Here is a 144,179-nt window from a genome sequence, read left to right on the forward strand (position 1 = left end):
AAGTTTAGATAGAGAACAGTGGAACAGGACTAAGTGGATAACAGTGATAACTGAGGAAATGCATTTTTTCTTTTATGATTTCGTGGTGTTGCATATATCTCATTTCTAAGGTGATTTATCTGAGAAGCAAATCAGTGGCATTAGCTCCTTTATCACCTGTTAACTGGCGCTAGGCATCAAGAGGCCTTGTGACCTAGGAATAATAATGTTTTAATAAAACCATCAACCCTTGCATTTTTACAGAGCTCTAACTATTTACAAAAGTTATCCTCACATGCATAACTCACTGGATTTTTTACCAAAATCCTGCAAGACTGAGATTTTAAATTCCCATTTTGCTGATGAGTAAACTGAGGCTCAAAGACTTATCTGAGGCTATGGAGCTAATAGGAACAGAGTCAGAATTCATACCTTGGTTTCCTAGGATCCTTTCAGGGTTTTTTACTATGTAAATGAATAAAATGATGGTGATGCTAACAGCAGTCAACATTTACTGTATATATATACCAGAACTATAGTGAGTATAGACATGGATTATTATTATATTTTAAAATTAATTAATTTATTAGTTTTGGCTGTGCTAGGTCTTTGCTGGTTTTCCGTGGGCTTTCTCTATTTGCAGCGAGCGGGGACTACTCTCTAGTTGCCTTTCGTGGGCTGCTCACTGTGGAGGCGTCTGTTGTTTTCAAGCACGGGCTCCAGGCACATACATGGGGTCCAGCTGCGGTGGTGCAGGGGCTCAGCAATTGTGGCGCATGAGCTTAGTTGCCTTCTGGCTTGTGGGATCTTCCCGGACCAAGGATGCAACCCATGTCCCTGGCATTGGCAGGTGGATTACTATCCACTGCGCCACAGGGAGGTCCTACACATGGACTATTTTATTTAATTTCTTACACAACTCTGAGGGAGATACTGTGGTTATTTTCCGTTATCCATGAGGAAACAACAACAAAAGCAAACCGAAGCTTATGGAGGTCAGGAACTTGCCTGAAACTCACATTGTCAGTAAGCTGGGACACATTATTCAAATCCAGGAAGCCTACATTCAAAGCCACCGCCCTATCCTATGTTCTTGTTTCCAATTGCAAGGAGTCTTCAGTTGCACTGAGTAGTCACAAGAAATTCTACTTTTTTGGTAATAGAAAAATCCCTCAGACTCTGAGGCAGTGTGTTTTACAAGAATAGATCTTGGTTTGGAAATAGACCTGGGTTTAAATTCCAGCTTTGCCAGTTACCAAATATTTGACCTCCACTACTTTGGTTTGATCCCTGGGTCAGGAAGATCCCCCTGGAGAAGGGAATAGCTACCCACTCCAGTACTCTTGCCTGGAGAATCCCATGGACAGAGGAGCCTGGTGGGCTACAGTCTGTGGGGTCTCAAAGAGTTGGACTTGACTGAGCGACTAACACTTTCACTTGCATTTGACCTTGACTTTCTTCATCTCTGAAATGGGGTTCTTTGGTCAAATGAAACTACGGGCATTGCTTTTGGAGCTTCCTTCCGTCTTGGTCTCTAAAAGGAAAGAAGTGAGGAAGAGAAAAGTGACAGCCGTGCCCGAGGAGGAGGGCTGGGACCAGGAGCATTCGAGGTGCTTTGAGAAGGTGTGACTACTGTCTCTCAGCACTGGGGACCCTCAGCATGGGACAAGGTCTCTATTTCCTTCCTCTCTGCTGCCAGAGGACACTGAATATTTAAGACGAGCATTTTGTTGTTGTTTAGTTGCTCAGCTGTGTCGGACTCTTTTGCAACTCCATGGACTGTAGCCCGTCAGATTCCTCTGTCCTTTGGACTCTTCAGGCAAGAATACTGGAGTGGGTTACCATTTCCTTCTCCAAGGGATCTTCCCCACCCAGGGATCAAACCCACATCTCCTGCACTAGCAGGTGGATTCATTACCATTGTGCCATCTGGGAAGCCCTAAGACAAGGACAGTTCTTTCCAAACCTTAGAATTGAAAACTTACAAGGAGAGCTTTAACTCCCTTATTTGTCAGATGAAAGCAAGAAGAAAAACCTTAGGTTTGGAGAAGCTGCGTGACTTCTGTAAATTCTCTTAGCTGATTGGTGACAGGGTTGAAATTTGACTCCTTTTCTCTTGGTTCCTAAACCAGAAATCTACCCTCCCCCTGTATCTTCCAAACACTATGTTCCTATTCATAAACAAAACAAAGCAAAACCTATTTTCGATGATCTGGTCATGTCCTTATTACAACTATTCTCCGTTCTAGCTATTTTGATATGATAATTTGTGTGGGTTAGTATTGGTTGTAAAATGAAATCTTCCTAGATCTCCCCCACAGTAATTTTCCATAAAATCTCTTTAGCTAACCAGCCAAAGAGTTGAAGCGGCAATGAAGAATCACACAATAATAAAAATATTCTATAATCTCCATTAGGTCACTGTAATATTCCAATCTGTATTTATTACAACCCTCTTCTGATGCTTACATAACCAAAATTGCTAGATTTATATTCTCTAATGGTTCCCCAATGGGAAAAACCTGTGTTTTTTATCTTCCTTTTCCTGTCCCAAATCACCCTTCCACATACATTGGCTTCTTTGGGAAAACCCGTCTGGGTTTAATCAGAAGTTGCAAGACAAAATGTGCATTATTAAGAAATATAAATATTTTCAGAAGCAATCAAAGGGATGAAAGATTGATTCAGCATGTAGATTGGACCTAATTCGAAGCAGCTTTTTTCTAATGAAGGCTACTGGGATACAGAGTCAGGAGTTCTTGTGGCCACCAGTTGGAAACGCCGACCCATTAGAATAATGTCTGGATTTCTCCTGCTAGGCACAGTATGTTGAAATACTTTTTGCAAGGTGTATTCTGTAGTCTCTGGGCTGGGCCACCTTTCTTGCCACCCTTAGGGACTTGGAGTAGTTACCTTTGAGAAATTATGACTAATTCCTTCTCTTTAGAGCTTAGATCAGCAAGTATCTCCCTTTTTACAACTCGGAAGTTGGCTTTGCATTCACTTTCATAAGAACATTTTGGCCCGGAGGCATCTGTATTACAATCTCTTTCTTGGCTTAATAAAAGGTATCACATTATCTACCTGGTCAATCTCTATCGGCTTTCAAAATAGAGACATGGAAAAACCTAATAAGCCTCATTAAGATATCTGCTTTAAAAACAACAGGCCACCTCATTTAGCATGTTGCTTTGAAATGTCCCAGCAGAGCTGGGTGGTCATTGCTTGAATATAGGTATTGCTAATTTGGGAATTTTGTCAGTCTGATAGCTCTGGAAAAAAAGAGTCTAATGCGTAGGTGGAATTTTAATATACAAGGGATCAAACCCTTATTGTTGTATTTTGTTTTTGTTTTCTTTTTTTTTTTGTCTCCTTTAATCCCACTTTTTGTCCACAGGGCGCTATGTGTGAGAGATGGCTCGATTTTCTTGTTATGGTTTACCTATCCACAGATGGATTTCCAAAGAAGACTGAAAATGTCTTTAAAATCAACACAACTCAGGGAGACCGAGTGAACAAGTTTTCCTTTGTTGTAGGGTATAGTATTATTGGCTGTAGGTTTTTTGATATACATTCTGAATTAGGCCTGCAAAGGCATGCTTCATCTTTAATTCATCACTCTCAGCTGAAAGAGATTAGCAATGTCTAGCACGCACCCCTCGTATGGTGCTGACCTCATCAAGTATGGCCTGAAATTAATTAGCCTCATTCATTCCAAATGGAAAAGGATAATGGAGCAGCATTTTAGAGATGACCATCACAAATTGTATGCAGCATATTTAAAAAGGCTCCTATTTTCAATCCATGTAGATTAAAATTCTTTGCAAGGTTTACAATATTGCAGAGTTATCAAGGACCCAGAGCGAAACCCGAGCAGGTTTCGGGTGTATATATTTGAGTGTGCGCGTGCGTGTGCCAGCGTGCGTGCATGCCCAGTTCGTTGTGTGAGTGTTACAGCCTGTGTATAGATGGGTCCGTATTTAGCTGACGTGCTGTCTAGGGTGATACCTGGAATACTTGGGCGACAAAAATCTGATGTTTCATGCTGTTTTAAATGATCCGGTAATAAAATATGTTAAGTGGATTTTTTTTTTTTCTTTTCTTTTCTTCTTGTTACCATAAAGTGGGCATGCCAGCACAAACTTGCTGCTATTTTCCAGTTAGATGCTATTCATCCTCTAATTTAGAAACCAAAAGCCTCTTAAAGAGATGCTCGATGTTTCTATTCGGAGGTATTTTTGAAACTTTCTTTGTCGTTTCCCAGTCTTTACTGTTTGATCATATTTCAAAACACGATTGAGGACTAACTTGGATTACAGATTCACTTAAATTTATCATCTTTCTAAGATTAGCTGATTTTTTTTCCCTTCTGGGGATTGACTAAGGAAGGCTAAATTTTTGAATATCAAAATTGCTTTCTTTTCTAGCCAAAATAATCTTTACTGGGGTTCTTTGGGATTCTCAAAGACGTTGTAAACTTTATTTTTATGACCAGTCATTTGGGGACTGCAGATTAGAGGAAGAAAAAAAACCCATGAGTTTTTGTGTATGTCTTTACAGGGTTTTTGTTTTTTTTTACATAATATAAAATGTGATTAATTTATGAAAAGATATCAGCAGCACTTAGGGGAAATTTTATCTAAAGCACAGTTCTTTAGGGAATTTTTGTTTTTTAATCCCAAAGTGACTTTGTTTAGTTCCATTGAAAAGTAGGTATTCCAAGTAATGCAATTGCAAAGCTTCTACTTAACTATTGGAGTGAAAAGTGCACTTTCAGGCAACCTTTATAGAGCTCATTGATATGTTAGTCTCAATATGTAGGTTATTTAAGGTCATTTTGTCTTAAAACAGAAACAGGAAGCATGTTGCCCATATCTCTGAAAATGTAGGATTTGGAAATTTCTCTAAGCTCAGTCTTGCTTAATCTTCTCATCCCAAGGCCCCTTTATTTAATGGGCATATATCATTTATATGCCTAGGATCATCAATCACAAACTGTGAACCTATCATTTTGACATAAAAGATCTATCCTTAAATCTCCCCAAACATCTAGCATATAATTTGAGGAAATTAGCTAAAGTCTGGGCTTCTGACTTCTTGGGAGAAGATATGTAAAAATGGAGAAAGCTTATATTATACAAATTTGATTTTAAAGTCATGGTTTAGGTAAGCCAGGGATTAAAAACTGATGCAAGTGCAGATCTTTAAATGTTGACAGAAATAGATAATTTTATTAATTATTATCTGGTCAGCTTGGAATTTCATGACTAATGAACACAGTATGAAATAAAGGAGAATATTTGCAAAAATAGCATGACTCATTAAAGCATATATTACCAAAACTATATTTTTCTCACAGTTATTTATTATTGAGACAAGGAAATTCATCTGTTCTAAAATATTGCAATTTGCTTAAATATTGAACAGCATGTCTCAATTTTTATTTTAAAAATGTTTTTTATCAACTGAGGTGAAAATGGCAGGAAAACCATAAATATAAGGATTAAGGCTGCATGAAATTTGAGTTCATTCAAATGACAAACCCAAAGTAAAACTCAGATGAACCTACCAAATTTCATTTGGTATCCACCTGAAACTATAAATCCTCTTTTGGCATTTGAGAGTAGAAAGGACGTTCACCTAAAATTCAAACCAGGTTTTCCTAAAGCTAACCCAGACTCACTCACTTTGGGGTAAACTATAGTTCCATTTTGTGTTCATAATAAAACTTTCATCCCACTTTAGCTAATGATGAATAGATGATGGGCTGGGAAAGAGAACTAGATGTTTTTGGAATTACTGTTTCATCCCATTTTATTTCCTATTTCCTGTAAGGTTCTGAGGTAGGGAAGAACAGTATATGAAGCTCATTTTCAATGGTACATGTGGAGGTATGACCACATATGAGAGACCAGAGGGGGGATCAACAGTTAAATACACATATGATTTTTTTTAAAAAAGGAGACTCTAAATGAAATATCAGTAACTTACATTTCTTGAGTGCTTACTATAACCAGGCACCATTTTAAGTACTTTGCATGTATTAACTCAACTTAGCTGACCATAACAGTGCCATACAAACACTATTATCTCCATTTTGCAGGTAGGAAAGACTAGGCACGGGGAAATTACGTAACTTGCCCAAGGTTACACTGCTCCTGAAAGGGGTTTGAGCCCCAGCACGTTGGGTTCTGGGATCTCTGTACCTAAGCACAGTGCTCTCCTGCCTCCCTAGAGAACTTGTAATTGCAATGTTGTTTGCAAAACAAACTGCTACAATGATACGTAGCAGAAGCGTTTTCCCGTTTTTAACTGCTGAGAATGGTGGTAAATGTAATGGCAGAAACCAAGGTAGAGAAAGCTCATTCTTGTCTAATCTCCTTATCCCAGAAGTAGGAAGGGAGTTGAAGGCTCAAATCTCCCTGAAGTCTTTGCTGAGCTTCTGCTTGGAATGCTACATATGCAGAATACTTTAATGCCACAGAGATGGAGATAAATGGGGTGGAATTCAAAGGAAAGAAAAGATGAAATGACAGGGTGAGAGGATGACTAGGGAGAGAAGTTCAGAAGAACTGAAAAAGGAAAACTTGGAAAAGCAAGAGTTAATGTAGAACTCAGTAGCACTCTAGAGATATTCAGAAGAAAAACCAAGGCCTACAAATGTCACCAGGGAGATTGGAAATAGGTGAAGAGGAAGGTCTGAGAGACAAACAAATTAAGGGAACTCGGTTAGTTAGATTTTGTCATGTTCTTGAAAGACCAGTAATGAAAGCTATATATTTTTTTGGAATACTAAAGCCCAAGCCGGAAATTTCACAGGAAAACAAAAATGTATTCCCTGCCTCGTGTAGGTTGAAGCAGAAAGATGTTGTTGCTGTTTAGTCCCTAAGTTGTGTGCAATTCTTTACAACCCCATGGACTGTAGCCCTCCAGGCTCCTCTGTCCGTGGAATTATCCAGGCAAGAATCCTGGCATGGGTTGCCACTTCCTTCTCCAGGAGATCTTACCAACCCAGGGGTCAAACCCGTGTCTCCTGCTTGGCAGGCAGATTTTTACGCCTGAGCTACTGGGGAAGCCTGAAGCAGAAAGATAGGCTTTATATATATAATATAAATACTGTTATATATTACTATGTGATAGTAATATATATACATACTATTACTATTATATATACTATTATAAAGGATTTTAAAAAACATATACATGGATTTTTAAAAGTACTTGACATCATAATCATATGTAGGGAGTGAAAGTCTCTCAGTTGTGTCTAACTCTTTATGATCCCATGGGCTGTAGCCCACCAGGCTCCTTTGTCCAGGGTATTCTCCAGGTCAGAATGCTGGAGTGGGTAGCCATTCCCATCTCCAGGAGACCTTCCCAACCCAGGGATCGAAACCAAGTCTCCCTCATTTTAGGCAGATTCTTTACCGTCTAAGCCTCCAGGGAAGCCCAGTCATATGTAGCCTGCCCCCATAACCTTTATATTCATTTTCTCATTTAATCCTCATGGTGCGTTTGTCAGATTTACACTATTAGCTCCATTTTGCAGACATGAAAACCGAGGCCCCAGGAGGTTGTGTTACCTGCCCAGGGTCCTGCAGCCTGTGGTTCCCCCCATAGTATCCCAAGCTTCATCTCCTCCCAGAACATCACACACTGTCTTCTCTCACACAACATCCCTAGGACTTCTCCCAGAAGATGATGTCACAGAACAATTGGTTTCAGGCCAAATTCACTGCGGTGCATCACTCCTGGGGCACACGCTGATAAGAACATGCTCTGCCGGAATGGGACATAGCCCGGTTTCTGGCGGGCATCCTCTAAGAGCTGGCCCATCTGCTCAGCTCTTGCAGAAGTTGTGTATGTTAAGTAAATCTTCCGAAGTTGGCTTGGATGGGGGCGCAAACCGTAGATGGACGAACATTCGAACGTGGACTGGAACGCTCCAAGCAGACCCCCAAGCCCCCAAATGAAATCACCTGGCTGTTTATAGGAGTCTTAGTGCTGATGAAAAGACTGAGTTATGCTCCAAACTTTTCCCTGCCAAAGGAGAAAAGTTCCAGGTTCTTTAAAAAGTATGTAAAGCATCTGATCTGAAAAGTGGCAACAACATTTGGGACCAATTACTCAGATTAAGAGGCAACAATGCTCTGTTTACACTTCGTAGCCAAGAGGCGTTTGGCTCTGGCCCACAAGCTGGAGATTGTAAATTATAGAAATTTCAGCCTAACTTTGCCGTCTCTTTTGACCTGTGTGTCTGAGGGTAGAGAGAATCAGCTAGAAAAGCCCTGTTGTTACTTGCCTTGAAATGTCAATGAATGGGAAACTGAATGTTGTCTTCCAGGTAAGACGTTTAACATAGATCCTCTGCGAGGAGAGCATGCATTTTCTCACTCAGGGAAGGGTCTAATTGACTGAGGATGCTGCGTCAGGATGTGGTTTTTCAGTTTGCTACTCCTCAAAAATAAGTTTTGCAAAAGAAGTTGAAACTAAAGGCTGTCTGACATCTTTTGCTTCACTGCCATTGCATTTCACTTTAACACTGTTTTCCAGTATGCTGCGGATTAATCATTAACAAGTGGGAGTTGGTGGCATTATTACCGTGAGAATGCATAGACACAGCTCATGTGGGCAAAAAAGAGGCCTCAGTTGGCCAAAATGTGGAGGCTAAAAGGAGCTGGAATCATTTGGGACTGAGATTTCCTTTTCTCCCTTCACTAAGGAGGCCAGCCCTCACTGCATGCAATCCTGATGATTCCAGAAGTTTGGGAAAAATTCTCATCTTTCTTTTAACGTAATCCTGATGTTAAGGGCTTGACCTTGCCAGGGGGAAAAGGAACCACAGAGGTCAGACAACAAGAAGAAATGAGAGGCATCTATTCCTGAAGCACAGACCTGTGGAAAAGACAAGTTGTTATTTTACCAATAGCTAAAATGCATGTGTGCGGAGGTTTATAATTTAACCACTTTCAATATTGCATTTAGACCATCAAGCTGGACACATCACAGGTAGGGAGTGAGTGGGCTCTCTTTTTGAAGTTCTACAGGTTGGATAGTCATTTAGGTGAAAATGTGATTGGGGTTTTGATTGTGAAGTATTATGAAAATCTTAGCATTGGAAAACTTTTTTGTTTTGGAAAACATTTGTACCCAAGAATCCAGTGTCCACTTCACGGAGGACTCTCTTCTGTGGCAACTCATTTGAGGACATTCCAGTCCCCTTGGATGTCAGCATATATATGTATATATTTTATAAAAACTGATCAACAATCAACTGTATTCATTTTGGATTCTTCTGACCCTGGCTGGTCTATCTCAATAATTTACCATTTTCTGCAGTGTCAGAGCTTCCTGACATCTACAATTAACTCACAAATTAACTTAGAAATGATAGTAAGCGCTCAGCCAAATGATATAGTGGCCACTGGGGACTAGGCCAATTTTCTAGAATAAGGTTAGGACCAAGTTACTCTGTAACAATGCTAAAGTTGGTTGTGTAGGAGTAGTTCTTCAAATGTGAGCAGGAATCTAGGTGTGAGGGGGAGATGTTGTCAGCATCTAATTCTGTTGGTTACTCAGCCCTCTGATATTTCTTCATCTATGAAACAGGGATAACCGGTTTTTACAAGGCCGTGGAAGCCTTAAATGAAGGCTCCATAATGGAATCAAGAAGTCATGGAACGGTTCCCTTGGAAGGAAGCTTGGAGAACACTGGTCCAACTTCCCACTAAAGCCAGACATCTGGAAATGGAAAGATGGGCAGGCAGACATGGATTTTTAGGACTTATAAACTCAAGTCAGGTCTCGTAAATATGTGAAGACCTGGGTGAAGCCTGCCAATTAGTCCTGGCCGACCACCTAGACAGATGGGAGCGGGAGGGGTCCTTTTTCTGAGGCTGCCACTACTGGGGGCTTAAGTTTTGTTCCTTCTATGGGAACCAGAGAGCTTCCCAGTTGGTGCAGTGGAAAGAAATCTGTCTCCCAATGCAGAAGATGCAAGAAATGTGGGTTTGATCCCTGGGTTGGGAAGATCCCCTGGAGCAGGAAATGGCAACCCATTCCAGTATTCTTGCAATGAAAATTCCGCGGACAGAGGAGCCTGGCAGGCTAAAGTGCATGAGGTTACAAAGAGTCCACAGGGTTACAGAGAGTTGGACATGACTGAACATACACAAAAGGGACCAAAAACCGTGTCCCTGGAGTGTCTTTCTACAGAATTGGAGTCTGTCTTCAGAAGCTGTACAGCTGAACCTCATCCCTACACCATATGGCAGCCTTTCAAACCCTTCAAGGTAACTTTCATTCTTCACCCATCCCCTTGGCTAAATTCCCCAGTTTACCATAGGATATGGACTCAGAAGTTTTGTCTTCCTGAGTTGGCCTTAGTTTCTCAGAGTCTCTTAAGACGAATCCAGAAACAAAATATTCAGAAGTCTCGTGTCCAGTGCTGTGTACCATGCATGCCATGTGACTTTAATCAGAACCCTGGTCGGGGAGGAATCCCATACTGTGGAGTCAGATCTCAATCATCAAGCAGCGTGTAAGGAGGGATTTCTTGCATTTGAGAATGTCTCATGTTTATCCCCATTAAATTGCATTTTGTTGTGGCTTTTTGGCGGCTTTTAAAGTCCGTCCCTCTCATCTTTTGTTCCTTTACAAATTGCATTAGCATGTCCCTTACAGTTTGTCCAATCATTGATCTGCAAATTACAGAAGCCAGTGTTTCTGGGGTTTCTAGGTTCTTTGACGTCACTAGTAATTATGTTGAAAATAGTTAGACGTTTATTTCTTCAACTAGCTCATAAGCAGTGGTTAACAGTAGGACCTCTGCAAACTAGATTTGCCAGGATTTAAATCCTGGGTCTGCTGATATACCAGGAGCGTGGCCTCGGGCATGTGGATTTGCCTGTGTCTCAGTTTCCTCATCTGTAAAATGGGGGATAATATATGGCTGCTTTGATGATTACATTAGTTAATATATGTAAAGCATTTAGACTAGTTTCAGGTACATAGCATGCACGGTTTATTATATAACGAAAATAAATCAAGACAAGGTTCCTAAGGGCAGGGACAGTTTCTCATTGATATCGGTATCTCCAAAGACAAGCACTGTGCCTGGAATATACTTAGGGCTAAATAAATTGGGTATATGGACCAGTGAGTTTCCATAATGTTCTGGACACTAGATGCAGACAGATAATATAAGCAATGCTATGGTTTCCAATGATAACAGATTTTCAGTTCCATTCAGCTCAGTCTTGTGCGACTCTTTGCAATCCCATAGACTGCAGCACACCAGGCTTCCCTGTCCATCACCAACTGCCAGAGCTTGCTCAAACTCGTGTCATTGAGTCCGTGATGCCATCCAACCATCTCATGAAACTGTACACCATTCAACCTCAGGCCATCATCGGACTGGTTATTTTCTCCCTAATTTTTCTAGGAACAGTCATCATTGTCACCAGGGTCTTCACTGATACTAATCTGTTATGTCTCAGTTTAGCTCAGAAGACCAGAAAAGTCAGACATTGAAGTTTACTCCCAACTCAGAAAAAGGGCAAGGAAACTCAAAAAACTGTCAAGTTTTGCCTGCACCAATGGGAGAGAGGACACTATTTTTAGCATGCAAAGTCTCTTAACCCAAGACTCCTAGCGTTCCTTACTCAGATCTTTGTGTTTAAACTTTTGTAGATTCCCTAGCCATAGGCAAACTCATTCCAAAAGACATGCTAAACAATTTAAACGTTTGAAAAGGCATCCACATCCACAGCGTGGAAGTTTCCGCATCTGCGTACCTTTCCATTAACACCCACAATAAAGTGCTAACATCAGGGTAGGTCTTGATTTAAGTGCATAGCAACATAATGCCCGCCCCTCCTCCCGCCCTCCTCCCCTCTTCAGTTTCCGGGTGTTAAACCAAGTTCTCCTCGGGTTGCAAATTTAAATCATTCAGAGATACCTTTTACAGGGAGTTCTCTTTGAACTTCTGTCCAGGCTAATTCAAACCCGTTCGGTATTTTCCTCCTTCTCCATTAATACAGTGGAGCTCAAAGAAGAAAATTCACCAGTGTTTTCTCCTTTGTACGTGTTCAATAGGTACCCCTGCAGCAATAACCTGGAGGAGGAGCCGGTCTGCGAGAGCAGGGGCCACCGGTAATCGGATCCGGGGTTGTTGTGCGTGTAAAGTGCTAACACTTTTGACAGCCACCATCCTAAAGGGGTGTAGCAAGTCATTGGGAATTTGTACACAGACTGCCCTATCCATTACGCATCGCCCATATCATACCCATAATCTCCCAAGGCAGAGATGCTATTACACTCAGCGGGCCAAGGGCTGCCCGCGCTTAGATACACACAACTCCCACTGACTCTGTGTGCTACCGACGTACTTCAATGGGACTTGTCAGCGGCATAAATTTAGCTCAGTACAGTCACTGCCGCAGCGGGCGCAGCCAAACAGAGAGACCAGGCTGTGTGTTTAAAAGGCTGAGGAAGAACAAAAAAGCTGCCAGTTTTCATAGGAAATCTTATCCCTAGAGCATGAAGAACTGGAGCCTGACACCCGCCACACCACCCTCATCTCACAGCCTGCCGATTCCAGCCTGGAACTTGGAAGCAGCGGAAACAGAGAGGGCATGAAAAAAAAATATTTTTTAATGTCCTGCTACAGGGCATAAAACTGTGCTTTGCATCCAACCTGATTATGTGAGGGAAAAATTCCCCATAGATGATTCTCGGAACATTTATCAAAATTTCAAGGAACATCTTGGAACAAATGACCCTCTTTAAATAGAGAATATTTAAAACACATATCGCAAGGTCACAAAGATGGCCAGCCCTTGAAAGCCGCCGCTCTATTTTGAGTCACACACAGGTGTCGTGGGCCTTGTGGTATATAGTACAGCATTTCTTTTTGGCCCTTTCATAATGTTTTTGCCATGTTATCTAATGTAATTCTTTGAGAGGTCTGTCTTGGCATTTCAGACAACCCCAAATCCTACCTGGTAAGGTGATGAGTGTCACTGACCACAAGGCCAGCCTACAGTAAACTCCAGGGTTTAATCTGTATTCTGAGCCTTCGCCACTGCAGACAGTGAAGTCTGCTCATAATCACAGAACGTTTGGCGAGCTGGGCCTGAGTGCCAGTCCATGCTTCGCATCGCACTAATTGTGTGTCTTGGACGTATCCCTTAGCATCTCTAAGCCCTGGTTTTCTCACCTGTGCAGAGAGTACCAGAAAAGATATGCGAAACAGCTTGAGATCGCCATCAAATGGGTGGCTCCATGTGTCATACTGTGTGGTATACGGTCATAGTGTATGAGCTTCCCAGGCGGTGCTCGTCATAAGGAACCCGCCTGCCAATGCGGGAGATGTTAAGAGGTGTAGCTTCAGTCCCTGGGCCTGGAAGATCCCCTGGGGGAGGGCATGGCAACCCACTCCAGTATTCTGGCCTGGAGAATCCCCAGGGACAGAGGGGAGCCTGGCAGGTTACAGTCCATGGGGTCACACAGAGTTAGACACGACCAAAACGGCTTAGCACACAGCACACAGGTACTCAAGAAAAGCCTCCTCCTCCTATTTCTTTTTCCTCTCTTCTTCCCCGAGACAGTCTAAGAAGTTACTGCTCATGCAAACCCAGGTCTATTAAGAAAAATACTGCATTTCAAGAAAATAATTATTGCCCCATGAATGATAAATGGTCACATATGTAACAGAGCACATTCAAAGCTATCCTCATCCTTTGATAGTTGTTACAGAACAGATAAGAATAATCTATTCAAAAGGAAAATAAAAAACTAAAGGGTAAGGAAACAAATTAGACATTTACTTAGGTCTGATTAGTGGCTCCTTCTGGTGGTGATTTGAGCTGAGTTTAGGATCCCTGAACTGTTAATGTGCACTGCTGAGAGGTGACCATATTAAGAAGCTGAATGCATAATTCATTCAAAGTTCACACAGATTGTCTTAGTTTGGGAAAGAACAAACTCAGGTGTAGTTCCATTCATGCAGAAAAACTAGTATGTTTCATGATAATAAGTTTAGGTATAGAAAACTCTTTCTCCTGGATAAATTTAGTTTTCTTATCATTGCTTAATTTTTTTTTCTTTTCATTTTTTTCAATATGAGGACCCTAGTTCAGAGTAGAATTAATCATGTTGATCATGTGCTAAAAAATTACATCACTCTAAAAGACTTCCATTCATTCTAAAACAGGTAGTCTTGGTCAGATTTTTATAAGAATGCATTCTTGAATAGGAAGAAGGGCACTAGGTTAAATTCGAAAAGTATGAGTAATTCAGGAAAAAAAATCATACATTTCTTTTTATGTTTTCTGATATAAAAATATTGCTCTACCATTGTTAAGTAACTCCCATTGGCACATTTAACTCTCTGAAGGCTCTGATGGAAGATGCAATATCATGTTTATGAGAAGAAAGTAACAACTGAAGTTTAATAAATTTGGAGCGAGCACATGCAAGTTTGTGTGTGTGTAGAAACTGACGTTTTTCAGTTATCTCTGGTGTGAAGTTTTGCAGTTAGAAATGTTGAAAGTGAAAAGAAAAATTGAATTTGCACCACGTTCAGGGGATCTGAAGAGCCTGTATTTAAAAATTTGGTAGTGGTGGGGAGCATGCAACCTGTTCTATTTGTGTAAGAAAATCAGCAGAAATACAGCAAGCTTTACTCTAAATATGAGCTGAGGTCGTAAATCAGGCTGTAAATGGAAAATAAAATGGATATACACACATCCAAATATACATGATAAATTCTTTAAATTCTCTTTGTCTTATCAAAGAGAATAGAAAAATACTAATAAAATTAAGCTGCCTTCTGCCTTCCTCCTTTCGTGTGGACCTGATTGTAATAGTGGCCTCTTCAATCTGGCTAAACTTTGTGGTTAGTAAATTTTGTTTAACAGAAATTCTTTTTAAAAAACAAGGTCTGTCCCCTGTTCGTGCACACACTTGCCTCCATCTGACTGATCCCTGCCATCCGTCTCAGGCAGGTCAGGTCAGAGCGCCGCATCAGCCTGCGACGAATGGATTTAGGACACGAAGCATTTCCTCAAAGATAAAATTCCCTGTGAAAACTTTGCAGGAGCAACAAATACAACAGAAATGGGATATGGGAAGAGTGCCAGAAGTCAAGCTAAAATGAAGGCCGAATCCTTGAGATCAGAGAGAAGGGGAAAAGGGTCAGAGAGAGAACTGAAAGGAAAAGCAGGGCAGGAGGAGAGAAGGGACCCAAAGTAGAACAAGAGGCGATGCTTATTAATACCCTTGCTGACCCACGGGCCCCTGACACAAAATGCATTAAGTATTGTTGGGACACTCTGCTCCGTCACTTACAGGAGAAGCGTGTGAAATGGTGTTGGAAGCTGCAAACTCTTGAGAAGAGCAAAAAAAGCCAGGGTAAGGTAAGGGCGCGGACTCACGGGGTTGAGAAGTTCCCTTTCTTCTCCTGCAGCATCCTCTCTGGGCAGCCTACCTCACACGTCCACGCTTCCAGCCAGCTAGAATTTAAAATACACACATGAAACTATGTTTTTCTTGAATGCAAAAAATAACACACATCCTGAAATTCCGTGGCAGTCCTGTGGTTAGAACTCTGCGCTTCTACTGCAGGGGCCCTGGGTGGATCCCTGATTGGGCAACTAAGATCCCACAAGCAGAGCAGTGTGGACAGTTAAAAAAATAAGAATAAAATAGATACACGTTCATCGCAGAACATTTGGAAATTATGGAAAAGCAAGAAGAAGTCAATAATACTTCTAGTCCCGCCGCTTGTATATAATCATTGTCAGTACGTGGATACACATTTTCTCATCTTTTTCCTCTACTTTCTTGCATGCATATATTCGAGTGTTGGAAAAGTACAACTGAGGTCCTGGTGTCATCCACTGTTTTGGAATCTGGTTTTCCTATCTGACTAGTCCTAAAAGATCTTCGCAAGGGTTATTAAAACTATTATAAAACACGATTTTTATCTTGGCATCATAATTCCTTATTTGATGGTGAATTCATTTGACCTCTAGATATTCATTGAACGTTGTAAATTTTTGCATTTTAAAATGTTCGTGTGCAACTCTGTTCACTCTGGAAATAACTGTGAGTGAAATTCCTGGGTCAAAACCTTTTGAGGGGGGCTATAATTTGCAGAGATGCCCTCTGAAGTACTTATGCCAGTTTATATTCCCACCTGCCATGAAAGAGAATCCAGAACTCACAAACCATCATTAATTCTTCCCAAACTGAGATAAGAAACTTAGAACCTACTGTGATCCCTATTTCCTTAATTATTTGTGATGCTAACTTCATGTTTATTGGCTGTCTTGTTTTGTGCGCATGTTATTTGCCTGTTATTTTAATTTCTATTTAAAATTGGAAAAGTTGCATTTAATTTTTAATGGTGGTAGATCTTTACATGTTAAGATGTAAAGGTTCTTTGAATAGTGCATTTATTAACCCTTTCACTCTTGCCCATTGCAAACATTTCTCCATTTTGTCACTAGATTTTTTAAACTGTTAATGGATTTTTAATGTATATGTTTATCAATTTAAATATAGAACTATTTTCATTTAGTCTTTCTTCCTCTGCTTTTGTGCTTAGATAAGCCTTGCACATCTCAGGGTTAGAGAAATATTAACCTGTATTTTCTATTAGTATTTTTGTGGCTCTTGTTATTTAAAAAAACAAACAAACAAAAAAAAAACACTTAAATTTCTCATATATTTGGTCTGTGTGATAAGAATCTATTTCCTCACTGATCTAAATGTTGCTATTTATTGGACCTATTTCTGTATTTTAGAATTTAATTCATTATCTTTCTGTCTTTATCACTTCTTTTGCCAAAACTCTCCTTTTTTTAAAAAATCACAATTTAAGGATATGCTTTCATATCTAGTAATGCAAGTTTTTCTCTTCTTCTTTACAATTAGTTTTCTGGGTTATGCCTCCCTATTTGTTATACCATAAGAACTCATCAAGTTCAAAATGTAAGAGAAGACAATTGATAACGTCAGTGTGAGGATCTGAAGCCTCTAATACTGAGTTCTCTCATTTAGGAGTAAAGCATGCCTTCTCATTTATTTTTTTTCATGTGAACTCCTATTAAAGTTGCAGTTTCTTCATGCATTTTTCAGTGTGCATGGTGTCAAATTTATTCACTGCTATTGTGAATACAATTTCTCTGTTAAATCCTATAACTGTTTTCTGAGGAAAATGATTTTCTTATGTATTTTTATTTTGTATTTTCCTACTTTACTGGTTTCTTATTCAAAAGAATTTGCCAATGGATTCTTTTGAGCCATCTAAGTAAATACTTTCATCTGCAGATAATAATTTTGTCCCTTTCCTTCAAATTATTTAATTTCTTCATTTTCCTACTTTTTACAAAAGAGTCAACTTCCACAGTATTTAAATTATTCTTTATTCAGAATGCCGACAATATTTTACTACCATGCATAATGGCCTGAATATAATGTATTTTGGAAGGGCTCTGGCTTTTAGAATGTGTTCAAGGCTTCAAATTTTGATCTCCCTTCCTGAACCTTCTGTCCACTGGTCTCACTGTGTGTCTCCCAGCCCTCTCTGCCCAGGACCGAACAAGTCTTACACAAGTCAATACACAAGTGTTTTGTCTCTATATGGACAGCTTCATCACTTACCTACCTAGTCTAAACACCCACATTTCACTGTGGGAAAGTTCACCTTCAATTCTCAGACCAACACATCTAAACCACTATTGTTTTACTTAGGGCCTCCCATGAAACTGCCAGGCTATTTTCTGCCAACTTAGAAGTTAGAGTCTTGTGTAAGAATTTTTTTTAAGTTTGCATTTTAAGAAAATGCTAAACTATTTTCTCACATAGAAATTATCATTTCATTTGAATTTGCTGACTTTTTGCCAGTGAAAAGTTAAAATAACCTGGATTTTGCATATGCCATGCAAAAAGGCTTGGCTCCCTGGGTTCCACTGGTTAGAACCACGTGTGAAAATAAGAGTGAGGAGAGGAGGAAGAGCGATAGTTTGGGATCTTGCCCGGGGTTACCTATGGGGAGGACGGCGGGTGAGTCCCTGTAAGATGGGAATGGAGCTGGTCTCTGAATCACCTGAGTCTTCATTTCTTCAGCTCTAATTTTGGGCCATCATCTGCCTCGCAAACGTAATTCAGGAATGAGAGAAAACATGTGTAAGGGGTTTTGGAGGACACTTGGCAACTAGTGGGCACTTACTGAGACAAACTGTTGGCTTCTGGCTAGGTTTGAAGGGAAGGATTTGGGTCACATTATAGGTAACAAAATGGAAAGAAGATACCCTTTACTGTAAATTCCTACATAGTTAACCCCAAGTCCACTCAAGGACTTTAGGATTCAGCTAACAGTCGATGCTTCCCAAGGGGTGCCATTCTTAAACAGTGTCTGCCCACCACCACCTCCCAAGGAGACAGACACTGATACTTGTTTCTTCTCTTCTGTCCGGCGTGGTCTTTGCCGTGAATGCCAAATATCACTGGAATCAACCTTTCATCCCACCTTGATGAAGCAGGGGCTCCAAATGTTTAGATTTCCTCATCCACTAAGGGGTACCAGAAGGGCTCCTCGTTTTGATAATACAGTACATAGTCCTTGTGGCCATGTGCCTGGCATTTAAGGACTTCCTTGTCAGCACGCCTTTGCTTTTCCAATTTGTTAGCCTAGAGAACGTGCTTATTAGTATCAAACTTTAGCCTTGCCGAGGCAGAGTGAAAACTTTCTTCTATCTTTTCCAAAGTGAAGCTAGAGATCTGATTTTTTTTTTTTTTTACATGGTGGGAGGTTTCTGTATTATTATTGTTTAAAATCAATTTCCTTTACTCCATATTCTTTTCCTGTTGTTTATTTTATCTGTCCCTCTCTCCCAGAGGAGTAGCATTAAGGCCCCCATTTGGTTTTTATTAGTGTAATCAGTTAATAGCTGTTCTATAATGCTTTACTTATTGTGTTAATTTTCTGTACTTATGTCCAGAGGCAGCTTCCTGGAAGACCACATTTAAAAAAATAGAAGATCTAACTTACTTCTTCTTTAATGGGTCCAGCAGCCATTTATAGTTTCAGCTAAGATTACTGAATACTGTTGATTTACAAGGTCATTGAAAAGATATATAAACCGCAGCCACTATTTTTTTTTTACTAGGAAAAAATTTTATTTTTCAAATACATAATAGATTCTTTCCCCTCAATTATTTCTATAATAATTTTATCTTTTTATTAAGACTAAATACATATAAATATTAATACATTTCATCTTTTCTCAAATTAATGACAATGGTATAACTGTGATTATCTTTTAGCAACCAAAGTCTATTTCCAGAGGTTTGAGTTTGACATGAGAAAAACACTGTATCAATTCCATTGTACCTGATTTGGTGCTGAGGTTGAACTAGTATAATGGTCTGCTGCAGGATCCAGCGGCTATTGTAAGCTTGAAAGCAAAGTGAAACCTTTAGGTTGACCTTGGCTGCTTAAGGATCCTCTGGATGGGGTGAGGGGTGACTGGTTCTATTTTGCACAGGACGGCTCGTCCTCAGGCTAAGCTGGAATCTGTGCGAAAAGTGTGTGTGTGCGTTAGTTGCTCAGTCCTGTCTGACTCTCTGCGATCCCATGGACTCTAGCCCACCAGGCTCCTATGTCCATGGGATTCTCAGGGCAAGAATACTGGAGTGGGTTGCCATTTCCTTCTCCACAGCTACTATTTTAAATCTATCTATAGGAAGTCTTAAAAACCCACTAGTCTGATAAAGGTACAGACACTAACCTCAATATTTCAGTCTCTATTCTTCCACTTCTCTGTGTCGGTGTTGAAAAAGTCAGAGCTATGGGCATATGCTATTCTGCGTACTTGTCAGTTTCCATGTTTTAGCCCAGACCTTGGCGGGACCCAAGAGCCGGGAATGGAGATTCCATTCATCATCTGCTCCTCTTTCCTGAGACTTCCCCAATCTCTGTCCCTTGGGGCCCATGTGTATAGTGTGCCAGTCACTGCATGCTAAACTCTGGGTCCCGGGACTACTGTCTGATTGTTGGGGATTATAATGGAGGGTAACTTACATGAGCTTCAGTACTTGCAGGACTAGTTCTCAAATTAAAACACAAGCTTCAAAGCAGAGCACAGGGACCAGCTAACTTACCTGAAGGATGACAGAGAAGATATGGGTAATCCATGTGACAGGTTGGGCTCCCATGTTAGGTTGCAATCGGAAATTAGGTGGAGGCATGGAAGTGAACACAGCTCAGTGATCAGATCGTGGGTTCAAGATCTGCCTCTGGGGTGAATTAGCTTTTAAGGTTTTCAGGGCCCTCGATTTCCTCCTCTGTAAAACAAAAGTTAGGAAGAAACTTCTAAAGTTCCTCCACTTACAGGCGAGGCAACGTTCAGTCAGTGATCTGTCTGGGCATCATCTCAGGGAGGATGGATTATCAACAGGCGATTGGATCAGGATTAGACTGCTTCCCACTCATTGCTGAGTCTCTGTCTTTGATGAGCAAGTTCTTGGCACAAAATGGAGCCTATCCACGCTTTTATCCTACGTTAGTTTTTATTGTGAGGCCAAAGTAAATTTCTGTTGGAGACGTGGTTCCTACAGTACCATGACTGTGAGTTGCAGAGAGGCAAACACTCTAAGGAAGCCCTAAGTGCTAACCGCGTGACCCGGGGAGTCAGCTCCTCTCTCTCTCTCTTCTTTATCTGTCACATGACGTGTGTGGAGATGAGTCAGCAAAGTAGCTTCAACTAAGAAAGTTAGTTACCTTGTGAGAATTGCCTGCTGTGTTAAACAAGTGCAAAGGGTCAGATGCGCCCCAACATCTGGTACGCACAGCCGGCAGAGCATGCTGCCCATGGTTCACTGCTCCCTGAGAAGCTGTACATGACCTGCTAGGGGACGGGCTGAGAAAGAGAGGATGGAAAGGGGCTCTGTAGGCAAAGGGTTGACTGGGAATTCTAAACAAACAAGGAAATGACACCTCCCGTCGTGGCCTGTTTTTGAGCTGCAGAATGTATCAAATGCTGCATTTAAATCCATGCAGTGCCCAGCTCTTAGCACCATGCCCCACCGGTTTTGTGTTTCTGTATCATGCCAGTGATGGTGATGTTTGAGGACTTTCCTTTCAGGCTGTGCCATCCAAGAGGGCGATGGAAGGCAACCTAGCAAAGTCAAAGCAAATTCAAAAGAAAGAGGGGAAAAGCCATATACATTTCAGTGGAAGTACTTTAAAGCATTTCAAGTAGGAGTCTGAAAAATAATTACAAAGTTTAAAAAGAAGAATCTTAACTTTGATCTGATTTTCTTCTGTAAAGCGATTAAGCACATCATTTTTCAAATGTGAAACTGAAAAAATTCTAGTTCAGTTCAGTTCGGTCGCTCAGTCATGTCCGACTCTTTGCAACCCCATGAATCGCAGCACACCAGGCCTCCCTGTCCATCACCAACTCCTGGAGTTCACTCAGACTCACGTCCATCGAGTCAGTGATGCCATCCAGCCATCTCATCCTCTGTCGTCCCCTTTTCCTCCTGCCCCCAATCCCTCCCAGCATCAGTCTTTTCCAATGAGTCAACTCTTTGCATGAGGTGGTCAAAGTACTGGAGTTTCAGCTTTAGCATCATTCCTTCCAAAGAACACCCAGAACTGATCTCCTTTAGAATGGACTAGTTGGATCTCCTTGCAGTCCAGGGGACTCTCAAGAGGCTTCTCCAACACCACAGTTCAAAAACATCAATACTTTGGTGCTCAGCTTTCTTCACAGTCCAACTCTCGCATCCATACATGACCACAGGAAAAACAATAGCCTTGACTAGACGGACCTTTGTTGGCAAAGTAATGTCTCTGCTTTTCAATATGCTATCTAGGTTGGTCATAACTTTCCTTCCAAGGAGTAAGCATCTTTTAATTTCATGGCTGCAGTCACCATCTGCAGTGATTTTGGAGCCCCCAAAAATAAAGTCTGACACTGTTTCCACTGTTTCCCCATCTATTTCCCATGAAGTGATGGGACCGGATGCCATGATCTTCATTTTCTGAATGTTGAGCTTTAAGCCAACCTTTTCACTCTCCTCTTTCACTTTCATCAAGAGGCTTTTTAGTTCCTCTTCACTTTCTGCCATAAGGGTGCTGTCATCTGCATATCTGAGGTTATTGATATTTTTCCTGGCAATCTTGATTCCAGCTTGTGCTTCTTCCAGCCCAGCATTTCTCATGATGTACTCTGCATATAAGTTAAATAAGCAGGGTGACAATATATAGCCTTGATGTACTCCTTTTCCTATTTGGAACCAGTCTGTTGTTCCATGTCCAGTTCTAATTGTTGCTTCCTGACCAGCATATAGGTTTCTGAAGAGGCAGGTCAGGTGGTCTGGTATTCCCATCTCTTTCAGAATTTCCCACAGTTTATTGTGATCCACACAGTCAAAGGCTTTGGCATAGTCAATAAAGCAGAAATAGATGTGTTTTTTTGGAACTCTCTTGCTTTTTCCATGATCCAGCAGATGTTGGCAATTTGATCTCTGGTTCCTCTGCCTTTTCTAAAACCAGCTTGAACATCTGGAAGTTCACGGTTCACATATTGCTGAAGCCTGGCTTGGAGAATTTTGAGCATTACTTTACTAGCGTGTGAGATGAGTGCAATTGTGCGGTAGTTTGAGCATTCTTTGGCATTGCCTTTCTTTGGGATTGGAATGAAAACTGACCTTTTCCAGTCCTGTGGCCACTGTTGAGTTTTCCCAAATTTGCTGGCATACTGAGTGCAGCACTTTCACAGCATCATCTTTCAGGATTTGAAACAGCTCAACTGGAATTTCATCACATCCACTGGCTTTGTTCGTAGTGATACTTTCTAAGGCCCACTTGACTTCACATTCCAGGATGTCTGGCTCTAGGTGAGTGATCACACCATCGTGATTATCTTGGTCATGAAGATCTTTTTTGTACAGTTCTTCTGTGTATTCTTGCCACCTCTTCTTAATATCTTCTGTTTCTGTCAGGTCCATACTATTTCTGTTCTTTATTGAGCCCATCTTTGCATGAAATGTTCCCTTGGTATCTCTAATTTTCTTGAAGAGATCTCTAGTCTTTCCCATTCTGTTCTTTTCCTCTATTTCTTTGCATTGATCACTGAGGAAGGCTTTCTTATCTCTTCTTGCTATTTGGAACTCTGCATTCAGATGCTTATATCTTTCCTTTTCTTTGCTTTTCACTTCTCTTCTTTTCACAGCTATTTGTAAGGCCTCCCCAGACAGCCATTTTGCTTTTTTGCCTTTCTTTTCCATGGGGATGGTCTTGATCCCTGTCTCCTGTACAATGTCACGAACCTCAGTCCATAGTTCATCAGGTACTCTATCTATCAGATCTAGTCCCTTAAATCTATTTCTCACTTCCACTGTATAATCGTAAGGGATTTGATTTAGGTTGATTATAATCTTTGCAGCCAAAGATGGAGAATCTCTATATGGTCTATACAGTCAGCAAAATTCTAGTGGTTGGACCCAAATGCTTTCGTTTGTGTCTTGGGATTTCTATAATTCCCCCCTCCCCCAACCAAAAGTTAAAAAAGTTATTGAGGTGATGTTCCAGAGGGATTAATACATAAAGCACCTGCTGGTCAGCTCTCATAAAAACTATAGCAGCATAGACTAGCTAGATTCAAATGATGCAAGTGTCCAGTTAACAGCACCAAAGTAAGAAATCTGTAAAGTTGATTTGATGGAAATGAATTGTCCAGGTACAATTGGAATTTGCCCTTCCAGTCATTGTTGGTGTTTTAATGGGAAGACACCCAACATGGACTTTAGAAAACCTGGCAGTAGTCCTCAAATTCAAGGAAAGCTTCAAAGCAGAATGTAGGGACAAACTAACTTAATTAAAATATATCAAGGGAGTTAAATACAAAAAAAGGAATGTGATAGATTGAGCCCCAATGTAGGTTATTTCTTCTCAAAATTTTAAACCCTAAATCCTCCACGAAAAGTGAAAGTGAAAGTCATTCAGTGGTGTCTGACTCTTTGTGGCTGTACAGGCCATGGAATTCTCCAGGCCAGAACACTGGAGTGGGTAGCTATTCCTTTCTCTAGGGGATCTTCCCAACCCAGGGATTGAGCTCAGGTCTCCTGCATTGCAGGCAGATTCTTTACCAGCTGAGCCAGCAGGGAAGCCCAACAATACTGGGGTGGTTAGCCTATCCCTTCTCCAGGGGATCTTCCCGACCCAGGAATCTAACCAGGGTCTCCTGTATTGCAGGTGGATTTTTTACCAGCTGAGCCACCAGGGAAGCCCTTCATAGTTCCTGGATATAAATGCTAGACTGTCAGTTCCTTGATGACAGATAAAAGGTACTGTTCTCTTTTTGCTTCTTAGTACCCAGGCTTCCCTGGTGGCTCAGCTGGTAAAGAATCCTCTTGCAATGCAGGAGACCTGGGTTTGATCCCTGGGTTGGGAAGATCCCCTGGAGAGGGGATAGGCTACCCACTCCAGTATTCTGGCATGGGGAATATATAGTCCATGGGGTGGCAAAGAGTTAGACATGACTGAGTGACTTTCACTTTCACCCAGCATGTAGTTTCGCACATAATATATTTCTGTTAACTGTTTGTGAAATAGTGGAATGAAAACACTGTGTTAACTTTTAAAAGGTATGGCATATTTCCCCCCTAGTAACTAGATGGATTCACCACTTGGGCACCCACTAGGAATCCGAGCAGAGTTGGCCTCTGGGCTCAGTTTGGCCAGTGCTTGTCTAACCTTCAGAAAGGGAGAAACTTCAGCTTCACATAGCAGTGAGGATTTCTGGATTCTTTTGACACCTGAGATGCGGCAGGCTTTGGGTCACAGCTGCACGTGGTGACACTTAGCTGAGGCGTAGGAGCAGCTGCCCCCATTACTCAGGGTTCCTTCCAAGTTGCCACCATTCCCTAGCATATGACTCCAGGCCAATTTCACTTTTTAATTTACCAGCCCGATCCACGGGACAGGCTTTCAGATCAGGAGGGAATCTTTGGTCTGCTTTGCATCACTGCTAGTTTCAATTGGAGTTAAAGATCTGACTGTGGGCTTAACTGTTTTCTCCAGGTTCATGAAAAGAGAAGGCGTGCTTCTAGGTACTAGGCTTGGAGGGTTGGTCTTTACTACGTTCATTGCTGACGTCTCTGTGCTCCAGGGGCATGAGAGTGGTCTTGGAGTTCTGGATACTCCTCATGGTATCGGATAGGAGCCCACTGGGGCTCTAGTTTGTCAAAGTATAGTAAAACGCAACACCCTCACATCATCAAAAAGGGTACAGCAATCCATCTATCTATACCTTTCTTTCTGATATTATGTTTGTGCGGGAACTTTTCAAAATTACATCTATTCTCTTACAGTGAATCAAAATGGGGAAAGAATGGAGAGTAAGTCAGAATAATGCCCATTGGTGAAAGTCCAATAATTGAAATCATTATTGCTTAAGATACCATTGCTTTAATCAGCCTTATCATAAATCAATGCTTTTCACAAATGAAGGTTTAAAGTAAAGTGCTATTAAATCAGGACTCTTAAAAGGCATGATGCAATCGGGAAGCTCCAGAAAATGGCTAAAAAAGTGGTTTCTGAATGGATCCACTGGTTCAAGCATTTTATCTTCCACTTAATTAAAAAAAATATCACCTGTTCCTTTCTTAGAAATTACATATCGGAGGTCTGTAATGGCCAAGCCTTTAACCCATCAAAAAAATTTACTCCCAGGAACAGTTCATATTTGACATTTAATTGATTTTTCTTGGAGAGGAAAATATGTTTCTCTCCTTCCTTTCTTGATTGACTTTTCAAAACTCACCTTATGAGCTGTAAAGAGGGAGAGGAGTAATCGATTTTCAAAAACTCAAATGCACGTACACATGTACTCACATACGTATGTTGGACACCTGTGTGGACATAAAGTGAAGTCGCTCAGTCATGTGTGACTCTTTGTGTTCCCACGGACTGTAGCCTACCAGGCTCCACTGTCTGTGGAATTTTCCAGGCAAGAGTCCTGGAGTGGGTTGCCATTTCCTTCTCCAGAGGATCTTCCCGACCCGTGGATCAAACACAGGCCTCCGGCATTGCAGGCAGACGCTTTACCCTCTGAGCCACCAGAGAAGCCCGTGGACATAAAGATCTCCCCTATACTGGGAGCTGGCACTTTCCTGATATAACTCTGAGAGGCAGGCGTTGCTATCTCCATTTAACAGAGTAGAAACAAAGGCCCAGAGAGGTTCATTGCTTGTGGAGGGTCATGCAGGTAGTATTGATGTGAGGTTGAGTCTTTATCCCTTCTACCATGTTGCTTGCTTTTGGGTGCATTTCATACCCAGGTGTGCAGGCATCCATACCAATGATCCCCACCTTTGGAGTCACTAATCCTTTTAGCCTGTTTACCCGACACCAGGTTCTGGAATTTAACAAATAACGCTGCGCCATCTATAAATGTCAAAAGAGCCCAACTCTGATTTGTACTTTTTCTGTGAATATTGCATTGTGAGTGAGCCAGGAGAAGCTGCTGAACTAGCCTCCTAGTGATAGCATCTTAAAAGAGATTTCTTGTTGAAGAGTTTGGTGTGGATGAGCAGGGAGGTCAGATGTTTTCTTGTTAGAACAATGCCCACACAGATTTCAAATGAAACTTGGGGCTCCTCAAAATTTGTTTAAAGAGAAAGAGGGAGTCAGCAGGACACTGATGTGGAAAGGGAAGAAAAAGCCTCTATTTGGTCACCTTGAGTAAGAAAATTTCCATTTCGATGTTGTCAGTCCCTCAGCTCTAACATGCAGTAACTCATCACCAAAGGCCAGAGTATTCTCTTTCTTTTCTTTCCTCTCTTTCCACGAACCCAGCTATTATTTAGTCTCTAGCAAAGCTGCACAAACCAACTGTTCCTCCTCAGATTATCCCTTTCAAGGCTCAGGTGATATGCCTCCTTGGGTTACACCTTCCAGGTTTTGTGGTCAGATGGGGCTGTGTCAGTCTCCAGTATTCCACCTTGCAAGAAAATATTTATATGAGTCTCACCAGGTCCCATTTCCTCTGGGAATGGTCCTGCGTGCTGTGCCTTCATGCTAGTGGTGACAGTTGAATCGCTGGTTTTCATGGGACCACTGGACAGCTGGCAGGGAAACCAGGAACCTGCGCCTTCCCCTCTGTGACTTCACTCAGCCTGAAAACTACAAGGTGTGTGACTGTGGGCTGAAAAGTTTCTGAGAGGTTACATGCAACACTTTGAGAAAACACTTGGAAGGAAACTCGCTGCTGCTGAAGCAATGGAAATTTGTACCATTCACAGAATATTTATTTTCCTAGATCTGGAAACACCAGAGCTTGCTTGTACAGAGTCTTTTCATTATTGTTATTATTTTCATTTTGTTACTGGTAAATAGTAATTCCCGTTATTCACCAAAGGGTCGTGAAACTGACACGTCTATATGGCTGAGAGGGGGGTACATTTGCAAAACCCTTTTGGAAACTCAATTGATCACATGTGTCAAGAGCCACTGGCTTTTTTTTAACAACGTTTGACTAAATAATTTTACTTCTAGGAGTCTGTTCTCAGAACCAAAAAGATAGTGCTTGAAGATGTTCATCAAACTATTGCTTACAATAGTTAGAACCTAATATAAACCTACCAATATGGGAAATGGAAGTATAGAATATTTTCTTTATATTTACTGTTATGCAGCTGATATAATAACATTGAAATAGGATATGCATTCTTAATGATTACAAGTATGTAGGCAAAATATCCACAGTTATAAAGTAGATGAAATTTACTGTCTGCTTAATACATGATAGGCAAGGTGGCAAATGCTTTATAGCCGTGTCTCCTTTAATCTGTTCATCAGGTTAAGCCAAATTTATCATAGCTCCAATTTACAGATGAGGAAAGAGAGTCATATGAATTGGTTTATCTAAAGTAGTACTTCTAGGGTGAAATTTGAACCCCATCCTAGTTGACAACAGACCTTCTACAACATACAATTCCTTGTGCTATGTGATGAATTTCAAGTAAAAAACAAACATCAACCACCAAAAATAGAGAAAAAAACACCCCAAATCAAAAACAACCCAACACCAATAAACAAAAATCTGACAAGCCCTAATCTTAATGGTAATCACATGAAAAGGTGAGTAGGAAAACTTAAACCAAGAGAAAACATTCAAACTTGAAAAGATTGATCCTACACTAAATAAAATGACAGATAGCTGTCTAAAACAACCCTCATATGTTTAAGGTGTTTCCTGTGGATGGGAATTAGATCCCGTGTATCTGATCTTCTACTAAGAGAATCTAAGTATTAATGATCAAATGTAAGGAAGCAAATCTTATGAGAGCAACTTTTGTACACAGGTGGAAAAGATCATGTCCAAAATGACCTGTTAGGACCTAGGACTTCCCTGGTGGCTCAGACGGTAAAGCATCTGTCTACAATGCGGGAGACCTGGGTTCAATCCCTGGGTTGGGAAGATCGCCTGGAGAAAGAAATGGCAATCCACTCCAGTATTATTGCCTGGAAAATCCCATGGACAGAGGAGCCTGGCAGGCTACAGTCCATGGGGTTGCAAAGAGTCGGACACGACTGAGCCACTTCACTTCTCTTCAAAATGATTGGAGAATTTTTTTGTAGGGTGGGTCCTAGACCAGTGATTCTTAACATACCTAGTGTGAGAACATATTTGAAAATACTAATGATAACTATGGTCCATCTCTGATTCTCTCTCTCCAGAAAAAAACCCACTAATATAGTTGTTTCTCCGTCTCCTTCTGGGATAGTTTCCTGGATTTCTGAGGACACCAAAAACTGCAGATGCTCAAACCCTTTATATAAGATGATGTAGTACAATTAGCCTTCAATAGCAGTGGATACCAAATCCACAGATTCATCTAATTGTGGATCAAATTTTGATTGAGTGAACACACAGATGAGGAATCCGTAACAAGATCCCATCGTATTACCATAGGTACATTTGATTGTATATCTATCTACTCTTATTTAGAGATCTTTGAAAACTTTTGGGTTCATTTCTGGTTTGAGGATTTAAATTAAAATTACCCTTTATGTTTTGGCTTGCAGAATGTTCTTTGTCCCACAATATGGGAGGTATTTTTTTCTTAAATCATTCAAACACTGATACCATTTCTTTGGAGTCTTGTCCACACCTGCATAGCTAAGATTTGTAAAGTAAGTTAGTATAATGAATAATTTAGTTTTGATGTTTTCTTTAATGTGATCACATGTTATTAAGGAGACTTGTATTCCAATGCATGGCTGACAGCTGCCTTTTTGCTTTTCCACGCTAGGATGAAGAAAAAATGGAGAATATGCATTTTAAGGGGCTTCCCAAATAGCACTAGTGGTAAAGAACCCGCCTGCCATTGCAGGACATGTCAGAGACGCAAGTTTGATCCCTGGGCTGGGAAGATCCTGGAGGAGGTCATGGCAACCCACTCCAAGGTTCTTGCCTGGAGAAACCCATGGCAGGCAACAGTCTGTAGGGCCAAGAGTTGGACACTATTGAAGCGACTTAGAGCACTCACATGCATGCATTATAAGAATTAAAGGAAGTGCCTGGCAGTGTAACTGATTCTCTAACAAAGAGAAAAGCTTCACAATGTGAGTGGACTGCATTATGAACAGCTTTCCTCCCACATCTGCAAAAATGCACTTTCATTAAACACATATGTGTTAAGTGCACACGCAGAAGGTGTAGTGTTAGATGGCTGTGAAAGATGGATGGATGATGCCTTTATACACGATTTTCCCAGGCCTCCTGCTGAGGTTTGGAATTGCACAGGTAGCCTCCTAGAGCTATTGGCTATGCCACTAATAAGATTACAGCTAGAGTATGATTTCATTTTCTGAGATAGTTTCATCATCAAAAAGAAGAAAGTTATTTTTACCTTTTCTGTTTTCTGAAGTTGAAAAATCTTCGAGTAAAAGTCCCCTCCAAATTTATGTGTTTTCTCTACTTTCTATTCAGGACTGTATAACAGCAAGACAGAAATAACCATGGTAAGAGGTCATTGGTCTGACTTCTGCAGAAACTTCCCCTGGGCAGTGGTCTCTACCTCTGTTACAGAAGACTGCAAAAATACCAGCCATTGTGCATCTGGCCAATTATGCAATGCTCTATCACAAGGGGAAATTCCTTCCTCACCCCAGCTGGTGAGCAGTTATGCCCTGGAGCCCAGGACGGACATGCCTTGTAACTTTTTAACCTAGTTAGTGTAACTGCCAATATTATTCCTATTCATATAAATGTCTAATCCTTTCTTGAATCTTGCTAGACTATTTGCCTCAATAATATCCTGCGGCAGTGAATTCCACAGGTAGATTATATGCTGTTTTAAAAAAGTGTTTCCTTTTATTCATTTTAAATTTGTTACCTTTTAATATCACAAGATGGCTCTTGTTCCTGCATTAAGTGGTATAGTGTACAGGCATTTCAAATTGAGCTTTAATTCTTCCAGGTCCTTTCTCTGCCATTATTAAAATCCCATCTTCTTCATGTGCTGTCTATTTAGACACGTGTAATCTTGATTAAATTTTAAGCCCCCCTGGACCATCTCATACTGCTTTGGACACATAGTAGGCACTGGAAAAAGTGCTCTGTGATTTTCAGTGTCGTTTATTGCACAGATATTTTTAAGCACCTATTCTGGGCAGGAATTGTTTTAAGTGTTGGAGAGACAGGTTTGAATAAGAGAAGGTCCTTGTTCTGAATGACCTCACTTTCTAGAGAGACAGAGGACAAGTAGTAAAACAGTGGACAAGGACAGGATCTACATCGTTTCAGATGTCTTACATATTCTGGGGAAATTAGACAATTGTCACTAGGAAAGGATGCCAGGGGCCACTTGAGGTCACCTGGCCAAATATCCACCTGTAAAGGGGACATTTGAAATTGACCCTCATGGAGTCATCTGTGTGAAATCCCCACGTAGGTGCATTTCAACTCCTAGATCAAGGCCTGGCTCCGGTCGAGATTCAGTTGTGGCTGAGTGAAAAAATGGATCAAGGCTAAGAAGGGAAATCTTAGTTACAGAAATCATCAGTGTATTACCAACAGACCCAGGAGGAACATTTCTTGAATCCCTGGGTTCAGTAACTCCAAAGACTATTAGAGTGGAAGGAACAGGGGATTTAATCAGTTAGACTCAGCTTTCGAGACCTACCCATGTCCCTAAATACCTAACTGTATGACTTTGGCCAAGTCGCTGAATTTCTCTCATTCACCGTGTTCTCAATTTATACAAAGAGGACTAAAACTTCCTTTCTTCACCAAGTTGGGAGGACGGGAGGTCAGGTTAAATGATAGCACTTCATAAATGGCCAAATGGTGTGGACATGTTTCTCATTCTTTCAGGAGCCCATCCTTCGCTGCACTCTGCTCTCTGTCCTTGTCTTTCGTTCTTACCCTTCTGCTGGTCCCTGTTTGGAGTCTTGCCTCTGCCTAACGTTCATCCATGGCATCCTTGTACTTGGCTTTCTGCCCCAGGAGTAGCTTAAGAAAGGAGGGGGGAGGGTTACCTTTCTGACATTCTTGTCTATATTTTAAGGACTTTAAAGATAGAAGAGGATGGAGCTGGTTGTTGTTGGGACAGTAGACTGGAGGTCTATAACAAATAATCAATAGTGATTATTTGTTTTTATTTTGTTTATAGCTTAATCTTCTAGGGTCAGGTTAATCAAACTTTTGTGTGTAAAGACAAAGGCCTTGCCTGAATGTCTGAGGACATCTCACCCCAGAAATGGTGACTTCGATTGTAGCTTCCTTTTATGTGCCAGTCTGACATTTTCTCTGTTTCTTCTTGTTATACTTTCTAATTGCCCCTTCATTTGCTCCCCCTCCCTCCGCCTGCCACTCCCCACCCCTCATCCCACCACCCTTTGAGCAATTTGAAGTAGAGGCGTGCCCAGCTCTGCATAAAGATATATTATAAAGGCATTTCAAGGAATGAATGATTTGAATTGTTTACATGCATGGTTCAGATTTACTGGCAAATCGCTCAGGCCTCGGTTTTATGATGTAGCTGCCAGCTAGCTTCCTCCTGGGTAAAACTCTGAAATAGGAGAAGTTTCCTTTTGGTATTCCTCACCAACACTTCCTTTGCCTTGTTGCACTCCTTTCAACACCTCCCTTCCTTTCCCGCCCCCACATAACTCCAGGAGCTGCCAGGCCTTTTACACCTTCATGTGAAGACATATGGGTGCCTGGGTCCCTGCCCCCACCCAGACTGGCCCCCAGGGAAAGTGAGGTGTGCAAAGGAATAAATCTTCGATGGTATAATTTTAGACCCAGCGGCAACTGGGGAGGGTGTCTATTTTGGGCTGTGGGTTTTCTCCTTGACCTGAGATGATATTACTTTGCCTGCTGCTGGTGTGCTGCGCCAAGCCTGCACGTGGTCCTTTTAGCAGCGTGTTTGCCATTCCTGGGGGTGGCTTTTTCCTTTCTCTGCTGGGCAGCTCCGTGCGCCTCTGGAATCCCCGTGCGTTCCTGCGGCCGCATGGCTCCGTCAGTGTGCGCCCACGTGGGATTATCGCAGGTGATGTTTCCAGGTCCCGGCGCGGGCTGCTCCTTGCGGGGCAGCGCAGATGGACCGCACATCCTTGCGCACAAGGGGCGGGGGAATCTTCTGGTCTGGCTTTTGCCTGTCTCTCAGCTTCCATTCTTTTTCAGCTGTTTGGTGACCTTCAGGTGACACACTCAGTGCCTCTCCAGGCCAGGTGAGTCATCTCCAGATTACAACGGAGATGTAATGCTTCTTTGGAAGCGGCACTCAGCATCCTCATCACAGCGGTTCTGACCACCCTGCTTGCTGTCTTTCCCTTCAGGCTCCTGATGTGGCTGCTGCCTGCGGACCCCCTGTACTGCCTGGGGAAGCGAGCTGGGACTTCTGCAGCTGACAGGTGCGACAGCCACAGGACGATCCCAAGGTGGCAAAACAGCCGTGCTTTCCAGGTGTGGGTAAGGTTATGACTAAGAGCATCACAGGTAGAGTAGCTTGCTCCTAATCTTTACAACCTGAAAAGTACACCCAAGACTCCAAGATCATCGGGGAAGGAGGACTAAAGTCAGCAAAGAACAGGAAAAGGCGAACAAATTTTTTTTTTTTTAATGAAGAATTTGGGCTCTTTTACTCCAAAAGAGGACTTCCCTTGTGGCTCAGACGGTAAAGAATCTGCCTGCAATGCAGGAGCTGCTGCTGCTGCTAAGTCGCTTCAGTCGTGTCCGACTCTGTGCGACCCCATGGGCGGCAGCCCACCAGGCTCCCCTGTTCCTGGGATTCTCCAGGCAAGAACACTGGAGTGGGTTGCCATTTCCTTCTGCAATGCAGGAGACCTGGCTTCAATCCCTGGGTCAGAAGATCCCCTGGGGAAGGGAATGGCAACCCACTCCAGTATGCTTGCCTGGAGAATTCCATGGACAGGGGAGACTGGCGGGTAACAGTTCGTGAAGCTGCAAAGAGTTGAATATGACTGAACAAGTAACACACACACACACATGTGCACATATACACACACATGCACATACACTCTAAAAGACAGGGGGAGAAGCTTCATAGGTATGAAGAGAAGCCTGGCTTTCTGGATGGAGCTCTTTTCCACAGGGACAATTGTGGATTTGGAGAGAGAGAAAGAAAGAGAGAGAGACTGAGGATATAAGGAGAGTCTGACTATAGAGCAGAAAATAACGGAGAGTAAGACAAAAAGGGAGAAAAAGATCAAAAGACAACGTTGCCATCCCTTATCTGCTGTTGAATGAAATGTAACACGTATTTGTTGAGAACCAACAGTGCCTGCTCCAGTTATCTCTTTCTGCATGACAGATTCACCCTGACATATACACACATAAAACCACAAGACATTTTATATTATCTGTCATGGTTCTGAGCGTTTGCAGGGTTCAGCTGGGTGGATCTCAAAGAGCCTTCCAGAAGGAAGAGATGGCAGAGACTGCAGTGACCGCTGAGACCGCCTCGCTCACGGGTGTGATGGTTGATGCCGGCCCTTCTCCGCTGCATCGTCCACTGGGACTATCAGCTGGAGTGATTGCTCGTTCCCTGTGACCTGAGCTTCCTGACAGCCTTGCTCTTATGCTCTTTTCCTGGACACTCAAGGTTCTAAACACAGCATCCCAAGAGAACAAGGCAAAGGGTGGAACGTCCTTTTCTGTCCTAGCCCAGGCACATCTATCGCTGGTCCACCAGTCACTCAGGTCAGCTCAGATTCAAGGCGAGAGCACATAGTCCCCTTCTCTGGATTTGAAGAGTGTTAGAAAGCTTGTGGACACCTCTTAAAATGGCTGATCTCTCATCATAGCATTCCAGTCTCCAGGAGCTTCCTGTCTAGTTGGAGTTATAAAAAATTCAATGAAGTAATTAGTGAAAAGGAATGAACTATCTATTCTCTAGGTGAGCAAGGTGATAGGGAAACAAGTACCAAGTGATAGACAAGATGAACACTTGCCTACAGAAAGGCCACCAGCAGAGTGTGATTAGGGAGGCCCGTGGCAACGTACGATTTGGGGAGAATTGAAAGATAAATCAGACAGCAGCGGGTGACATTCCCTAACTCTGAACTGGGTGTGCGTGCCAGCTTTATTTCAGCCCAAATGTTTGCCCTCGGTATTTCATTCTCCGGTTGCTTTTCTTTTCTTCTGCTCCACCGTGATTCCACTACTGTCCTTTCTCTCCACGACTTCACACTTCTGTGTTCTGTACCTTCTGTGGGCCTAACAATCTTTCCATCCCTTCATCTCCCCCGGCAGCACTTCAGCTTTCCTTTCTGTGCGTGGAAAAGACTTGCTTCTTGTTCTGCTTCCTCGCTACCTGCAACCGCACCGCCATTTTTTCAGACCAAAGCAACGAACCTGCTTTTCCTTGTCCATTCTCCACCTGACTGTTTGAAATATGTGTTTTCATTTTGGTTTCCTCTTTGACGGGCTCTTGCCTTCTGCAGTGATGTCTTACATTCCATGTCGCTCACGCCTTTCTTCTCCGCTCTGCCTTGTCTATCCTTGGAGCCATTAGCACAGCACGTAGTTATGGGGCAATGGCCTGAGTGCAGTAAGTGTTAAGCATTTCCATCAATGCGAGTGTTTTTGTTTTTTTTTAGAGATTTTTTTTTTGGACCATTTTTAAAAGTCTTTTTAAAATTGAATTTGTTACAATATTGCTTGTTTCATGGTTTTTTGTTTTTTTTTTTTTTTTGCTGCAAGGCACATGGAATCTTAGCTCCCCAGCCATGATGGAACCTGTTTCCCATGCATTGGAAGACACAGACTTAATCACTGGACCCCCAGGGAAGTCCCAGCAATACAGCTTTGACATCCTCAAGGTGAGGTCTTGCTCTACATGCAGCGACTTTCCGGTGGGGTCTGCTGTTCAACTAGAATTTATATCTGCTGTAGAAAACTTAGAATGCATAGAGAAGCACACATAAGCAGAAAAATGTGTATTTAAACACTGTTAATACCTTGATGTGGGTCTTTCCCATCTTTTTGCCACATATTTTTGGTTTTTAGTTACAAAAAATAGAATTATTTCTTAGATGGACAGTGCTTTCCTCCAGGCCATTTACTGTTTTGTAGATCAGTTGTTAGAGAACTCTAGCCCTAGCTAAGTGGACAAGGGGGAGTTTCAGGCCCCGGCTGGGTTACACTGAGGTGGGATTACAGAAGAAGGTGGTTTGCAAGAGACAAATAAACGAGACACAGGGTGAGAAGCAGAGGAACAAATGGAAAGATGCTAGAGGTGCTCCTTGTAGCTGACACTGATATGCAGGGATTTTTGTGAGACAGTCTTTCTTCTCACTTCAAATCCTTCTTCAGTGAGGGAGCAGTGTCTGCTAGACTGTGATATTTTCCTAGAGGCCAGAGCAAGATGAACTTTTTTGGTAACCTGCTTTTTCTACCTTATAGCAGTCTTGTATATATCATCCTATATTCTCCTAGATTATAATTTTGGTGACTTCACAGTGACCACAATGGATGTCAGTTATTTATAGGAGAAGGGGAAGACCTGCTTAAGCTCTGGTATTAGATAAGTACTGAGTTCAAATGCCTGTGTTGTGTGATTTGGACCAATTATTTAAACACTCTTGTGTCTCAGAGTCCTCATCTGTAAGATGGATAGAACATTATGGTTAAGTGATAAAAGGAACCCAACATTCCAAGTACATAGCAATAATAGTCATTCATACAATTATTATTAATAATAGTTTATTCATTAATAAATACTAATAATAGTAAATCCTCTATTACTGCTCATGTAACAATTCCTATATTTTTTCAACATTGTAAACAAAGCTGCAATGAATATACTTAAAGCCAAGCATTTATGCATGATTATTCCCTAAGTGGCTCAGACGGTAAATGAATCTACCTGCATTGCAAGTGACCTGGGTTCAATCCTAGGTTGGGAAGATGCCCTGAAGAAGGGAATACCCACTCAGTATTCTCGCCTGGAGAATCCCTTGGACAGAGGAGCCTGGCAGGCTACAGTCCATGGGGTCACAAAGAGTTGGGTGTAATGAAATGATTAACACTTTCACTTTTCATCCCTTGAAGTAAGGGCCTCATCAGATCAAAGACTGTGGGCATTCAAAAAGGTGAAAAAGTATACTATCATCGCTTTTGCTGCATCTTCTAAGTTTTCCACATTTCAGTCGTCACCGTTTCTTTTTCTTGCCCACAGTTTCAGAGACAGCATGTCTCTGATCCAGCATTTGCCTCTGGCCACCTTCCACCAAAGTGAAGACAGTGGCATGTCTGACGCTTGAGCTGGGGTTCTGGCAAGAAGATTCAGCTCATTCATTGAGTTATTCACTTGCATGCCAGGTACAGACTAAGTGTGTATGTAGGCTGCATAGACTAGGTTTGTATTTTCAGGGCTGATTCCAGTGTTGCTAATCATGGAGTAGACTTCGAAACTTTGTAGGAAGAGTCCCAGACAGTTCTAAGGAAGTCAGATACTGACCAAGGCTTCAGTTCAGTTCAGTTCAGTCGCTCAGTCGTGTCCAACTCTGCGATCCCATGAATCGCAGCGCACCAGGCCTCCCTGTCCATCACCATCTCCCGGAGTCCACTCAGACGCACGTCCATCGAGTCAGTGATGCCATCCAGCCATCTCATGCCTGTCGTCCCCTTCTCCTCCTGCCTCCAATCCCTCCCAGCATCAAAGTCTTTTCGAATGAGTCAACTCTTTGCATGAGGTGGCCAAAGTACTGGAGTTTCAGCTTCAGCATCATTCCTTCCAAAGAAATCCCAGGGCTGATCTCCTTCAGAATGGACTGGTTGGATCTCCTTGCAGTCCAAGGGACTCTCAAGAGTCTTCTCCAACACCACAGTTCAGAAACATCAATTCTTCAGCACTCAGCCTTCTTCACAGTCCAACTCTCACATCCATACATGACCACAGGAAAAACCATAGCCTTGGCTAGACGGACTTTAGTCGGCAAAGTGATGTCTCTGCTTTTGAATACGCTATCTAGGTTGGTCATAACTTTTCTTCCAAGGAGTAAGTGTCTTTTAATTTCATGGTTACAATCACCATCTGCAGTGATTTTGGAGCCTCCCAAAATAAAGTCTGACACTGTTTTCCCATCTATTTCCCATGAAGTGAAGGGACCAAGGCTTATGATATCTATAACATCTTTTCTCTTTAGGAAGAGGGACATTTGGAATGGGAACTCCTTGATTCTTTGACCTCCCTGGAATGACCTCCCACCTGCAGACCCTACCCTGTCTTTCAGACTCAGGAAACATCAATGTAAACTTCTCTGAGATGCTTTTTTGAGCCACTCGCTGCAGGCATTGGAAAGACAAAGCACTCCCAACATACTCCTTGTCCTTCTTGGAGAAGTAGGTGTGCTAACAATTACAGGCAAAGAATGGAGGGGTGCACCTGTAAGGAAATCCCTAAGTCTGGTGACTCAAGAGCCAAGGTCTGCATACAGTTAGCCATTTGGTCCCCAGAGGGTTTTGTCTGGCCCAAAGTTATAGCATTAATAAACTTTTGGCATGTGTGCTAAGTTGTTTCAATCCTGTCTGACTCTTTGTGACCCTATGGCCTGTAGCCCTCCAGGCTCTTCTGCTCATGGGATTCTCCAGGCAGAATACTGGAATGGGTTGCCGTTTCCTCCTCCAGGAGATCTTCCTGACCCAGGGATTAAACTGTCATCTCTTCTGTCTCCTGCATTGGCAGGTGGGTTCTTTACCACTAGTGCCACCTGGGAAGCAAAAATCCTTTTAGGTGTCAACAATTAATGACTGGAGATTTCAGGTGAGAATGTAGATTTCTTTCTTCCTTTGAAGCAATGGAAGTTTTGGCAATACCGAATGCCCATTTTCTCATGGCAACAGTGGGGAGTGGCTGACCCTTTAGCCAGAGCAGGGGTTCTCCTTTTCACCGCAGTCCCCACCACTCCCTACTGCATCACCTTGTCCTGCTTCACTTAGCTACGCTATCTGTGTGCACCCTGAGTTTGCAAACATTGGCCTCATAAAGGGAACACTTTTTTTTTTTTTTTCATAGCATGTCAGGGAAGACAGAGAGATCTGCTAGAGAGCAGACCAGCAGGGTCAGCAAGCATTGCCTGTGTAGTAGGTGGAAGGTGAGCCATCCATGTCAGGCAGGGTGACCTGTGCAAAGGTGTAGGGGCTGGAGCCCAAAGGCCTCTTTGGATGATGATAAGCAGACAAGGATGGGAGGAGAGTCATGTATTTGAGGGAGGGGATTGAGAGAAAGAATTAGAGAAGCAGGCAAACATCAGCTCCTGAGCAGCCTGGCGCGCCAAAATAAGCACATTAGATTTTGTCTTTTAAAAACCTGGACGTGATGATTGATAGTAGAAGAGCTGAAAGAGTTTCTACCAATAGAGTCCTGACTTTCAAGCACATTCTGTGCAGACTTCATCAATTCCTGACACCAAACCTCTGAGATCTGCACTTTGGTTATCCTCATCCTATAGATGAAAAAATACAGGTTTGAAGGAAGTTGGATAAGTGAATTCCTCAAGGTCACAACCAGTAAATGACAAGGCAAGATGTGGACTCAGGCCTAACTAGAGAGCTTGCAACTTAACCAGCTTCCTTTATAAAACTAAGGCTTCAGAACCCCTACCCCAGCAGGAAGACTGATGCTGAAGCTGAAGCTCCAAGACTTTGGCCACCTGATGCGAAGAGTCCATTCATTGGAAAAGACCTTGATGCTGGGAAAGGATTGATGGCAGAAGGAGAAGGGGGTGACAGAGGATGAGCATCATCGATTCAATGGACATGAGTTTGAGCAAGCTCCGGGAGATTGTGAAGGACAGGGAAGCCTGGCGTGCTGCAGTCCATGGGGTCTCAAAGAGTCAGACATGACTGAGCAACTGAATACCAACAACTCCAGCAGCAAAATGAGGGTTATATTGGGAGTGGGTGGGGGGAGGCTGAGGGCTGAACTGCTGGGAGACCAGCGCAGTGGCAAGCCAGAGAGCTGGAGGCCTTCATCAGGGCGACACTGGTGCATGCCGAGGAGGCGATGGGAGGCCTAGAGCAGGGCGGGTCAGAGGGCTCCTCCTTCATGGGACCTGCCAGCCAGAGGAGTTTTCTCAGCCTCCCCTAAGTCCTCAGAGTACTGTGTGTCCCTTTCCCAGGGCCTGCTTTGGCCATGTCCCCATAACAGCTGTGTGCATCTTATCACATCTTGTATATTTTAAGTTCTTAAAGGGCAGGAGGAATTATGCCTTATTAGCCTTAGTAATTTTTTTTTGCATTGTGGGGCATAGGGCTTTCATAAATTCCAAAATTATCTCTTTCAGATCATTTCTCCTTACGTATGCAGTTTAGAAGTTTATGGCGAGTTAAACACGTTTTCTTTAAAAATGTGAAAATTGTTTCTTTCCACGATCTGCTTTAAAATGCACGAGGAAAAGGAAAGATTGGGAAGTTGTTTAAAAGCAGCAAACCCTTTAAGAGTCAATGTCACATTTATTGCTATAAAATATTTTTCTCTCTCTGTTAGACATCTGGTTCCCATTATATACAGTATTGGGTACTTGAGTTCACCAGCCATTTTGCATACCAAACAGCGTGTCTGCGAAATCCCAACTGACATCCGCCAGTACGTATGTGCAGCGTGCACTCTTGCTTTCCATTTACAGACAACCCTTCTATCACCAACCTCATTCTTACCTATATGCTTTTCAGGTTATTTCATTCATGCTTAACTCAAGGACCAAACTGCCTATGTGTGAGAAGTGAAGAACTTCAAAACCATGGAATCTTTGCTTTCTATTAATAATATCATATGGTCCAACTATCTCTAATCTAGCTCTAAAGTCAATGAAACAACTAAATCTTAAGTCTATATTTCCTAATAACATTGACCCAGAAATGAGAAACAATATGGAATGTTTGCTAATGAGTCATGAATTTCATGATAATTGCTTCCACATTCAGGAGAGCTCCCTTAAACCATCTAATCTTGACATATCCTGCAACAATCCCATGTGTTGTAAATGATTTTGTTTTATTTCTAAGGTTACTGTTAAGGGCTTATTTTATGGTTCATTTCATTTTCTTAAAGAAAACCACACACATGTACGTACACACACACACACACACACACACACACACACCCCATAGGGGACTTTGTCTCAATCTGTACTTTTTGAAATAAAATAATTACAAAACCAAAAGGAGCCCTTGTCATTTGGTTTGGAAATAAAAATAAATACAGTTAGGAAGAAAGTGGAAATATGGTCAATTTTAGAGTTCCAATTCAGATCTCAGAATGAAAGCCAGGGTAGAGCAATGCCCTAGGAAGTGGCCTCCTGTCTTCTCTGGACTTGAGAATCTCTAACCGATTGTATGGATACAACTAGCATTCAGTCCAGTGATAATGGAGAATTAAATACGACTTTTAAAAACTGCTCACATTATAAAGTGATCTATTAGCATTATATGACTTCAGCACTTAAAGTGACTGATTCTAATTGCACAATTTGGCCCATGGCAAGCATTAAAGAGCTGTAGGATCTTGCGGGTATTTTATCTCTTTGGGGATATTTTAAAGTGAATTTTCTTTGGAATAAAGCTTTGTTCCTGCCACACAAAAGATTGTGTGGAAGAAATCTCTCAGTTCTGATAGAACCAGAGATAATTATAGTTTCTTCTTTGATTTGTGAATCAGTATGCCAAATATTAAAAACATTCTTGCACTTTTTCCTCCCTTTCTTTTATTAAGTGAAATTCTGTCTCTACAGTGTGTGGCTGTTACCCTGAAGAAGAAAAGATGGATGCCCTTGTCTAATGAGCTTTTCCAGCCATCAGAGAGGCATTCTCCTTCTGCACCTGGTTATCATACATGGTCCTTCCACCTCTTTTCCGGGCAAGCTTGTGGGTTGCTAAGATGATGTCCCAGTTCCATCCCTGGAGCTGAACTTGATTTAAACAGGTTATCACAAAACCACAGGGACTTCTGAGCAGGTACTCTTCTTAGATGTACCTATTCACAGGTTTTCAGTTTTCAGAAAAAAAAAAAAGGATGACTATATGGAGGAATGTCATTTATCTTTGAATTTGACTTTATGGTATCTACAGGGTTTTTTTCATAATTTTCATCATATGGATTTCTAGGAAGCTTATTAATTGAATGGTATTGGAAATTACAGATTTTTATGCTGGGGAAGTTCTTGTTGACCTTCCATGTTTAAGCAGTTTAAGATAAACTGCAATTTCACCTTAATCTGTGTACACAGGGATTTCTTATTGGTGGTTTTCAGATCTTCCAGTAGGAGAAAAATTGCCTACCATGCTTCGGATTTTTGAAGTCATGACCCATATTGTTATCCACGTAACTGACAGTGGACTCTTGAAAATGTAATTTAAAAACTCCAGGAACACCATGAGAGTGTACACACTAAACATATTTGTTTAAAACGTCTTTTTCTAACATTGACATTTTTTTCAAAGAACGGTGCTCTGCAGAAGGAAGTTTAAAGGCACTCTGGCTTCCTGTGAGTTTTCCACTAATAGTTCCCTGTAGTGTGTAATTGCTCTCTATCTTCCAAACCCGGGGCTCTGCATAAGACAGACTTATTGACCTGACTTAGGATAAAAGGAGAAGAGGAGAGAAGATCATAGCCGTCGGCACTTTGTTTATGAAACTACAATTTCGAGGATATGCTTGAATCAGGCAAAAGTAATGCCTCTTGTTCCTCTCCCAGCATATTTTAAATGCCAACCTGTCAGGACCAAAAGAACAGTGCCCAGAATTAGGGCATTATCTTTCCTGTTCGCTGGTGTAGTGTCTGACAGCATCATTTAAATCATTATGTTTTTCTCAGCTATGGTCAAAATAGATATGCAAATTAAAAGTAAAAAATATAAAAATATATAAAGAGGTAAAGAGCAAACAATTTAAAATTTGTTTTTGAGTCATTATAATCTATTTTAAAACTGTTTTAAACTCACAGGAAGTTGTGAAAAGAATTCAGAGATATCCCCTGTTCCCTTCATTCAGCTTTCCCAAATATAACATCTTGTGTAACCATCATACCTTGTCAATGCTGGGAAATTGATTCACTACTATTAACCCAGTTATAGACCTTATTTGGAGTTCAGCAGTTTTTACATGCATTCTCTTTTTGATTGTGTATTAAAATGTAGAAATGCATTAGCCATCAGTGTTAAGCGAGCATCTTTCATCAATGAATACTGATGGCGTGTAGGATTCTAGAGAGAAGGCATTCGTGAAGTACCTTCATATTAATTACTTTACCCATGCATTACTTAACGTCAATCCTATACCAAGTGCCAACTGGAGATGCAAACATGGTGACATTGCTCTCAAAGAACTCACAGAGGGAGATTGAAAAAAAAATCCACAATGACAATGCAGTGCTGTAGAACGTAAGACACGTGAACAAACCAATGTTACGAGGCACCGACGAGTGTCCCGCACAGTACCAGGCCTTAGTGAGTAAGTGGTGACCTGAGATCCCTGCTTCTCCTGCTCTGTGGATCTTCCTGCTGTGTGGAGGAAACAGGCCATAAGAAGTCCTGCCAGCAGGGTGCTCTAACAGGGGGATTCAGAATGGGTAGGTCCTGACCAGTCAGAGGGTGCAGGACAGGGGGACGGGGGACGTCATTTAGCCCAGGCAGCATTCTGAAACTGACTGCTGATGGATCTTGGGAGCTGTTCTCACTCCATTACATTCAGAGCCTATGCATCATCTTCCAGGTTTGCTGCAGCGTTTGAGCAGCTGTCTTGCTCTCCTGAGAACAGTCACTGTTTCTTAGAACTGACTCAAAAGTCAGTCTTTGGTGTCATACCTGCTGAGACAGAGCTCCTCCGTCAGCACTGGGGACCCTGCTGCTGGGTTCACACACCAGGTAGGTTGGAGAGGGCTCTGTTTTTCAGCAGTAAAGGGGCATTGGTTCCCTAGAAGAGCTCAGTTGGTACCAGGGCTAGAGAAACAAAACCACTGTGTGTTTCTTTCTTAACAAATGGAGGTGCCTTGCTCAAACTGTGACAACATCGTCACCAAAAAGCCCACTACAAATATGGGCAGGGGCCCCTCCTGCTTAGAGACCCTCAGTTGCTTTGCACTAGGTTGAAGGTAGCCTCCAGAATGCTTTCTGGGGTCTACAAGCCACTACACGGACTACCTACCTATGTCCTCAGCGTCGACACATTATCGTTTACTTCCAGTCCAGCCTTTGCTCATACTGCTTCTAGAAATGTGTCCATCCCTCCCCTCATTCTCTAAACATTCATCTATCACCTCATTCTCCAGGCTTCTGTGTAAGACTTCCTATATGGAAGCACTTTTCTGTATATTAAGATCCCACTGTGAGTCCCCATTTTGTCCCCATTTCATACTTTTCCGTGTGTATTATAGAGTATGCAGTCTTGCCTTCCGGAGTGATTATGTATGTGTCTCTCTCATTAAACTGTGAATTCCATGAAGGCAGGGATGACATCCGTTTTTGCCATTGTCTCCTGAGGACTCAGTATGTATTTGTTAGATGAATCACTGAATGGAGGGATCAATGACTAAACGAAATAATGACACATCCCCTCATTTCTCCTACAAGGTTACGTAACGTCACATTTGGGATTTGGACATCATACTTACACATTGTTTGGGGATCGTTTGTTTTAGGCCCATTTCTGGTGTCTTCTCTTTCTCCCAATTCAGGCAGGAATAGTTTTTTTTCATAGGAAATTATGGCTGGTGTGATTTTATCTTTGGCTTTTGCCTACTCCTGTAGGCTTCTGCTTAAGTAGTTTTATTTGATAGAATTGTCATCTCAAGGCCACTTCTACAAGTGGCAAGCCATTGGTCAGGTGCCTGTCTCTTAACAAACTGGTGGCCATTTCTCTCAAAGAACTGCCCAGAACTGCCTTGCTAATCTCAAGGCTCTGAGTCATGAGCATGGCATGTTAGTGGGGTAGGAAACTTCAACAGATGGGTGCAGCACAGCCTTGAAAGAATTTGTATTTTCTGGATTCTGGATGTAAATTCCATCTTCACTGGCTTCACAGTGGAGGAGCCCTTTACTGGGATGGATGAGGCTTGCTTGCTGAGATCAAATCAAGGAGGTATTTGGAACAAGGGTAGGGATAGAAGTCAGCCACTGTTTCTGAAGAGAAGTGATCTTTGAGCTGATTCTGGAATGATGGTCAGGGTTGAGTTAGTTCTATGGAAACGTGTAGCAAGGGATAAGGGTGGGGCAGAGGGTGTGTTCAAAGGCCATGGAGAGATGTTTGGTGAAAAGACTCGACCAAGACTCCGGAAAATTTGGATGTAAACCAATAGCTCTTAAAAACAGTGGTCTTTGCTCTCCTCAAGTTTGAATTATCTAGATAACTGCTTCAGTTTTGTGGCTGACATCTCTTCAGCCTCAGCATATGCTTATAATGAAATATAGATTATTTATCTTAAATTTAGGTAGGGAAGTAACCAGGCAGTGTGAATTCTACTCTTTTCTTCATTGGTGTTTCTCAAGGGGTGTGTGTGTGTGTGTGTGTTTACACTCATTTTTCAGTCTTGCCCAAGTATAAATAAAGACCGAAAGGTTTGTTTATGGTAAGAGCTATGAGATTCTGAAGAGCTGCTGCTAACGGCGACTTCTCAGCCAGAAAAGAAACAGTGTGGCCTGCCAGAAGGTGCTCAGATTTTTGGTGTTCAAGGCATGGGGACAAGGACCAGCTTTGCCTTTACGGACTGGTAACTTTTAGGCAGATGACTTAACCTTGCTGAATGTCACTTATCCCCCCTGTAACTTTGGGGTATTAATGAAATGATTGCCTCATTTATCTCAAAGTGTTATTTATATGGTATAATTTATATGAAAGAACTGCAAAAACTATGAAGCAAGGTAAATATGTCATTATTTTTATAGAATAAATGTACTCTTAAAAAATTGTGACAAGTTTCAGCAAGGAAGTGCTATGGAGGAAACTTTCCTAGACTTAATGCCACTTGAAAGTTTCAGTTCAGTTCAGTCGCTCAGTCGTGTCCGACTCTGTGACCCCATGAATTGCAGCACGCCAGGCTATCGAGTCGGTGATGCCATCCAGCCATCTCATCCTCTGTCGTCCCCTTCTCCTCCTGACCCCAATCCCTCCCAGCATCAGGGTTTTTTCTAATGGGTCAGCTCTTCGCATGAGGTGGCCAAAGTACTGGAGTTTCAGCTTTAGCATCAGTCCTTCCAATGAACACCCAGAACTGATCTCCTTTAGAATGGACTGGTTGGATCTCCTTGCAGTCCAAGGGACTCTCAAGAGTCTTCTCCAATACCACAGTTCAAAAGCATCAATTCTTCGGCGCTCAGCTTTCTTTACAGTCCAACTCTCACATCCATACATGATCACTGGAAAAACCATAGCCTTGACTAGATGTACCTTTGTTGGCAAAGTAATGTCTCTGCTTTTTAATATGCTGTCTAGGTTGGAAGTTTACAATAGTATATTTCCAACACAGCAGTGATGTGGCAGCTATACAGTCAAACATTTCAAGGAGCAATGAAAATACGCATTTATTATATTTCAGGTCTATATTTTACGCAGAGTTCAATACTGTAAAAATTAAGGAGAAAACCCTCAAATAAGGACTGATATGAACTTTAGATTTTAGCAAGAAGGGTATCAAGTAAATTTTTCTGAAATATTTCTGAGTAGCTCATTTTGTGGAACTATTCAAAATTATGTAACATTAGTATCACTTTGCAGGATATAGTAATAAACTTTCCCAAAAGGTTTTATTTAACCAGGAACTAGGAAGAAATGCAAACACATTTTATATGTAACAAAAGACTATCGCAAACATGAATTTTAAAATATAACAAATCTAAACATGCATGTCCACTTCAGCATTAAGAAGTCAGTGAGATCCTTTTGCTATAAAAGTGATTTTTTTTTGAGAAAAGCAAATAAGATTCACATTAAAGAGGGGAGGGTTGGATTGACCCAGACTACACAAGCCCAGGAAGTGTTTGGTGGGTTATACAAACTGGGTTATTGATGAGTGGCAGGAGGTTGGAATATGGAATTGAAACAGAAATCAACCTCTTGGTAAGTAACCCACCATAAACTATTTTGAAGCAAGATAGATTTTTGTCTTGTTCTGTTTTTCCTTCTTTTCTCCTTCTATCTTGACAGTTGGGACACTTGTTTCTTCCTTTACTCCTGAGAGTCTCATGAATGAAATAAAAGAGATATTAAGATATTGGATCTGGAGAGCACAAACAGCTTTGGAAATACACCAGCTGCATTCATTGGCTTGCTGGTCAAAACCTTTGTCAGCCGGCCTATGTAGGAAGCTGAAGAATGTTTTCTTGACAACTTATGACAGCTTAGCAACTTGAAACGACAAGACTTTTTGTTGAGGGGGGGCTGGAATTCACTTAAAGATGGTTGTATAATGAAATGCATGGTGTAGGGCTAGCTTTAACGCTAGCTTTAACTCCTCTAACCCAGGAGTATAGACTGAGCTGGTGTTCCAAAACCAAGCACGGGAGATGAAACACACATTTTGGCCACCTGGATGCTCACTGGACACAAAGTCACCACTGGACACTTTGTCAGACTGTCCCGGGGTCTTCATTGACTCTGAGTACTTCCAATGTGTTACCACCTCATCCGCCTCAGAGCCGGCAGGCAGTTAGATAGCTCTTGGCTATCAGAGTCCTGCTCTCTCTCACCACTACCTGGGAATTTCCTCTTGAGTAGAGCGATTTCCGTGGAGGGTAACCCAAAGTCAGGGGGTTGCTTACCTCAAGCCTCAGAATGCACACACTGCATCTTTAAGAAATAGTTCACTTGTGAATCAGTAAAAACCAGACAAAGCAGCCATTACTTATGCATTCCTGCATACCCGAGAAGGTGAAAATAATAGAATAAACATCATATACTTCATTATGATATCGGTTTACACTTCCAGGGTACACAAAAAGAGGCCATTTCATCAAGCTAATTGCCTGAAAGTAAAAGAGAGAGAACTTTAGCTATTAGTCTATTATGGGGCTTTTTTCTTAATCACAAATAGGGGCCGTGTGTCCCTGGGGGGATGTGTATTCTAATTTACAATTGAACTACAGATCAGAGCAATCAATCTTGGGCAGCACTTTTACACTGTAATTGCTGCAACATAACAAATAAAAAAAAAAGAAAGAAGAAGAAGAAGAAGGCCTGAGCTGCAGTTTGAGGTGGAGATATTTCCAGGCACTAGTTCGGGGTGGGAGGGAGAGAAGAAACGCCACGGACATGAATATGCAATGAGGGCTCATTAGCCGCCGAGTGTTGCCATGACGAATGGCATTATCCCCGGCCTGGTGCTGCCTAAACATGAATTTTATAACGACCCATTTATCATGACTTGTCATGGGCTTCAGTACTGTACTTTCTTCCAGCTCACACACCTTTCCTGGTTCTGATGGTGGAAAGCGTCCCTTTTATTATTATTGTTTCCTTTTGCATCGATTTCTGGTTCTTTACAGCAAGTGTTCATCACACAGAGCCACATGCTGATGAGAGGTCTGTGACTTCAGAAAGTTGAGGAGCTAAAACCCGATTCCTCATTCCGTCTCCTCTATGGTCACATATTGAGAAAAAAAAGTTGGACTCAACTTTGAAAGAAATTTCTTAAGGTGGGAGCTTTTTTGTAGTGTGGTGTTCTGACACTGCGGATTTTTTTTTTTTAATTAAAATTAACCAGGTTTGTCTTCCTTGCATTTATTTTCTTCCCTTTCTTGTACTTCAAGAACCCTTCCATATCTTAAAAGTAGAACTCAAACGTTTTGAGTTTTTTTTTTTTTTTCCCGAAATCTTGGAGTCATGACAAAAAAGTCTAAGATTAGAATGCTTGAAAGGTTTTTAGTGTTTAGGGCTTTACAAATGCATGAGCTGATTTCTCACTTAGAAACCCTCTTATATTGTAGCAGGAAGGTTGGCCTATTCTTTGATGACAATTTTTTAGGATGCACGTTTTGCTAATAACACAAAATCGTAAAAGCCATCTCCCTTGATAGAAACCATGAGGTCTGTTTGAATATTTAGGAGCCCACAAAATTACTATATGCAGATGTTTAAGTCTTTGCATTAGCCAGGAGGGTCGGTGAGTCCATCAAAGTTAAGTGCAACAGAGGTTCTAGATCGGCAGGAGTGCCCTATTGTAGTAGAGACCAAATCAATGGGATCTAGGATTAGTCTATTTAGTTACCTGAGAGAATATCCCTACAATTATCTCTCTATTTACCTAGATGAAGCGCAGTAAGGGCATAGACGCACGGAGGAGTTGCAGGGAGGATGCCAATTCTGACTCCACGTTGGAAACTGTTTCTTTGACTTGCTTTTATTATTATCATCATACTCATGGCTTGCCTGGAGGACCCTGCCCCTCTGCTTGACTAAAAACTAAAGTGCCTTTGTTCAGCTCAAGGAGAGATAGTTTGTCCCTGCCCTGTGAATACAAGAGATTAACACGCCCCTCCTGAGGGCTGGACATTCCCTTGGCGATGTTTCACAGGACTGGAGACCCTTTTACTATACTTCCCCACTGCGTCTCCCTCTCGGTTCTGCCTGTTGACTTTGGTTCCTCATTGCTTCTTTCTCTCTGATTGATAAAAGAACCTGGCATCCAGACCCCAATACGATGGCGATTGTGAGGCACTAGCCTGCCGTCTTCTGGGTCTGCTGGCTCCCCATTAAAATCTCTTCCTGGCCTCGACACCTCATCTCTTGGATTCATTGGCCTGTTGTGCGTCAAGCAGAGACTTGGTAACATAATCTGATGTTTTGTACACCCAAGAATTACAATCATTTCTGTATACAATTTGGAAACCGTAAATAGTTAATCAGATCTTTTTGAGTGGGTTATCTCTACTGTTCCCCTGGATTCCATTTTAACAGTGACAGTCATTTTCCCTATTAATACTTAAACATTGCATGCCAAGTTGTTTCAGTCCTGTCCGACTCTTTGCAAACCTATGGACTTAGCATGCCAGGCTCCTCTGTCCATGGGATTCTCCAAGCAAGAATACTGGAGTGGGTTGCTATGCCCTTCTTTAGAGGATCTTCCCAGTCCAGGGATTGAAGCCACACCTCTTACATCGCCTGCTTTGGTGAGTTCTTTACCAGTAGCACCGCCTGGGAAGCCTCACTTAAAGATTAATAATACATTAAAATAATTATAAAATATTTTATAACTAATGATAATTTGTACCTGCGAAACATTTTGTGGTTCCAGATTTCTTTCATTAGATCCTCAGGTTAACTGAGGGAAGGGCTATTATTCCCATTTTAAAGAAGAGAAAACTGCGGCTCAGAGCTTAAATGATGAGGTCAGGGTCACCCAGTCAGAAAATGGAAGAGTTGAAGCTCAGTGGCAAGTCTTTCAAGTCCTAGGTCAGAGCTTCTACATTCCCAAAGTCACCAGAGCAGAAATTGTTCCTGAAATGTCTCTTCTGGGATTTAGGAAGTTGGGAAAGGAACCCATTGAAAAGATGGCCATCATTTACACTTGAGAGCCTGGGGTTCTCCCATATACTTACTAGAATTGAAATTAGCATGTACCTTGTCAATTAAAATTAAGTTGCCATTCCAACCATTTAAGCTGAATTGTCTTTCCTTATTTAAAAATGCACATGGAAAGTGTTTTGCAACAAAAAGACTTGGGCATCATTTTGGCTGGTGGTCTTGTGTTATGAGTCTTCTGGCTGTTAAATTTTTTACTTATTTGTGTTTTCCTCCATGAATGAATTAAACAAAAATTTTAGAAATAATATGGTGAAGAGAGGATCCAAATATTGGCAAATGATATTAAAGAACACTGTGATTACGACTAAACAGATTAAAAGTGTGTCTATATGACACGAAACATCTGGATGGAAATGGGGAAAAAAAATAGTAAAAAACCTTGATGTTTTGTTTACTTGACACCTTACATCTGGATGCTTAAAAACATCTGGGCTTTTAACTCATTTTCTCCCAGGTTTTATCTGGGTATTTGACATCATATACAGAAAACTGAACAATTAAAAAATAATAATAATGGTTAAAAATTAGTAATGGTTATTACTGAATCAGAGAAAATTATTGTATTTAATTTATCTGCAGATATTAACTAATTATTCTGTTTAGCATAACACTTAATGAGTAAAATTCTCCACCAGGCAAATAAATACAGAAAGATATAATTAGGTGATTTAAGAATAAAACTTGGCTTCAGGCACATTGAAATCTTGGTCATAGTTTACTGACAGCAGTTTCCTTAGGTAAAAATCTTTTTAGGTCCTCAGACAACAATTGTCTCTTCTGGTGAGTAGTTTCCATGTGTTGTGAGAATCTGTTAATTTACAATGTGTTTTGACAATAGTAAAATTTCATAAACACTTAATAACATGAGATACATCGAGTAATAGACGTTTGCTTTGCCAAGTGAATTACCCAGCCTGATAAAATCTGTGTAAACCCACTCTCTAAGCAGCCTTCTGACATGCCCGAGGCTGAACCCCGAAGAGGAATCCACTGAACCGAACTTCAAAGACTTCATTGCAGGGAAAAGTACCTTATGTGACTGACATTTTTTTGTGATCTCATCTAAAAAAAGTTATCATAATTATTGAACATTTCCTCTGTAGCTTATTCTCAATCCAATCAGTTATAATGAAAATAGTCTGCTTGCTTTTCAGATTCTCAAGTTTTCGAAATGATTAGTGCTTCCTTGAGATATCCCATTAATTGGACACACAACCCAGATGAAAAGCCTGAAACCCAAGAGTATATAAAAAAACATAAGGTTGTTGCAATTTAAGGGCCTTCAAAAGATCTAATTTGATTTTTAAAAGCAATTCTGCAGATGTGAAAATTAAAGGCAGGCAGAAACAAGATATGGTTTAATGAATGTGTAGGTTAAGAAACATTTAGAGATTTCAGTAGCCTTCCTCTGAATTTTTGTTTTTTTTTTTAATTTAGCTGTTAGGTTGGAAAGATTGGTCCCACCACACAATAGAAATTGCTAAATTTTACCAGTTGCTATTTCCTTACCAATTGCTCCATTTTTTTCTTACCCAGTGTATTTCTGAAGCAACTGGGTGTTTCTGGGTACAGAAGTTCAGCCCTCGTACCTGTCAATCAGATTTCAAGTTCTAATAAAGTTAAAGGGTCTCTTCGCCGGGCTTGCCTTGCCCCCTCTCACCAGGAGCAAATTGTGCACTTATTCTCAATAAAAGAAGGAAAGAATGAAAGAAAAAAAAATTAAAAACCCTTCTACTGGTTCTAATGACATCTTCAGTCATTAATGAGTTAATAAAAATCTCAAAGTCATCTGGGGCTAGATAAGAGGAAGAAAGGAAAGTATTGTGCTATAATGACAGGCTCCCCGACTGCCCTCTGAGATGTCATGAGTCAGTCATGTTAAGAATGTGTGCATCCAATCATCTGGTGATTTTTATCAGCAAGCCCTCCAGCGGGAACTGACAAGGGCCAGTTTGGGAGTCACGATGAATAAACAATGACTTTGGGGATTGTTGGGGGCTGTGGAATAGAGTGAGGGGTTTATGTATACTAAAACATGATGACATTAGCAATCAATATACCAATTACCAGACAAGTTATTGGTCGAGGCATTCACGGGTCCTGGGCCTCCGTGCACTTTGAAGATGCCCCGGGCACCGAGGCGGCTTCCTCCGGGCAGACAGGCGGGGCGCCCAAGGCCCGGGGCCCTGATCTCAAAGGCAAGCCCTGCTTCTCTGGCTGAGGTAGTCCAGGCCTGGATGTTTCGAATGGCTTTGCAGCGTTTATTATTATACAAATACAGACTCCCACGTTTCCTTCCTAGAGATGCCATCTCTGGAGTCTGGGGTAGGGCTGCTTGCTGTTTGGTGTTTGCAATAACACCCCCAGGTAACTGATCAGGCAAGTTGGGGAGCTGTCGTACAGCTGGGACTCCCTCAGTGCGCTCCCAGACCAGCCACACCAGCATCGCCAGGACGCTCCTTAGCCACGCAAATCCTCAGGCCTGTGCTCAGACCCGCTGACGCATTTCTGGAGCAATGTGGTATTTCTGTGTACAGACATTCAATCAATCAGACTCTGAAGGTGTGGCCCCAGACCTGTTTTTTTAAACACAGCTTCCAGGTGGTTTTGATGCTTCCTCACAGTTTGTGAGCCAAGGCTGTCGAGCAAAGATCCTTGCCAGGGGTTTGTCACCCAGCACTATCAACCATCTCCTCTCAGGCGCCTCACAGGTAATTTTCTACCCATACAACGTAAGGGGTTGAAGTGTGCAAATGGTTTACTTAAAAAAAAATTAAATGAGGGCAGATCCAACTTCTCTCCGCAATCACTGTCACTCTCATTCACTCCCACACTCCACTAGGTTTTCTTGAATGATCTTGATGTCTGAGTGACTTTGATTTCAGAAAGGAAAGGAGAAACACTGGCTTGTGGCTTACATCTAAAATAGAACAGGGAAGTGGGTTTATAAGTAATCTTAGAAAGAAAAATCAAGGTATGTGAAGAATTTATTTACTAATAAATACAACTAATATTCACCTAGATATAGTATCACTTTGATGACAAAGGTCTGTCTAGTCAAAGCAGTGGGTTTTCCAGTAGTCATGTATGAATGTGAGAGTTGGACCTTAAAGAAGGCTGAGCGCCAAAGAATTGATGCTTTTGAATTGTGGTGCTGGAGGAGTCCCTTGGACAGCACAGAGATCAAACCAGTCAATCCTAAAGGAAGTCAACCCTGAATATTCCTTGGAAGGACTGATGCTGAAGCTGAAGTTCCAATACTTTGGCCAGCTGACTCATTAGAAAAGACCCTGATGCTGGGAAAGATTGAGGGCAGGAAGAAAAGGGGGCATGACAGAGGATGAGATGGTTGGATGGCATCACTGACTCAATGGACATGAGTTTGAGCAAACTCCAGGAGATGGTGATGGACAGGGAAGCCTGGTGTGCTGCAGTCCATGGGGTTGCAAAGAGTTGGACATGACTGAGTGACTGAGAGCAATATTCATCTGGGCCTTCAGTGCCCACAGGCGCTTGTGTAGATTAGTCAGATCTAAAAAAACAAATATAAGGACTTCCTTTAGTCCAGTGGTTAAGAATCCGGTTTCCAATGCAGGGAATTCAGGTTCAATCCCTGCTTTGGAAAGTAAGGTCCCACATGCCTCGGGGCAACTAAGCCTGGGTGCTGTAACTTACTGAACCTGCAGGCTCTGGAATCTGTGAGCCACAACTAGAGAAGGAAAAGAAAGACTGATCTCAAGGAGAGATCCTGTATGCTGCAACTAAGACTCAGCGTAGCCAAAATTTGATATATGTATATAGCCATGCCAATTAGGAGAGAAACATGTGCATGATTCAAGGGTGGTATATGGCACGGAGGAGGCCTTCTTGCAGTGAGGTTGGAGATTTCTCTTATTTTGCTGGAGAGTCTTACTGAAGGGACATTCCAGAACTTGTTAACCTTTCAAATGAGGTGGCCCAGTCTGCTAGATATGCAGTAGGTTTAAATTAGTGTTTCCCACTAATTTAAGAGCAATTCCTAGGTTCTAAGCTTAATACAAAAAAAAAAGAGTCTCAGGTCAAGTGAGAAGCTGTAGGTACACTGAACAGGTAGGACTGTTTGCAACAGCGGTCCTAACACTTTCCCATGTGTTACGATTTGCTTCCCTGGTGGCTCAGTTGGTAAAGAATCTGCCGGCAACGCAGGAGACCTGGGTTCTATCCCTTCGTTGGGAAGATCCCCTGGAGAAGGGAAAGGCTCCCCACTCCAGTATTCTGGCCTGGAGAATTCCAGGGACTTGTATAGAGTCAGACGTGACTGAGCGACTTTCACTTCAATGTATTTGATCAGCAAAACCCTTTTATAAAGGATGGGTCCATGCATGCTTGCTAAGTCACTTTAGTCACACTCAGCTCTTTGCGATGCTATGGACTGTAGCCTGCTAAGCTCCTCTGTCCATGGGATTCTCCAGGCAAGAATACTGGAGAGGGTTACCATGCTGTCCTAAAGGTTTATGAAGGATAACCTTGTAGAATCAGTGTTCCAGGGAGTAACCTTTAGGAAGCATGCATTCACATTTTCTAAGACGGCTCACATCTGTGGGGAGAAGCTAGTTATTCTCTGTGTTGTATAGTAAGGAGTCTCTTTGTTATAATTTATTAAACCCTGTATGTCTGGCATCAACATTAATTATGTGGTGGCTTGAAGCCAACAAGAAGGTTCATGTAGCCATCACCAAAGAGTTAAGTAAGTTGTCCAGCTGTTGGTGGTCTGGTCAAATCATCTCTGAGTTGTTGGCATATCTCCCAGAACAGGTACTCATTAAAAAAAAGAACAAACTGGATTTTACTACTGAGATTACACTGTGTTTTCACAAGTGAGGGACAGTTCCATCATAACTCCTTGCATGTACCCAGAAATGTCACACAAGAGCAGATGTGTACCTAAGCTGGTGCTGGAAAGTCCTGTCCTCCGCCCCTCGCCCCACTCCCCACTGAGGTGCGTGTTTGCTCAGTTGTGCCCGACTCGGCAACCCCATGGACTGTAGCCCACCAGGCTCTTCTGTCCATGAGACTTTCCAGGCAACAGTACTGGAGTGGGTTGCTATTCACTCCTCTGGGGGATCTTCCTGATGCAGGGATCAAACCTGAGTCTTCTGTACTGGCAGGCTGATTCTTTGCCACTGGGCCCCCTGGGAAGCCCACCCCATTGACAGCATGGCCCCACCTGTTTCCCACCACACTGAGGTCCAGATGGTGGTGGCTGTGGCCGATCTTGGCTCCTCCTCTGGCTGTTCATGAAGGTGACCGGAGGTTGGGGGTGTGAACCACAAAGGTCAGCCCAGCAGGGATCTTAAACACACCCTCGCTCATAAATGTCTCCTCTTGAAGCTCTTGCCAGCACTGTGCATTAATGCCAAATGCTAATTCTTGCTGGGGACGTGATGTCTTATAAATGTTATGAAAGAATATCATCTTTCTTGTAGAAGTGAAGGTACTTTTAAGGCCACGTTAGGCAAAGGATTAGTGTCCCAAGTCACATCTATAGGTCATGTGGTTGCCTGCCAGTGGCTTCTTTGCTAATAACCCCACCCTGTCCCCCCACCCCCACCCCGGTGACACAAGAGTTGGAAGAAACTCTCAAATGGAAGAAAGAAGAGAACTGACATTTGAAAGATGGGGAGAGATGAGAAATACACAAACAAGAAGTCTAAACATAAAACAACCCCACCACCCATGCTAACACTTGTCATCTTTTCTCCATAGTCCTGCAAGTCTGGCCAAAACACGGGACTTATTGGGTTGTGTCTCTGAACTAAAAATAATAGAGCGGATTCAACTTTGGGAGGTCTCAAAGCCTTTTTTTTCTCATCTCCTTTGTAAACATATTGTTGACACCATATGTGTTTCTCAGCTTTGCAACCACAAGGCATTTAGCCGGAGGGAAGGGCTTCACTCTCCGCCCTTGGAGGAAAGAACAGAAGTTCAGCAGAGTTAACCGAGGTCTACCCACCGCTTGTCTGGTTTGTTATGGAGTTGAATATTTCTCCCCTCTCTATTCTTTGAAATGTTTTGAATTAAAATAGCTTACTCAAGGTCACTGAAGGCATATGGTCCTGCTCAAAACTTTAAACAAAACATTAGTTTTTACAACCTTTTGTAATTTGGTATTGTATACAACATGGTTATATGCAGAGTTTCTGTAATCTTTTCAGTGGGTGACAGAAATATGAGAAGCAAATTTATAAGCCATTTAGTGAAGCATTTAATCAATTTCATGCATAGGAAATAACTCCGATGGCTTTGCTTTATCAATCTTTCTCTCCAGGAGAACTCCAGTCCACATGATCTCCAAACGCCGGCTGGGGTGGAGGTGGGGGCGCGGGGGTGGCAGGGAGCAGGGTCAGGGCTGAGGAGGGGTGGGAGTGTTCGCACACCTTGTGTTGCACTTCAAATGTCAGGGATGTCTGAAGTCTGCCTCACAGTGTTGCCAGCATCTCAGCTTTCTGGAGGCTGTTAATGTATTTCCAAAAGTAAGCACAGGTCTAATGTTTAGAGGAAGTTTTCAAGGCCTTTTACTGCAAAGTTATTCATTAAACACCCTTTTCCCAGAGTGACCCTCATGTGCTCAGCATGGCAGACTGTTCAACTTTTCAGCTCAAAGTAGTATTCAGTGGCGATTACTTTCAAACACATGAAAAATAAAACAACTTATGTGAAAACTTACTTCTGAGACTTGAATGAGTCAAAGCAAGGTGACCAAAACAACTGAAAACCCACTAAAGTGGACTGTTGCAGTGGAGATAGTCAAGCAATTTTCAGAATACTTGAGCTGTCTTTCAGGGTTCATGTTCTGATGCTCTTCTGAATGCTTAAAAGATTAATCCAGCTCTTGGCTGCATAGTGGGTTAATATTTTCTTTTCCGTTATGTGCTAGAAGCCCTCTTATAGCACTTTACCATAAACACCATCAAGTTTTTAAGTGAAAAAGTCCTAAGAGATCAAAAGAAGATCTTGTGATAATCACTATCTGCTAAACTATATTGAAATTGCATCAGCTCTGCCTTGTCCTCAAAAATTAGAACTGATTGAAAGGTACTGCAGACATAGTTTCTAATTTGGAAAATGATTTGCTTCCACTTATTTCTAACCCCCCCCCCCAAAATAGTTGAGTGAATAAATTCCAGTCTAGATTATTTGGAGCTGATTTCAAATCAGCTCAATTGCTGGATTTCATCTCAGGAAGAAATAATATTTCACATTCCCTTTTAAATAGGAGATAAATGGGGATGTTCCTGCATCGGCAATTTAGTGGCATGTCCTTGGATATATATTTTGCCAAATTATTTAAGCCATGGCAGCTGTACCGTTATTTTGAGAGCTGCTTTGGTAATCCTACATACATTTGGTAGCTCTAACAGAGTTTGCCAATGAGGGTTTGTCTGTCTGTCTACCATCTGTTGCGATACAACCATGAACTCCTGGATTGTACCTCACTTGACTTTTTTTTTTAAATGAACTATTTTAGAGGAAAAGATGTTTTTGGTATAAAACGTGTCATATTGTAACTATCATTATGCTCTTGATTTTTTCACTCGTCAGTGTCTTGGAGAGATTACCTTGTTAGTGGGCAGATACAGATCATACTTTCTGTTTCTAGATCCACATGTTATGACTAGTAAAATAGCCATATTACTCCCATATATTAGAGGTAGATTCCTTTTGATATTATAAACAGCCCTGCAGTGAACATACCTGTACACACTTCCGTATGTGTCCAAGTATTTCTCATGTACTCCTAAGCATATTACTCATTTGCTATGAGTATTTTTCTAGCATGGCTACTTAGAGTGAAGTTGCTGGATCTGCGTGTTTTATATTTTAAGTTACTGGCAAATTACTTAGCAATTATAATTTTCAGTGAAAGTCCTACCAGAATCTCTGATACAATTTTTCTCAACTCTTATTTAAACTCACATGTACTCAGCCGCTCTAATTTTTTCTTTGCCTTTGCTTCTCCAAGAAGATGGAGACTCTCCACAGTACCTTTCACTGAGTTTTCTGTCTGCCAGGGCAGGAGGGGCCAGGCAGCTTAATCACTGTTGCCAGATGTTTAGAAATAGGGCTGTTCATGTCCGCCGAGGTGGTGAGCCATTCAGAGACTGGGCAACATCAGTCAAAAAGCCAAACCGAATCACACCTGTTGGTCCTTTCCAAATACGGTCACAAAGACAACGACACATTTCCATTTCAAACACGACTTTGGTGCCCAGGTTCAAATGATTGTTTCAGCCAGGTTGATACCTGAGTCTTACAGACTTTTGCTATTTTAAAAGATGGCTTTGTAAAATCTGGTGTTTTCTTAGGACATAGGGCCTAGGAGGAGATTGTCCAGATAACCACTTTCTAAGAATAACTCTCCATGCCGCCTTCACAAATTTCTGTTCCTCTTACACCCATGTCCTTTCCATTCTTGCTGCTGCCTCTTTGTCCAGACCCTTCTCACCAGCTCTTAACCATTTGTAGCTCCGTATTTACTTAGCCTGGAGAAGGCGATGGCACCCCACTCCAGTACTCTTGCCTGGAAAATCCCATGGGCGGAGGAGCCTGGTAGGCTGCAGTCCATGGGGTCGTGAAGAGTCGGACACGACTGAGCGACTTCACTTTCACTTTTCACTTTCATGCATTGGAGAAGGAAATGGCAACCCACTCCAGTGTTCTTGCCTGGAGAATCCCAGGGATGGGGAGCCTGGTGGGCTGCTGTCTATGGGGTTGCACAGAGTTGGACACGACTGAAGCGACTCAGCAGCAGATTTACTTAGCCTTGGCAGGCCCTTCTCTCTTCCATCCACTTCACTGAGCTAAATCTTTACAGAGCACAAATCTGGATCTGATTTACTCCTGCTTAAAATAATTTCTTATTATTCAGACTCTTTGTCCTGTCTTTCAAAGTCCTCTGTGACAAGGGCTCCTCTGGCTTTTTTTTTTTTTTTTTTGCTTGTTTTGCTAAGTAGAAGATCTAGGCAGGAGAAGGAGAAAATAAAATTTAAAAGGTTGCTTGTCCCCAACCCCAAGTTGGGCTATTCCATGTGGCTTCTACTGTCTTCCTCATGTTCTACCAAAACCAATGTCACCATCACTGGCGACGGGGCAGGGGGTGGGGGGAGACAAGGACCAGTAACAGAACAGAAAAGGGAACACAGAAGTCAGATGTTGGGCCAGCTCACAGTAACATGGCTGGATTGAGTGTAGTCAAATAAAGGTTAAACAGATTTTAATGTGTCTGCAATTCTACAGTCTAAAACAGTGAGAATGCAATCAAATTACAGCTGTATTACAATGTTAGGCTACAGCAAATCTCTAGCTGGCTCTACCCAAGTGAAGGCATCTAATCAGGAAGTGGCCGACTATCTAACCCGTGAATTGTTTGTAACTCAGAACCTTTCAGTGCAATGAAGCCAACCCCATATATATTAATAACATACTTCATCTTTATTATTTAGAGTAAATTGTACATGAAAAATAATACTTCTGGGTCTCTTAGTAGAACATGTACATTCAGCTGATTTTTAAGATAAAAAGGATCAATCTTATATAGTTTTCTTTATCCTTTTCTGCCTGGTCCCCACTGTGACTAATGATATGCACTTATGAGTAGACTAATGGAAGTCAGCAAAGTAATCCTGGCCTTGGGCCAGCTTCTTCTTTTCTTTAAGGATAATTGTTCAATATTGGGATTGGATCTCTAAAAATCTCTAAAATTAGCTTTTAGAATATATTTCTCAAAATGAAAAATTGGCAGCCAACTGGATGTCCAAGAGAAGTAGCTTGATTCCATATACATAGCATATCAAGATTGCAATACAAGGCTACGAAATCTGTAGCCATATTCAAAAATGCAACATACTTTTGAAGAAAGTTAGAAAGCAGAAGCAAGTCCATATGTAAACTTAGTTCTCCATGTGTATGGACCATGAACTTGTCAGGGTGGTGGACTTGAGAGCAATTTTATTTATTTAAAATTTCTCTTAATGTTACAATAATGAGCTACACTAGCTGTGGTGCTCTTAGTTGAGTGGTGAGAATTGGACCGGAGGAGGATAATTCCTTCTTCCCTTATTCCAGGTTGGAGGCTGGAGGGGTTTCCCCAAGCAATTGCAAGCAAGGAGACACTTCCCCAGGTGCCCTCATGGATCCTGGTTTAAATGAACATTTGTATGAGAAACCTGAAGCTTCAGCCTAGGGTAGAATTCATCATGGCTTCCTCAGATACTGTAAACACACCCGGCTCTCTGAATCCGATGGATTGATTGTCATATAAGTGGGCAAAAAAGCCAGCAGATGGGATTGCCCAAGGGCTTTACTTGTCAAGGAACTGTGGGAAATGGGAGGGTTACTGGGAGTTTAGAGATGTGTGTACATGCATGCTGTTGCTTCAGTTGTGTCTGACTCTTTGAGACCCTATGGATTTTAACCCACCAGGCTCCTCTGTCTGTGGGATTCTCTGGGCAAGAATACGGGGTGGGTTGCCATGCCCTCCTCCAGGGGATCTTCCTGAACCAGAATCGAACTTGCGTCTCCTGCGACTTCTGCGTTGCAGGTGGATTCTTTACCGCAGAGCTGCCAGGGAAGTCTTTAGAGATGTGCAAATGATGATATACTTTTCAGATATTTCAGAGGTGTATTCGGGAAATGCTTGAAACTCTCGATAGTCCATGAATTAGATATTGAATTTCAACCAAAGTTGCAAGAATATTTGGGTTGGTATTTTATCACCCTTGACCAGAGGGTGATGGACATGGAGAACATTGGACTGGGAAGGAAGCTGGAGATAGAAGTTGGGCCGGCTTGGAGTCCTTATGGGTTCACTAAGAACACAGTGTCCTGTTGCCTGGTTTTCTCTGATAAGGTGAAGGTTTAACAGGAGAGGGATATTGTAGGCCTGCGCTCTTTAGACTTGAAGTGTGGAGAGAACTAACTTGGAGAATCTCCAAAGTTTCTGAATCATTAAGCATAAGGCTATTTTTTGCCCAAGATTCCTCGTTAAATTTCTTACGCAGTCTCATCAAAACAAAACAAAACAGCAGCTTTAGACCTTGCATCACTAGTCACAAGATTCTTAGAGTTTTGCTTACAACCCAGATATATTTGCAATTAGCCGGATCTAGATGAAGTTAATTACGTCCACCCCTGTATGACAGAATCAGACATGACTGAGAGACTGAACTGAACCGGACAAGCTCCATACCTTGTACGGACTTCTGTTGTTGCATTTCTCAGTTTCTATCCTTGTGTGCCTTAGCTTCTCATACCCATGTCCTCCTCACCCACACACCCACACACCCACACTGGACTTTGTATGCCCAATTTCTCCTTAATTAAACACTGATTTGTCCTGTGTTTCTGAGCTTCAGCTCTCATTCGTCCATGGACATGGTATTACCTTCTCCATCTCCTTTGGTGAGGATGAAATAAGAAGCCCGGAGGAATGTCCAGAGTCTGATGTGAACTGGCACGCTTAGTTTCTGGGCTGTTTTCTGTTAAACCTGATGTGACTTCGCATCAGTCATCTGAGGTCTCTGACTCTCTGTCTCTTTCACTGATAGCAAAAAGGTTTTTAAAAATTATGAAATGCAGGGGATAGCATGGAGGGGATAAATTAAGAATTTGGAGTTATCAAATATACATTCAGTTCAGTTCAGTTGCTCAGTCGTGTCTGACTCTTTGTGACCCCATGAATGGCAGCACGCTAGGCCTCCCTGTCCATCACCATCTCCCAGAGTTCACTCAGACTCACGTCCATCGAGTCCGTGATGCCATCCAGCCATCTCATCCTCGGTCGTCCCCTTCTCCTCCTGCCCCCAGTCCCTCCCAGCATCAGAGTCTTTTCCAATGAGTCAACTCTTCACATGAGGTGGCCAAAGTACTGGATCTTCAGCTTTAGCATCATTCCCTCCAAAGAAATCCCAGGGCTGATCTCCTTCAGAATGGACTGGTTGGATCTCCTTGTAGTCCAAGCGGCTCTCAAGAGTCTTCTCCAACACCACAGTTCAAAAGCATCAATTCTTCGGCACTCAGCCTTCTTCACAGTCCAACTCTCACATCCATACATGACCACAGGAAAAACAATAGCCTTGACTAGACGGACCTTAGTCGGCAAAGTAATGTCTCTGCTTTTGAATATACTATCTGGGTTGGTCATAACTTTTCTTCTAAGCAGTAAGTGTCTTTTAATTTCATGGCTGCAGTCACCATCTGCAATGATTTTGGAGCCCAAAAAAACAAAGTCTGACACTGTTTCTACTGTTTCTCCATCTATTTCCCATGAAGTGATGGGACTGAATGCCATGATCTTAGTTTTCTGAATGTTGAGCTTTAAGCCAACTTTTTCGCTATCCTCTTTCACTTTCATCAAGAGGCTTTTTAGCTCCTCTTCACTTTCTGCCATAAGGGTGGTGTCATCTGCATATCTGAGGTTCTTGATATTTCTCCCACCAGTCTTGATTCCAGCTTGTGTTTCTTCCAGTCCAGCGTTTCTCATGATGTACTCTGCATAGAAGTTAAATAAACAGGGTGACAATATACAGCCTTGACGTACTCCTTTTCCTATTTGGAACCAGTCTGTTGTTCCATGTCCAGTTCTAACTGTTGCTTCCTGACCTGCATACAGATTTCTCAAGAGGCAGGTCAGGTGGTCTGGTATTCCCATCTCTTTGAGAATTTTCCACAGTTTATTGTGATCCATACAGTCAAAGGCTTTGGCATAGTCAATAAAGCAGAAATAGATGTTTTTCTGGAACTCTTGCTTTTTCCATGATCCAGCGGATGTTGGCAATTTGATCTCTGGTTCCTCTGCCTTTTCTAAAACCAGCTTGAACATCAGGGAGTTCGCGATTCGTGTATTGCTGAAGCCTGGCTTGGAGAATTTTGAGCATTACTTTACTAGCGTGTGAGATGAGTACAATTGTGTGGTAGTTTGAGCATTCTTTGGCATTGCCTTTCTTTGGGATTGGAATGAACACTGACCTTTTCCAGTCCTGTGGCCATTGCTGAGTTTTCCAAATGTGCTGGCATATTGAGTGCAGCACTTTCATGGCATCATCTTTCAGGATTTGAAACAGCTCAACTGGAATTCCATCACCTCCACTACATTACTATACATAAAATAGGCAAACAACAAGGACCTGCTGTATAGCACAGGGAACTCTATTTAATCTCTTGTAACCTGTAAGGGAAAAGAATCTGAATATATTGAACCAGTGTCTCCCACATTGCAGGCAGGTTCGTTACTGTCTGAGCCACCAGGAAAGCCCTATATATATTTATATGTATTTATATATGTATATATATATATAAGTGGAACAATTTGCTGTATGCTTAGAACTAGTACAACCTTGTAAGTTAACTATACTTCCATAAAAACAAAACCAAAAATATGTTCCCAGGTGACACAGTCATAAAGAATCCACCTGCCAAAGCAGCAGATGCAGGAGACCTGAGTTTTATTCCTGGGTTTGATCCTGAGAAGATCCCCTGGAGGAGAGTATGGCAACCCACTCCAGTATTCTTGCCTGGAGAATTCCATGGACAGAGGAGCCTGGATAGAGTTGGCCATTACTTAAAACACATGCACACAGCAGCACACAAACTTGAGAGTTTCATTATTAGTGATAAGAAAATATGTTACTGTTTAGTTTTGCAAAATTAACACCCCTAATTAATTCAACAGCACTTACTGCCATGCCAGTAATTTTTACATCAATTCTCCCCACTGGTCATGTTTCTTATGAATATCGGTGAGAGTGGTCCAATACACAAGCATTGCTCACTGGTAGATGATTTGCACCTGACACATATGCTAAATTTCCATGCTGTGCATAATTCTAGCTGGGGACCACATTTTTCCAGTCTTAGTTACTGCTGAAGTATGTGGGAATTGATTTTTTCCATGTTGTGCAAACCTGTTGTGAAAGCCCAGTGCCGTCAGCACTGTCTGTTTGTCTCTCTGGAGAATTATAGTTTTTAACCCTCTTTGGCTTTAGCCAGAGAAAGAAGCCAATGAAAGAAGTATGCTGAATTTGCTTGCTGCCTCTGGAGCTGTCTTATCCCACTGGGATGTGGAATCAGTCTCTGCAACGACCATCTCTTTTTACCATTCTTTTCATAAACATTCTTTCCTAAAGTGAATTTCAGAGAGAAGAGATACAGACAGCTTCTTTTTTTTTTTAGGGTTAATCTGCCTAACTGAAGACTTTTACTGAAAAAAGTTGAGCTAACAACATAGAAGTATTCATGTCTCAAAGATCTAGAGAAAGATGAGTTGGAAATAGTAAGCATATTAGTGAGCTGGTGGGTTCCGAATATCGATTGACTATGTGGGTTATTATTCTGACTTTACTGCCTTTTTGCTGAATGACCTTAGGTAAGTGATCTCACCTGTGTGAGGATTAAAGGAGGCAGTCAGTTCAGAATCGATGCTGGTTGTTGTTGTTCAGTTGTTCAGTCATGTCCAGCTCTTAGTGACCCAATGGACTAAAGCAAGCCAGGCTACCCTGTCCTTTACCAGCTCCTGCAGTTTGCTCAAACTCATGTCCTTTGAGTCAGTGATGCCATCCAACCATTTTATCTTCTGTCTCCCCCTTCTCCTCCCGCCCTCAATCTTTCCCAGCATCAGGATCTTTTCCAATAAGTCAGCTCTTTGCATCAGGTGCCCAAAATATTGGAGTTTTAGCTTCAGCATCAGTCCTTCCAATGACTATTCAGGGTTGATTTCCTTTAGGATGGACTGGTTGGATCTCCTTGCTGGTAGGAGCTGAGATCTTTGCTTTATACTCCAATGCCTAAGAAGTTCCCTGCACATAGTAGGTGCTCAGTTTATGTTTCTTGAATGAATAGCTTCCTCCCAGAGTGACAGGAAATACCTAGGCTTTTCTTTAAGTTCCTTCAAAATATTTCTCCACATTTTCTGAAGGCTGCTTCATTGGAATGTTCTTACTGTTCTCCAGCAGTTAACTAACCCCAGCATTTTGTTTACTAAGCCAGACAAAAGGCAGTTAAGAGTCTAAACTCTCAAAGGACTTTCCCATCATCTGAAGTGTTTATTACTTGAACTAAAGTGGATGCACAATTTGAAGCTTCAACCAAGTTTAGTCTTTTTTTTTTTAAATTTTTATCGTTTTCAAAACAAGGTATTTTATCGATATAGCTTATACATCAAATACAAGAATGCTATTCCCAATATTATCTTTATTTTCTAGACATAAATAACAAACAACTCCAGTAATCAAATTTACTACAATTATAATAGATTTTGACAGAGTTTATGTATTGTGTACAATGCTACCATAATGCTGACTTCCAAGGATAGAGGCCAGAATTTCTAGTTTGGCTATGTTAAATGAAAAAAAAAAAAAATCCACTACTGAATGTAGTTTTACTACATTCGAGATGAATTTTTATAAATAAAATTGTTTATAGCAGTTTCTAATCAGAAAATTGAAATTATCTGTGGCAATGTAACCACTAACAGCGTGTATACTATGAAAATATTTCAATAATTAATGCATGCTCCATCTAGAGTAATTGACAGGGGGTCATAAATGTAATGGGCCATCTGTGTTTGATTTGTACATGAGAATGCTTAAAGGGATAGGCAGGTAGTTCAAGATTCCCTGGCAAAAAGATTTGTTTCAATTCCTCCAAATAGCAGAGCCATTTACCATGGTTTTTTTTCTCTTTTTCTCTCCTTCAAGTCTTTTCCAGATTTCTACTTCAGCCCCGCATTTCTCACTACTTCTCATTCCGATTCAAGTCTCTTTCCAAGTTTTGATGTGTATGTGAATCAACAGCAATCTTCAACAATCAGACTCAGCTCTCTGAACCATTTCAGTAGCAACTTAAAAGTCACACACGTGATGAAAAAAATATAAGAGGCTCACTCCAATGCTGTGATTATCATTCATTCTGCTCAGTCCGATCACTTCAAAAATTATTTTGCAAATTTTTCTCTGTCAGTAAGCAAACAACCTTGCTTATGTCTGTTAACAATAGGACCGCTAGGAATCGTAGTAAGATTTTTGTAATTCTTTCCTTTTTGAGTGGACCATAATTGTCCTATTTCTGGAAGTGAAGTGGTCTTGGTGGACATTAGAAGAGGCTCTAGAATTTTCTGTGCAGGGAAACCAAAGAGCATTGAATCATTGCCTGGAACACTGTGCTGTGATTCAGACCCAATTCATCCAAAAACACGTATTCAACTGGAATTTACTAACTATTTACCTTCTTCTGCTAGATAATGTGCTAAACAGTGATCATGTTGAAAGCCATGTGCCTGGTTGGTTGAACTAAAGCAACAAGATCTCTGCCCCCAGGAATCTCACATTCTAGTAAATGCAACTTCATCCTTTGATATCTCATAGGCACCATAAGCTCTATGCCTAGAAGACAAAATATGCCATCTCTCCTGATCACCTTACCCCTTTCCTTCTGTGTTGCCTATTTTGGAAAAATATGCAACCATCTACCAAATTGCCCAAGTACGATTCTCCTAGATTCTTCTCTTCCTTTTTCCCCTTCACAAAAGCAATTCACCATTTCTGTCAATGCCAGCTCCTGACCACTGCATGACTCTGCTTCCATATTCAAAAGAATATGGAATTTTGTCTGTAATATTGCAACAGATTTCAATATTATTTTCCAGCCTAGTCTTCATACTATGTATCACCAGAAGGATATTTTGAACATTAAGATGCTAATACCATGATGTCATTTCCCTGTAAAAACATCCTTGTAATAATAACTCTACAACTGCCTTAAAGACAAAACCCAAACTTAACACGGTGGAAAGAAAGACTTTCGCTAATGTGCACTGGACCTGACTCTATAGGACCACCTCTTGCCACCCATCCTGCTCTCGAGTTACACAGAAGTGTATTCTCTGAGCACAACCGGATACCTCAGTGCCTTTGAACATGCAATTTCCTCTGCCTGGAATGCTTGGAATTTTTTCTTCTATTCCCTTGGGCAACCTCTCTCCACCTATCAAACTCATCTCAGACAGATGATGCCTTTTGTTGACAGCTTCTCTTCCTTGATGTTTGCCTGGGTTATCAGTGGCCTTTCTGGGGGAATATTCCAGGTCTCCTCAATGGCAGTATGGCTCAGATCTGTGTCCTTGCTTCAGGTGGCCACCAGTGCCTTATGTGGGAGATGTGTTGAGGAGGAAGTGTTGAGGGACATTCACAGCGTGTCCAGCACAAGCCAAGTTTGGTCCAAGACAGGACAGAGTTTAAAGGCAGGTCTCACATATCATCATCTTTTTAAAATCAGGTTGGCAGGAGAGAAGTTACTCTTTTTTTTTTTTCCTCCCATGCTGTTGTTTATTCAGAATGTATTCTTTTTTGGACATGATTTCTTTCTCCTGGACATGAGTCAGTATTTCAGAAAGTAGACCCTAGTCCTCTCTTTTTCCAGGCTAATTTTTCTTAAATGTTTTTTGGTTTTAAATATTTCTTAATATTCAGTTACATCATATATTAACAAATATATTTTAATTGCCTTCACCTGGGCCTTTCATGGTTTCCAAAAGCCTCTAAGATGTAAGAAACTATTTAAATTACTTTTATCTTAATTATTGTTTTCTTTTGTTTTCCATTCATAGTTTTAGTTTTTATAAGTTTGCACTATGTGATATGAAAAAGTACCCAAATAGCTCAATGCTGTCTAATTAAAAACCTATGCTTTCTCCATGTCTAGTATAAACCACTTTTATGTGTGGTTAATTCTTATCATTATGTTTTGAAAAAATTAAAAAATAAGACATAGTCTAAGAATATTTATTGGTATTACATTGGATTCACAGATTACTATAGAATAATTTTTTAGCATTTAGATGTGAGGATTCTTTTTAAATGTCTGGGTTTTGTTTTTGTTTAATTATGTCCATTTTTTTAATTGGTTTTTATTGAGTATCTTAATCTTTGAAAAAAAGTTAATCAGTTCCATTGTGGCATTTTGCATAGTGGTAACTGACCATACTAAGAAAAAAATACAGGACAACTATCCAATTATTCATGTATTTGACATCGTAAAGGTAATATCTGAATTTTTAGGATATATTTTTATTTTTTTCAGATACATTTTTGTTTTTGAACAGGCACAGCCCCTGTCTTTCTGTCCTATGGAAATGAAGGAAACACCAGCTACCCTTCTGATTTTAATCAGAAAATATAAATATAAAATATGAATTCAATAAATATCTAAGCTTGGCTTTTACTATTTCCAGAACATGTGTTCACTATCTTTTACTAAATAAAGCATACTTGGAGTGATAAGAAAAAAAGAGAACTTTAAAAATTGTTAATGAACATGGTTAACATTTGTATTGAAGTAAAAGCATAGTTTAAGATAAAACGCAGTTACCCCAGGAAGAAAATGCGGTCCATGGTCAAGGAACCTGCGTCTGTGGTTGTTTGAAATGTTGCTGAGTGTGACCTGCTCTGTAGATGTGGCTGGAAGGAGACAGAGGATGGTGACACGGGTCATCCTTTGTTTCTCTTTATGCTCCAGGCTTAGGAGGTTGATATTTGCCTTCAACATATTGAACTAGTGGTTCTTGATTCATCCTAATGATCTGAAGAATTTTAATGTATTTTTCTGTATATCTAAACACTAAAAAAACAATATTAGCTAGAGTCCCTGCCACCCAGATGTTCAGAGTTCAAAGCAAACAACAGCATGACAGGCCAGAGGCAGCTGAGCCATCTATCAGACACATGCGTGGCCTGATGAGACAGCAGATTAAAAGGCTTAGCTGAGGGCAGTTTCCGCTGGTGGAGATGAGTGTCCAACTGTGTTTTCCACCAAAATGTAGTTTCTTCTACTGTTCTTCGATACTATAGAGCAATGTATACTCATTACAGAGAAAAATTAGAATATGCAAAGTAAAACTAAGACACCCTCAAAATGAATTTTCCCCTTCACCACAAATCAGCTATTGTGATTACACTACTACATATTCTTGTAAATTAATAAAATTGCATCTTATACTACATACGCTTTGTAATCAGCCTTTTCCATTTCATAGATCATCAGATATATCCTCATTACTAGACTGACTGACTCAGTCTCATTTTTAAGACCTCAAGTTATTCCATTTCTGGATTTACTGATGTGTATTTCAACGATTCACATTTACGATAGGTTCTGGTTGTTTCTAACTTCTTTATCTGAAGACGTTGCTTTAAAATATGTAGAGTAAGATGTCCTGATTGGTACAATCATCTCAAATGTTCGTGTGCTAGGACAAGAAACTGTTATTTATTAAGAAAGCATGTGGCAACCTGCGTGGGAGGGGAGTTTGAGGGAGAATGGATCCATGTACATGTTTGGCTGAGTCCTTTTGCTGTTCAGCTGAAACTATCACAACGTTGTTAATCAGCTATACCCAGATACAAAATGAAAAGTTAAAAAAAAAAGCATATTACATGCTGCAAATCAGTTCATTTATCACCTTTAAAAATTGAAACATACAGAAAACTGAGTATAAGATATAACTACTTCAAGTTGACATGATTCTTTATTGAGAAAATTGGAATGCTATATTTTAAAAACAAACCAGTCCAACATTTGAGAGTGATGGTAAAAAAGCTTGGAAGGCGAGGTGGATGTTTCAAGGATATTAGCTCAAGAGTAGACTTTAGAGGGCTTCCCTGGTGGCTCAGCAGTAAAGAATCTGCCTGCAATGCAAGAGAATGTGTTCAATCCCTGGGTCAGGAAGCTTCCCTGAAGAAAGATCGGCAACCCACTCCAGTATTCTTGCCTGGGAAAATCCACGGACAGAGGAGCCTGGTGGGTTACAGTCCATGGGGTCGAAAGAGTCAGACATGGCTGAGCAACTAAGCAACAACAACAAGACAAGACTTTGGAGGCAAATAGACAGCTGAAAAGTGAAAGTGAAAGTCGCTCAGTCGTGTCTGACTCTTGGCGGCCCCATGGACTATACAGTCCATGGAAATCTCCAGTCCAGAATACTGGAGTGGGTAGCTGTTTCCTTCTCCAGGGGATCTTCCCAACTCAGGGATTGAACCCAGGTCTCCTGCATTGCAGGTGGATTCTTTACCAGCTGAGCCACAAGGGAAGCCTAATAGACAGCTGATTGAATCTTAGCTTTCCAACTGGGTCTGGTCATGATCACAGGGGCCCCAGACTACCTGTAGGGAGAATACCTAGCATCATACTTGGCACCCTGTAGGGCTAGGAGAGTTGGGACCCATGTAAATGAGATGGAAGAACTAGGGTCACAGAACGTGAGGAAGGGGGATGTAAATATGGAGGGGGAGATGGCAAGAATGTGAAGGAAATGCTCAAATGACTCTTTGTGCCTGAGAAATGGGGCAAGAACTTGGTGATGGAATGAGGAGAGAGAAAATGCCACCAAGTGCCGTATTGCAACAGAGCAATGGTTAGGTGGTGAGGGGGGCAGCAGCTAAAACATGGCATTCATGGTGATAATTACAGCAGCTTATACTTACACAGCACTCAGTAGGTGCCAGACAACAAGACCTGTAAGACTAAGTATTTATACTCTAAGTATATTCACCTTTTAATTCTCACCATCCCCTGTCTGACCCACCTCCTACACCTGCTGTAAGGATTAATTAGGTTAATATTTGCAAAGCACTTAAAATAGTGTTCCATAAATGTTTCTAAGTAAAGTCCTCCTTTTACTGAGGCACAGAGACGTCAAGACTCTTGCCTGAGGCCACACGGTTAGCCAACGGCAGGACTGGGGCCGGGATCTGGCCATCTGCACCAGAGCCCATTCTTCCTTGGAGACATCCCTGGGCACACAGGACAGCGATGGGGAACAGCTGCCTCTGGCCTGACTTTATTTCACCCAGAAGAGAATGGCCAAAGCTTGCTTCCTTTCTCCACATGAATGGTCCTTAAAGCTCAAGCTTTCCGGACACTCACTGGACAGCTGGTGGCTACATTACGGCTGCCTATCTTGCCTACTTCCATCCACTCCATCCTCTTTGGGGTGAACTTGGTGGGGAGGGCACTCTCTTGAGAAGTTTGGCGTAATATTATTTAGCAAACTGGAAATGAAATAGAGAACCAGCTTGTCAAAATGTCACCATTACAAGGAAAGGATTTAAAATTTCTCTTACATCCTCGATGTTTTCAAGACCATTGAATTAAGACTGGGCTCCCTGCTTCCCTTTCTTGTCCTTTTCCCAGCTCTACTTTCCCTTGGGGGGCTTCCACCTCTCAGTTAGTTCCCACCCCATCACCCTGGGCCTACTATAACTATAGGGATAATAACAGTAATGCTGCGAGCTCATGGTTGTGGAGTTCTTATTACATGTCAGGTGCACTCATGCATTATCTCATTTAATCCTCATAGCGGCTTTGTGAGGGAAGAACTTTTTTTTCACCTGCTTTATATATGAAGCAACTGAAGTTTGGGAAAAGATAAATCACTTAACTGCTAAGTGGAAAAGGTGGCATTGGAGCCCAGCTCTATCTTGCCCAGATCTGATGTCGCACCCTCTCCTCTAACAGAATCCCCTTTCATTTAGTTCAATCACTCAGTCCCCATGGACTGCAGTATGCCAGGCCTCCCTGTCCATCACCAATTCCCAGAGCCTACTCAAAGTCATGCCCATTGAGTCAATGATGCCATCCAACCGTCTCATCCTCTGTCGTCTCCTTTTCCTCTGGCCTTCAATCTCTCCCAGCATCAGGGTCTTTTCCAGTGAGTCAGTTCTTTGCATCAGGTGGCCAAAGTATTGGAGCTTCAACTTCAGTATCAGTCCTTCCAATGAGTATTCAGACTGATTTCCTTTAGGATGGACTGCTTGGATCTCCTTGCAGTACAAGGGACTCTCAAGAGTCTTCTCCAGCACCACAGTTTGAAAGCATCAGTTCTTCTGACTCAGCTTTCTTTATGGTCCAACTCTCATATCCATACATGGTTACTGGAAAAACTATAACTTTGACTAAATGGACCTTTGTCAGCAAAGTAATGTCTCTGCTTTTTAATACGCTGTCTAGGTTGGTCATAGCTTTTCTTCCAAGGAGTAAGCATCTTTTTGATTTCATGGCTGCAGTCACCATCTGCAGTGATTTTGGAGCCCAAAAAGATTAAGTCTATCACTGTTTCCATTGTTTCCCCATCCATTTGCCATGAAGTGATGGGACCAAATGCCATCATCTTCGCTTTTTGAATACTGAGTTTTAAGCCAATTTTTTCACTCTCCTCTTTGACCTTCATCAAGAGGGTTTTCATTTCCTCTTCACTTTCTGCCATAAGACTGGCATCATCTGCATATCTAGGGTTATTGATATTTGTTTCATATCTGGTTCTTTCTCCTGGCAATCTTGATTCCAGCTTGTGCTGTATCCAGCCTGGCATTTTGCATGATGTACTCTGCATAGAAGTTAAATAAGCAGGGTGACAATATACAGCCTTGATGTACTCCTTTCCCAATTTGGTAGCAGTCTGAACTGTTGCTTCTTAACTTGCATACAAATTTCTTAGGAGGCAGGTAAGGTGGTCTGGTATTCCCGTCTCTTGAAGAATTTCCCACAGTTTGTTGTGATCCACACAGTCAAAGTCTTTGGCATAGTAAATAAGTCAGAATTTTCTGGAATTCTCTTGTTTTTTCTATGATCCAGCGGATGTTGGCAATTTGTTCTCTGGTTCCTCTGCCTTTTCTAAATCCAGCTTGAATGTGGTTCACATACTGTAGAAGCCTGGCTTGGAGAATTTTTATCATTACTTTACTGACATGTAAGATGAATGCAATTGTGCAGTAGTTTGAAAAATCTTTGGTATTGCCTTACTTTTGGATTAGAATGAAAACTGAGCTTTTCCAATCCCGTGGCCACTACTGGGTTTTCCAAATTTGCTGATATATTGAGTGCAGCACTTTCACAGCATCATCTTTTACGATTTGAAGTAGCTCAACTGGAATTCCATCACCTCCCCTAGCTTTGTTCATAGTGAAGCTTCTTAAGGCCCACTTGACTTTGCATTCCAGGATGTCTGGCTCTAAGGTGAGTGATCACACCGTCATGGTTATCAGGGTCATGAAAATCTTTTTTATATAGCTCTTCCATGCATTCTTGCCACCTCTTCTTAATATCTTCTGCTTCTGTTAGGTCCATAGCATTTCTGTCCTTTACTGTGCCCATCTTTGCATGAAATGTTCCCTTGTGATCTTAATTTTCTTGAAGAGATTTCTAGTCTTTCCCATTCTATTATTTTCCTCTATTTCTTTGCACTGATCACTGAGGAACGCTTTCTTATCTCTCCTTGCTATTCTTTGGAACTCTGCATTCAAATGGGTATATTTTCCTTTTCTCCTTTGCCTTTAGTTCTCTTCTTTTCTCAGCTATTTGTAAGGACTCCTCAGACAACCATTTTGCCTTTTTGCATTTCTTTTTCTTGGAGACGGTCTTGATCACTGCTTCCTGTTCAATGTCACTAACCTCTGTCCATAATTCTTCAGACCCTGTGTCTATCAGATCTAATCCCTTGAATCTATTTGTCACTGCCACAGTATAATCATAAGGGATATGATTTTGGTCATACCTGAATGGTCTAGTGGTTTTCCCTACTTTCTTCAATTTAAGTCTGAATTTTGCAATAAGGAGTTCATGATTTGAGCCAGTCAGCTCCTGGTCTTGTTTTTGCTGACAGTATAGAGCTTCTCCATCTTTGGCTGCAGAGAATATAATCAATCTGATTTCAATACTGACCATTTGGTGTTGTTCATGGGTAGAGTCGTCTCTTGTGTTATTGGAAGAGGGTGTTTGTTATGACCAGTGCGTTCTCTTGGCCACACTCTTAGGCTTTGCCCTGCTTCATTTGGTACTCCAAGGCCAAACTTGCCTGCTTCTCCAGGTATCTCTTGGCTTCCTGCTTTTGGATTCCAGTCCCCTGTGATGTAAAGGACTTCTTTTTTGGGTGTTAGTTCTAGAAGGTCTTGTAGTTCTTCATAGAACCGTTCAACTTCAGCCTCTTCGGTGTTAGTGGTTGCCGCATAGACTTGGATTACTGTGGTATTGAATGGTTTGCTTGGAATCCCCCTTAGCATTCAGTTTTCCACCATCACCTAAGTTTTGAAGATTCGTGGGTTGATGTGCATAGGTTTCCCAGAGTTAGATACTCTGGCAAATTTTATACCTTCTATATTAAAAAAAAAATCCTACGCATATTTAAAGAAGTTCTATCAATGGGCAAAAAGCTGTGCTCTGTACTTTGGGAATAGAAACAATCAAGAGGAAGAGATTCTAATTTTGTGAGATAATGTATACAGAAATGATCATAAAACAAATATGGCAACTCTGTAGCTGTGACATTTATCCAGCTACAAGAATAGCAGCTGACTCGCCACAACTATAAAATGTAGTAGCTGAACAGTAAAATATATGCTATGTGAGACAGTCAAGCAAACTTTGTACTCAGACAAAAAACTATATCCTGAGATTGTCTTTATTGTTTAAAAAATAAAAATTGAAAGTAAATTTAAAATACTTGAACTAAAAAGTAACAAAACTAAAGAAGGAGGTAGTTAGTAAAGATAAAAAACTAAAATTTATGGAGTCAAAACAAACATAAAAATAGGTAGGTAAAATCAAAATTAGGTGCTTTGAAAGATTAATGAACTAAATATATCCTGGGAAAGCCTGGTTAGAGAGAAAGTTATATAAATACAGCATGGTAAAGGAGACATAATCATAGATATGGAGAAGAGAAAACTCTCTGGTGGGTATTATGTGCAGATCTATAGAAATAAATATGGAAAACTGAAGGCAATGGATAATTTCCTAGTAAAAATACCAAAAGTGATCATTTAAAGAACCATGAATAGATGGTTCAATTGATCTATTGAATAAATAGATCAATTATTATTGACACTGGAGAGTAAAAGATCTATTATTTAAAAAGGCACCAGACCTAAATGTTTTATAGATGAATTCCTTATTAAAAATCAGTTTCAATGTGATAGAAAAATCTATTCAACCATAAAAAGGAAAGGTAGTAAAATTATTTTGTGAAGATTGCTTCTAAAGACAGCACAGAATTTGAAGACCAATTTCTACCAAGAATTATAAGCAAAATGTTAGCCAATCAAATCTATCAGTGTATCAGAAGTGTATGACACGATTACTAGAGTCTATTACCAGAATGCAAGAATGAATGTTGAGTTTTATGTAAATTGCGGGAAGGCTCCAATCATTTACAATGGATGCAATGGTGGCCAATGAAGTCTTACTGTGCAACTCTTAAACTCTAGTTCTTGAACAGTTTGGAAATTGTAGGAGTGAGGTTAGGATACAAGGTGGACATGGGGGAAAAAAGGAAGAGGTCATTTAGCTTTAAGCAATTGCACTAGTTGTTTGTGCTTATTTAATTTGGAGGATGTGCAAATTGAAGAGAGGTGTGATACATAAGGAAAGAACCTGTAAAGAATATCAACCATGTTCTAAGCACTTGCTAGGTGCTCTGCATAAAATGTCATTAGTGGTTTAATCAGGTCTGTGTTAACATGCAGGATATACCTGTGCACAGTAAGGAACTTCTCAGAGAACAAAGTTTACTTATTTTATATCTAACTTATTATACATGTAATATCATGCATACATACAAGTGAAGTGAAGTGAAAGTCACTCAATCGTGTCTGACTCTTTGTGACCTCATGAACTATACAGTTCTTGGAATTCTTTAGGCCAGAATACTGAGTGGGTAACCTTTCCCTTCTCCAGGGGATCTTCCAAACCCAGGGATTGAATCCAGGTCTCCTGCATTGCAGGTGGATTTTTTACCACTGAGTCTCAAGGGAAGCCAGTATGAATATAAATATATATATTATATTTTATATGTAACTTATTTTATATATAGCTTATATTATAAAAATAAGCTTATTAAGGAACAAAATCCAACATATTGTTTTAAAAATGTTGGTTAGGAGAGGGGCTTTTACATATACCATTATTATGGAAACTGACTACAAATAAGCACTTCAAATACTTTATATATAATATATATTAAGTATAATTACATATAAATATATAATATATATAATATTTGAAATGTTTATATAATATATAATATTTTATGTATTATGTATATATATACATATATAAATATATTTTATATATAATATATATTATGGAAATTGACTACAAATAAACACATCAAATACTTCATTGACAGATGTCATTCATGAGACAAGAGAGACAGTAATTTTAGCTGACACATGAGTTCATAGACCCTGACATTCCTTTACAGGCCCATTAGGATGGTTTTGCTGGTTGCAGCCACAGAGAACTAATACTTACCCTGTAAAGACATCCCTGCTCACTGTGACCTTCTCAAGCAATCTTGATTGGGTAAGTGCCTCCTGGTTGTAGCATCTCTGAAAGAGGACCTTCTAAGCTCACAATCCCTGGGCAGAAGTTTCTTTGCTCTCCAGCACAGCTCTGTCTGGAGACCCTTGGGGTCCTGGGGGAGGAGAGTGGGTCTCAAGCGGAAGGAGGAGATCTCTGGACATAGTTTTGCCAGGAAGCGGTCTCCCATTATGGCCCCTTGAGGATGCTTTCTCCTTTATGTGTCTCTGGCATAGCCTGGGAGCTGCTTTGCAGGTTTCTGTTTTCTGTTTATCTTCAGATAGGGGATTCTGTGCTACAGTTATCCTCCCTTGCAGACCTGGTGCCTTCCTATGGGGAGGGGAGAACTCTTTTCTCTAAAGAGCAACAGAGCAGAGCTCTGGTCCAAAGATATTGCTAAGAGAATTTAAACAAAGTAAACTGCGGACACCTCAGATGCTAGAATTGGTAACTTAACAAGGTGGAGTAACAACTATTAGGTCAGCGACTGTAAGCCTATCCTATAAACAATGATTATAAGATTTAAACAGGGCTTTGCCTCCCAACAACTATGTCAGCAGCCAGTGGGTGATAGCTACGGAGCTACCCTGTCTTTCTGCTTCATCACTTAAAGTGACAGTATCCAGCCTCCCACTCGGCATCTATCATAAAGACACATTGATTTCCTTTCTGGAGAAACACATATTTCTTTTCTCCTGCTAAAAAGATAAATCTGACAGATTTTAATCAAATGTAGTTGTTCACAACTGCAGAAATGTGTCCGTCCAGTGCACATATGAAAACAAAAATATACCAGCAGCTAAAGAAAGAGTTTGGTGGCCGGGTTTGTTTGTAGAAAATACTTGTATTAACACACACGCACGTGCACACACACATGCATTCTCTCTCTCTCACAAGGCAGTAAAGCCTGAGAGTTGATGATCATAAGATTCTTCAAGATAGTGTTTTGTTTGTAGTGACATCAGTAAATGTCGACCTCAGTTTAAATTTTCACTAAAAATGTGTTCTTCAGATTCTCTGTTTAACCCTAAGATTCTAGAATACTGGGCTTTGGTCTTTAAAATGAGGTCATTCCCAAGTTGAAACTTGGCTTTCAGAGGAAACATCATTTGAGATGTGATATGTGATATTTGAGATCTGATAGGTTTATGTGGTATATAGTCCATCCTAAAGGAAATCAACCTTGGATATTCATTGGAAGGACTGATGCTGAAGCTAAAGCTCCAATACATTGGCCACCTGATATGAAGAGCTGACTCATTGGAAAAGTCCCTGATGCTGGGAAAGATTGAAGGCAAAAGGAAAAGAGGGCAACAGAGGATGAGATAGTTGGATGGCATCACTGAATCAATGGACATGAGTTTGACCAAACTCCAAGGGACAGTGAAGGACAGGAAAGCCTGACATGCTGCAGTCCATGGGGGTCACAAAGAGTTGAACAACAATAACAGCAACAAATGGAAGGATGAAGCATCTTCACGTCCTTATCCAATAGGTTCTCATAATGTTATTTTTGTTCCTGACTTGGCTAAGATTCAGCTAAATGCACTGTGAAGCATTTGCATTATTTCATAAATTTATATATTGATTTGGAGTAGCTCAAATTTTTCTTTTCAATGTATCTAAGGGAGCCAAGATGTTTTATACATATATATATATTTCTGAATTAAAACATTTAACCTTATTTTTTTTTAATTCTTGGATATGAATAATTCTGTGACAGAGAGACTTAAAGTCTACAGGGCTTGATGCTGTTTTACATCTTACTCATTGATTAGGTCATGTCCTCTCATGGGTTGCACAGAGCTGGATTTTCCATGGCATTTTTATAAATTTTTGAGCCTTTAGTATGGTTTTCTTCTTCTCAATATAGATATGATTGATCACATTTTCATTAGAATGGAGAGATTGGATGCCTCTTGCCCACACCTAGTGGCAATTTCCTGCCCAGATATCTTGGCATAATATATCTTATTTCAGCTACTTTACAGAGGTTAAAAAAAAATAATCCACATCCTGAATTAAAGTGTGGAGATACAGTTTTTGTTTTTTTAACTTTTTATTTTGCATTGGTATAGGTGGTTAACACTGTTGTAATAGTTTCAGGTGAGCAGCAAAGGGTCTCAGCCTTGCATATATATGTATACATTCTCCCCCAAACTCCCCTCCCATCCAGGCTGCCACACAGTCCTGAGCATGTACTATATAGTAGGTCCTTGTTCGTTATCCATCTGAAATGTTCAGTGTGTACGTGTCCATCCCAGACTCCCTAGTTATCCCATCCGCCCATCCTTCCCCACCCTCAGCAACTATCTTCTAAGTCTCTGAGTCTCTTTCTGTTTTATAAGTAATTTCAGTTGCATCATTATTTTTAGATTACCGATATAAATGATGTCATATGATACGTCACCTTCCCTGTCTGTTTTACTTCACTCCATGTGACAATCTTTAGGCACATCCATGTTTCTGCAATGGCATTATTTCCTTCTTTTTAATGGTTGAGTAATATTCCATTGTATATATGTATCACATCTTCCTGGTCCATTCCTCTGTTGATGGACATTTAGGTGGCTTCCATGCCTTGGCAATTGTAAACAATCCTGCAATGAATATTAGGGTATATGTGTCTTTTTAGATCATGTTTTTCTCTGGATATATGCCCAGGAGTGGGATTACAGGGTAATATGGTAGCTCTGTTTTCAGTTCTTAAAGGAACCTCCTACTATTCTCCATAGTGGCTATACCAATTTGCATTCCGACCAGCAGTGTAGGAAGGCTTCCTTCTCTAGAGTGTGGAGACACAGTTTTAATTGACCATTAGTCCAGTTCTGTCTTAAATAGACCATTTTTTCAGTTAACTTTTTTCACTCTGTTCTCATTATTTTGAATATTAAATTAAGATATATGATTCAAGAATTGTATTTGGAAAGAAAATCATTGAAAGGAAAGTTATTTTAATGATCCTATATAGTGATTTGTAGTGTATATACATATATAATTTCACTGCATTTCAATGGGCAAAAATAGAAAACTATTTCTCTTTTAAATGTGAGCTTTAAAATTTCCTTTGAGTGTGCTCTCACTGTCATTTCTAAGTTTGCAAGAAATTTAAAACATTATTATTTATATGATAATTTATCTTATAAGTGAATTGAGCTGCATTGCATTATTGGACTAATTTTGACAACCACTTTTGTTTAAAAATGATCTTCAACTGTGATATTTATTCTAGTGCGATTTAAAGATTTTTTTTTTTTCTGAAAAGCATAAGGTAATATGGGAAAGAAAAAAGATGAAGACTGGCCAAATTCAGTTACCTTGCAAGAATAATATTAGAAGAACTTAGCATTTAAATTGTAAGAGGAATAAATTAACTTCTTAAAGTAGAAAGTATGAAAAGGAAGCCAATAAAAATGGGTAAACTCATTCACTTGAAAATCATGGTGTCTTTATTAAGTGTCAGCCAAGAAACTGGTGGCTAAAGATGTGTCCCAGTTTCTATCGAGTACTAGTGTCATTGAAAAGTGACCAAATTGAAATGCCGTCATGACCCAGGAAATATGTGGCTTTTTCCTGAAAGGATATTTGTGATGTTCCAAACTATAGCCACTAGTAGATATGAAGGCAAGCACAAAATATTACCTGGATCATGATTTATACATGATGAACAGAAAATAAACTCACTGCCTTTCTTTGCCCCCATAGAAAGTGCTACCAGCTAGCTGTAACTCTAGCACAGTATTTCAAAGCACTATTTCCCAAAGTTTTTCTTATTTACAAAAGAAGCAATTCATTTTGTAGGACATTCCAAACTGGCAAATGGCCAACAACAATTTTGACCAAAGCGAGTGCAAAAGGTATTGCAAAACTGAAAGCGAAAGAATATTTTGGAAATATGGAAACAAAAAGGAAGATTATTCATCCTTCCATATGGGTTTTTAAGGCCATTTACAATTATGTATCGTTTATGGTAGTTTCTATAAAAACTTTTCCATTGAGCAGGCAGAAGACTGAATAAGTTTGTGAATGCATCACACAAAAAAGAAGATATTCAGAACAATGGAATTTAGCTAATTGTTTGAGGATGTGCATGTGATAATGACGCTGTTAACCAGGAGAATGCAGAGTGCGATTGCATTTGTTTTTCCAGAAAGGGATCTCAAGAATTTAACGAAAAATTACGGTTGCTAACGACTGTGTGAAACCTAAGCAATAACAGTGCTACTACAATTAAGCATCTGATTGAAAAGGTACAGTTTATCAGAAGTCTTAGAGCAGTGATTTTTAAGCTATCTGCTCTGCATGGAAACACACTTTGAGAGAAAAGACATAGTGTTGGGTTTTCTTAAGATGTATTTAGATAACTTTATGCAACACACAATTTATACCATGTGCCGTGCCACCAATTCATGTCCTTGACCTCTTCTGGAAACTGTAAGGAAATTTATCGACATCTGTGGCTGGACGGGATTCTTGAAGGTGTTATAGACTATTTCATGGCTGCCAAGTAAAGACTTTGTTACAAAACTCCAGCTAAATTGAAAGACTTTCGTCAAATTATTTGCAGATCGTCACAAACAACCCTACTTCCCCAACACACCACCACTTGACAAGACCCAATTTTCTCTTAAAGATGGAATGTTCAAAGCCTCTCTACTGGGATTGGCTTTCCATTTGTTTTGGAAATAATTCTTGGAACCCTCTCAAAATTCTCTATAGCTCCCTAGAATTGGGATGTATAGCTATGACATTTCTTTAATAGGATACTCACTTTGGACATGGTAAGACCTAGTTTCAGTCTCAACTTGGCCAAATACTTGATGCTTGACCTCAGACAAATTATTTAACATTTTCTTAGGCCTTAGCGTTCTCATAGGGAAAAAAGGAATAACAGTGCCTACCTCGTAGAAATGTTATGAGCTAATGTAGCTCATGTATCAAAAAACTCTAGCATAGAAGAACTTACTAGATAATACTGAGCTAAAGATGGAAGTCAAAAGATCCTCTGTTCTGCATGAAGGCTTGAATTTCACGCAATAATTTCACCAATAATCTCTTCATTGTGCAAAAAGTATTTGTTGAGTACCTACTAGGTATATTGTGCTATGTGTTACAGATGCAGGAAGCAAAGTAGAATACCTAATCTCAAGAAGAACACGGTCTAGTCGAAGAATGATGGAAACAGGTTATGATGGAGATGCGGAGAACAGGAACCCAAGCCAGACTACTGAGCATTTTAACTGCGACAAGTCCTTATTAGGGCCTCCCTGGTGGCTCAGTGGTAAAGCATCTGCCTGTCAATGCAGGAGGCTCTGGTTTGATCCCTGGGTTGGGAAGATCTCCTGGAGGAGGAAATGGCAACCTCCTCCAGTATTCTTGTCTTGAAGGCCCCATGAACAGAGGAGTCAGGTGGGCTACAGTCCATGGGGTTGCAAAAGAGCTGGATGCAACTCAGCAACTACAAAACAACAACAAAGTCCTTATTAAGATGTACTGAAACTGTGAAATGTACATCAAATCTCAGAAATTTAATCCTGGAAAAGGATGCACAATATCTCTATAATTATTATATTGAATCCATGTTAAAATGATATTTTTTTAAATATATTGAGTTAAATAAAGCTACTATTAAAATTTAAAAAAAAAAGAAGTAGGAGAGACTTGTGGCTTTTATTTTCCTATCTTTCCTACCTTGTCATTTCTGCTTTTTATCAACAATACTGTGGACACGAACATTTGCTAGATTCTTGCGTTTGTTCCCTGTTTCTTCCTGATGCACTTCTGCTCATCTTGTTACGGACCACTCTAAATTTGGAACCTCAGAACTTCAAGAAATTGAATCTTCTCTGTAAAAAAAGGGACTTCTCCAGAGGAAGCCCCCCTCAGGTGTTCCATTTAGTAAAGTACTATCAATACTTTGATGCAATAAAGAACACCCTGGAGACAGGAAGTGGTGTCTCCTGCATCCAAAGTTCCCAGCCTTCCCTGGGATTAGTCACTTGGCTGTCTCTCTCAGCACTAGTAATTCAGAGATAATCATGTTACCAAGATGCCATTTAATCTGTATTTGGCATATCTCAAGTTTTCATCTTCATTAATAGAGCCATCAAAGTTTCATTGGGCCTGACTGATGTTGGACACACTAGTGATTCGCCCACAGGAGGGGTTTGCAGTTTGCACGCAGAGCCTCTGCTTGCCAGATGGCAGCTGTTAATCTGCTTGCATCACGGGTGGGGTGGGGGGCTAAGCTTGTCTGGCCCCTGGCCAGTGGGGCTCTTCTGCACCTCTGATTACACAACACTGTAGGCCAGGCTAGGGAACACAGACCCTTGGGTCAGGGTTAGCTTTCCCTGCAGATCTGAAGACCCCTGGGGGCATGGATGCCTGGTGAGAGGAAGGAATCCTTTTCTGGCCTGTTTCCTGCTGCCTCAAGCATCGAATCAAAAAATCCATGTGGAAGGCAGGGTGGTGCAGTGGAAGGGAGTCACAGAAACTTGGCTTTGAATCCAGACTCTCCACCACTGAACCAGCTCTGTGGAGGTAGGCATAACTCTCATGAGTTAACCTCTTTGAGCCTCAGATGGCTCCCATTTCTGTGATGTGAACCTGGTGATATGACGGGGCCACATAGGTGCTCCTTAGAGTAATCAGGACGGGACAGCCGGACAGAAACCATCTTTCAGCCCCACGCCCGGATGTAGAACCCAGAGAAGCTGTCATGCAGGTCCCTGAGCGGGCTGGCCTGGGATGTTCATCACAGTGTTCTCTATCGTGGTGAGGATGGTGGTGACCTTGGGGTTCATCCCGGGAGGGACAGATAATGAGGCTTACCACAAAATACCATGCAAAACAGATAGAAGTATCCAGATAAATTTTACAAACTGGGCTGGGTGGATGAAAAAGAAACAGAAAAAAGTCTGTGGATATCACATGTAAAAGTTAAAAACATACACGTAGCAGAAGGACATATCACGTGTTTAATGAGGATTCCTAAAAATTCGAGGAGATCTTGAAATCTAGTAGTGCTGTGGGTATTGGGCTGGGGAGGAAAGTGGGGAAGGGAAACAGGATAAAAGGCAGTAAACAATGAGAGAAGGACCTGGTGCAAGCTTATAGTGATAGTGTGTTATCAGCAGAGAGTATGATTCACCCAGTGTTCTGCCTCTGGATCAAAAAGAAAAAGGAAAGATCAAGAAAAATGTCAACGTGTTCCTGACCAGGGTTCTTGGGCTCCTTGTTGTTCAGTTGCTAACTTGTGTCAGACTCTTTGCAACCCCATGGAACGCAGCATGCCAGGCTTCTCTGTCCTTCATTATCTCCCAGAGGTGGCTTAAACTCATATCCATCGAATCAGTAATGCCATCCAACCACCTCTGTCAACAGAGACATCCATTGTCCTCTCTTCTCTCCTGCCCTCAATCTTTCCCAGTATCAGAGACTGTTCTTTGCAGCAGGTGGCCAAAATTTTGGAGCTTCAACATCAATCCTTCCAGTGAATTTTCAGGGTTGATTTTCTTTAGGATTGACTGGTTTGATCTCCTTGCTGTCCATGGGACTCTCAAGAGTCTTCTCCGGCACCACAATTCAAAAGCATCATTTGGGCTCCTTAATCAATAGAAATTGATCAGAGAGGCCAGACAAGAAATTCAGGCAAGGCTTTATCTGGGTTCCCGCTCTAACAGGAGGGAGCAAGGACAAGTAGCAGGTGTCTTTGTTCACTTGCTTCCTGGGAGGGTCAGGCCAGCTGGTTCCATACATGGGGTGAGGAGGGGGTGTGTCCAAGGGTTGGGCTGGTGGGATGGCTTGGGTGGCGTGCCCACCCTTTTGGTGGTGGTGTGTGCAGGGGGCATGCATGATACCCTGCTTTTGTTCCTTGACTTTTCGAAGCAACATTTGGGCTTTTTTTTTTTTTTTTTTTTTTTAATCTCAGTATCAGGTCATCCAGAATTTGCCCCAACCAACACAAACACAGAGTTATTTTTAGTCCCTTATAATTTTTTTGTCGTTCGAGGAGACTTAGTCCAGGTCCTGCAGCAAAGGGTCCCAGGTCCCAGAGGGTTTCAAAGGGAAGGGAGAGGGTTCCAGAAAACTAGTGCTGTGGGGGCTTCAGGATCCAGGCATGAGGATGGGCACCTCCGAGGCTGTGGAATGGCTCTCCATTTCTCTCTCTCCACCTCTCCCCTTCCCTTGAATGAGAAGAAGTCTTAAGAAAATGTGAGACTGGAATGAAGCAGAGCAGTCTGAGATGCTCATTTTCCCTTATCTGAACTCGCAATCTCTGCAGACTCCAGTTGCCGGAAGGCACTCCTAGGGTTTTTCCTGTTCTCATGGTGGACCCAGTTTTTGTGACTTGCTCCCTGAAGAGCTTCAGGAAGGTATGGTGCCCATTCTTGTTGAACCAGTTGGTAATTTCCTGGATCTGCAACCCTTTGGGCCTGCACATCAATATCACTACCCTGCCAGTCAATGAGACCTTTGTGTGCAACAGGGCAGAAGGCTACATCTGTGTGAGAAAGGACCGCAGGGGACGTCTCGTCATGTTCCTAGAGTCTGAGAAAAAAAGTTACAAACGTGTAACAGGGCACGCTCCGTGGTGTCCTTTTGTTAGTTTATGAGTTGGAAGACGAATATGGGTTTATTGGAACGGCATAATGAAGCATCACTGGCAGGTGGATCATATTATCACCACGTATAAGGAAGCAGGGAAAGAAACAGCTTCCCTGCTGAAAGGCATCATCCATATAAGCCTCAGCCTCATCAAAGCTCTGTGTCCATTTCCTGTAAGTACGAGAAATAAGGCAGCACAAATGCAGGAGGTGATCTAACAAGGAGGATGGAATGACTGATCACTCACTTCCTTTCTTGGACACTAAATTAAAAACATAATAATTGATTGATTATTTTTTGGCTGCTCTAAGTCTTCATTGCTGTGAGAGGGCTTTCTCTAGCTGCAGGGAGCGGGGGCTACTGTTGGTGGTGGTGCAGGGGCTTCTCACTGCCATGGCTTCCCCTGCCGTGTGGAGGGCAGGCTCTGGGCACCCGGTCAGCAGTAGCTGCAGCACGTAGGCTCAGCGGTTGTGGCATGCAGGCATAGTTGCTCCACGGTGTGTCGAATCTTCCCTTTGTTTGAACCAGGAAACAAATCCATGTTCCCTGCACTAGCAGGTGGATTCCTATCTACTGCATCATGAGGAAGTCCTTGGAAGCTAAATTTTTGAGATAACAATGAAACTAAAAATCAGCAAGACATTTCCAGAGTAAGAAAGGTTACTCTGGTGTCACTCTTCAGTTTATCACCAGCTTCTTCTCATATTCTTTCTCCTCCCTTCCTTTGAATCTCTTCCTCCTTCTTGGTTGGCAAATCAGACAACTTATCTCTCTGAAGGCAGGGACTAGCTCCAGGATGTGTGATCAGGCCATTCCAACTCCAGGCTTTCTTAGGACTTTTGTTGGTGATGTAAAGAAAGCAGTGCTATCAGAACAAATAATTTCACAATTTGTATGGAAATACAAAAAACCTCGAATAGCCAAAGCAATCTTGAGAAAGAAGAATCGAACTGGAGGAATCAACCTGCCTGACTTCAGACTATACTACAAAGTTACAGTCATCAAGACAGTATGGTACTGGCACAGAGACAGAAATATAGATCAATCAGAGATAAATCCATACACCTATGGACCCCTTATTTTTGACAAAGGAGGCAAGAATATACAATGGAGAAAAGACAATCTCTTTAACAAGTGGTGATGGGAAAACTGGTCAACCACTTATAAAAGAATGAAACTAGAACACTTTCTAACACCACACACAAAAATAAACTCAAAATGGGTTAAAGATCTAAATGTAAGACCAGAAACTATAAAACTAGAGGAAAACATAGGCAAAACACCTTCTGACATAAATCACAGCAGTGTCCTCTATGACCCACCTCCCAGAGTAATGGAAATAAAAGCAAAAATAAACAAATGGGACTGAATTAAACTTAAAAACTTTTGCACAATGAAGGAAACTATAAGCAAGGTGAAAAGACAACCTTCAGAATGGGAGAAAATAAAAGCAAATGAAGCAACTGACAAAGAATTAATCTAAAAAATATACAAGCAGCTCATGCAGCTCAACTCCAGAAAAATAAACGACCCAATCAAAAAATGGGCCAAAGAACTAAACAGACATGTCTCCAAAGAAGACATACAGATGGCTAACAAACACATGAGAAGATGCTCAACATCACTCACTATTAGAGAAATGCAGATCAAAACCAGAATGATGTACCATCTCACACCAGTTAGAATGGCTGCTATCCAAAAGTTACAAGCAATAAATGCTGGAGAGGGTGTGGAGAAAAGGGAACCCTCTTACACTGTTGGTGGGAAGGCAAACTAGTACAGCCACCATGGAGAACAGTGTGGAGAGTCCTTAAAAAACTGCAAATATGATCCAGCAATCCCACTGCTGGGCATACACACCGAGGAAACCAGAATTGAAAGAGACACATGTACCCCAATGTTCATCGCAGCTCTGTTCACAATAGCTAGGACATGGAAGCAACCTAGATGCCCATCAGCAGACGAATGGATAAGAAAGCTGTAGTACATGTATACAACGGAATATTACTCAGCTATTAAAAAGGATGCATTTGAATCAGTTCTAATGAGGTGGATGAAACTGGAGCCTATTATACAGAGTGAAGTAAGTCAGAGAGAAAAACACCAGTACAGTGTATTAATGCATATATATGAAATTTAGAAAGATGGTAACAATGACTCTATTTGCAAGACAGCAAAAGAGACACAGATGTAAAGATCAGACTTTTGGACTCTGTGGGAGAAGGTGAGGGTGGGATGATTTGAGAGAATAGCATTGAAGCATGTATATTATCATATGTGAAACAGATTGCCTGTCCAGGTTCGATGCATGAGACAGGGTGCTCAGGGCTGGTGCACTGGGATGACCCTGAGGGATGGGATGGGGAGGGAGGTGGGAGGAGGGCTCAGGATGGGGAACACATGTACACCCATGGCTGATTCATGTCAATGTATGGCAAAAACCACTACAATATTGTAAAGTAATTAGCCTCCAATTAAAATAAATGAATTAATTAAAAAAAGAAAGCAGTGTTATCATTTCTAGAATAATGATATATAATTTAATAACTGCTGGTAAAGAAAGCCTGACTGAGAAGGAAACCAAGGAAGAGGAAGGCAGAGCAGAGCAGGTGTGGTTGTGAGATGGACAGGGTGTGCCTGAGTGCCAGCACCAGGACCTCTAGACTCTTTACTTACATTGTTCAAACGTAACAATTCCTCTTTTGCTTTTAACTGGTTGAGCTGACTTTTTGTCGTTTGTAAACCAAAGATTTCTGAATAACAGGCTAGGTAAGTAAGGCAAAATCAGTCATACTGCGGAATACCTGCTTATGTATCAAACATTTAGTATATGTTTACTTTATGCCAGAAAGAGCCTTCGCAGAGAAAAATCTTATGACTTATTTGAATCATTGTCTAATCAAGAGAACGCACCTATGTGTTAGTTCAAGGATACTTGACATATCTCTGGTTATCTGAATAAGTTCGCATGTGTGTGTACATGTGTGTGTCATTTATCTTCAATAACTACTAGTCATGTATGGATGTGAGAGTTGGACCATAACAAAAGCTGAGCCCCAAAGAATTGATACTGTTGAACTGTGGTGTTGGAGAAGATTCCTGAGTCCCTTGGACTGCAAGGAGATCCAACCAGTCCATCCTAAAGGAAATCAGGCCTGAATATTCATTGGAAGGACTGATGCTGAAGCTGAAACTCCAATACTTTGGCCACTTGATGCGAAGAACTGACTCATTGGAAAAGACCCTGATCCTGGGAAAGATTGAAGATGGGAGGCAAAGGGGACGACAGAGGATGAGATGGTTGAATGGCATCACTGACTCAATGGACACGAGTTTGGTAAACTCCAGGAGCTGGTGATGGATGGGGTAGCCCAGTGTGCTACAGTCCATGGGGTCACAAAGAGTCGGACATGACTGAGCAACTGAACTGAATTAGCCATAAGCAGGGTTACCTGGATTAGATAACATAACAGACTTAATTCATAAAATTTTGCCCATACTTTTATTTGCATGAGGGTGTGAAGGACTACTTTGATGGTCACAGGCTGATGAGCTGTGTGACCTTAGGCAATTTACTTAACTTTTCTGAGCTTTTAGTGTTCTTCTGTAAAATGGAGATAATGGTAGTCTGATATTAACCAAGTGTCACGAGTAATAAAGAAGCAAATACATGGAAAGTGCTTAGCATAGTTGCTGTCATATAATAAAATCACTCAACTGATGAAGAGATTTAATTGATCAGTCATGTCTGACTCTTTGCAACCCCATGGACTGTAGCCTGTCAGGATCCCCTGTCCATGGGATTCTCTAGGCAAGATTCCTGGAATGGATTGCCATTCCTTTCTCCAGAGAATCTTCTTGACTCAGGGATTGAACCCAGGTCTTCTGCATTGCAGGCAGATTCTTTACCATTTGAGCTACAGGGATGTCCTCAGCCGATGATAGCTATTATTATTATTGCTACCATCACCATCATCATCATGAAGGAAGGGCCACAGGTAGTCTGAATAGTTTGCATGCTTGTAGTGCTTTATTTGGACTTCCCTGGTGATTCAGAGGTAAAGAATCTGCCTGTCAGTGCAGGAGACTCTGGTTCAATCCCTGGGTTGGGAAGATCCCCTGGAGAAGGAAATGGCAATCCGCTCCAGTATTCTTGCTGGGAGAATTGCATGGACAGAGGCGCCTGGTGGGCTGTAGTCCATGGGGTCTCAGAAACGTTGAACATGATTTAGTGACTGAACAACAACAACAACGTTTTATTTATCATTTACAAAGTACTTTCACATGCATCATCCACTGTGACACCATGAGTCTACAGGGCCTCACAATATCCATTTCACATCTTGGCTTCTTGCAAGTTGATAAGAGCAGTTTTTAAACAAGGTTTTCATACTTGACAAGATCTACTGTATATAGTATCACATATAGTGAATGAGAAATGCATTTGTTTTGGCAGCAGAATTTTAAAAGACAGGAAAATATATTTTAGCACAAATGTGTTGTTGTTCAGTTGCTATGTCCAACTCTTTGTGATGCCATGGACTGCAGCACACCAGGCTCCTCTGTCCTCCACTATCTCCTGGAATTTGCTCAAATTCATGTCCATTGAGTCGGTGATGCTATCTAACCATCTCATTCTCTCCTGTTCCCTTCTCTTGCCTTCAATCTTTCCCAAAATCAAGGTCTTTTCCAATGAGTCAGCTCTTCGCATCAGGTAGCCAAAGTACTGGAGCTTCAGCTTCAGCATCAGTCTTTCCAATGAACATTGAGGGTTGGTTTCCTTTAGGATTAACTGGTTTGAAGTGTCTTCTTCAGCACCACAATTTGAAAGCATCAATTCTTTGGTGCTCAGCCTTCTTTATGGTTCAACTCTTTCATCCATACATGTCCACTGGAAAAAAGCATAGCTTTGGCTCTATGGACCTTTGTCAGCAAAGTGATGTCTCTGCTTTTTACTATACTGTCTAGGTTTGTTATAGCTTTCCTAGCAAGGAGCAAGTGGGTGCAGTCACCATCTGCAGTGATTTCGGAGTCCAAGAAAATAAAATCTGTCACTGCTTATACTTCTCCCCTTCTAATTGCCATGAAGTGATGGCACTGGATGTCATGATCTTAGTTTTTTGAATGTTGAGTTTCAAGCCAGCTTTTTCACTTGCCTTTTTCACTGTCATCAAGAAGCTCTAATTCCTCTTCACTTTCTGCCATTAGGGTCCGTATATTTGAGGTTGTTGATATTTCTTTCAGCAATTTTGATTCCAGCTTGTGATTCATCCAGTCTGGTGTTTCACATGATGTACTCTGCATGTAAGTTAAGTAAGCAGGGTGACAATATACAGCCTTGTCATATTCCTTTCCCAATTTTGAACCAGTCAGTTATTCCATGTCCAGTTTCAACTGTTGCTTCTTCACCTGCATACAATTTTCTCAGGAAACAAGTAAAGTAGTCTGGTCTTCCCATCTCTTTAAGAATTTTCCACAGTTTGTTGTGATCCACACAGTCAAAGGCTTATTGCTGGTGGATTCTTTACCAACTGAACTATCAGGGAAGCGCTTAGCATAGTCAACGAAGCAGAAATAGATGTTTTCCTGGAATTCCCTCGCTTTTTCTATGATCCAATGGATGTTTGCAATTTGATCTCTGGTTTCTCTGGCTTTTCTAAACCCAGTCTGTACATCTGAAAGTTCTTGGTTCACACACTGTTGAAGCCTAGCTTGAAGGATTTTGAGTGTTACCTTGTTAGCATGTGAAATGAGAGCAATTGTAAGGTAGTTTGAATGTTCTTTGACACCTCTTTGACCAGAGTGTCTTTCTTTCTCTTTTCCTTACTATGTCATTGTTACCATAAAGAAAAGTCTGAAGCAAATTCATTTTTTATGTCATTGGTCACTTAGAATATTCTCAAAGTTGGAGCTCTTGGAAGACTTGTATTTCATGTTACCAACATAAGCAGATTGTTGAATTTGACACAGTTAAATATTTTCTTTGTTGAACATACTTCTGAATTAACTGGGTAAAAACCCTCAGTTGTATTGTTTAAGGGAATGTTATATTTTTGATCTTATACAAAAAGTTCTAGAATAAGAAAAGGCATTGATTTACTAACATAGCAATGTTTGTTAGATTTTTCATCTTTTTGAATCTGGATATTACTTCATCTAATTCAGGGAAAACATGGCTTCCTTATTAACTACTAAGGTGACAATAGTGATGTGAAAAGGAAGATTTATACAATTTTGAAAGTATAAATTTTATCAATCTCTTGCATAAAAACCCAAAAACAAACCAACAAGCTTATAAAACAGGGCTTTCTTATGTACTTAGATTATTTCCTCTTTATCAGAGCTTCCACAAGAATTCGGCAGAATTATTGAGTTCTGGATTTTTCTCCTTTGTTTAGGTTGCTCATATAGTTCTGTTTCTAAGTGACTTCTAATGTCACAACACTAAAAAAAATCAAGAAACATTCTTTGCTTTGTATCCTTAATTTATTGATCTATTCTATATTCTATTCTATATTTAAATATATCTGTTCTATATTTCTTAGAGTAACTTATCAAGAGTACTTAGTTCTGTATTATTTATTGTATATCACAATGTGAATGCCAAATTCTAGTCTTAGTTATTGACACATAATTATGACTGCCAGTCATTATAAGTAGATGAACCATGGCATTTAGGTTTTATGAAAACTGAATATATTTTAAAAGACAGGAATTTTGATTCTCCTAATTCTTAAGCAATTGCTTACTAACAAATCAGACAGTTTTCAAAGCTGTATTAATTTAAATGTCCGTTGACAAATGAGTGGATAAGGACAATGTGGTATATTTATATAATGGAGTGTTACTCAGCTAGAAAAAAGAATGAAATAAGGCCAATTTTAGTGACATGGATGGGTCTGGAGATGATCATACTTTGTGAAAAGCAGAGAAAGAAAACTATTATATGATGTCACTTGTGTATGGAATCTAAAAAAATGTTACAAATGAACTTATATACAAAACAGAAATAGACACATAGACATAGAAAACAAACTTACAGTTATCAAAGGAGTGCAGGTGGCATAAATTAGGATTTGGGGATTAACATATACATACTACTACTGTGTATAAAAGAGATAACCAACTGGGGTAGACTGTAAAACGCAGGGCACTATGGGCTTCCCAGGTAGCACTAATGGAAAAGAATTCTCCTGAGATGCAGCTTCTATCCCTGGGTTAGGCAGATCCTCTGGAGAAGAGCATGGCAACCCACTCCAGTATTCTTGCCTGGAGAATCCCATGGACAGAGGAGCCTGGTGGACGACAGTCCATAGGGTTGCACAGAGTCGGACACGACTGGGCGGCTTAGCATGCACGCATACACAGGGAGCTATATTCAATATTTTGTAAAGAAGTAAGAAGAATCTGAATATATACACATGAAGTGATGTGAAGTAGCTCAGTCGTGTCTGACTCTTTGCGACCCCACGGACTGTAGCCTACCAGCCTCCTCTGTCCATGGGATTTTCCAGGCAATAGTCCTGGAGTGAATTGCCGTTTCCCTCTCCAGGGGATCTTCCCAACCCAGGGATCGAACCCAGGTCTCCCGCATTGTAGACAGACGTTTTACTGTCTGAGCCACCAGGGAAGTCTATATATATGTGTATATACACATATATATAAAACTGAATCACTTACTACTACTAGTACTACTACTACTAAGTCACTTCAGTCGTGTCTGACTCTGTGCGACCCCATAGACAGCAGCCCACCAGGCTCCCCTGTCCCTGGGATTCTCCAGGCAAGAACACTGGAGTGGGTTGCCATTTCCTTTTCCAATGCATGAAAGCGAAAAGTGAAAGTGAAGTCGCTCAGTCTCGTCCGACCCCCCGTTACCCCATGGACTGCAGCCCACCAGGCTCCTCCGTCCATGGGATTTTCCAGGCAAGAGTACTTACTGTACACCTGAAATATTACACAATATTTTAAATCAACTACACTTCAACAAAATAAATATAAAAAATATGCAGCAGAATTAATTGGTAATACATACAAAAGTCCACCCTAATGGAAATCAGTCCTGAATATTCATTGGAAGGACTGATGTTGAAGCTGAAGAGCTTTGGCCACCTGATGTGAAGAGCCAACTCATTTGAAGAGCCCCTGATGCTGGGAAAGACTGAAGGCAGCAGAAGAAGGGGATGACAGAGGATGGGATGGTTGGATGGCATCACTGACTCAATGGACATGGGTTTGGGTAAACTCCGGGAGTCGGTGATGGACAGGGAGGCCTGACATGCCTCTTTGCGTCCATCGAGTCACAAAGAGTTGGACAGGACTGAGCAACTGAATTGAACTGAACAAGAGGTGTGTTAGTGTTGGTGGTGTAGGGTCTGTATTAGGGAAAGAAGCACAGGGACAGGCTTCATATTATCAGTGAGCATTTTAGGTAACTGCTAAGTATTTCAGACTTAACAAATAATTGCTTATAGGTTTCAGGTGGGTGATGCACTCAACTCAATGTTCCCTATGTGAAGGGAGACTGGTTGTTCCTAGGTCTCAGTTAGCTGGCTCAGAGGAGGTCAGATTAACCTTAGTAGCTCTTGAGAACCTCCCCTGGACACCACCAGGCCCTCCTGTGAATGCCCGGCCCTTTGCATCACTCCGTCTGGGCTCTGCTGGGCTCTGCGTTTCTCTGCCGCGAGTCAGAGCTGCTGTGAGGTCTGCGGAAGGCTGTGCGCGGGAGGGCCCCTGGTCTGTGTGCCGCTCCTCAGCACTCTAGGCTAGAGATAGCACAGCTTCGACCCGAATCTCACAATTTTGCTTTTCATCAAAACAGCCCCTTTAGCCTCATCCTGCAGTATCTTCGTAGACGGTATGATTGAGTTTCTGGCACTGCCTGGGAAATACACAGCATCTTGTTCCATCGATGTGGCCTCCCGGGTCGTTACTGATGCTTGCCCGCTAAAGTTCTTCTCTTTCAGTTCAGACTTCCAACCAGAACTGAACATGAATTCATGCAAACAAAGGGTTCAAATAAATGGGGTAGCAAGAATGGGAATTTCTGGTCCCATGAGTTTCAATATTTATCAATATTCTGCCTCTATTATTTGCATATTTCATTTTAAAAATTAAAATGATTTGATTTAAACTAAAAAAAAAAAAATCACTGATTTCTTTAACCCATGCCCCCTGCCTCTGGCAACCACTAATCTGTTCTCTGTGTCTATGAGCTTGTTGCTGTTTACATTTCACATATAGGAGAGATCTATATGTATTTGTCTTTCTCTGTCTGACTTATTTCACTTAGCATAATATGCTCAAGGTTTATACGTGTTATTTCAAATGGCAAGATTTCATTATTTTTTATAGCTGAATAATATTTCATTATATATTTTATATATATGTATATTCACCTCAACTTCTTTATGCAATGAGTATTTAGGTTTTTTCCTTTTCTTGGCTATTGTAAATAATGCTTCAATGAATGGTGGTGCATCTGTCCTTTTGAGTTCATGTTTTCATTTTCTTTGGAGAAATTCCCAGAAGTGGGGTTGATGGATCACAGGGTAGTTATGTTTGTAATTTCTTGAGGAGCCTCCATACTGTCTTCCATAGTAGCTGCATCAATTTACATTCCCATCAACAGTACCTCAGGATCCCCTTTTCTTCACATCCTTGCTCACACTTTTTATTTCTTGTGTTTGTTGATAACTTTTCTAACAGGTGTGAGGTGATATGTCATTGTGGTTTTGATTTCCGTTTCTCTGACGATTAATGATGTTGAGCATCTTTTCATGTGCCTTTCGGCCATCTGTGTGTCTTCTTGGAAAACTGTCTCTCCAGAGTTTTTGCCCATTTTTAAATCAAATTGTTGGTTTTTTTCCTATTGAATTGTATTTGTTCTTTATATATTTGAATGTATATTTCATTTTAATAGATTAGAAGATGACTTGAAGTTAGTATAGTCTCAAAAGATAAATAGACTCAGAACTTTATAAAAAAGCTTCTTTTGTGATTTTGTGGTTATGACTATACTGGCCTCTTAAGAAACATATTATTAATAGGTGATGGTTGTAGGTACACAGACCATCATAGAAAGTGAGCAAGAATTTAAAGAAATCTGTGAAAGATCAAAATACCAAACTTGCCATGATGATTTTTTGGGGTGGTTCAAATATTGAAGAGATGTCAGTTTTCAGTAGTCAGTGACTTCTGCGTGACATTTGCATAGGAAGAACTTTAAAAAGGTTACATTTCTTTTCTACTTTCATATTTACTTTGTGTTAAGGTTATAGGATCTTGTTGGCAACGTTGCTGATGCTATTTCGGTAAACTCCAACTCTGTTCAAATGTAGTGGGATGGAGAATTTGAGCTGCAGGAACAATAAATATATTTTATGTCCTTGTAACATTCAAGCTGTAATATGTTTGAGATGCAGTGAAAGTTGCCTTTTTTTTTTTCAACCTCACACTCTTGAAGGAAGAGAGAAACTTTTGTTTATACGTTTTAAAGAGTTTTGTCTTTGCAGTTAACACAAAGTCAAATGTAGATATAATCCACTTTAAGCATTTCTGGCAAAATACCAAGTACACCTGTGTTTTGATAAGGGACGAAAATAAACTTTTCATCAATACAAATCCTCTGCTCTGTGTATGACTTCTGTCAGTCAAGCTGTGATCTTGTGGACTTATGGAATACTGATGCTTTACAGGAAGTAAGAGGCAGATGTGTAATCTGAGACATCTCCCTATTCTTATTAGTTTTGACTGATTCTGAGTTGACTTATACAGAATTTCACGTAAAGGACCCTGTTTATATAGTCTTTATTCCTCTCTTCTAAATGTGTAAAATGTTATGTGCTTATTTGAGTGAAATGGTCTGAGGGTATTCAAAATCAATCAGACAAAGATTATTTAATTTGTGCTTCGCTGTGTTCTATAATGGATTTCTTTACAAAGATATTTGATACCATAAGAACTGTCTGTGTGTGTATAAATTCTTTTAACTAACCATGCTTGCATGTGTATACTAGACTGTAAGTGCCTTGAAGAGCGAGACTATGTGGTTTTGTTCATTTTGTTAACTTTATAACACCTAGTGGATGGCTTTTGAGAAATACACGCCAGATTAAAATTGTACAGACTTTACCCTCCTGAAGATGTCTATCTAGGGTGCTTAGCCACGAAAGGTGCCTTACCACAAAAGGTGGTGGGAAAAGGGTTGCTGACAAGTTTTATGTTTGCGTTCATGGGCCAGGTTGTTGACACCTGATAGAAGCCTTCCTACAAAGCTGCAGGACTTCTTCCTCACCGGTGGTACCTCACTTCCAGGGCTAGAGGGAGTATCCAACTACATTCAAGATAGAGATGAGCAGAACCTCAGCGTGATTGGCAATGGCAATGCATTAGAAGCATGGATAGTGGTGGAAATGCACCTCTGTCTCAGGTGCTCTCTGGTAGTCATTTTCCTGTATGCTTCAGGTTCAGTCCTTGAGTTGCTGGGCCATCTTTACCTAACTTTTATCCAGTCTCACTCACTATAGACTGAGTTATCTCTCAGATAGACAGGAATTTGTGTTGAGAATGAATCAGTAAGATCAGCATGGCTCATTGCACACATGACACATTGTGTCTTTGAGTTACCAACATTTATCTAGCCAACTGTTCTTATCTCTCAGAGTTTTAGTGAGAGGCTTAACATTTAGCTAATTTCTGCACATAATTCTGGGATGGATGATGTAGCAATTTGGCTTGACCCCTGGCACTGTGCTATATGCTGATACATTTCTATCCAATTCAACGAATAGTTTACTGAGTGCATATTACATGCCAGGTGACTGTGCTCATGCAGGAAATGACAGATACACAGTTCTTGCCTTCACAGAACATATAACCTAGTAGGGACAGATGAGAAGAGAGGAATGGCTGTTGGATTAATGTGATGAAAGAAGAGACGGGAAAAGTGTTTTTTCAGAGGGCCAAGTATGCCGGAACTTTCTGGTTATCTCAGATCTTAGATTGCCTTAACTTCTTCATGTCCTAACAGGTATAGACTCTGGTCTTCGTAGAGATGAAACATTTTGAAAGTTCTCCAGTTATAGATCAAGCTGTAGTTTTATGGTCTGTGAACACACAGGAATTAAACTGGATGGTTTTAAAACTCTTGGCAGTGAAAAATTGGAGTCATTCCTCTAAGACTGGGAATAAGGCAAGGGTGCCCACTTTGACCACTTCTATTCAACATAGTTATAGAAGTCCTAGTCAGAGCAACTAGGCAAGAAAAAGAAATAAGTTGTCTAAACTGGAAGGAAAAAAGTAAAACTGTCTCTGTTTGCAAATGATATGATCTTGTGTATTGAAAATGTTAAAGATTCCACCAAAAAACTCTTAGAACTAACAAATGTATTCAGGAAAGTTTCAGGACAAAAAAATTAAATAAATACAAAAAATTACATAAATTGTTTTTTTATATGCTACCAACAAAATATCTGAAGAAGAAATAAACATTTTATTTATAATATCATCACAGACAATAGGAATAAATATATTCAAGGAGTTGAAAAATCTGAAACTAGAAAACTAAAAGATTTTAATGAAAAAATTGAAGAAGTCACAAATAAATGGAAAAAAAAATCTCTTAATCATGGATCAGGAGAGTTAACATTTTAAAAATGCCCATACTACCCACAACCATCTATGTAATTATTAAAATTCTAATAGAAGTTTTCAGAGAAATAGAAAAAATTCTAAAACTCATTTGGAACCACAAAAGACCCTGAAATTGGCAAGGAAATTTTGAGAAAGAACAATGTGGGAGATATCACATTTATTTATTTCAAACTGTATTACAAACCAATAGTAATCAAAACACTGTGGTACTAGTATAAAAACATAGATTAATGGAACAGAAAGAAGAGCCTTGAAGGGTGCATGTAAGGTCCACTAATATTTGACAAGTGAGCCAGGAATAGTCAACAGAAAAAGGCTAGTCTCTTCAATAAATGGTACTGAAAAACTGGTTAATCACATGCAAAAGAATTACATTAAATCCCTATCTAACACAATTCACAAAAATTAACTCAAAATAGATTAAATACTTAAACATAAGATGAAAAACTGTAACATTTAAAAGCAAACACAGGGAGAGTCTTCTTGACACTGGTTTTAGCAATGATTTTTTTTGGAAAAGACATTAAAAGTACAAATAACAAAGGCAAAATTAAATAAGTGGGACTATAACAAACTGAAAACCTTCTGCATGGTAAAAGAAAAATTCAATAAAATGAAGATGGAATGGTAGAAAACATTTGCAAACCATATATCTGATAAGAGGTTAATATAAAAAATTGTTAAGAAATTCATACAACTGGATAGCAAAAATCTTAATCTAGTTAAGAAATGACCAAAACACCTACATAGATATTTTCCAATAGAAAGGATACAAATGGCCAATGGGTATAGGCAAAGGTGTTCAACATCACTAATCATTAAGAAAATGCAAACCCCAAATCACAATGAGATACCATCTCATGCTTGTTAAGATGGCTATTATCAAAAAGAAAGCAATAACAAACATTGTTTTATCAAAAGGCAACATTGGTAAGGATGTGGAGAAAAGGAAACCCTTGTGCACTGTTGGTGGAATTGTAAATTAATGAAGCCACTATGGAAAACAGTATGGAGACTCCTCAAAAAACTAAAGATAAAACTACCCTGTTATTTAGCAATTCCACTTTTGAGTATTTATCTGAAGGAAATGAAATCTGGATCATGTGTGTCTGCACTCCCATGTTCCTTCAGCATTATTCACAGTCACCAAAGATATGGAAACAACCTACGTGTCTGTAGATGGATGAACGGATAAAGAAGATGTGCGATATAAAATATTCCCCAACCCCGATGAAATATTATTCAGCTATGCTGTGCTTAGCTGCTCAATCGTGTCTGCCTCTTTGCGACCCCATGGACTGCAGCTCACCAGGCTCCTCTGTTCATGGGGATTCTCCAGGCAAGAATACTGGAGTGGGTTGCCATGCCCTCCTCTAGGGGGTCTTCCTAACCTAGGATCTAACTTAGGTCTCCTGCATTGCAGGCAGATTCTTTACCATCTGAGTCACCAGGGAAGCCCCAGTGAGAAAGCTATGAGAAAGAAGGAAATCCTGCCATGTGCAACGACATGGTTAAACCCTGAGAACTATGCTAAGAGAAATAAGTCAGACACAGAGAGACAAATACTGTAAGGATCTCACTTATATGTGGAACTTAAATAAGTCATATTCATAGAAACAAAGAGTAAAATGCAAGCACCAGGGGCTGAGGGCTTGGAGAAATGGGGAGATACTAGTCAAAGGATGAAAACTTCCAGCTATAAGATGAAAAATTTCCAAGGATCTAATGTATGGCATGGGCTTCCCTGGTGGCTCAGAGGTTAAAGTGTCTGCCTACAATGCGGGAGACCCGGGTTCAATCCCTGGGTCGGGAAGATCCCCTGGAGAAGGAAATGGTAATCCACTTCAGTATTCTTGCCTGGAGAATCTCATGGATGGAGAAGTCTGGTAGGCTACAGTCCATCGGGTCGCAAAGAGTTGGACACGGCTGAGCAACTTCACTTTGCTTCATTTCAATGTATGGCATAGTGCTTATAGTTAACAGTACTGCATTATATACTCAAAAATTGCTAAGAGAGTAGATCTTAAACAATCTTACCATACACACATAAGTGTTGCTGTATATAGGTGTGTCAAATCATCATTAGTACACTTTAAACTTACGCAGTGTCAATTACCTCTCAGTAAAGTCAGAAAAAACCAAAAACCTTTTCAATCTGAAAGTATTCTTTTGTATTATTGCAATAGCTAACATTGATCAAAGGTTGAATATGTACCAGGCATAGAATGGGAGGCTCTGACAGGCATTGTTTCATTTAATAGAAGAAATAGATGGGGAAACAGTGGAAACAGTGTCAGACTTTATTTTTTTGGGTTCCCAAATCACTGTAGATGGTGACTGCACCCATGAAATTAAAAGACGCTTACTCCTTGGAAGAAAAGTTATGACCAACCTAGATAGCATATTCAAAAGCAGAGACATTACTTTGCCGACTAAGGTCCGTCTAGTCAAGGCTACGGTTTTTCCAGTGGTCATGTATGGATGTGAGAGTTGGACTGTGAAGAAGGCTGAGCGCCAAAGAATTGATGCTTTTGAACTGTGGTGTTGGAAAAGACTCTTGAGAATCCCTTGGACTACAAGGAGATCCAACCAGTCCATTCTGAAGGAGATCAGCCCTGGGATTTCTTTGGAAGGAATGATGCTAAAGCTGAAACTCCAGTACTTTGGTCACCTCATGCGAAGAGTTGACTCATTGGAAAAGACTCTGGTGCTGGGAGGGTTTGGGGGCAGGAGGAAAGGGGGACAACAGAGGATGAGATGGCTAGATGGCATCACTGACTCGATGGACATGAGTCTGAGTGAACTCCGGCAGTTGGTGATGGACAGAGAGGCCTGGTGTGCTGTGATTCATGGGGTTGCAAAGAGTCGGACATGACTGAGCGACTGAACTGAACTGAATGTTTGTGGGATCTGCTCTGTAGACTTGTCTACAAGTATCATCAAGAGTAGTGTGGCAGTTGCTAGACAGCCATCGAGAGAGCAGATGGTCTTGCCCAGATATCTTTCTGGATTTAGACAGTTGATATCCTTTTGGGAGGAATTTGCATCACCTACACCTATAATCATCTATGTTCAAAATATGTAATATTTGCATGTCAACTTTTGTTCAAGTGAGAGCCAATCCATTTGATGCCTTATATAATTTTAAAAATCCTCTCAAGACAAAAAAGCAGTTTTTTTCAAAGCAAAACAGGATCATTTCATTCGTTATAGCTATTTATTTAAAGGGAGAATTATCTTTAAAATGCTTCATAGTCACTCATCTCTGTCAAGTATCTTTTTCGGCAAAGCTGTTTAAGTCTTTTCGGAATTACCCTGTGCTGCTTTCAAATGTTCTTGGATTTACTTGCTGCCTGACTCATTAGGCTTTCCTGGTGGCTCAGCTGGTAAAGAATCCGCCTGCAATGCAGGAGACGCCGGTTCGATTCCTGGGCTGGGAAGACCTACTGGAGAAGGGATAGGCTACCCTTCCCAGTATTCTCTGGCTTCCCTGATGGCTCAGATGGTAAAGAATCTACCTGCAATGTGGGAGACCTGGATTCAATCCCTGCATTGGGAAGATCCCCTGGAGAAGGGAACGGCTATCCACTCCAGTATTCTGGACTGGACAATTTCATGGACTGTATAGTCCACAGGGTCGCAAAGAGTTGGACACGACTGAGTGACTTTCGCTTTGTTAGGCATGCGTGGTCTTCTGCTACCTGCCAGGGGTTAGTGAATATTCCTTCTATAAGGTGAAAGGAGGAACATGAGTGATGCCTCTGCAATAGGCTAAAAGTACTTGCTAGGAGAAAGAGGTGGGGGTGTTCAATGTCCTCCTCACCTGTTACTGTTGTTCCGTTGCTAAGCTGTGTCTGCCTCTTTGCGACTCCATGGACTACAGCACATCAGGCTTCCCTGTGCTTTCACTCTCTCTTGGAGTTTGCTCAGATTCATGTCCATTGCGTTGGTGATGCTATCCCCACTAACCTGGCAAGTTAGTTAAGTAACCATGAGGAGGATGCTATGACTATAACAATGATGATGAAGATGATGACAGCGGTGCTGGTGGTGTTAGTGACAAATGAGTGTCTCAGAAAGTTGGAAAACTGCTTTGCGTAAATATTTTACTTAATCCTCTCATCAACCAAGTGAACTCAGTGCTCATACATTCATTTGTGAAGAATGTACCCGAGCGTCAGCCTCTGCACCGGAGAAGCTGGGATTTGAACCCAGGTCAGTCTAATTCCAGACCTTGGGCTTTATGTTTCTACATGGCACTAACTTAATACCTTGGTGCCGAGATTCCTGTCTAAGGGACAAGGTAAGTCAGCTCTATTATCTTTAGTACTCCTATGATTTAAATGGAGCTATCTTTATTTGAACGGTATCTATAAATGAACTGGAAATTCTCCTCATGTCACACAGTTGGAAAAAGTACTGTTACATAAATGTCATGAAGGAGGAGCAGGTGAAGAGTCCGTCTGTGAGTGAGAACGCAGCACGGCCCAGAGGAGGGAACCTCTGTGTGGGGCGGGCCTGGCCTGCTCCTGGCCCCACCCTGCCAACTGTGTGATCTGCTGTGATCTTACCCTTGTTCAGTCTCAGGTTCCCCTCACTTAGAGGTGGGGCTAAAGATAGCCACCTTGAAGGGCTACTGGTACCCATGGAGAAGAAAAATTACAAGTATCTACAGTGCCTGTCAAGGAAAGTGCAACATTGCCACTACTCAAAAATGGTCGTAAGGTCCTATGGTGGTAATGACCATTTTACCTTCCTGCTTACAAGCCACTAGTTTCAGTCACATCTGGGGATAAAGTTATAACGCCTCAACTCAGCATAAAATAGCTGTTCCTGATCTCATCCCTGCCCACGCCGTCAGGCCTGTTTTTAGCCATTCTCCCTCTCACCGGGTTTTTGATTGCTCAAATGGTTTAAACATTACCTTTCTACCCCAGGACCTTTGAACATGCTGTGTCTGTGGCTTTCTATTAACTCACTACTTGTTCTTGTCTTTGAGGTCTCAGGTTAAATGTAGCTTCCCCAGGGAGCCTTCCCTGAACCCCAGAAATCATCAGGCCCCGTTTAATATATTCCCGTAAGCTTTTCTTACTTGGGATACTCCTCACAGTGGTAATTAAGTACTTAATGCATCATTACTTGTTTAATGTCTGTCTCTTCGCTAGGATGTAACCTCCAAGGGCAGCAAGCCCATGCTCTAGCTCCAGCTCCTTTCATAGGGCTCCATTCATAACTGGTATTTGATGCGTGCTTATGGAGTGAATGAATAAAATAATGAGTGAGTTGATGAATAAAGCATTGCCTTCTTTAAAAGATTCCTCTTGTCATTTCTCAACCTGTTTTGCTTGAAGGAAGATCATGGGCTATGAGCCATGAGACTTTTACCAAAGTCACAGATTTTTAGCCAAAGTTGTGTCCTTTTCACTCCTGATGAGAACAAGACTTCCTGAGGGACTGTTTGTTACCTGTGGCACAGCAGGCAGCCTTGTGTACCCAATGAGCCGCATGCACTCTGACCAGAGTGATACACTGGGTGATAAAAAGATACTACCTCCGTGAAACAGATGCTCCATTTTACGACGGAAGTAGAGAAGCTGAAGGCTGCAGGTGCGGGCTAGGCTGATACGGGCTCTGTGGAGGATCATTAAGAGCCTCCTTAGAAATGTGGGTTTACTCTGTGTTTAATCAGCCACAGGGAGAAGAAATGGCTTCATTTCAGCTCGATGAGAGCCAGATCACAAAAGGAAGATGGATGGCCAGTACAGTCCATCACTGCAAGCATATTGTCTTAATTTGAAGGGACAGCCTGGCACTCGTACTAATCAAGCAGGAAAGTACAACATGGTTAGCATGGAGGATGGGCCAGTTTAACTCCCAGCATGCCCCTTAAAGAAAAGCTCTCATTTGTTTCCTTAATTAATATTTTAAGGAAAGTGAGAACCATAAAACACATGACTTAATCACTTAAGAAGTTCCCCGGCTTGGAATTCATGATGTTTAAGGGAGGACTTTTTATATGCAAAACTTCTAAACCTCTAACAATAAAGAAGTATTGCAACCAATGAATGAAGTGCCTTAGGAAGGACAGTCCATTTGCTGGTGGCTTTACTTACCTGGTCATATTTGCAGCTGACTGCAAAAAAGGCTACAAATAGAGACACGGTCCTGTGGATTGTGTGGTTACCTGATGGTTGCTCAGAGGCTCCTGTCAGTGGCTTGGACCTCTGTTCGTCTTAGGTCCTCGAGAGCTCTCCTTGGGGAGGCATGTGAAATGAGATTCAGCTCAGCTCAGCTCAGCTCACTTTGCTTCTTGATCGCCTGAAAATGCCAGAAAAGGGATTTGAAGCTTGGGTGGGAGCCGTGACACAGATCTGAACTCAGAGTCCTTGCCAAACCCCTCTTATTTGAAGTTGGAGCAGGTAATGAGTAGTTTGGGTACTTACAAACAAGTGGATGTTTTAGAATCATTTGGTGTGTATCACATCCGTGTTTTTCTGAGATCCCTGGAGCCTTAGCACAAAGAGCTTTCACCGCCCTCCCCACCCCAATGACTATTTTCCAGATGTTCTGAAACAATGTCAAATGACCCAGTTTACCCCTGGGAGGTTTAGAAGGGGGCATTTATGGAGAGACTGGTGAGGGAGGCTGAGATACTCACTCAGCAGCTAAGTCCTAGATAATCTCCCACGAACGTGGTATCGGATGGTACTTTACCTAAGGCACACTGAGGATGGTTTTTAGAAAACGATATGCTAAACACTCCTACAGTGAAGAAGAAACTTAAGAAGCTTAACAATGGATGTAGAAATATTATCATCGGCTATCGAGGTAACAGTATCCAGTCATTCCTCACCTACAGGCGCAGATTTAGGCTTAAGCAGATGAAGACAACATGGAAGAAGTGTGTGGTCTTAGAGTGTTTAAACATCAGCCAGTCAAGGCAAAGGACTCTCTGTTAACATAAACCCTGAACATGTGTCTTTTGCTTTTTGCACCGACTCTCATGAATTATAGAATCACAACTGCAGAAATGAAAGTAGCATATCGAGGTGGGCAGGGATAAATTAGGATGTTGGGATGAACAGATACTCATGCTTGCTTCCCTGATGGCTCAGCAGGTAAAGAACCCACCTGCAATGTGGGAGATGCAGAAGACGCAGGTTCAATCCCTGGGTCGGGAAGATCCCCTGGAGAAGGAAATGGCAACCCACTCTGATATTCTTGCCTGGAGAATTCCATGGACAGAGGAGCCTGGCGAGCTACAGTCCAAAGGGTGCAAGGAATTGGACTTGACTGAGTGCCTGAGCACACAAGCACTACCATATATAAAATAGATAAATAACAAGGACCTACTGTACAGCATAGGAAACTATATTCAATATCTTATAATAACCTACAATGGAAAAGCATCTGAAAAAAGAATATATGTATGTGTGTGTATATATATATAGAGACAAGGAAAGGGCACCCCACTCCAGTATTCTGGCCTGGAGAATCCCATGGACAAAGGAGCCTGGTGGGCTGCAGTCTGTGGAGTTGTAAAGAGTCAGACATGACTGAAGCGACTTAGCATGCATGCGTATATATATTCATATGCACACACATATATGTAACTGGATCACTTTGCTGTATATCTGAAACTAGCACAACATTGTAAATCAACTATACTTTGTACAAAACCAACAAATAGCAAGAGGCATCCTGTGGCTTTGTACAGACCTTTATGAGGAAGTAATAACATTGAAACAAGAGAACCATAATTTGCAGTTAGGAAATTGTTTCATTCTCTGCACATGGGCAGCACTTGCCAGAGCAGTCCCCAGGATCGGAACCCAGCTCTTTAACCACAGGATGGAAGCAAGTCATTCGCGAGGAGAAGCGGTACATTGCCTTATGCATACGTGGGTACTCAGTTGCTTCAGTCATATCTGACTCTTTGTGACCCCATGAATGGTAGCCTGCCGGGCTCCTCTGTCCATAGGATTCTCTGGGTAAGATTACGGTGGGTTGCCATGCCCTCCTCCAGGGGATCGTCCAGACCCAGGGACTGAAGCTGCATCTCTCATGTCTTCTGCACTGGCAGGCCAGTTCTTTACCACTAGCGTTAGCTGGGAAACTCCACATTGCCTTATACCCACTCTTATATTAAAAAATCAAACAAACCACCAATTCCTTCCAAACGTGGACATCAGACAACATGTCAAAATCTGGCAAGAAGGTAGGCTAACTCTTCCATAGCACATCTGCTGCATGTAGGTGGCGTTCAGCGGAATCAGTTCCCCCAACACCCCAAAGTAAGCAACGTGCCAAAGCCTGGATGGGAAAAGTACTTCATGATCTACAGTGTGTCAGTCACCCAGCGGCTGCCAGTGCAAAACGACAGCCTTTCCTGGCACCAGCTTCACGATCGCTGGCACTGAACTCAGGGCAGCCGTCCTGCCGGGGTCCTCTATACACGCAAGGGAAAGGGAACACGCGTGAGGGCTCCTAGTCTCTGCAGAGCTCAGGATGCCTGCTGATTGCCCCGATGTTTAGCAACAGACTCTTAGGCTGCAACACACCACCAACTCAGGCTAACCGTCCTTTCCCTGAGTTCAGAAATAGATACCCCTCATCTATTGCAAGGCTGGGAATCTAGGCCTGTGCTGGAGGGTTTGCCTGACTCCAGCTCTGGTAAAGAAGCAGAACTCCACTCTTCACGAAGACTTGGATGCCCACGTGAGATGAGATAGCCGCCTGCTGATTTGCTCACACGTGGTCTGGAGCAGAAAAGACTGAAGCTTCTTACTCGAATGTGTCATCATCGGTGCTTTTCTGATTCCTTCCACTGATCTGCTCATAGTTAGAAACATGACTTACATTATCCTTATCTTAACATCCTGAACCATCAGTGTTGCTATTGATCATCAAATTAGTTACTTCCTCTCATTTCGGATCCACTGACAGTTTCGGATGGTTTGAGTTGAGTGGGTTGGACAAGGGGAAATAGGCGATTTCCTTTGCCTCTTGTAGAGTTAATCTCTCATCCAGATACTGCTAAAGCGTCTCTTTCAACAGAGGTCTTTATTCCTAGTTTAGCAGCATAACTATAAGGAACGAGTTTCTTCTTTACAAGGCTACAACTCAAAGTCCAAATGATAGATGATTTCCTGGTCCTGAAGAAGACACTTAAGCACTTATATTTCTTTCAACAATTTATTCCAGTTCGAACAAGACAGTCCATTTCTCATGTAAGCATGGAGCAAACAAGTTATGTGTGTTAAAAAATATTGTATGGCATTCTTTCAAGTATTGGATTAGAAGGACTTAGAATGTTGCCAACCAGAAGTAGTATTTTTTGAGTGTCCACCATCTAATATTTGGGGGCCTCTCTGTCTGCTGACTTCCCAGGTGGTGCAGTGGTAAAGAATCTGCCTGTTGATGCACGAGACAAAGGAGGCAAGGGTTCTATCCTGGGTCAGGAAGATCCCCTGGAGAAGGGAATGGCAATCCATTCCAGTATTCTTGCCTGGAAAATTCTACAGAGAAGACTGGCAGGCGACAGTCCACGGGGTCACAAAGAGTCTGCCACAACTGAACGACAGAGCCTGCACACACTCCTGTCTGCATGAGCTTTCTCTGTTCTTGAAAGTCCTGTTTAGGTCTGCCGAGAGAATAGACTTTCTTACCAAGGATCGTTGGATGCTTTCTTGATTTACTCCAGTGGCCCCAGTAAAGGAGATTTCTAGTTCTTAATCCCGTTTTTCTTTGTTATGTATGGACCTCTCTGCCTCCTCTCACAGCCTGTCTACCTACCAAATAACTATTTGGGCTGCTCAGGGAGTCAGGATGGCCCAGAATCTAGAACGTATCCACAGCTTCATCCAGCTGTGGAAGTTTCTCTTTCCCCTCCCTTCTCCAGGGGATCTTCCCAACCTGGAGATTGAACCCGGGTTTCCTGCATTGAAGGCAAATTCTTTGACATCTGAGCCACCAGGGAAGCCATCTCTTTTCCCCTAAGTAGAAATATTTGTTTCAACTAACATGTTTTATTAAGTGTGTTGCGTCATCACTGTTAAAAATATAAATTCTGCTGCAACTATTGCCACAAGGAAAGATTTGTAAATATCTGGAAAAAGAGTCCTTTTTCACCCCCAATACAAATAGCTAAGTTAGCGTATGTCTTTCTAAAATATCTTTCTTTATAAAAATCATCCCTTTCCTTCCTTCCTGATCTGTCAAAAGAGGTACATTTGCCGATGTTCTCCACCCAAGGGGGAAGCATTATATATTTTGCCATATGTACTTGGCCCAGAGAGAATCAAAGTGGCTGTAACAGCTTTGATCATAGCAGTGATCTGAATAATCTTGTGAAAGATTTTTTCAACCAACAGGTCTTTGGGGGAACTGAGACAGGCTTCTTGTATGGGTGCCTCTCAAGGGATCAGTTAGGATCAGAAGTGATCGATGCTTCTCCTCTATACTCATAGTCTGTAATGAGAGACCACGTTGCCCAGGAGTCTCACCCTACATGAAGCCTCCCTTAAAGGCTGAGCCATCCTATGCTAAAGAGGAGCAACTGCCACTCAGAAACACTTTCATTAATGTCTTTCTGTATTGCATGAACCTAAGACTCATCTGAGCCACGTGTTATGAGAAAATTCATGCGCCATCACAGCGAAACAGCTGTGTTGCCGCAGTTACTGACTTCTGAAAGATGTTAAGGGAAGATATTTGTTTTGAGCCAGTTGTTTTGGCTACAACTTCCCCTTCAGGTTTTCGTATCATGATGTCTCCTTCTGGTCCTGTAACTGTTACCTTGTTTCTCTGATAGGAGTGGGGGGAAACCAAGACCAGTCCTTTCTGGCTCCTAATCAGAAGGTTGGTGGACATGACAATATGCCAAGAATTATTTCTGGTGGGGCCCGAACAGCAGAGGAAGTGCCTCTGTAGAATGGCTCATTCTAACAGAAGATAGCTATGCCTGACCTGGCTTTTATGACAGATGTCAAATATATTGAAGCATGTTGTGAAGCAGATCAACTTATTGGCAAAGAAACGGAAGACCATCAAGAAGGAGGGTGGCCAGCTTTCCTGTCTCTGTGCAGACACGGCAGTGAGTCTGATGGAGGGCCAGTGGGTGGAGAGAAGGGAGACCTTGGCAAGTTGTCTGAATTGCTGCCTTGTCCACACCAGTCTTGTCAATGAAAATTCCCAAACCACAGAAGTTGTTGGGAGAATGCAGGGCAGGATGGAGGACCAGGGTGGGGGACTAAGGCGACAGGGGCCACCCTGAGAGCAAGCACCTCTTCCATGTAGCATCTTAGGTGCCTCCTGGGCCTGCTCAAGAAATGTTGGTTCTTCGGCTCTCCTTCCTGGGTTCAGTTCAAGAAAGACTCCTTGAGGGTCCACCGTGTGCCAAGCACAGTGCTGGGCGTTGGAGATGAGTGTTAATACCACCCGGGGTTCAACTCAAATCTGACCCCAGTCACAGAGCTCTCTGCCTCCTTCTGTGTCCCTCTACCTTGGGAGAACATGGGGTATTTGGGTGACTCATTAGCTGCTGAGTGGTCTGGCATAAGTTGATCGACTTCTCTGAGCCTTGTTTTCTTCAGTCACGAGAAGGACACTTGGACTCCTGGCTCATAGGGTTGAGAATATTGTACTTAACAGTGTGATTGTGCTTTGCTAAAAAGACCAGCTAGGGAAGCTCTCTAAGGGGGAGTGATGACTAGCTCACTATTCACCTCTTATCTCATCAAGGCTACTTTTCAGGCAATTTATATCACCCTCCACTGAGATTATCTGCTGTTAGATTACAAGATCCTGGTACCCTTGGTCCTGAGCTTACTTAGTCAAATATGACTATCAGAAAACCTTGGGACAAATGAATTATGAAAAGGCCACTTTTCCTTCAAATGGTTATAGCCAGCACCCAGGTGTTCTGCTTGGTTAGAGAATAAACTGGGTTATCAGCTGTGTCTTTAGCGGGGCACCCTTGTACTGTGCACAACCCACATGACCGCCCATGGTGAGCCTGCCAGTACTTCACATGGTGCTTGGCCCAAATGACATATCTAAATGTTTTTATACTCAATTTATTATAGTCACTGTTGTGCCCAGAATGATGGCATTACATTTTCAAGAAGATTACTTTAGCCATTGGATAGACTTAATGGATAAATTACAGATAAAATGTAAAAAGTCACAACAACGGGTTCTTCTCTCCTTTTAAAATGTTTCTTCCTTTAAGTCAATCATGGAAATAATATAGTATTGGATTTTGTCTGGGTTTGCTGGACATAAAGGGTACACGGTTGTTGTTTCTTTGCTTTAAGTTTTTGTGACCGTGAACTATGGGAAATCAACACTGATATGGACTAGGAGAAAAGCAAGGAGGTAACACAAATTATTAAAGAAGGACAGGTATGTCTTTATAGATCTGGGTTCCCCATGATTAGGGAAGGGAGATGAAATAGAGAAATTGAGACTTGCAGGGAAAATTCCTTGTGATATGGAATATTTGTTGGTTTAACTCTCTTCCCTTTGCTTATTCTGTCTAGATAGTTTAGTTGCTAAAAGTAAAATTCTTGTTAGATGGAAGAGCTGAACAGTTTCATATTTATATAGTCCATTTTGTAGTAGTAACATGGAGAGAAATCTCAAGAATGCAGATCTACACAGATTTCATCCTCCACACCAGCTTCCAGGGTGGTCAGATGCTTTTTCTGTGGAGCAGAAAGTGCAAGTCTCTCTAGAAGGAAAAAAACCAAAAACCAAAACAAAAACCCAGAATCTAGCTTTATGTAAATGACAAAGGAATGGGGTAAAAATGGAACTCAAAAATGGAATTGCTTTGTATGTGGGGCAGTCAACTTTAGTGAGATCGTAATGATTAGATTTTTAGCTTCGGGAAGCAGTGTGATGGTGTAACTGCCTATCTCTTAGGCGTGCTTGAGGTATCAAAGGAAAAACGATTTTTCATTTGAATCTAGAAAATGTAGACTCTGTCACTGGGCTGAAGGAGGAGCAAATGGTTTTTCAACCACAAGAGGATTCCACAAATTCATATTCTTTTCGATTCCTCATTCTGATCCCCCACCCCGCCTGGCTCCTTTTATTTCCCTTTGAATTTGTGTTAAATTCATTACAGGCTCTTAAAGGAGAAAGGTTCTCAAGGGTTTAATAGAGATGTTAGATGCTATGAATAAAAAAAGGGGGGTAGGGAAGAGGAATTCACCATGGCTTCTTTGAACTAAACTGTAGATCATCTCAAGTGCTTTTCCCCCTTTTGGAGAAAAATATACCCTTCTCCTCCAGGAAGCTCAAAGTCTCAAAGGCCTATATTAACTTGATCTTTGGGAATAGTGTTTTAATTTTTTCCATAATCATCATGCAAATTGATCATGATAATCTCTGGGAAGGAAAATAAGTGAACCAATGGCCTCATTAACTCCAATGCTAGGGGGACCCACTTTCCTAAGAGCTGGTACCCTCACCCCACACTGGCCCAGGCCTTCTTTGTACGTGACTTGGTCCAGTCCCAAGCATAAGCTGTGACTTCTTCCGTCCCTGACCTGTTTAAATTGCCTTATGCATTTTACTTCTTTAAAAAATAATGGGGGAATAATTTGAAAGGTCCCAACCTTATAAAAGGGATGCTTTTGTTCTCTAGGTTCCAACCAACATCTCCAACTGTGCTGTGACAGGACCATACCACCGATGGACATGTTTCATTCGGGCCTTACCTTAGTGACACTGAGGTCTCAATATGCTTTGGACAATAAACTGAGTCAGTCGGGATTAAAATGTGTGACTGAGATGCCTAATTCTGAATGCTACTCTGTTGAATTAGGAGGGCTTTTTTTTTTTTTTAAAGAGGGTGTTTGTTTTGATTTTAATTTAACATGGAGAATGGCAGAGACAAATAGATCTGTCCAAAATAAACTGAGTAACAAATTTTTGAGCTGTGGTGGTTATTAATTTCATGCAAGTGGCTCCTCTTTTTATTTTTATAAAGTGTAAAATTCAAGAAGCAGAACCAAATATACTTTTATTGATTGCCTGCTAGGTGCCAAGCAAGGTGTTAAATGTTTTCAAATGCTGCCTTATTTATCCTTGTCTTACAGATGAGGAAAAGGGGATGGGAAGAGGCGAAATAGGTTGCCCTGCTGGAAAACAGCCCCATCATTTACAGATCTGCCTCACCGCTGAAAAGTATTTGACACAATTGCTTGAAAATTAACTTCCTTGGAGCATCAAGGTAGACTGTTTCTCAGTGGACCTTGTCCTTCCAGTGAGTAGTGAGGAAGTTACTAGAACTCTTGGAGCCACTGGGTCCTGCGTGTCTGGATGAGGACAGTAGGTGTCCAGTACTATGCCTTGTGCCCACTATTACCTTCCACTGATTAACTATCCATGGCTGAAAAGTCGGTATCTGGTGAGTGAGTGCATGCTAAGTCGCTTCAGTCATGTCTGACTGCGACTCTATGGACTGGAGCCCATCAGGCTCCTCTGTCCATGGGATTCTCCAGCAAGAACACTGGAGTGGGTTGCCATTCCCTTCTCCAGGGGATCTTCCCAACCCAGGGATCAAATGCGAGTTTCATGTCTCTTGCATTGACAGGCAAGTTCTTTACTACTAGCACCACCTGGGACGCCCAGATTATCTGTATCTGTATAAGCAAATCACTTTGCTGTATACCTGAAACTAATACAACGTGCGAATCAACTATACCAATATAAAATAACAAATTTAAATAACAAAAGAAAAACATTAAAGCTAAGGAAAAGAGAAAGAATATGGCAGGGCTTCTTACTGAGGTGGTTTCTCTTGTGGTGGAGCTCAGGCTCTAGGGTGGGCGGGCTTCAGTAGTTGCCGGGCCAGGGCTCGGTAGCTGCAGATCCTGGGCTCTAGAGCACAGGCTCAGTAGCGTGGTACTTGGGCTTACTTGCTCCGTGGCAGGTGGGATCTTACTGGACCAGGGATAGAACCCATGTCTTCTGCATTGGCAGGCAGATTCTTTGCCGCTGAGCTACCAGGGAAGCCCCAGGTGACTTTAAAGTCAATTTGATCTCTCTCAAGAAATTCTATAGTCAGTATGCATTGACACCTACTATCTGTAAGGTATTGCATTAGAAGACAATGAAATACACCTTCAAGAACCATTAGTTGAGTTTGGGCTACATGCTGGAAATTGTGCTATGAGCTCCAGGTACAAAGATAAAGGGGTCTGATTGCCTGATTAGGAGGGTGGCTTTCTGAACATACACAGTCAGTATTAGAATGATACCAAACAGCAGAGTGACTTGAAGACTTAAAGAAGACTTTGGAGATAGATAACACTTGAGCTGAGTTTTAAAATTGTTAGTAAGAGTTCTTCAGATGGAGATGTTGGGGGAAACACTTGCTATTTTGAGGCAACTTCATGTTTAACTTGATAAAGCAAGAGCATGTTATTGCCTTTGAAACAGCCATAACATGGTATGATTGGTGTGTCATGGAGCAGGGTTGGCGCTTCCATTCATTTACTGGCAGAATGGTATTTTCTCAGACTACGCTTAGAAGAACAATGGTTCCTTGAGATGCGAATTGGTATTGCCTGGGAAAACAGGAGGATTTTTTTTTTTTTAACGTTTCTATTATTATTATTATTTTTACTTTACAATATTGTATTGGTTTAGGATTGGAAAACAGGAGGTTTTAAGGTCAAATAAAATAGAGGGAACAATGGGTTAGGCTGTAACATTGGATTTTTTCTTTAAGACCTCAGACTCTTTAACATGTTGCTCTGCATGATTAATTTGCAAGAACTTGCCCTGAACCTCTTTGTCTCTCCCTTTTCATAGTGCACCCAGGGTTCCATGGATCTCACAGCGGAAAATACTGCTTTAAGATAGAGGCAGGTGTCACCTGCCTTTAAGAAGTGAATGGTTTCTATTTCAGAAAGGAAATTTGGGCACCTGGGAGGAAGAATGCCAATGATGACAGACCAGATGCAAGGCAGCTTATAACCAAATTGTTGAAATCTTCTAGGCAGAAGAAACAAATAGGAGCCAAAATTAAAGCACATAAGCCATGGAATGCAGTGGTGGAATGGAAAGAGACTCAGCAGGTAGCCTGGATACTTTGAGATCATATGGGGGGGGTTGATGAGAAAAAAACATATGAGGGTGATACCCTAGTGTCTAGTTGGGACACTTGGACAGTGAAGAGAAATGATAGGTAGAAGATGAGAAAATTAATTCCATTTGGGAATGATATCATTGAGGTGTCTATAAGAGCTCTCAATAGAGCTGGTCAACTCAGCCAAGGCTTGGGGACCTAATCCCCATCTCAAGACACACAGGATCATGGTTTTATTCTTCTATGATGCTTCAAATGACTATTATCCAAAGGTGTCTCAGGATTTACTGTAATTGTGTTGCTTAACAATCAATTTATGGAAATGCAGCTAATAGAGAGCTGTGTTTAATAGAAAGAGGAAAGTAAGTCAATGATTGACTGTATTTATTGAACTACTAGTGTGTTCCTAGCCTAGCAACTGTGTGTGTGTGTGTGTGTGTGCGCGTGTGTTTGTGTGTGTTGGTCGCTCAGTTGTGTCTCTTTGCAGCTCTATGGACTGTAGCCCACCAGGCTCCTCTGTCCATAGGATTCTCTAAGCAAGAATACTGGAGCAGGTAGCCATTCCCTTCTCCAGGGGATCTTTCTGACTCAGAGATCAAACTCTGGTCTCCCACACTGCGGGCAGAGTCTTTACTGTCTGAGATACCTGGGGAATCCTAGCAATAGGGGAAAGCAAGCAAACAAACAAAAAATAAAAAAATAAAAAAAGAAAGACAAGGAAAAGAAAAATACACAACCTTACTCAATAAGGTCTCAAGGACCTTATTGTCTAAAGCTTACAGAAAATGTTGCAAGTGGTTGGATTTCTCTGTTGGGATTTTTGGACATTCTGCTTGCTAGATGCGCATTCCCCAGTGGCTCAGGCAGTAAAGAATCTGCCTGTAATGCAGGAGACCTGAGTTTGATCCCTGGATCAGGAAGATCCCCTGGAAAAGGGAATGGTTACCCACTCCAGTATTCTTGCCTAGAGAATTCCATGGACACAGGAGCCTGGCAGGGTACAGTCCATGAGGTTACAAAGAGTTGGACACAACTGAGTAACTAGCAAGACGACTTACTAGATGAGCAAGGGCAAGTTATATAACTTCTTAAAGCTTAGGTGTTCTCATTTGTAAATTTTTATCTGTAGAATATTAGTATAGAAGTTGTGAGCATTGCTAGGGTTAAACTAAAATTTATTTACTGTATTTTGAATGAATAAAATAAATTTATTTAGGAAATAATGTATGCATTGTGATCCATTAATACATTATACTATTTTTATTTGATTTCCAGTTAATATCAAATAATAACTTGTCTATTTGAATTGCAAAAATCAAGCTGGTTTGAATTAAAGAAGTGTGAAAAATTCTTGGGTTGGCAAAATACATAATACTTTCGCAATTAAAAATAGGTAAAATGTGTTAAAAATAATGAAAAGTTCATATTTTAATTGAACTGGCTTTTCACAAGCCTATATTTTATGAAGCTTAATGAAACAAAAATTGAAATGGTGCCCATTATGAAATCTGTGTTAATTGTTATGATTCTCATAAAGTTCATATGATTCCAAAAAGTTTTGCAGTTACACCAACTCAAAATGTACTGTACTTGTCTTTCATTCTCTCTGGATATATTTTTGGTAATAAAGACCAGTTATGCACCTTGGCAAACAGAGCATTTGCTAAATTGAAAACTTCCTTTAAAAACACTAGAAACTTTGGACATGATACTGCCAAAACTGCAGGGTGCTTTTGCTAATCTGACAAAACTTTCTTTGTTCTTTCTGGCTTCCTCAAGAGCAAGGCTGTTTCTTCACTTTACTATTACTCCAATACTGTCATCATCTTAAATATCCTTGTGCTAGAAGGCACTGCAATATTAATTAAAAATACAGTCTAATTATTTACCCTAGTTGGTTCACACAAACCTCCACAGTATAATCAGTGCACTCCCTTCTGGGGTTTCACAGCATTTTGGACTGAAATAGGAAGGTTTGTTACTGACTTACACTTGGCTCATGAGTGTAATTAAGTATAACCTACAATTCACCTTTAGGTCACTAGATCAAACATAACTTATCCAGCCCATGTCGAAAAGTATGGGCTGCATTGACTGGTGGGCAGCACATATGAATGAATGGAACTTTTAATTTACCTTCAGGCCTCTCAGGGAACATGCGGAGTGTTTCCTAAGACAGAGGGAAAGCAGAGGGTTACCAAATCAGTCACTGACTTCAGACAGTTCTCAGCACAAAGCACCATCAACCATGCCTGAGCGCAGCTCGTCTGCGACTGTGTTTAGCGACATTCAGTAGCCTAGAGTGGCAGAGAGATATTTTCTAGCTGTTAGAAGTGTGGCGTGAAGACTCTGGGTGTGCCTGGTCCTGAATCACCCAGTGAGCTTGTCTTTTGGAAGCTCAGCATAGAAATGTTGCTAGGCCCAGTGGAATGGTCAGATCTTTATAAAGATTTTAAAAATCTTTTGTCCTTGGGCTTATCTGGCATTATTTAATAAGGGAGAAGTTTCTTCCGGCCACCGAGGGCCCACCAAGGGCCCATTGGTCTCCTCCATAAACATGTCTTAGAAAGAGTGAGGGTAACGAAACTGCTTTATCGGCATAAAATGTCCAAACGTTACCCCTACCTTAAAATTTAAATTGCTGTCTGGGAGTCCTATTCAGTCTGAAATGCCCAACTGGCTGGCCTGAGGAAGAAACAAAGAGGCAAACAGCCACATGAAAATTTTGGACAATGAGAAACAATAGAAAAAGTAAAATAATATTTGATTCTAGTTATTGAAACTCATTAGAACTCAGACTGATTGACGTGTGCGTTCTTCGATAGACATGAAGATGAGATTCTGCTCTTAAAAGTTGTTTGGGCAAGGTATGGAAGACTTTGAGTGTCTTGAATGTTTTGTATCTTTAAAAAAACTTTTTATTTTATATTGGAGTATAGCAAAGAGTCGGAGACGACTGAGCGACTGAACTGACCGGCTGACTGATAGCCAGTTAACAATGTTTTGATAGTTTCAGGTGGACAGCAAGAGGACTTGGTCATATATATATATCAATCCAATCTGCCCCAAACTCCCCTCCCGTCCAGGCTGCTGCACAACATTAACCTTGCTGGTTATTCATTATATGTAGCAGCATATATGTGTCTATTCCAAACTCCCTAATTATTCCTTCCCCTCCATCCTTCTCCCTTGGTAACCATAAGTTTGTTCTCTGTCTGGGAGTCTGTTTCTGTTTTGTAAATAAGTTCACTTGTACAATTTTTTTAAAAAATGATGTAGCTTTACCTACATAATCTATTCAACAGGAAATCTTAAAAATTTTTTTTAAAATTTTTAATTGGAAGATAGTTGCTTTGCAATATTGTATTGGTTTTTTCCAAACAGCAATGTGAATCAGCTGTAAGTATACATATATCCGCTCCCTCGTGAGCCTCCCCCACCCCCATCTCACCCCTCTAGGTCATCACAGAGCAGCAGGTTGAGCTCCCTGTGTGTTATACAGCAACTTTCCACTAGACATCTATTTTACAAGTGATAATGTATTTCAGGGCTACTCACTCCGCTGGTCCCACCCTCCCCTTCCCCAGGTGGCTCGGTGGTAAAGAGTCCACCTGCCAATGCAGCAGAAGCTGGAGATGCAAGTTTGATCCCAGGGTCGGGAAGATCCCCAGGGGAGGAAATGGCTACCCATACTAGTATTCTTGCCTGGAGAATCCCATGGACAGAGGAGCCTGGCAGGAGACAGTCCCTGGGGTTGCAAAAGAGTCAGACATGACTAAGTGACTAACACTAGCTGTTATCATCCCTCCTCCCCCTGCGTGTCCACTGTGTCTCTATTCCTGCCCTGCAAATAGGTTCATCAGTATCATTTTCCTAGGCTCCATGTATATGTGTTAACATAGACATTACAAAAAAAAGAAAGTTATAGGTCAGCGTCCCTGATGAATGTAGGAAGATCTTAATTCATCCAGAGTCTGAAACGGTGGCAGGCATCTTTAGTGACTTTCCCGATTGAATTTAACCTGACGTTTTGGCTGAGGTAAGTGAAGACTTCAGGGTAGAAATGGGCTAACTCTGTTTTACAATTCTACAGATAGTAGCTGTCAGGAAGGTAAATAAAGACACCAAAGGAAGATAGTACACGATGCCTCTCCTGGGAGGTCCTGTGAAGAGGAAAGAGGACAAAGCAACCAGAGGTGGTGGTGTTCACTTTCTGCCTGCAGAGAAGTGACTGTCAGCTGGAGGCTCTGATTCACGGAAACACAGAGGTCACGTGAGATATAAAGTCAAACAGAAAGAGATATACATGTACCTGGAACATTTTTTAAAATAATGAGTTGATCTGGGGAGTTAGTTGAATCCACTGGAAAGCATTATAAGACCCACCACATCTATTCCCTTGATACACTGTCTACCCACCCATTCACTCAACAGTATTCATGGACCACTTACTACCAGCTGATTACTAGGATATGCAAAAACAAAAGCCCTTAACCTCACAGAACTTGCACTCAGATGAAGTGTCCAAGGAGAGCAGGCTTTCACTATCCACTGGGAATGGGGGCAGAGGGGAGGACCACTTGAGGAGGGGAGGGGAGGTGGACAGGTCCCATCCTGCCAGCTCTTGTACTTTTAACATTCAGAGAAATGCGGAGCCATTGAACATTTTCAAGTAGGGAAATAAAATGATCAGATTAGCTTCTAAGGGTCCTCTTCCAGCATCCTCATGGCTTCTGTACATGTTGCATTTCTCCTCGCTGCCCCTGTGGACAGAGTTTTCTAACAACCTCAGAAAACTATGGGGAGCAGAGGAGCTTTGGTGCAGTGAAGCTGGAGAACTGGAAATGGGTGAAAATGTTATTTTTTTTCAATTGAGTTTGGATGCTGGAAGCCACTGGGGGATTTCCCAGGTGGCTCAGATAATAAAGAGTCTGCCTGTAATGCAGAAGACCTGGGTTTGATCCCTGGATCAGAAGATCCCCTGGAGGAGGGCATGGCAACCCACTCCAGTATTCTGGGCTGGAGAATCCCATGGACAGAGGAGCCTGGTGGGCTACAGTCCATGGGGTAGCAAGTAGTGGGACACCACTGAGCGACTCTTATTCACTCACTTGGACTCCTGAGACCTTACAACTGGACCACACAGTAGCTCATGGTTGCCCTGGGTCTGATGCCCTCTTCTCCTGCCCTAGGAGCCTTCCCAAACAGTTGATCACACCGTGTCCCAACAAGGAACCCTCTCTCGGCTGCCTCGGGCTACATCCTCAGAGCCAGTCTCTCCACAGAATGATCCCATCAACCTGTCCATACTGTTATCCATGAGGTTTAATTACACAAGAGCACTTCCTATGGTTGCACAGATGCAAGTTTAGTGAGATATTAAAAAATGCTCTACAGAAATGGGAGGGGAGTCGATAAGTCAAGCAAATTGATAAAACTAACCCAGAGTATGATAACATCTTCTCTTTGAGACTCATAAGGCAGTTAACCTCACTAAAGGCTCTGAGAAATGCTGCAAAGGGTTCTTTAACCTAGCACTTCTCAAGCATAATTAACAGAAAATACTCTCCTCTACTTAACAACTGTGGTCACCTGGTTGGACCGGTTTGGGAAACAGTACTCAAGCTAACCCTTCACTTTTGCCAGGTTGGTCTGTCTAACCTCAGATGTGCCTTTGAACTTCCCTTGCCGAGGCTTTCCTTATCTGTTCCCTGTTTTGGAAAATTCTTCATTAATAACTCTATCCTTCTAATCTCATCCAGTTCACATGCCATCTCCTTCATGAAGCCCACCTTGATTATTCCAGCCCAGAATGAGGTTGCTTTAAGTACACATTATATCCCCTCCCTCTTGTGTTATACAGCAGCTTCCCACATTTTACACCGTTTTGCACAGGGTAGTGTATAAATGTTGATAGTGCTCTCTCAGGTCATCCCACCTTCTCCTTCCCCCCCCTGTGTTCACAAGTCCATTCTCTATATCTGTATCTCTATTCCTGCCCCCCAAATAGCTTCATTAGTACCATATATGTATACTTCTAACTGATTCGCATTGCTGTACAGCAGAAACTAACACAATGTTGTAAAGCAATTATCCACCAATTAAAAATAAAAAATGTGTTATCAAGCTTATTATAAAAACAGAATGATGATGCTCTTTTTCTGACTTTTAAAGCATTTTATTTGCTGCCTCATATTGTTCATGAACAATAATGTTTACAGTATTACTCTTTTCATCTTTAGAGCTGTGAAATGGCTGGATCAGTCTCTTGAAGGGATTGATAGTTTTACTTTTTACATGAAAGAATTATGACAGAATATGAGCTTTGTAATAAGACAAATAGTTGGTCCTGTCACCTTTCAGCTAACCGGCTGCATGACTTTGGACAACTTACCCAGCCTTAGCAACTCTCAGTTTTCTCATCTGTAAAATAGGGATGATAAACTGCCTCCTTGTTAGACATGGGCCTTCTTGGTGACTCAGATGGTAAAGAATCCACCTGCAATGCAGGAGACCCGGGTTCGATCCCTGGGTTGGGAAGACCCCCTGGAGAAGGGAATGGCAACGCACTCTGATATTGCTGCCTGGGAAATCCCATGGACAGAGGAGCCAAGTGGGCTAGAGTCTTTGCAGTCGAAAGAGTAGGACACACACGACTGAGCAACTCACGCTTTCATTTTATTAGAAGGTTTGTAAAGATCAAATGAGACCATGGTCAGTATCCAACATGCTGTAAGCAATTAATACACGTAAACTCCAACTATTATTATAATTTCTGTTACTACTGTGTGTGTGTGTACTCAGTTGCTCAGTCATGTCCATGGGATTTCTCAGGAAAGAATACTGAAATAGGTCACCATTTTCTTCTCCAGGGGATCTTCCTGACCCAAGGATCAAATCCACCTCTCCTGCATTGACAGGTGGATTCTTTACCCCTGAACCACCAGGGAAGCCCCTAGAACAAACAAATCTCCTTTTTTTTTTTGTTTTAGTGACTGTAACATGTGCAATATTCCAGGACATTAAAATTCTGAATGGTTTGATATTTTGTCATCCAAAAAGACTGCTGCTCTCTTTTCGGAGAGCGGGATATTGGATAAACCCACTGCCTAGTAGGAAATGGTTTTCTTTCCAGAGAGGGAGGGCCTGTGGCTATAATAGCCATGCTTCCTGGATTTTCTGGTCCACCCAGATTTTAAGAGTAAATTTCATCAGCAAACAAAGAATTAGTCCAATGAATCTGATTTCCGGTTCACTGTGACCGCTGTGTGTAGTGTGGAGAGGTGTTTGGTTCTTGCTTGTGACTGATTTGCCTGGCCTGTGGCCTGGAGATCAGGAGCCTGGCAATCATGAATCAGCGGCTGGGCAGAATCAGCACTTTGATTGCTTTAGTCTAGGTTTCCCTTGAATCTTGACATGTGATTGTCTGATTTCAAAGTTCAGCAAAAGAAAATGCCAGAGATTCTTTTGTGTCATATGTGGCAATTATCTGTGAATTAAGATAAAAGAACAGCATATATGTATACATAATTTCATGTTTCTACTCATTCAGTAAATATTTATTGAGTACCTACTATGTGCTAGGCACAGTTATGGGCAGTTGTGATGTAATAGTAAACAAAAGACAGATATCTTGGGACTTCCCTGGTGGTCCAGGGGCTAGGACTTCGAGTTCCCAAAGCAGGGGGCCAGGATTTGATCCCTAGGCAGAGAACTAGATCCCACATGCCGCAACTAAAATCTGGGACAGCCAAATAAATTATTTTAAAAAATCGTACTTAAAAATATCTGTTTAAAAGAAAAGACAGACATCTCTACTATAATGGAGCTTAATTCTGTCTGGAGAAGCCAGAAAACAAACAAGTAAACAGATGAAGATATACACAAAGTGGTGGGAAATGCTATGAGAAAAATCAAAGCAAGGGTAGGCAGGATGCAGAGCTGGGGAGATCAGGGAAGGTTCTGGGTTAAGATGACATTTGAGCAAAGGTGTGAAGGAAATGTGAGAAGCATGTAGGCTAAGGAACTCTGGAAGGGAAAAGAACCCTGCCACCTAATAGGCAAGAGAAGAAAGCTGAGATAAAGGAAAAGAATGCTTGATGTTAGATAAAGAAACACACTGCATCTTCTGGCCACGTCAAGTTTGAATTTACCTGATGTAAAGGAATTGGGAAGCCATCGGTGCACGTTAAGGCAAGGCACTACATTTGTCTTTTTAAAAGATTCTTCTGGCAGCAGAGAGTGGAGAGTGGGTTGGAGAGAGCCAGGTGGGTATGGAGAGAGGGGTGGAGGAATGTGAAATAGCTCAGGTAGGAGATGATGCTGGCTGGACGGGACAGCCTCAGTGCTAGTGATATTTTGAGCCGCATCATCTTTGCTGTTGAGGGCTGCCCTGGGCACTGTAGGCTGCTTAGAAGTTGCCCTGGTCTCTACCAACTGGATGTCAGTAGCATCCTTTCTCCCCAGGTGTGACCCCTCTAGATGAATATCCGCTGAGAGGCAAAATTGCCCCCAGTTGAGAGTCTCTGGACTGTGCTGCTGATAGAGATGGGTGGAGGAGGATGGATGTGAGAGATCTTGGAAGGTAAGAGTTAATAAGAGGGGCTGTACGTGGGCTGGCAATGGAGAAAAATGAAGAGGGAGAGAGAGGAGCCAAGATGCTCTGCTGACCTTGATGCTGTACTGAGGCTGTCACGTTGGAGGAGGGGCAGGCTTGCTGCCGAAGATGCCAGTTCAGTTCTGGAAGGGCAGCACTGGGCAGCCCACGAGACCCCTCTCTCCTGCCAGGTGGAGGTGGGAGCAGCGAGGCCTGGAGTCCAGCAGAGGGACCTGGGGCAGAGGCAGGTTTCTACATTGGTGACCGGGGCCACGATGGGAGGAGATGGAACCAATCAGGGAGCTATTTACAGGAAGAAAGGAAAGACGAGGGCCAAGGGTAAAGCCACAGAAACCCAAAGGATTGAAGCCTTTATGCAGAGCCAGCCAAAAGGCCAGAAAACTCCCCAGAGCCTGTGATAACCTGGACCCTATGCAGGAAATAGTGTGCGAATCAAGACAGCGGGCTCTGAGTCCAGTGACCTGTGTTTGCATCCTGATTCCAGCACTTAAATTTACATGCCCGTGGGTACATTCCTTAGCCTCCCTAACCCTTGCAGTGACGCGGGGAGGGGTTAGATGCCGTGCTGTGCTAACATCTTTCAGTCGGTGCCCGGCTTGTAGGAGGTCCTCAGCGGTACATGTAGAAAGAGGTGTGGACAGGCTCAAAGCTGCAGATGCTGCACATACCCGGCGTGGGGGTCCTCTCTGAGAGGCTCAGGTGGAGGCCCTTGGCGGCGGGCACAGAGGAGCAAGAGCGCCACAAGCAGCGTGCCTGAGTGGGGTCTGCTGAAACCCTACACAGCCCCCAGCCGGCGGGCCCGGGGGTAATGTAATGAGAGGTGTTTTCCTCCCTCCGGGACAGGTGCTCAACTGATACAATTTAGAGTCTCAAATTCCAGAGCTTAATCGTTTGTTCTACATACAAGTTAGCCCAGCTCAGCACACCTGTGGACTAAGATCTTGTGATGCACCCAAGCCTGTCTTTTATTAAGGTCTTTGCAAGCTGTCAAAATAAGACCAAATGTCCATGCGTCACTAAGTATGCACATGGACGTAAAACGAGCCATTGTGAGGACTGCACAGTGAAGAGCTCGAAATAGCACGTGAATCCTGGGGCTCTGGAAAGTACAGTTACATGATTAATGTAACCAGAGTTAGATATAAAATGAAATTAAATATTTTATATAGCAAGAAATGCCTACGCACACATAAAATTCCCTGTTAGTTGTATTTGAGGTTTAGCCATGTTGAATCGATAAAAAATGATTTAGAACGGATGGCTTCCAGCAGCTGGTTGCGCTTTCAGTCTTCCATAAAGAAGTTAAAATTAATTTTAATATGTTGATGGTGCTTATTGATGATAATATTCATAATAAATATCCATTGGAAAAATTCTCTGGCACATCTATGTGACAGGGAGGTCAAAAATGTTAATGACAATCACAACTACAAAATGCAATTCAGTCAATTACTTTAATTAAATCTAAAACTACTTTATGTCTTCTCATTTATACAGTAAACTAATAGTGGGGAAAGGGCATCATCTTTATCTGGCTCGTTTCAGCGTCCAGAGATGTGGTCTCAGGTTGTGTTTTCACACTGGTAGCTCTTACATCCTTGTGGAACATTTAAAGTAATTATGGGTCTTACAAGTAATGCTTCTGCTTCTATGCAGGGGAAAAGGGTGGAGAGTTCCTTCTGAATGCAGTTTTATGGAAAGAGAGCTTTCCCTTCACAGATGCTAATCTTGTATTTACAGACTGGGTTATGTTGGATGGAGCCAACATTCCTCGGTAAATGGTAGAAGCGTCTACATTTCAGTGAATCCTTTTTAATTATATTGTTTGGTATCAGAAGAAAAGGAACGCAGCTGTCTGAGTTCTCACTGCCACATAGGTTCCAGTGCTCTCAACTCACTCAGTCCTTACAACCCTAACAAATATTTTTTCTACAAAAAATGGTGGGGTCATAGTAAACTTTAGAACCCTTATACCTTAATGTTATTGAACTTGGGAAGTAGAAAGGTGAGGATTTTAAATAATCAATCAACTAATCAACAGTTTATTCAATATTTCTACACAGTTATTTAATATCTACTATGTGCTAAAAGTGTTGTAGGCATCCAAACACAGCTATAAATTACACAAATGAAATCCTGACCCTCCCCTTAAGGGTCTTACACTTTGTTTGGAAGGAAATGAGAAAACAAACAAGTGAATTGAATAATATTAGATAGTGGCAAAGATCATAGGGGAAAAAAGTACGATGATGGAGAAAGTGGCTCAGTTGTGTCCAACTCTTTGCTACCCCATGGACTATATGGTCCATGGAATTCTCTAGGCCAGAATACTGGAGTGGGTAGCCTTTCCCTTCTCCAGGAGATCTTCCCAACCCTGTTCTCCAACATTGCAGGAGAATTCTTTACTGTCTGAGCCACCAGGGAAACCCAAGAATACTGGAGTGAGTAGCCTATCCCTGCTCTGGCAGATCTTGCCCACCCAGGAATCAACAGGGTCTCCTGCATTGCAGGCGGATTCTTTACCAGCTGTGCTATATGGTAGGGTAACAGGCTTTTCAAGTTTGCCGAGAGTTATTCTGGGTTTGGAATAGTAAATGGCAACCCACTCCGCTATCCTTGCCTGGAAAATTTCATGGAAGGAGAACATTGGCAAGGTCTGCATGGGGTCGCAAAAAGCCTGACCCAACTGAGCACACTCACATGCTTTCTGATTTTAGCATAGAAAGTTTTGCATCCCAGGAAAACCCTCTGGTCCAGGCAAACTGAGATAGTTGGCTGCCCTTGCTGTGGGAAAGAAAATGACTAAGAGAAACCCATCTTTTGGATGAGGAGTCAGGGAAGGCCTTCCTGAGGGGTTGACATTTGAGTCAAGACAAGAATGGTACAAAAGAACTGTCTTCAGATTTCTGTCGAGCCATCAGGATGAGGCTCATCCCCTCCTAGAGAGGGTCCAAACAGGAATTTGTGTTTTGAGAATATGAATAAACACTTATGGAATATTTTCCATAGGTCAGACAATGTAAATATTTTATGTCCTTCAGTTCCTATGTCCAAGTAGTAGGCAATGTTACTCCCATTTTACAAGTCAGACATAAAGTGACAAGCATTGTCTGAAGTCTTGAGTCTAATAAGCAGAGTTGGGATAAAATTTTGCTCTGGCAGTTTGACTTATTTTAGGGAGAAAGAATCACTTCTTGCTTAGAGAGGAGATAGAAACAGAACTTTAATTTCACAGAGCCCAGACTCTTGCTATATGCCCATGAAAACTTCTCTAAACTGGATTTGCTTGGACATTACTCTTTATCTAATCTAGACTTGATGGCATCTGGGTTAAGCAGCCTCTAAAGAGTTGGATACTTCCTAAAAAGCTCAAGATGCCTTGGGGAAATATGATGGGATACAAAGGTAGGACTTGGAGTTTCTGAAAATCACAGATGAGGTAAAAAGCAAAAAATAAATGTTTTCTTTTAAGTGTAACTGTGATTCCATTTATCTCTGAGCTAGTGCTGCCTGTGGACAAATTAGGAGGCATATATTTTTGTCTTCTTACTTAGCTTCTGGCATGGTTTCATTCCTTAAGTCTTTTCAGGGAAGATCTTGTATACTATATCTTTGGATTTCCCATTGCAACTAACAGGTCCTTGCATTTAGTATGAAATCTATAAACATTTTCTGAAAGTAAAATATTTGGAGGATCAGCATTAGTACCTTATAAAGTTATGATTACAATTTTTAGTAATTTTCTACAAGATAAATTCTGAAATGACTGGGTTTGGCTAACAACCATTTGGACCTCAAAAAGAACACTATTCCTTGCCATAGTTATAGTTTAACCCAACTCATGCCATGATGACAAGTTCTGAATGTATACATTAATTTGCATTAAAGTACATAGAAAACAGTCCTAGAATGATAGAATGAGGACATTAAAAAAGCCACTCCTCCACAAAAGCAATGAGACCACTGGCAAAAATCATCAAAAACAAATTTTTCAGTACTCTGAAAATTAACCAAAGGCTTCAGTTCAGTTCAGCTCAGTTCAGTCGCTCAGTCGTGTCCGACTCTTTGTGACCCCATGAATCGCAGCACGCCAGGCCTCCCTGTCCATCACCAACTCCCGGAGTTCACTCAGACTCATGTGCATCGAGTCAGTGATGCCATCCAACCATCTCATCCTCTGTCGTCCCCTTCTCCTCCTGCCCCCAATCCCTCCCAGCATCAGAGTCTTTTCCAATGAGTCAACTCTTTGCATGAGGTGGCCAAAGTACTGGATTTTCAGTGTTAGCATCATTCCTTCCAAAGAAATCCCAGGACTGATCTCCTTCAGAATGGACTGGTTGGATCTCCTTGTAGTCCAAGGGACTCTCAAGAGTCTTCTCCAACACCACAGTTCAAAAGCATCAATTCTTCGGCTCTCAGCCTTCTTCACAGTCCAACTCTCACATCCATACATGACCACAGGAAAAACCATAGCCTTGACTAGACAGACCTTAGTCAGCCAAGTAATGTCTCTGCTTTTGAATATACTATCTAGGTTGGTCATAACTTTTCTTCCAAGGAGTAAGCGTCTTTTAATTTCATGGCTGCAATCACCATCTGCAGTGATTTTGGAGCCCCCCAAAATAAAGTCTGACACTGTTTCCACTGTTTCCCCATCTATTTCCCATGAAATGATGGGACCAGATGCCATGATCTTCGTCTTCTGAATGTTGAGCTTTAGGCCAACTTTTTCACTCTCCTCTTTCACTTTCATCAAGAGGCTTTTTAGTTCCTCTTCACTTTCTGCCATAAGGGTGGTGTCATCTGCATGTCTGAGGTTATTGATATTTTTCCCGGCAATCTTGATTCCAGCTTGTGCTTTTCCAGCCCAGCGTTCCTCATTGATGTACTCTGCATAGAAGTTAGATAAGCAGGGTGACAATATACAGCCTTGATGTACTCCTTTTCCTATTTGGAACCAGTCTGTTGTTCCATGTCCAGTTCTAACTGTTGCTTCCTGACCTGCATACAGATTTCTGAAGAGGCAGGTCAGGTGGTCTGGTATTCCCATCTCTTTCAGAATCATCCACAGTTTATTGTGATCCACACAGTCAAAGGCTTTGGCATAGTCAATAAAGCAGAAATAGATGTTTTTCTGGAACTGTCTTGCTTTTTCCATGAACCAGCGGATGTTGGCAATTTGATCTCTGGTTCCTCTGCCTGTTTTAAAACCAGCTTGAACATCAGGAAGTTCACCAAAGGCTTACAGTAACTCAAAACGTGTTTATTCAAGGAAGATGATTAAATCATGATAAGAAGAATGAGTGCCATGACATTTTAACTTACTCATGTCCCATCCCATTCTTCCCAGTTCTGCAGTAGCCTTGAACACCAACAGCCTCATACGCATGGTAGGTATGAAAATGAATGGTCTAGAAGCCATTGAAGGGGGAAAAATGATACTGAAGCCCCCCAAAGGCCCCATCCCCAGAAATCTGTCATTATTTCATCTCAGTCTCACAATTTGTCTTTCTTTGATCTGATTCAGAGCTCACTTTACAAATTACCTTTTCTCTAGGGTCTTGGTTAAAAATAATTAGTGGTACTGTTTAGGTCAACAAGTATCTGAGTTGCTGATAACAGTTGGAGCTAGCAAGAGACTGAATAGAATATTAAAAAGGAAAAACTGAGGAGTAAGAGCAACAAAAATAATAACATCTACAACAAATCCTGAGATGAGGGGGATCCTATTTATATCATGTTTTTTAAAATGTTTTCTAAACAGGAAAATATGGCTTAGACCTAGGGAAAAAGCAATGAAAATAACACTTGAATTAGCTCAGGTGTTGGACTTACAAGACAAGGACTTTAAAAGAACAAAGGGAAAGTACATCTAAATAATTAAAGGAAAATATGAGAATATTTCACCAAGCAGATAATATCAATAAAAAGATAGAAATTATATTAAAAAAAGAACAAAATAGGATTTTTTGTAGTTGAAAAATACAAAAATTGAAAAATTTGCTAGAGGAGCTCAAAACATATTTGAACTGACAGAGGAAAGAAGGACTGAGCTTGAAGACAGTTTATTGAGATTACCCAGGCTGAGGAACAGAAAGGAAAAAATAATGGGTAAAAATAAATGATGCCTCAGAAATCTATGGAACATTTTCCAATGTATATGCGTAATGAGAGGTGCAGAAGAAAATGTGAGGGTTAGGGTTGAAAAATATTTGAGGGAATAATTGCTGATATCTTCCAAATATGATGAGAAACATTAATCTGTATATTCAAGAATCTCAAAAAACTCCAAGTAGCATAAACTTTAGTAGCATAAATCCACTTTTAGCCACATCATGTAATTAATCCCAGATAAAACTGGAGATTGTGGCTAGCACACCTCCTACAAGAAGCACTAAAGAGGACTCTTCAGGCTGAAGAACTAAAATGATGCAAGTCAATAACTCACAAATATATGAGTACCTGCAAATTCTTCCATAGGCAAATACAGATGGGTGTAAAGTGTTTCGGCTTTCAAAACGTTTCAGGTCTTACTGTATTTAAAAGTCAACTATATAAAGCAAGAACTTTGTTGATGTGCTTACAATGTTTAAAGCTAATGACAATAATTGCACAAAAAAGGGGAAAAAATGGAGGTATATTGGTGCAAAGTTTTGGAATTAGTATGGAAATTAGGTTGGTATTCATCCAAACTAGATTATTGTAAGTTAGGAAGTTTATTATTATACCCAGGGCAAGTACTAAGAAAATGAAAACTAATAGCAAGGACATTAAAATAGTATACTATTGAAATATCTAGTTAATGCAAAATAAAGCAATTATGGATGAATAGGAAAGCAAAAATGATGTAAGTATATAGAGAATAAATAGCAAAAGAGCAGATATAGATCCTATCCTATCAGTAATTACCTAATGTAGATGGACAGCCACTTCAATCAAAGACAGAGACTGGAAAAAATGGATAAAAACATGATCTGACTATATGCTGTCTATAAGAGAAACACTTGAAATCAAAGGCATAAACAGACTGAAAGTAAAACAAACAAACAGAAAACCTATACTAATCGAATAGTAACCGAAAGAGCATTGAAGTGGCTATACTGCTGCTGCTACTGCTACTAAGTCGCTTCAGTCGTGTCCGACTCTGTGCGACCCCATAGACGGCAGCCCACCAGGCTCCCCTGTCCCTGGGATTCTCCAGGCAAGAACACTGGAGTGGGTTGCCATTTCCTTCTCCAATGCATGAAAGTGAAAAGTGAAAGTGAAGTCGCTCAGTCGTGTCCGACCCTCAGCGACCCCGTGGACTGCAGCCTACCAGGCTCCTCTGTCCATGGCTATACTAAGTCATATTGAATAGGCGTTAAGACAAGTTGTTGCTAGATGTTAAGAATGACATTTTATAATAATAAGAGGATCAGCCCATCAGGAAGACTTAGTGATAAACATATATGCACCCCAGAGTAACGAAATCTATGAAACAAAATCTGACATAATTGAAGTGAGAAATAGAGAATTCCACAGTGATAGTTGGAGACTTCAATAGCCCACTTCCAAAAATGAATAGAATGACTCAGCAGAAAATTAAAAAGAAACCAGAAAACTCAAACAGTAGTGTAAACCCACAGAACCTGGCAGACATCTATAGAACTCTCTGCCCAACAATTACAGAATGCAAATTCTGTGGGACATTCTTCAGGAAAGACCATAATAAGTTTCAGAAGTTCAAAGTGTTAGTCGCTAAATTGTGTTTGACTCTTTGCGACCCCATGGACTGTACCACGCCAGGCTCCTCTGTCCATGGGATTCTCCAGGCAAGAATACTTGAATGGGTAGTCATTCACTTCTCCAGGGGATCTTCCCAGCCCAGGCAAATCCAGGTCTCCCACATTACAGGCAGATTCTTCACTGTCTGAACCACCAGGAAAGCCCATAATGAGTTTAAAAGGACTGAAATCACACAAAGTAAACAAGTACATTCTTTGACTATCATGGAATGAAATTAGAGAGCAGTAACAAGGATTTTTAGGAAAGTTACCAGTATATAGAAATAAAACTACATCTAAATAATCAATGGGCCAAAGAATAAATCACAAAGACAAATTACTAAATACTCTGAGATTAATGAAAAGGAAAAAAAAACCTACAAAACTTATGGGATGCAGCTAAAGCAACGCTTGTAGGAAAATTTATGCAGCTAGCGCTCAGTCACTCAGTTGTGTCCAACTCTCTGCCACCCCATGGACCGTAGCCCATGACACTCCTCGGTCCGTGGAATTTTCTAGGCAAGAATACTGGAGTGGGTTGCCATTTCCTACTCCAGAGGTTCTTCTCCACCCAGAGACTGAACCTGCTACTCCTGTGTCTCCTGCATTTCAGACAGATTCTGTACCACTGAGCCACCTATGCTGCTAAGCACCTATCAATATATTAAAAGGAAGAAAGATCTCAATCAATAGCCAAAACTGCTACCTTAAGAAACTAGAAAAAGAAGAGCATATTAAACCCAAAGCACACAAGGGAATAATAAAGAATAGAACTGCAATAAATGGAATTAAAGGCTAGAAAACGATAGAGAAAATTATTTGGTAATTTGGAACTATCAACAAAATTGACAGATCTTGTGAATTTACTGGCAGTTCAGTGGTTAGGACTCCATACTCTCCAGGCAGGGGGCTTAGGTTCGATTCCTGGTCAGGGAACTAAGATCCTGCAAGCCATTAGTGAAAGTTGCTCTGTTGTATCCAGCTTTTTGCAACACCATGGACTATATGGTCCATGGAATTCTCCTGGCCAGAATAATGGAGTTTGTAGCCTTTCCCTTCTCCAGGGACTCTTTCCAACCCAGGGATTGAACCCAGGTCTCCCACATTGCAGGTGGATTCTTTACCAGCTGAGCCACAATTGGGAGCAGCCAAAAAGAAAAAAGAGAGAAGACTGAAATTACTAAAAATTAGGAACAAAAGACAGAGAAGGAGATGGCACACCACTCCAGTACTCTTGCCTGAAAAATCCCATGGCCAGGGGAGCCTGGTAGGCTGCAGTCCATGGGGTCCTGAAAAGTCAAACATGACTGAATGACTTTACTTTCACTTTTCACATTCATGCACTGGAGAAGGAAATGGCAACCCAATCCAGTGTTCTTGCCTGGAGAATCCCAGGGACGGGGGAGCCTGGCTGGCTGCTGTCTATGGAGTCGCACAGAGTTGGACACAACTGAAGCGACTCAGCAGCAGCAGCAGCAGCAGGAACAAAAGAGAGGCATCTTTACTTACCTTACTAACGTGAAAAAGGATTGTAAGGGAAAACTATAACCAGTTGTTGCTAATGAAATGAATGGATGAAATGAATAAATGACTAGAAATATACAAACGACTGATTTGAGAAGAAATAGAATAAGTGAATAGACCTTTAAAAGGTAGAGATTGAATTAGAAATCAAAACAATTCCCACAGTGAAAAGCCAAAACCTAGATGGCTTCACTTATTATGTCTTTCAAATATTAACAAAAATACACAATGAGACCAGTATTACTCTGATATCAAAACCAGAAATGACATCACAAGAAAAGAGCTACAGATTATTTTCCTTTCATAGCATAGCTGTAAATCTCAACAAAATACTAACAAACCAAGTGCAGCATCATAGAAAATGGATCATTTACCATGATTAATTTAGCATATGAAACTTTAACAAGATTAGCTTAGGATATGAAATTCAGTCTATTTGATACAACGTATTAACCACTTCACTATTCTGGCCTTGAGAACCCCATGAACAGTATGAAAAGGCAAAATGATAGGATACTGAAAGAGGAACTCCCAGGTCAGTAGGTGCCCAATATGCTACTGCAGATCAGTGGAGAAATAACTCCAGAAAGAATGAAGGGATGGAGCCAAAGCAAAAACAATATCCAGTTGTGGATGGGACTGGTGATAGAAGCAAGATCTAATGCTGTAATATTGCATAGGAACCTGGAATGTCAGGTCCATGAATCAAGGCAAATTGGAAGTGGTCAAACAGGAGATGGCAAGAGTGAATGTTGACATTTTAGGAATCAGCGAACTAAAATGGACTGGAATGGGTGAATTTAACTCAGATGACCATTATATCTGCTACTGTGGGCAGGAATCCCTCAGAAGAAAGGGAATAGCCATCATGGTCAACAAAAGGGTCCGAAATGCAGTACTTGGATGCAATCTCAAAAACGACAAAATGATCTCTGTTCGTTTCCAAGGCAAACCATTCAATATCACAGTAATCCAAGTCTGTGCCCCAACCAGTGACGCTGAAGAAGCTGAAGTTGAATTGTTCTATGAAGACCTACAAGACCTTTTAGAACTAACACCCAAAAAAGACGTCCTTTTCATTATAGGGGACTGGAATGCAAAAGTAGGAAGTCAAGAAACACCTGGAGTAACAGGAAAATTTGGCCTTGGAACACAGAATGAAGCAGGGCAAAGGCCAGTAGAGTTTTGCCAAGAAAATGCACTGGTCATAGCAAACACCCTCTTCCAACAACACAAGAGAAGACTCTACACATGGACATCACCAGATGGTCAACACCGAAGTCAGACTGATTATATTCTTTGCAGCCAAAGATGGAGAAGCTCTATACAGTCAGCAAAAACAAGACCAGGAGCTGACTGTGGCTCAGACCATGAACTCCTTATTGCCAAATTCAGACTTAAATTGAAGAAAGTAGGGAAATCCATAAGACCATTCAGGTATGACCTAAATCAAATCTCTCATGATTATACAGTGGAAGTGAGAGATAGATTTAAGGGACTAGATCTGATAGATAGAATGCCCGATGAACTATGGAATGAGGTTCGTGACATTGTACAGGAGACAGGGATCAAGACCATCCTCATGGAAAAGAAATGCAAAAAAGCAAAATGGCTGTCTGGGGAGGCCTTACAAATAGCTGTGAAAAGAAGAGAAGTGAAAAGCAAAGGAGAAAAGGAAAGATATAAGCATCTGAATGCAGAGTTCCAAAGAATAGCAAGAAGAGATAAGAAAGCCTTCCTCAGTGATCAATGCAAAGAAACAGAGGAAAACAACAGAATGGGAAAGACTAGAGATCTCTTCAAGAAGATTAGAGATACCAATGGAACATTTCATGCAAAGATGGGCTCGATAAAGGACAGAAATGGTCTGGACCTAACAGGAGCAGAAGATATGAAGAAGAGGTGGCAAGAATACACAGAAGAACTGTACAAAAAAGATCTTCACGACCAAGATAATCACGATGGTGTGATCACTCACCTAGAGCCAGACATCCTGGAATGTGAAGGCAAGTGGGCCTTAGAAAGCATCACTATGAACAACGCTAGTGAAGGTGATGGAATTCCAGTTGAGCTATTTCAAATCCTGAAAGATGATGCTGTCAAAGTGCTGCACTCAATAGGCCAGCAAATATGGAAAACTCAGCAGTGGCCACAGGACTGGAAAAGGTCAGTTTTCATTCCAATCCTAAAGAAAGGCAATGCCAAAGAATGCTCAAACTACCTCACAATTGCACTCATCTCACATGCTAGTAAAGTAATGCTCAAAATTCTCCAAGCCAGACTTCAGCAGTACGTGAACTGTGAAATTCCAGATGTTCAAGCTGGTTTTAGAAAAGGCAGAGGAACCAGAGATCAAATTGCCAACATCTGCTGGTTCATGGGAAAAGCAACAGAGTTCCAGAAAACATCTATTTCTGCTTTATTGATTATGCCAAAGCCTTTGACTGTATGGATCGCAATAAACTGTGGAAAATTCTTCAAGAGATGGGAATACCAGACAACCTGACCTGCCTCTTGAGAAACCTATATGCAGGTCAGGAAGCAGCAGTTAGAACTGGACATGGAACAACAGACTGGTTCCAAACAGGAAAAGGAGTACATCAAGGCTGTATATTGTCACCCTGCTTATTTAACTTCTATGCAGAGTACATCATGAGAAACGCTGGGCTGGAAGAAACACAAGCTGGAATCAAGATTGCTGGGAGAAATATCAAGAACCTCAGATATGCAGATGACACCACCCTTATGGCAGAAAGTGAAGAGGAACTAAAAAGCCTCTTGATGAAAGTAAAAGAGGAGAGTGAAAAAGTTGGCTTAAATCTCAACATTCAGAAAATGAAGATCATGGCATCTGGTCCCATCACTTCAGGGAAAATAGATGGGGAAACAGTGGAAACAGTGTCAGACTTTATTTTCTTGGGCTCCAAAATCACTGCAGATGGTGATTGCAGCCATGAAATTAAAAGACACTTACTCCTTGGAAGAAAAGTTATGACCAACCTAGATAGCATATTCAAAAGCAGAGACATTACTTTGCCAACAAAGGTCCTTGTTAGTCAAGGCTATGGTTTTTCCTGTGGTCATGTATGGATGTGAGAGTTGGACTGTGAAGAAAGCTGAGCGCTGAAGAATTGATGCTTTTGAACTGTGGTGTTGGAGAAGACTCTTGAGAGTCCCTTGGACTGCAAGGAGAGCCAACCAGTTCATTCTGAAGGAGATCAGCCCTGGGATTTCTTTAGAAGGAATGATGCTAAGGCTGAAACTCCAGTACTTTAGCCACCTCATGCGAAGAGCTGACTCATTGGAAAAGACTCTGATGCTGGGAGGGACCGGGGGCAGGAGGAGAAGGGGACGACCGAGGATGAGATGGCTGGATGGCATCACCGACTCGAGGGACATGAGTTTGAGTGACCTCCGGGAGCTGGTGACGGATGGAGAGGCCTGGAGTGCTGCGATTCATGGAGTCGCAAAGAGTCGGACACGACTGAGCGACTGAACTGAACTGAACTGAACTGAAAATTGTATAAAAACTTTTTGCTTCCAGAAACACCATCGAAAAAATGAAAACATAACCCATATAATAGGAGAAAATATTTTCAAATCATGTATCCAGTAAGAGACTTATAGCCATGATACACCAAGTAGTCCTATAACTGAACAATAAAAAAAGAAATAATTCAATTAAAACTGGACAAGGAGTTTGCATAATTTTCCAAAGGAGATATATAAAGGGCCAATAGGCACATGAAAAGATGCCCTCCACTGTTACTCCTTAGGGAAGTGCAAGGCAAAAACCACAGTGAGAATCCACTTCACACCCACTAGTCTGGCTAAAATTAAAAAGACAACAAAATTGTTGATGGGAATGTAAATAAATTAGAACGCTTATGCATTGTTATAAGAGTGTAGAATGGTGCAGCCACTTTGGAAAACAGTTTGGCAGTTTCTTAAAATGTTACACACAGAGTTACCATATGACCCTGCAGTTCCACACTTAGAAATCTTCCCAGGAGAACTAAAATACACATGAAGATGTATGTTCACACAAAACTTCTTCAGGAAAGTTCAGAACATCCTTATTCATAATGGCTTCAGAGTGAATGCAACCCAAACATTCATCAAGTGATGACTGGATGAACAAAATGTGATATATCCGTACAATGGCTACTATTTGGTCATTAAAGATAATATGAATTATTAGTACACGTGGTGGCTACAACAGTTCAGTTCAGTTCAGTTCAGTCGCTCAGTCATGTCTGACTTTTTGCTACTCTATGATTCCCAGCACTCTAGGCCTCCCTGTCCATCACCATCTCCCGAAGTTCACTCAAACTCACATCCATCGAGTCAGTGATGCCATCTCATCCTCTGTTGTCCCCTTCTCCTCCTGCCCCCAATCCCTCCCAGCATCAGAGTCTTTTCCAATGAGTCACCCATTCGCATGAGGTGACCAAAATACTGGAGTTTCAGCTTTAGCATCATTCCTTCCAAAGAACACCCAGGGCTGATCTCCTTTAGAATGGACTGGTTGGATCTCCTTGCAGTCCAAGGGACTCTCAAGAGTCTTCTCCAACACCACAGTTCAAAAGCATCAATTCTTCGGCCCTCAGCTTTCTTCACAGTCCAACTCTCGCACCCATCCATAGATAAACCTTAAAAATATCATACTAAATGTAAGAAGACAGACAAAAAAGGCCACTTATTGTATGATTCCATCTATGTGAAATATCCGAATGAAGCAAATCATAGAGATAGAAATTAGATTAGTGGTCAACAGGAATTGGGAGAGGGGAGAACAGGGAATGACTTAATGCGTGCAGTGGTTCTTTTTGGACTGATTAGAATGTTCTGATAGTGTTGATGGTTGACTAAATTCTGGCCTACAGTGTAAGAATGGAATGTTTTGTGAAATTGCTCTTTGTGCTTTTTAGAGGGAAATTGCTGGCCCTCTGCCTCTTCATTCCCGTTTCAGGCAGGCGAGAGCCTGGACTCTAGGGTATTGAGCCATTTCTCTACAGGTTGTCAAGAGCAAACTCTTAGGGTGTGCCATAGAGCAAGATGAAAGGAAGCTGGGTGGCTGGACCGTCTTGAGGAGGAGAACCTTTTGAATCACTCTGATGAGATGGATTTGCCATATATTTTATTGCTGTTCAGTCACTTAGTCATGTCTGACTCTGCGAACCCCATGGATTGCAGCATGCCAGGGCTCCCTGTCCTGTACTGTCTCCCAGAGTTTCCTCAAACTCATGTCTGTTGAGTCAGTGATGCCATTCAAACGTCTCATCCTCTGTCACCCACTTCTCCTGCTGCCTCAACCTTTCCCAGCATCAGGGTCTTTTCCAGTGAGTTGGTGCTTCACATCAGGTGGCCACAGTATTAGAGCTTCAGCTTCAGTGGCAGTCTGTCCAATGAATATTCAGGACTGATTTCCTTTAGGATGGACTCGTTTGATTTCCCTGATGTCCAAGGGACTCGAAGAATCTTCATCAGCACCACAGTTTGAAAGCATCAATTCTTTAGTGCTCAGCCTTCTTTATGGTCCAACTCTCACATCCATAGATGACTACTGGAAAAACCATAGCTTTGACTATATGGACATTTGTTGGCAAAATGATGTCTCTGCTTTTTAATATGCTGTCTAAGTTCATCATAGCTTTTCTTCCAAGGAGCAAGCATCTTTTAATTTCATGGCTATTGTTATTTTGGACACTTTCAAAGCAGTGAAATCAACCTTCCAATTTCTATAATAACATCTTTGGGATCATGGTAACTCTTGTTAAAGATTGCTTTTCTTTCTGTGAATTTATGCTCACATGGTTTCAAATGAACAACTCCAAAGGTGCGAGGACAAACAAGGCATCATCATTTTCCTCTGTGAGTTCAATGTGGGGTGGAAGCATTTGTCATGTGCATAAATAATGAATATAAAAACAACTGAAGCCAGAAATTCAGGTAGAATTTTGTGAGAAGAAAAGGAGGGCTGGGAAAAACTGAGCAGAGAAGGCAAGGACAAGTTAGAAACATAATTTACTGGCAGAGAAAGGTAATATACCCTCTCATTTCATTCTATGCATTTTTTATTACATAATTTATTTTGTGTCTTGATAATGTGGAGTTGTTATTATTGTCAAAAACTTTTTTATTGTGAAATGATCTGAGAGTAATAGAAGAATTCAAAGATAGTGCAGAGAATTCCTATATAACTTCTAGTTTGCCGTAATGCTAACCTATGATACTAAGAAATTAACTACAATTAAGTACAATACTTTGGAGAAGGCAATGGCACCCCACTCCAGTACTCTTGCCTGGAAAGTCCCACGGAGGAGCCTGGGAGGCTGCGGTCCATGAGGTCGCTAAAGAGTCAGACACGACTGCGCAACTTAACTTTCACTTTTACTTTTCACTTTCATGCATTGGAGAAGGAAATGGCAACCCACTCCAGTGTTCTTGCCTGGAGAATCCCAGGGATGGCGGAGCCCAGTGGGCTGCCATCTATGAGGTCACACGGAGTCGGACACGACTGAAGTGACTTAGCAGCAGCAGCAGCAGCAAGTACAATAATATTAACGGAAGTCAAGACCGTCAGATTTCACCAGTGTCTCTTTGAATGCGTTTTCAATTTCTGTTCCAGGCTCCAATCCAGGATCCAGAATTGCATTTAATCTCTAACTTCCAAAATCTTCCGTAGCTAGCTTTAGAACACAGGGCATTCACAGACCATCTCTCTAGTCCATCTGAAGTCAACAAGTTTGGGATGGGAGCCCCGAAGTGACAGTTCCAGGCCTGAATCAGTCATTAGTGAAACACTAGGACTGTCAAGTGGATGGTCGGGGTCTCAAACCTGAAAGCGTCCTGCAAATGATGGAGAAATATTCTCCAGTGAGATCAGTTATTCATTTATCCATCACCCAGAAAATTTTTCCTGAGCAGCAGCCACACCCGAGACATAGGGCGGCACAGCCCATGAGCCCTATTCGTCACTTGCCAGCAGTTCCAATCTTGTAAAGCTGATCATTAAGCATTTATCAAATGCCTACCATGGGCCCTATGACACACATTATGAACTTTCCATTAGCCTGTACTCCATGAATATTCCATTACAGGCCTGAAAGAGTTAAGGTGCCGCAACGCCTCCCCTGGGTCTGGGGAGTCCCGCGCCACTCAGGGAAGGTTGCAGACGCATTAGGATCCAAGTATGTATTTTCTTTTCCCCTCTGTTTATGTCTCTGTTTTCTGTAAAGTCTCCTAAACTGCAGCCGTATCTCCCAACTTCTCTGACAATGCTATAAATTTCATTAAGAAGATGAAGCCTGTGGGGCAATTAACTCCAAAAGTGGTACAAAGCAATAGCGAGGAGATACTGGCCTGTAGTACTTAGCACTTAGCTCTGAAATTGAGATAAGCCCTATCAACTCGGGGTTGTGTTTAATGTTCACTGCCGCTTCCAGACCACAGCTACAACCCAGCGGTCACCGTGTTAACACTCCCCAATATCTATTACAATTAGTTTTTGATTAAGAGGCCTAACATGGCTTTTGAAGCCTTTTATGTTGTGTCAAATGGCTAGTGATGGAGTGAGATGGCTGGACACCTCCCAGTAACAAAGCATCTTGTAAAAGGTTTCAAGTGAACTATTTTATCATCCTAATGGAAACCAGATGACTCTAACTCCCCCCTTAATTTCAACTATTTACTGAAGAGTCCTTGTTTTGAATTACTTAAAGATTTATTCTTAAACGACTACCTCATGCGTCAAGAATCGCTAATAACAGAGCCATTTGGAATTTGGGAAGGCTTTTAAAGATGACGGAGGTGATTTTCACAGAAGGTTTACTTTATTTTTATTATTTCTTTCAATTTTTAAGGGAGCAAATGCCTTTGCCCTTTTCTGGTATTTAATTATTTCTTTAATGATTGTTTAGGAGGTCTTTCTCTGAGTTATGCTTTCTCTGCTGGGGCTTCAGTTGATAGTCTTGGCCTATTTTCCAAGAGAGAGGTCAGCAGTATTTTGTGAGGAAAAAACAATTTTTTGTAGCTATGTATGATTTAATTCTGTGTGAAAGGAAGCTATATGTCATTTTTATAAAGGTACATCAAGTTCAAACAAAGTAGACTGATTTAAAAGCTTTTATAAGCTATAAAATATACTTAGAAATTTAATCAAAATAGTACGTAAATAAGATGCAACATGTATGTGAAACACACTGGCCTTTTTTGCAGCCTTTTTTTTTTTTTTTTTTGCTGTCTCAGTAGCCTTGGCTATGTCCCTGCTTTGAACCTCTGTTTCATGTTATCTGGGGCTTGGACTAGATGCACCCTGAGTTTTTGTTTACCGCTAGGAGTCATTGATTCTGTGCTATCAGATGTGCTGGAAACGATTAACTCCTAAGGTGCAAAAACCTCATCAAAGGAAGCAGTGTGGTATATGGGTTCAAGCCTTCTTAGTAGCTCTGTGTCCTTTGGTGTGATAATCAACTCACTGAGATGCAGATTCCTTCCATGTGAAAATAAGGCCAATGTTACCTATTCCACATGGGCTTCCCAGGCAGCTCAGTGGTCAAGAATCTGCCTGCCAAGGCAAGCGTGGTGGTGGTTTAGTTGTGAAGTCGTGTCCAACTCTTGCGACTGCATGAACTGTAGCCCGCCAGGCTCCTCTGTCCATGGGATTCTCCAGGCAAGAATACTGGAATGGGTTGCCATCTCCCTCTCCAGGGGATCTTCCTGACCCAGGGATCAAACCCAGGTCTCCCACATTGCAGGCAGATTCTTTACCAACTGAGCTATGAGGGAAGCCCAAAAGGGGATGCTGTGGCTGCATGGGCCGGGAATGCAAGAAACTTTGAGTTCAATTCCTGGGTCAGGAAGATCCGCTGGAGAAGGGAATGGCCACCCACTCCAGTATTCTTGCCTGAAGAATCCCATGGACAGAGGGGTCTGGAGGGCTATAGTTCATGGGGTCGCAAGAGTTGGACACGACTTAACAACTAAATCAGACTTAGTGACTAAACAACAACATTAGATGATGGATGTTAACAGAATTTATTATGGTAATCATTTCATGATGTATGTAAGTCAAATATTATGCTGTGCACTTTAAACGTATATAGTGTTATGTGTCAATTATACCTCAATAAGATGGAAAGAAAGCAGAATTAAACAAGAAAAAATGAAATTATTTTCTTATATTTCCAAGTTTTCATTCTATTCAGTTCTGTCGCTCAGTTGTGTCTAACTCTTTGCGACCCCATGAATCGCAGCACGCCAGGCCTCCCTGTCCATCACCAACTCCCAGAGTTCACTCAGTCTCATATCCATCGAGTCAGTGATGCCATCCAGCCATCTAATCCTTGGTCGTCCCCTTCTCCTCCTGCCCCCAATCCCTCCCAGCATCAGAGTTTTTTCCAATGAGTCAACTCTTCGCTTGAGATGGCCAAAGTACTGGAGTTTCAGCTTTAGCATCATTCCTTCCAAAGAAATCCCAGGGCTGATCTCCTTCAGAATGGACTGGTTGGATCTCCTTGCAGTCCAAGGGACTCTCAAGAGTCTTCTCCAACACCACAGTTCAAAAGCATCAATTCTTCGGCACTCAGCTTTCTTCACAGTCCAACTCTCACATCCATACATGACTACTGGAAAAACCACAGCCTTGACTAGATGGACCTTTGTTGGCAAAGTAATGTCTCTGCTTTTGAATATACTATCTAGGTTGGTCATAACTTTTCTTCCAAGGAGTAAGCGTCTTTTAATTTCATGGCTGCAATCACCATCTGCAGTGATTTTGGAGCCCCCAAAAAGAAAGTCTGACACTGTTTCCACTGTTTCCCCATCTATTTCCCATGAAGTGATGGGACCAGATGCCATGATCTTCATTTTCTGAATGTTGAGCTTTAAGCCAACTTTTTCACTTTCCTCTTTCACTTTCATCAAGAGGCTTTTTAGTTCCTCTTCACTTTCTGCCATAAGGGTGGTATCATCTGCATATCTGAGGTTCTTGATATTTCTCCCAGCAATCTTGATTCCAGCTTGTGCTTCTTCCAGCCCAGCGTTTCTCATGAGGTACTCTGCATAGAAGTTAAATAAGCAGGGTGACAATATACAGCCTTGACGTACTCCTTTTCCTATTTGGAACCAGTCTGTTGTTCCATGTCCAGTTCTAACTGTTGCTTCCTGACCTGCATACAGATTTCTCAAGAGGCAGGTCAGGTTGTCTGGTATTCCCATCTCTCTCAGAATTTTCCCAGTTTATTGTGATCCACACTTTCATTACTCGTGTACAATTTTTTTATATTGATCTTAGTGACTGAACAAGAACAACAATCTATTCTATAGTTACAACTGGTAAATATCAGATATATAGCTGCTGCTGCTGCTGCTAAGCCACTTCAGTCGTGTCCGACTCTGTGCAACTCCATAGACAGCAACCCACCAGGCTCCCCCGTCCCTGGGATTCTCCAGGCAAGAATACTGGAGTGGGTTGCCATTTCCTTCTCCAATGCATGAAAGTGAAAAGTGAAAGTGAAGTCGCTCAGTCGTGTCCGACCCTCAGTGACCCCATGGACTGCAGCCCACCAGGCTCCTCCGCCCATGGGATTTTCCAGGCAAGAGTACTGGAGTGGGGTGTCATTGCCTTCTCTGATCAGATATATAGAGTGCCCAGTAAATGGTATCCTCTTGATAATTTCTATTTCTCTTTTATTCTTTCATGTTCTGTCCTGGTTAGTGGTGTCTGGTACCATTGGAGTGAATTTTGTACCATGATATTTATTGTGTATATCATTATATTATGAATATTTAGTGAGCACTTGCTAAGTTCTGGGTGTCCTACCAGGTCTGGGAGGCCTGAAATTAGAGGCAGAGTCTTTGTTCAGAGATAAACTGGGTCAGTAGGCAGAGAATTTTACTAGAGTCAGACAGAGACTGTCTGACTTGATCTCCCCTGGCTTGGGAAGATCCCCTGGAGAAGGAAATGGTGATCCACTCCGTACTCTTGCCTGGAAAATTCCATGGACAGAGGAGCCTTGTAGGCTACATACAGTCCACGGTCGTAGAGTCGGACATGACTGAGCAACTTCACTTCAGACAGAGATGGGCAGAGGAGGCGTGACTCCTCAATCCAGATTGCATTTGGGGCTTTATCATTTGTAGGGAAGACCTGGGTTTGATCCCTGGGTTGGGAAGATCCCTGGAGAAAGGCATGGCTACCCATGCCAGTATTCTTGCCTGGAGAATTCCATGGAAAGAGGAGTCTGGCGCTCTATAGTCTATGGGCCTGCAAAGAGTTGGACACGACTGAGTGAGTACATTTTCACTTACACTTGCTTTTCATATACACTCACATGCATTATATAAGGGAGTCTTTCCAACCATGCCCTGAGCCTAGCAGGGCCGTGTTATCACTTCCGCTTTACAGATGAGGAATCTGCAGGGCTGAACTGTCACTGTGTTTAGTAAAATCCTAAGATTTTTTAAAATGGGACTCGCTATCACAAATGTCATTGCAGTGAACATATGAAAGGTTCAGACCTGAAAAAGCTACAATAGATCCATTCACTCAGATTTTACTTGTCAGATTCTCCTTTTTCTAAGTGTTTCTGCTGAGAGGCCCATTTAGTTTATTCATTTGGACATGTGGTCAACATTAATGTGCTGTTCGCCAAGTGCATCATCACGAAGCAAGCTAAGGGAGGCTCACAGGCGAGAAAGCACCAGCCTCTGCCTTCTAGAAGGAGTTCAAGTTCCTGCGGGGACAGAGCTGTGTGCACCCGAGGCCCCCAGAACTGCAGTCCTGAGGTGGGGCTGAGACAGGGGCCAGCAGAGGGGCTTGAGGGCACAGAGCAGAGACACCCTGACCACTGGGATGGGCGTTAGGTGTGGCTCTCTGTAAAAGGAGGCACTTGAACCTAGCTGAATTTCACAGGACAAAAAAAGGAATTGCTCAGGTTGAAAGTAAGGGTGATGTGGAGAAGGCTTTAGGTTCCGAGAAATCAGGAGAGATGAGAGAGTATGAGAACCAGGCCAGCTGTCAAAGGTGGGCAGAAAGCTCGGGGTGGGGATGCGGTCCTGGAGGAGGGCAGAGGGATCAGAACCCTCAGCCCTCTCATGCCACACTCAGAAACAAGACCCCACATACCTCTGCAGCTTGTCTCAGCATCAACCCCACATTTCACTGGTAAACCAGCCCTGTTGTGCTTAATTTTTTTCCTGCTTCCTCTCATGCCCGTCCCAGTTTACTGCCTTTGGCTAGTCTGGTTTTATAGTTCACCTGAGCAGTTGGTTAGAGGCTGTTATTAGTATAACCAACCTTAAATAATTTGATTTTCAGGTTGGGCACGTCACAGTATCTCCTGTGGGCTTGATAGTCAAACTACACATTTATTTAAAAATTGGTTTCCTCATATTATATTTGAAAGCGGTGCTACTCACTCATCTGCAAACCATTAGGCCACATATAAAAACGTATCTCGTCTGACTTTTATTCACA

At 41.5% G+C, this 144,179-nt stretch overlaps 2 long non-coding RNA genes across 5 annotated transcripts; both read left to right on the forward strand.

Moving 5' to 3' along the window:
- LOC102172486 lies at positions 33,454-38,060 on the forward strand. Its single transcript, XR_001919864.1, has 4 exons — positions 33,454-34,235; positions 35,238-35,356; positions 36,715-36,857; positions 37,685-38,060. It is a non-coding gene; the product is annotated as an uncharacterized LOC102172486 (long non-coding RNA).
- LOC106503341 lies at positions 39,317-111,614 on the forward strand. 4 transcript variants are annotated; one of them, XR_001919867.1, is made up of 5 exons: positions 39,317-40,125; positions 41,270-41,492; positions 43,249-43,400; positions 76,331-76,431; positions 77,590-77,627. It is a non-coding gene; the product is annotated as an uncharacterized LOC106503341 (long non-coding RNA). The 4 variants fall into 4 exon arrangements; XR_001919866.1 differs by lacking the exon at positions 77,590-77,627 and adding an exon at positions 77,630-77,668 and having other exon boundaries at positions 39,317-41,492; XR_001297002.2 differs by having other exon boundaries at positions 39,317-41,492.

This window comes from Capra hircus, chromosome 21 (assembly GCF_001704415.2).
Source record: "Capra hircus breed San Clemente chromosome 21, ASM170441v1, whole genome shotgun sequence".
In the NCBI taxonomy this organism is placed as follows: domain Eukaryota; kingdom Metazoa; phylum Chordata; class Mammalia; order Artiodactyla; family Bovidae; genus Capra; species Capra hircus.